This window comes from Thunnus albacares, chromosome 1 (assembly GCF_914725855.1).
Source record: "Thunnus albacares chromosome 1, fThuAlb1.1, whole genome shotgun sequence".
In the NCBI taxonomy this organism is placed as follows: Eukaryota; Metazoa; Chordata; class Actinopteri; order Scombriformes; family Scombridae; genus Thunnus; species Thunnus albacares.
Window position 1 is genome coordinate 35,015,565 of NC_058106.1, and position 121,896 is coordinate 35,137,460.

Genomic DNA, 121,896 nt, shown 5'->3' on the forward strand with positions numbered 1-121,896 from the left:
CAACGATCTAAGCAACCACGGCTATGGAACCGACGGCCATTTCAAGGTAGAAAAATAACGTAGCAAACGAAGCGTTGACAGCAGGATGAAGACCTGGATTTTGACAGCATTTCTACATACAACAACATCATAACAGTATATAAATAACAGACAATCAGAAAAAGCATAATATGCCTCCTTTAAACTTACTTAGTCGCCTAATTTATTGTTTGAGTTTACAGTTAAATTTAGTCTCTTCAAAACTGATTGATAATTGATTGATTGATTGACACTCTCACACCTGGCCTGAACATCAGCACCTTAGTTAGTCTGGAAGCAGACAGAGAGCACAGCTTCCTGGAGGAGTCTGGATAGGGTGAGGTCATTTCCACCCACCAGGGACTCAAAGTCTCTGTTGTATGGCCGTCACAGCAACCGTTGCCATGGGGCTCTCTCACCGACTGGATCTGCTGATGTCCCTATGGCTGTCGTGGCCAACAGTGTGTCAACTAATCAGAAGTAAACGAGAGTGGTCGGTGGCGCCTCGCTGTTTCTCCACCGTCAACGTCCATTCATGTGAGGACAGGGAGGAGGAGGCAACAGTCAAGAGACACAGCTGACACTGTACCAGTGTCCCACATTAAGGTTTTGGCTCATTAGCTGTGGGCTGGCAAACTAAGAACGTGCCTGCCAAGAATAATCTTTCTACCAACAACTGTTCTCATAGAAACATGTCCTTAGCCCTGTTCAGGGCTATTTTATAGACTGAATGACAATATTGTGTTAGAGGCCTAAAATAGAGCAGGGTTCAGACATTTATTCTGCAGACAGGCTTCATTCTCAACATTTTTGTAACTTAAAGGTCCAGTGTGTAAAATCTAGTGGCATCTAGTGGAACGGACTTGGCAGAAATGGAATATAATATTCATAAGTATATTTTAATTTGTGTATAATCCCATGAAAATAAGAAACGTTGTGTTTTCATTACCTTAGAATGAGCCCTTTATATCTACATAAGGAGCAAGTCCCTTTCCACAGAGCCTGCCACACTGCACCACCATGTTCCTACAGTAGCCCAGAACAGACAAACCAAACACTAGCTCTAGAGAGGGCCTTTTGTGTTTTTGCGAGTTTTGTGGTCAAGTCGGTTCTCTTACGCACTTAGAAGGGGAGGAAGAGCGGTGTTCGTTCGGTTGAAGTCTGCTACCTCAACGCTAGATGCCACTAAATCTTACAGACTAGTCCTTTAATGATACATTTGACAAATTATTATTAACTTACTACTGCAGGTTCCGTGGAGTATCCTTTACAAATGCTATAACATTGAAGATTATTATAGAGGCTCATCAACACACATGAGTGCTTATATTATATTTCAGTTGGTAAAACAAAAATAGCACCGCGAGCTCTGGTAAACTGTGATGGGAATTTTTCCCTAATTTCTGACATTTTATGGAAGAACGATTAATCGAGAAGATCATCTCCACATTAATCAATTAAATAATCACTAACTACATACTGAAATGATATCGTTACTATTTTTTACCCTCACATGGCACACAGTCTATTAGTAGGCAGGAGAGGTCAGACATTTCTGAGTGAAGAAAGAAACTAAGAACTGAAATTGCATTTTTATTACAATGTAAAGCAGGGAAAGCAGATTGTTCTTTCTAAAATCTCAGCTGTAGGTGTACACTTTAAACCCACTGACCACAGCTCATGATTTTTACAGTCTAAGGGCCAGCATCTCCCTTGTTCCAAGTCAAACTTGCATTATTTTGTGTGCCTTGTCTGTACAGATCAGCTCATGTGTGCAGTTGGAACTGGATGGCTCCCAAGCTTAGACAGCGTCCTTATACAAGAAGTGTACTGTATATCACAGCCAGCTGCCTGAGAGCTGGGGTGGGGATGGGAAGGGCTGGGCTGGGGGGTCAGATGGGCTATATGAGGAAACATTATACGCTTGTATGTCTAGTCTGGTCACAACGAGACTGACTGGTCATCTATGAGACATACTGGTATCCTTCACCTGTTCTCACCCTCTCTCATTCTCTCTAACACGGTCTCGCTCTATTTCACACACATGCAGATGTATATGAATCACACTGTCATGTTTTCTCATGTTACCAATAGAGCATGTATATTAAGATGGCATTTGCATTTTTACATTATATTTGTACTCAAGTTTTTTTTTAGTCTTGGTACACCTTGAAGGTGGGAGAGACCAAAAAAGTGCAGTTAAAATGTGATTAATCTTTGATGTTGGTTGATGTCTGTTAGCTAAACATGCTAGTCAAGTTAACTCAGCCTGTAAAGTTACTCTTTTTAGTAAGGTTAAATATAGATGAGCAGCCAGAGTTTCCCCATATCATTTCGATCCTGTGTTTGGGAGCGTTACAGTTTTCCCTGTTAAATGTAGGAACACTGGACAAACAGTTGTGGACCTGAAAGAAGCTCTGTGTCAAAAAAGAAATGAATTTCCATTGGCATCACAGAATGTGTCTATTACCAGAGCTAAGCTAAAACAGGCTGAAGGACCAGCCCAGTTCTTCCCAAAACAGCTTTCTGAAGATTCCAACAACAACCAACACTACACAAGTGTTTATTGTTATTATTGTTATATGTTATATAGAAGTATTTATTATTATTATTGTTATATGTTATTGCTATGCCTCTATACTCTGCTCAGAGTGGTTTAGTCCTGCTAAAATGTCCCTTCATGTGTGCACAGTTTTGGAATTAGGTCAAAGCAATACTGACATATTAATGTTGTTTTCTATCTAAATATACAGTGACCCACTGCAAATGAGTACCTTAGTGTTAACCAAACAGTTTCTCATAAATAAAACACTTTATTTGTTTCTTACTGCTGTAACAAAGACAAACAAAGAGCCAAAAGCCACAGTATGTGTCAAACTATTCATTTTGCATACCATTAAAACCCTGTAAACCATCTATTCAATGTGTATTCTCTCTGTTTCAAACACGTCTTTAACACTAGTAGACTCAATCCTAACTGATGATAGTGTGTCTTTTCGTTTGAGGATGGGTGTAAACATACACATATACACACAGGGTGCAGTAATCCAACTTGCTGGGGAAAGCAAAGCTGGGATCAAAGTTATAAAGAAGCACAGAAGGGTTCAGTGAGAAACTAAACCTCAAGGATTTATGAAGCGCTTGATTGCATAATCCCTCCTATCAGTGACACCTCGTCCGCCTCTCTCAGAGATAACATCAAGAGCCTAACATGTGTGAGGCTTCGAGTAGCTTCCATCAGCATGTAGTTCTTTTTGGCAGCTAGACCCAAGTCCCAGTTTCTGTCCATCCTCTTGTTTTCACACACACACACACACACACACACACACACACACACACACACACACACACACACACACACACACGAGCAAACAAAAAAGCCACACAGACACAACTGGAAACCAGGACTGACAAGAAAAGGCCTCTGCTGTAGAGACAGAGAGGAAGAGACGAGCTTTATTTCGTTTTCCCCTCTGGTCGTTTTGGCAGGTTGTCTGTCCCCATTCCTGAGGTTCAGTACGAGTTCACAGAACACGCCGTCAACTTCCAGAAATAAACTGTTTGCTCATGCGTGGGTGCGATGAAATAGTTTGGCGCCCAAACCAGAGACAGGAGTTTTCTCTGTCTCTCCCCTTTCTCTCTTTGACAGAATAGCCAGTAAGAATTTTACAAAGGAACAAAGGATGTTAACAAATGGAGCTTGTATGAGTGTGTAAAAAAAAAAAAAAAAAATCAGATCCGTTTCATTTTTAACTTTTATCACATTGGGGGCCAATATTTATAGAAAGTCCCTTGGCAGAGCAGGCCAACTCCATCAGAGTGATACCGGGTTTAACTCTACCTGGCTGTGTTCTTACACACTGTCAGCGTGGTTGCTAATACAGAGCTTGCTTTCAGAAGACATTTGGTGAAAGATTTTTTTCATGGTGATCATTTCATGGTGCTGTGAAGTGTTATATCAATACTGATCTTGTTACACTTTTTGCTTATCACCCAACCTCTCTCAAAGGAAGAAATGGAAATCCGTTCCAGAAAATAACCCTTAGAAACACCTGACAAACATCGCCTTCTTTTAATGGCTGTTAGCGGATTTCAAGCTTGCTTTGACACCATAAAATCTGGACTTAAAAAACAAGTTGATATTTGAAACATAAAAACATAAAACCTGGGAAAAATACACACTAGGCAGAGGCAGTAGTGAATGAGTTTTAGCTGTAAATGGCACCAGTATTCTCTTCATCTTTTCCCTTCTTCGCCCCACCCGTCGCTCCGCTCTCACCCTCCCTTCTTCCATACCGCGGCGCACTCAGGAGACCTTAGCTCCACTGAAGGTGGAATCAGTTTTCCTTTTCCACTGTGTCTTTTTCCCCCCACGCTGGAAAAGCCCCCATCCAACTCTCGCCGAGCGCTTGACTCAAGTGTGCTCCGACGTGCCCACATTCCTAGACAGTATCCCCAACACCGGAACCATTTACCGCCTCAGCCAGGAATGCTGATTTCCAGCCCAGGTTTTCATCAGACCTAGTTTAGGCAGAGAGCGCAACAGGAATTCACTGAGTAATCCTAGCCATTATACAACACAGACTTTCCCTCCATGTCAGTCATCTTACACACAGACAAATGCACAAGTATTCTTTCTATCTGTCTCTCTCTCTACAATATTAGGAGCTAAGCTAGCGCCGGCAGCTCCAAAGAAAAGTAATTTTTTCGCTGGAAGTCATATTTTGACCTAGATTTAAACAGCTTTTCAAATTCAAATTTTCCATTGAGATTAAACACCCATCTCCCACCTCTTGTATAATCCAGGTGTTTCTAAGGATCTGGTGCTTACAGGTGTGAATAAAAGGTGTTTTCCCCTTTCCTGTCTAAGCCTCTAGATTAAACTGTCAGAAACTCATCTTGCTGTCATTCATAAACTGTACATGCAGTTTCAGTGATGAGACATTTTAATCACAGATTCAAAGTGGTAGGATGTCTTGATGTTTTGTTACGCTCTTTCTCTGATTGCCTGCCACAACGGTGATTCAACTTAGAGGTCATGAAAACATTGACCTTTTGCATCCTATATATATCTGGTCATAAACCTTTTCACTAGCAGCAATTTGTATTGCACTATGTCAACCATACACTTAGATAGCTACTTTATATGCCATGATTGTAGTTCTTACAAGCTATATAATGCTGTACTTGGATTTTCTGGTTGAATCACATGGGATTTCTGGGCAGTACAAAAGCAACCGCAGCAAAAAGCATTCAAACGAAGATGGACACCAAACCGAAGGACTTCCACACTGAAATGAATGAACTCTAAATTAAGTACAGTAACGCTGACTGCTGCAGATCATCCCAAACAAAGAGCCGTATCTCTGTCACCTTCAGCTCTACGACACAGCTGCTTGTACATATCGGATCCCTGCCTGCCTCCTTTCAGCTCAGACAGCCGTGCGGGCCAGGTCAGCAGTACAGCGCACCACACGAAAATGAAGTTAGTCATTCAGAACACCAGGCCCACTGTCCTGTCCTAACCCCACCCCTTACACTAACCCTACACCCTGTGTGTGTATGTGTCAGTGTGTGTGTGTGTGTGTGTGTCGTCCTTCAGACAGCGCTCTGCTCGCTATTCATGTCCTTTCTACTTGATCCGATATTGTCCCTCTTGGGATTGTCTCAAAAGAAGTTTTGTTCTCCTTAAGGGGGGAGGAAAAACAGGAAGTTACATTCCTAAATAACCACAAGTGAAATACTGCAAGCTACAGTTTTCTCCTGTCAAAAATCACAGGATAAAACCAGGGATTAGACTTTCACTCTATGTTATCTGCATCAACAACAGTTTCTCAAACTTTAATACAAGAATAGTCAAATGTGTGAGGTGATTGTTAGGAGAGATTAGGGATTATTCTAGTGGATCTCCCTTGTCGGCATTAGGCCTCAGCTGAAAAAATGACAGACTACAATGTTTTATTTACACATACATTGCCTAATATCTGTACTGTGCTGTTCAAACGGGCAATGCAGAGGCCTAAAAACGCACAAACTCTGACCAACTTATTCATCAGTCAGGGAAATCTAAAAAAAACATCTAAAAGTCTCAAAACAACATGAAAAACTACAATAAAAATAAATTCTTCATGATGCAACGCTGCTTCTCTTTCGATAAGATAGTGACTCCATTGACTACGATCGCATCTCAAGTCGCAAATAAAGTCGCATCACTCGCTGGGTCCCAAAACAAGGCAGCCTCTCAGCCGCTCGGAGAAGTAGGTCACTGAGGATTCCATTCATTTGTACACTGCTTTCCAAATAGTTGCGCTTTTCCACTCAGCCCAAGACTTCCAGCTGCATGTTAACCCTTTCACAGCCTGCAGGTCTCGTTTCTGCACCAGCACCGAATCACACTGCACTTATTAGTGATTAGTTAGTAAACTAACTGTTCTGAATGGCAGACATGTGGTCTGAGAACAGGTTTTTGTTCCTAAACTGGTGGTCTACACTGATTAGCAATTTGAAGCAGATACTAAAACTTGCATGGATTTTTTAAAATTGCTGTTTTTAAACTTTTTTTTGCTGATATTGTGGGTGTTAAATGGATCATTTGCATTACAAAAATTTAGGTATTCTGTGTTTTATTCATATTCTTGTTAAAAAACCAAAAAGCCAACTGATTAACAATGATTTCCTCCAGGCTTTTTAGAAATGTATCCAACAAAGCATCTGCAGTAAAAAAACACAACAGCTAATATTCTATTTTTAGGCTTTACTAATCCTTGTATAGCTGTGGTAAGAAATAACTGCAAACTGGCAAATACTCCATAATCACTACAAGACCAGTATTGGCGCAGTAAATCAGGAAACTAATATATCAGCCTTTCCCTAGCACAAAAGCACTCAAACAAGCTACCACAACATACCAGAGGGATCACGTAACCAGACAACCTTCTCAATCTCCCACTTTTCAGCAGCCTGTGTCCTGACGTTAAGTCTGCAGCGCTGAAACAGGCCTGCTGATTCCATCGCACTTTGCTGATTCAGCAGAAGGAAAGCGACCACAAGCTGACACAGGTGGGAGAAAACTGAGGGGCGTGGCCCAAAACTCTATCTGGAGGTACAGAAGGATAAAGCTCATTAAAATCTTCTTTAGCCTGATTCTACTTTGTTTTAGACTGAATATTTCCAAGTGACATGTACTGAATTCATTCAGCCATGTTTGTTCAAAATAGAAAAATAAGCCCACAGATATGCTTCAGTTCTTTGTATTAGTGTTCAGATCCAAATCTTCAAGGATTCCTGTGTATTTGTCAAAAAGAATACATTTGCATACAAATATGTCTTTCCTGGACAAAACCAGTTTTACCATTATAATGCCATTTAATTATTACAGTCTGTCCACTTTGTTGACTTGTGTATTTTCAATTCTAAAAGTCAGATTAACAATTATTTAATAGTTATTAACATGGCTGCATGAGGAAAAAGCAAACCATGGCTGACGCAAAACACTTTTGTGTATTTACACTTGTATTTACATGAGTATCACAATTACTGGAGGTACTCGTCTTAGACACCACTTAAATTACAACTTTATTTAGGAAGCAATTTGTCGAATAAGCTGGTTTTCCACTCGGTAGATGGTGCCACTCCACTGCACCATGTTGTTTCCTTTGTATATATTACTTTGTGTTGACTGCATCTTAACCTTTGACATGCGTTCAGGACAGTTTGGGGGAAAGAAGTTCAACATGTTCCGGCAAACGGAAAGCTTAACGTATTTGTGGATTGAAGTATTTACAACATTTTCAAAGGAGGACTTCCTTCGGTTAGGACTGAAGTACTAGTAGTGAGTGTGTAAATGTAGTCAGTGATTACAAACCACAAGTAGACGTCACTTTGTAATTCCCGACCTTACGACAGTGAGAACAGGCCATTATCGGTCTGTTCAGACACACGAGGCCCAGATAGTTGACTGAATTTTTCTCAGGTCATTATGTTTGGTGAAATCCTTCTTATTGGTTCAGTTGAGGTACCAATGTTGGCCTGATGCTAAAGACACTGTATCAACTGTAAAGCAAGTTAAGTATAAATTGGTTTAAACTTGCAGCAACAGGAATTTGGTTCATCATTTGAAATAAAATTAGGTCACGGAAAGTGCTGAGTGTACAGCAAAAAAGAAAAAAAGCCCACGCATAATATGCTGCATACATGTTTGCTAATGTGTTCGTATTTCTTTGCTCTCTCTGCAAAACATTTCACTTTCAGAAAGACATAAATGAAGTAAAAAATAAAACCAAATCATTGTCATAAATATTAAGGCAAATGTGACAATCTATTGTTATTCATGTATTACAGGTCTTACTGTCAAGCCTGTCACTCCGCACTATTTGACCTCTGTCCCTCATAAAAACCAGAACTGACTGAGTGACAAATGCCGTCATACCCACAGGCATCAGACCTGTATGTATGTACATGTACATTGTGCCAATCACTAAATACCAATCACAGCTGGTGGTGACATTATACTTCAACTCACAGGCCTGTTCATAGAACTGTCATGATAATTACGTTATCGACTTATCGTACGATATATGGACATGACCTCAATCATTTTTGCTGACCTTGATATTGCTTATTGTGTTTATATGTGTGTTGATTTACATAAGAATGTCAGAGAGAAAGAGAGAGAAAGAGATATCATGAGGTTGGTGACTGGAGCGGGGATATTATGAAGTTAGCAGTATAGCTGTGAATGTAGCAGTGTGTGTGTACAGTTAAGGCTATTTGTCAGTGAATATATGCTACAACTCCTCAAGACCAAAGCCAACTTCCTGTGTCTTGCTTGTCACCTGCTGATTAAAGTGAAGGGTGTTAGCCCTGAAGTTAGCAACAACGGGTTAGCCTAACCTGACCAGGCTCACTTCAAGTGGACTGACCTTTAAGGTGGACCAGCTATTCTCATTTTAGTGACAATCTCAGCTGCTCCTAAACAGAGAACGGACAAATGTTCGGCTGCTGAATCTCTGCTGGGTTTTGCTGCTGTGGTGGTGGTAAATTTGTTTTTGTTTTCTTTTTTAAGACAAACAGAAAAGGACTTATGTGTATATAAACTATTTAACTCATAAAATCATTTTTGTTTGTGAACATCACACTCGCCCCAACAAATAAAAATAACTCCTGACATTTCTAGAAACCCAAAACTCTCCCAGAACTCACTCCCACTAGTGAACATATGCTGGGGGTGTGTGGGCTATGTATGTAGGCTGCAGGTATTTTGTAAGTAAATAAGGTGAAACTAGGAGTCCTGGCACCTCCCAAATACATAAGTATGGTATTTGAAATGGTGTTACCATGTTAACTGTAACTGGGGCATAAAATGGTCTTAATATGACAATAATATCATTTATCGCAATTATTTCTGGGACAATATATCGTCCAACAAGAGTAGTTATCATGACAGGCCTAACTGTTCATCATGTTATCTAACACAAACAACCAATTTATGATGTAATCTTTGTAGTGAAAACTTTCCATATGCAAAACCAGCCTCTTCCACTCACAGGCAAACTTACTTCATGTTTCACTTCCATCTAGACCTTAAATCAAAGTCTTGCTAGATTCACAATGAATATGACACATGAAATATGACCACAAGATTGTGTCTCTTTGACTGATGAACTGTATTCTGAAAGGTTAAAAAAACAAAACATGTCTTCAGACTGCTTTGATGTCTGACATAATGAACCAGCCTGACTTTGGGAGGGACCGACTGGAGGAACGTCATACAGTACGCTTTGATGCCTCCAGCTTTATATTAAACAATAACAAAGCTTACATTAACTGCAGCCACTGCCCATTGTAAACCCTGATGGAAACTCTATGTAATATGTGTGTGTGTGTGTGTCTGTCACTGCAGGGCAGGGCCATTATGTCACCCCAGTAACGTCGGCTGCCTCTGAAAGCACAGTGTAAGCCAGCAGATGTGTTACTGCATGCAGATGTTGCCATAGGTACAGAGAGATGCCAGCCCTCCATCGCAGCAGCAGCAGCAGCAGCAGCACTTCTTTCTATTTTTCATGAGCCCGGTTGGTTGCCAGGGTTTTTGTTTCCATGGCCACGCTGCAGTCTGATGCAACAAAACTCAGCCAGACCCCCCCTCCCTCCCCCCCTTGGGTGCCTTGGCGCGATACCAACCCAGGGAGCGCTACAACACTATAGGCTGGCACACTGACTGACTGACTGACGTCTCCAGCCGGCCACGGTGCCAGCTGAGCTAACACTATACACGACCCCAAACTTCTTCCACAATCATTTACTGACGGGCTTCAGTTCAGCACAACACTTCGCAGACTTTCATCCCATCGATGATTCAGCTATTTACTATTCTTGATGATCTGCAGGAATGTTTTGGACAGGAAATGCCTTCTAATGCTTGCGTGGAGTCTACGCATGTGTGATTTCCTGTGGGTGTTTGTTTCAGGGTCAGGAACTACAGTGCCTTTGGGAAAACATGCCCTTGAAAATGCAAAAAAAGAACAAACCAAAAAACCCTGAAAGTTGAAAGCTTAATTTGACTACTGTCTCCCCGGGGCCACTGTGTATTGTGAATGAATGAAAACAGTTGATTTATGATCAGAAAATTAAATGAGTAAGCAGGCTGAAGCAGAAGTAATGTGAAGCTAACTTCTACATCAACAATGTAATAAAAGCTTAATTATTAAGGGATGGAAGATGTATTGCTCAGAGACAAGAGAGTGGAAAAACATCTCTATCATCTTCTTTAACAGTTGCTGCCAATGCCCAGCAGTGGGAAATATCTTTAACTAAATCATACAGGAGGTACAAATTAAGTGTTAATTTTCCAAAATGAAGTGAAAATGTATTATTTATTAGTTTATTTCCTTCATAATAAGACCAGAATGCTTCAAAGTTATGACTGTAGTCTGTCAGTGCCTGTAAATGCATCATCATGTCTCGGCGGAAGGTGTAGTGGTTGTCACTGTCTGAGCAGCCGGCTTTCCTACCTGGGTTGTTGGCCTCTCCCTCCAGGACCTGCAGTTCGGTGCACTCGGCGAGAGAGTGCTCCAGACAGAGCTGCAGGAAGCGGGCCTGGGTCCGGCTCACCCTCTTCAACAGGGACAGCAGAGCCACCGTCTGCTCGCACTCGTTCCACCCTTTGAACCAGCTGGCTAGCACGCCCACCTGATCGCGAAACATCATGGTCTGCGAGACGGGGTGAAGGCAGACTGACTGTGGCGCTGCCGGGCTGGGCAAAGCGGTGTGGGGAGTGACTCAGAGAATGACCTCCCCAAAAACTTTCCACTGATATTTAAAGTGAAACTGATTGAGGATGAAGGTGGTCTTATGAACTGGTTGTTGATGTCTCTGTTCGTGGGAGGAAGGGGGCTGGGAAGGGAGGAGGGGGGGTCAGTCAGTCTGTGAGGTTCAGCTGAAGCGCTGTGATGCCATTCTTAGCTTTGGCAGTGGCTCGGACAGCAGAACAGCAGTCTCTGTTAGCACTTCTGGTTCCAAAATATGTTCGGTGTTGTATATATTCCTGCTGGAGGGCTTTCTGCCCCGTCTTCTTCTGTCTAATAATCTCCAGTTAGGGGGTGTGTGTGGGGGGGGGTGTGAGGTGCTCTTCTAGCTCGGCATTAGGTGATATGAGCTGCTCTCGGCTGCTTAGTCGCTCCCAGAGGGATTGATATTTGATGAGTCAGCTTTCTTCCAGCACAGGCTGTGTCACATCAGCTTCAGCCTCACTGGCATTTTTCTTCAGGGAATCCCTCTTATGCCTGCAGGAGGATGTTAGATGTTAGGGGAAGGGGGGAAAAACACATTTAACAGACACTGACCTGTCTATGCCTCTATATACAGGTCTCTCCCTCTCTTTCACACACTGGCATACACTTTTACAACGCAATAGAGAGGACTGCGCCAGTGTCCCTGTTGCTTCAGCTCTGCAGACTTTGTGCTGCAATAGAGCCGCTTTGAAGAAGCCAGCCTTCAAAAACTCATACATGCATTTATAGGTCGCCTCCTCGCCGTCGCATATGCGCATAGGCTTGTGGCATTCACCGCCGAGACAAAAATAAATAATTTTCGTTTTTGGTATCCACCCATTCCTAAAAATACAGCTGCCTGTACTACTGGCGCTGCATCCCGGAATTTTCCAAAGGAAGGACGCCGGGTTACCGACGGCAACCGTTGGCAGGGTTGTGTGCTGTGGAGACCTTAGCAGCGACTTCACTCCGTTATTTTAATGACAGGTTTGTCTTTTAAAATGCTGTATTTTTAAAACCGAGGACACGCAGAGAGAGAGAGAAAGAGAGAAAGAGAGAGAGAGGGAGAGCGGTTGCGTTTTCTAAGCGAAGAGACGCCGAGTAGTAAGCTAGGGAGCAGACTCCAGGCTTCAGGGCAGAGCGTTAGCCCGCTGTCTAAAACTGTCACTTTGCTTCATCAGCACACAAGGAATGACCGCTGGCGGATATTCTGTATGTGTGAGGGCAGTTTGTAAAGAAGAAAAAGCGAACAAATAGAACCGTTATGTGTATCTCGATTCGTTTTCCAGTGTAGAAGCTTTTCCATGGAAGAACCGTGTATTAACGGTTACTTTAACTTCAGTATAGTTAGCTAAGTTACAACCCCCAGCACCGTTAGCAATATGACGTTAACGGCTATGAATTCTCAGTTACCGTTTACTCAACTGGAATAAGCAGGTTAACGGTCAGCGCAGGCTAATTTAAATTTGACGGTTGGGTCTGATAGACAGTCTCTTTTTTGGGGGGTAAATACTCCAGCAGAAAGGGAGAGTGCCCAAAACAACGGAGAAAAAAAAAAGATTTAGAAACTCCAGTTTGAATATTTCAACGGTCGCAGAAACGTTCAGAAATAAGAAAGTTGACGGTTTTTTACCTCCTGGCGCAGTTTGCATCGTTGGGTTTGTCTCAGGACGGGCGACAGGCTCAGTTTTTTCGGGGAGCGGTGCCCCTTCACTCCGGGTCTGAGGGGTTTGCCATCTTGAACTAACTTTTCCTCTGTCTCTCTCCAGCAGTCGGGCTGCTCTGCTCTAAAGCACCGCTGTCAAACCGGACGGAACACGCTGTGTAGCTTCCGCTCACAGGTTTCAAAATAAGTCCTGAGTCCTAAGACTTCACTGAACACAATACAAATGATACCTAAACTTAAAGGACCAGTGTGTAGAGTTTAGTGGCATCTAGCGGTGAGGTTGCAGATTGCAACCAATTGAATGCCCCTCCCTTCACCCTCCTCTTCCAAGCATGTAGGAAAACCTATGGTGGCCGAAAAACACAAAAGTCCCTCTCTAGAGTCAGTGTTTGGTTTGTCCGTTCTGGGCTACTGTAGAAACATGGCGGTGCAAGATGGAACTAGATACAGAAAGAGCACTGGGCTTTGAAGCCAATTTGACATAGCAGCCAAACTTTGTGATTACAATGTCATGCGATGCTATTGGGCCCAAAAAGACTTTTTCCCATAGACCTACATTGTGAAAGAGATGCCTGTAAATCAGCGCATACATTTATTTGAGCATCACAACCCCAGCGAAATGACTCATTTCACTATCAGAATTGGATTCATTCAGTCTGATCACATTTTGAAAGTCTAGAAGAGCCACACGATTGAATCGTTTTATCCCCATTCAAGTTAGCCAGAGGGCTAAATCAGATGTTAGCTGTTTTGGCCGGCAGAAGTCTCTAGTGAGCATGCTCCATGGGTGCATTGGGACCACAGAGCGTAGCTTTTTTGGCTTCATGTGCCACTGAGCAACTTCCATAAGAATGAATGGGGCCCCGCCTTCCAACGCTGTATCCCGCTCTCTTTATACATCCATGAAGAGGACTCGCTCCCTATGTAGATATAAATGGCTCGTTCTGAGGTAATGAAAACACTACAATTTGTATTTTCAGGTGATTTCACACACATACTTCTGAATATTATATTCCACTTCTGCTAATAGATTCCCCTAAATCTTACACACGGGTCCTTTTAAAGGACAGGTACACAACAGTCAGGTGTCCAAGTGAACACTGAAACATGTTTTTCTTGCTGTAAAAGTTCCTCCTGTTCATACTGACCATTAGAAGATCCCTTCATAATGCACTTACAAAGGAAGTGATGGGGGCCAAAATCCACAGTCCAGTCAGTGAATTTCTATACTGTAGTATATTTAAGGAGTATGCTGTATTAAGGTTAGCTTTAAGCAGAATTGTACTCCTCCAACCTGATGATGCAGTTTGATTATTTCAGATATTATCACTGACAACTATGACTGATGATAGTAATTATATGGTAATTCTGACTTTTTTGCTGTTAAATAAAACTGTCATTAAGATCAACTGAGTTTAAGCACACTCCATAGTAAGTTATTATAGTCAGTTTGCATCATTAAGATCAAGATCTCTTTTAAAAAAAGAAATAGACCAGAGAACAAGTTACATATAGTATATACACACACTGACACACTAATTACATTTTTTTAATTATTGAAAATATAGGTAAGTTGAACTTTTTATAATGTCTAATTTTAATCTAGTTTTATTTCATTCTATTTTATTATCATTATTGCTTTTAAATCAATGTTAACATTTTCAAAGTTTTTATTTCTCATATGATTAGCAAATTGTTTTACTGTTTACTGTCTACATTTTGTTTATGTCTTATTATTGGCTTGTCAGTCATCTGTGAAGCATTTTGAATTGCACTAACCTTTATGAAATAAAGTTTGATTGATTGATTGATAAAGTCCCCCAGAAGAATAGATGTCTCTAACTTCAGTTTGTTTTGCAATTCATTCCAGTGGTAAGGTGCATAATACTGGAAACCAGTCTTCCCCAGTTCAGACAAGAAACTGGGTACTGAAAGGTGACAAAGTCCTAAAAGGTAGTAATAAACAAATCCTTATCTTGTGTGCACAAGATATCGATCTTCTTCAAACAAAGTATTAACTTGTGTGAACAAGATCCATATCAATCATACATATCACAAATCAAGAAAAAAACAAGATATTTTTGGAGACTTTGTAATAATAATAATTAAAAACAAAACAAAACAGCGATGAATAAAATAATTAAAATTTGTTTTTACCATTACAACATTCATGCTTTAGCATTTCTAAATTAAAGGTAAGACTTAATCTAAGACACGCAGTGAACAACTGAGAGTAGCTACAAATCTCATTTACATGAAAGCAAAGAGTTAAACTAAATAAATAAAAATACATGCGCTGACGCTTTTATTCTGAAGGCACCGTCAGTCTACCTCCGGCTACGTTTTCGCGGGATTGACGCGGAGGCTCGCGCTGCTCGTTTCCACATGCTAATCATTAACAGCGGAGCATTACGTCAGGGGCTTGGCAGCGCGAGGAAGCACCAAAATAGAGCGAGCGAGAGATCCTGGGACAGAGAGGCGGCCAGCCAGCAAAGAGAGAGGAGGGGGCGGCCGGCGACCACACTGCAAGAAACACAGACATGTTTCCACAGCTAATAAAGTCCACAGAGGGTTTAAACAGCACATTATGCGTCAAAACAGGGCGGGAAACTGGCCTGACAATTCTCAAGAATTTCCACTGAAGTATTCTGAAGTATAAAGGGAAATATTCCACTTTCTTTTTTTACCTCACTGAAACAATTTACCAGCAATAGTAACTTTGCAGATTCTGACTTCTGATTACATGTGATGATTTTAATGATCAATTTATGCGCAACAGTAATATAAAGCAGCAGAAATGAGCTTCACATTGACCAGCTACATTAAAATGCTGTTTACATGTTAATAATCCAACAATATATAATGAATAAGTACACCTTACTGACAACACTTCTGTACTTTTACTTTATTTAGAAATAAGACCTATATTTGTATACTTTTATAGCCTAGTATTACTACTTTCATACTATACTGTACTTATACTTCTATGCTTTTACACCACTGATTTTCAGAGGCAATTGTTGCACTTTTAATCAGATAATTTTAGTTTATTTATTTCTGCAGGTTAAAATCAAACATACACACAAACAACAAGAAAGAAATCCAAACTCCTTTGGAGGATTTCCCTCCTTGAATTGTTTCTTATAATATAAAAGTACATATACAGTATATACATGATACAAATGAATAATATTTATTAATAGATTATGAGAAATTGAGTTTCTTGAAATAAAAGAGGAGCAAAGATTTGATTGGGTTCTGTAATTCTGACAAAGCATTTTGTAGATAAGTTACTTTATAGATACAGATTCAACCTTTATAATTTATTATTTTTAATAAGCCAATGAACAAACCATCTATATCAGCTAAAATACTGTTTACACATAATGTCACTAATGGATTCTACTTTATTCTTACTTTTTCTTCCATACTTGTATTTATTTATTTTTTCACTTATTATAAAAGTTAACAGCAGTGATAATTACAGCTCAATTAACTTTATTTCACTAGGAATAGGTTCTACTTTCCACGCAGCCCTGAGCACATAAACTAACATCAAACACTAAACAGATTACGACATAATCATTATGACCTTTAATGTCTATGCAGTGTTTTTACATTGATCTAAATCCTCCTTCTACCTCTCTCTCATTAAGACAGTTTATTTTTCCTCAGGGGGAAACACGGCGTCACAGTAGACGACGATGTCGTGATTTTAAAGGAGTTTTTCAGTGAGTTTAAATGCAGCCAGTGTGTTTCCCTCTCCTCCCTGCTCCCTGTTTTCCTTCTCTCAAGTTGTTCATGCTCACAGTGGATTTATTTAGACACACAGTAAATTCCCTCCAGCAGAGGGAGTGCAGAGACCGGGAGGTTGGGGGGGTCTTCAAACATCCCCAAAATCTGTCATGTGAAGGAGACAAATGATGTATTTCAGTTTAAAGAGATTTCTAACAAAGTCTAAAGAAACAGAATATCTCAATGTATTTATTCTTCTTTAATTTTACTGTAATTTATCTAAGCTTCAGTCACAGGTTATTTAAAATGTTTCTAGTAAAAGTAATAAACTGTTTTTAGGGTTTAATGTTAGATGGTTAGTTAAGAACGGGTGTGCTGTACCTGTATGTGTGTTTAATGAGTGAAATTATGTCTTTAAACACATCTAGCAGTGCAAAAAGAAACAACATTACATTTCATTCTTATAAATATTACCATTAATTGCAACTGTTGTGTTACTCTTCAAATAAACAAAAACTAAAAACATACAGACATTTGTTAATATTACTGTTGAAGCAAAGAACGAGTTTTAGTTTTAGTTATTTGTGTTAGTCTTGTTTTTATTTTATTTAAATTGAATGCAGTGTTTGTGATACTAAATCTAAGACTAATGACATTGTTATGATTAAAATAAATGATCCTGACTTCAAATATGATGTATACACAATTAGAAAAATGTATTTGTATAATGTATGTAAAAAAAAAAATGTATTTGAAGACATTTGAGCGGGATGTCCCTTTAACTTTATAACTGAGTGTCCTCTAGCTCCATCGTGTGTCTGACTGATGGTGTTACATTACAGACACGAAGCCATGAACACATAAACGTCATAAAACTACAGGAAACTGTTGTGAGTTTGGTTATCAGCACGTCTTTTACAAGTTGTCTCAACATCATCCTGCCGAAAAAATAATTTGATCATCTGCCTAAATCAGTCTGAAAAACGTGTTTGTTAATGTATGAAGAAAAAGTAGAATTAAATATATTTTCTTTCAGTGTAGACATTTCTTTAAAGTCTACAGGAGGGTTTTAAATGGAGAAAGTAGATTTTGAACATACTTTATATACATAAATACAGACATACTACTACTTTCAGTCGGATTGTTTATGAGAAAACAAGAACGAAAATACACTCCCAGAGTCCAAAACTAAAACGTTTCAAACTATTTCATCATCAAACTCGACACACAGATTTCTGGTGAACATACGTATAAATTGTGACGCTGTTTCAATGATCTGAGTCAGACCTCCTGTGATTCAAGCTACTGATCAGCTCGTCACGTATTACACGTAGCGGATTGGAAATGAGGAAATAACAGGAAGCAAAACTTGACCGCCTTATATCGCCTCCTCCCAGCTACTATTACTAAACACCGAACCTTGCATACACACCACACAGTGCGTACGGAGTGTATTAACGTCTATAGACGATCTGTGGAAGCAGCAGAAGTCGTTATGAAGCTGGTGGTCTTCCTCCTCCTCCTCCAAGCGTCCCGGTCCGCAGACAGCAGGTGTTTCTGTCAGGTGAGCGACTGACTCTCACTGCTCTTTGTTTTTGTCACCGTGTGAAGTAGTCTGGACACTTCTGGTGTATTTATTTTATACAACCACCTACTGCATGTTGTGTTGAAATGTACGACACACACACACACACACACACACACACACACACACACACACACACACACACACACACATGCGTTAAAGTGAAATACACATGCTTTTAAAAGTGTGTTTAATACATGTTCGGTGTTAATTACTGTAGGTAAGTAGAGGAGACTGATCACTGTTGTCATTCTATCAGAAAATATAACAAAGCAGAGTGATGATGAACTTCCTCTTCCTCTCTCAGCTTAAATAAATCAGTATGTCAGTCATCAGGTACAAATATTATTGTAAACATGTAAGTAAACATTGTTTTACTGTTTAAAAAAAGCCAAATAGTAGAGGTGGCAGTTTTAAAGATCCCCTCCAGACACATTTTAAGATATAAAAGTACTCTGCTTGAATAATAATTTGACATGTTTCTGCCACAAAAAAGCTGAAAATGTAAATAAAAATCAATTACATCATTCTTAAAATGACATCTACTCTTTCTATGTTGTTGAATATACAAAACATGGTTATATTCAAAGTATAACTGCTGGAGACAAGATGTCTCCTTCCTCACTGTAAAGTCTGTTCTCAGTGTTTGTGCACCGGAGGCTTCAAGTCTCCACACCACACTTGTGTGAGTTTCATACCGGGATGTTATCAGCTCTGAACTAGTTGTGATGTCACAGATCACGCTCATACATCCTAAACTCGGATTTAAGACGAACACAGAGAAACTTTCACTTTCAGCGGATGAAAGTTAAAACAAACTCTGTACTAACATCATTCTGCACGGTGAAGCTTAAATAACCAAGTCAAGGAATAAGAAGAAAAACATGTTTTTCACTGGAGAAGGACTTTAATAATCTATATTTAATGGGGATGAAGTTCAGCTGTACTATGACTAGTCCTCTGTGGCTCTCGGGGAGCTTTTTAAAGTCTAAAATAACCCAGATGATGTCATCAGGGTTATCTCAGATTGGGTTTCCTCAGTATTAAGTGTTTTAATGACCTGAGGAAGCTGATATGTTAGATTTGACTGTTAACGGTCAATAAATGAACACGTGAATAAACAGATTTAGCATTTATCCATTCGCAACAGCATTCAGACCATCATATATATACAGAAAATATATGTTTACAGTAAAATGAACATAGGAAATAGTGAAAAATATGAGCTTTTCACACACTTTTGGCTAAGTCAAAGTTTCTTAAGGAGTGTGGGGCTATACTGGGCATTTACCAGGCAGGCAAAGTCTAACAGGAACATGCAATCAAGTCGTATAATGGAATATGTCGCCCTCTGCTGCAACGAGTTTGATTGACTTTGACTTTTCATCCATCAACATGTGTGACAACGTTTTCCTCAGCTCTTCATCCATTCATGTTTCATTAGCATTGTGACCTGTTCAAAAACCTTTACTCCCCTTTATTTCATAAACTCATAAAATGAAAAACATTTCAGTTGATTTTATTTACATGATAGAAATCAGAGAAGGAAACTTTTTGACTTAAATGACCAGTTGTTTGTGTTTTGTAACTAAGGTCACAGGTGACCTGGATGACTGTGCCTGTGATGTGGAGACCATCGATGGCTTCAACAACGACCAACTTTTCCCAAAACTTCAAACTCTTCTGGAGTCTGACTACTTCAGGTTTTACAAGGTGAGGTGTGCTGATGGACACACACACACACACACACACACACACACACACACACACACACACACACAGACACACACACAAACACTCAGATAAATATGTTGGGACTTGATCCTCTGCAGGTGAACCTGGATAAACCGTGTCCGTTTTGGAAGATCAACAGTCACTGTGGTATGAAGGACTGCGCTGTGAAGCCCTGCTCTCCTGTGAGTTCCTCCTCTAATCTACCTGCTAGTAATAAACCAATCAGCTGTTAAACTTTATTCATACTGACTCAAACTCTGTCTGCTCACAGAACGAGGTGCCAGAAGGAATCCGATCCCCCTCACACAATAAGGTAAGTCAGTCGGGACAAAAGCAAAGCGGCTGTTTAAGGTCTGTTAGATGGACGAGCCCCCAAACAACTACAATAATAAATATTATAAATATATATATTTTTTGCACTCACTAGTAGCCCTAAATCCCTAAAGATTTTGGAATTATAACAAATATCAATTATGGGGGTTTGGTAACATGTTTTGAGATTATGATTGTTGGGGTTGCTATTTAAAGGAGGAAGTATTATAACACATTTTTGGGATTATAAAACGTTGATTTTTGGGTGCACTACAGCACATTTTGGGATAATAAATTCTGAGGAAGATAGATGAAAGTTAGGGATTAAGGGATACTATAAAAATTAGGGGATTATAAAAGTCTCTGGAAGATATAAAAAAATCTTAAATAACACATTTTCAAATTTAGGAGCATAATAGCAATGTTTGGTATTACAACAAATGTAGTTTGGGGAGGCTGTATGATTGCCATACATATGAGATTTGGGGCCCTTTAATACATTTTTGGGATTATGAAAAAATAACACATTTTAAACAGTTTCTGGAGGTTATATGTCAGAATTTGTTGTTTGAAGGCACAATAACAGTTTTTGAGGATAAAAGAAACTAACGTTAAGCTAATAAACAGTTAAGAGTTCAACAATGTTTTGCACATAATCACCACATCATCACATCACATCTCACTCAAAATGAATCAACTCAGCCATCTTCTACCATGCTGTGTTTGTCTCTCACTGCTCAGAGGAGCTTTTTCTATAGTTACTGTTTACAGGAATAAGTCATTCTTGTGCTCTTTAAATGTGACAGAACAGTTTACGATCATCTAATGCAAACTTCATGCACTCGTGTACCTTTTCTGTGAGAAGATTAGAGTTTGTGTAGGTTATATAGAGTCACATATTTCAATCCATTAATGTGCGTTTATGTGTTTGTGTGTTTAGTATTCAGCAGAAGCAAACGAGCAGCTGGACGAGTGTGAGAAGGCCGAGCGCCTCGGAGCTGTAAATGTCTCTTTAAGGTGAGTTTTATCGATCAAGAACAGATCGCTGCACAAACATTAAAGACAAAACGCACATTGATATCTTTAAAAGTACAGTTTCATATTCACGTGTCACAGTGTCACCACAGGATAAAGTGTGTCAGCAGCTTAAAATAATGTCGTGGTTGCGGGTTGATTTAGATCTAAACAAGGTGTGAGTGAAAAACAACTAATGTCACACTGACAGTTTTAATCTCCTGCGTGACCTTTGACCTCTGGACATACCATATACAGTGAGGTTAAGTCAGAAGGTTGAAGTTGAACCTGTAGATTTTTCTCTGTTGTTTTTTCTAGTGATGAGACCAGAGAGGCTCTGCAGGATTGGAGCAAACACGATGACGAGGCCGAACGCTTCTGTGTGGTTGACGGTATGTTTCAATCAATCAATCAATCAATCAATCAATCAATCCAACAAATAAATCAATGAGTGAACAAACTCTTCACTTTTATGAATTCCCAGAAATAAGAATATACAAATGTTTTGGAGAGTTAATGGTAAGAAAATTAAAAATAAAGAATCCAAATAGGAAACATAATGGAAAGAAAATTATGATTAAAATACATAATTGTTATTGGAGGTATAAGTGATACTTCATTTAAAGACTTCACAATTTTGTAAAGAATGTGATCATATTTTAGGGAACATACATGTAACATTAAGATTATAACATTTTTTAAAGAACATCATGTAAAGAATATTTTTTAGGGTAATATGATGACAAAATACATAATTGTTTTTGAGAATATAATTGAGAGAATATATTATGTTGTAGGAAATGTGATGATAAAAATGTCCTCCATCACTTACTACTATATGTCTTTGTGGATTATTATAACAACAGTGTGTAAATCTTCTCTCATAAGTGAAGCAGACTCGTCATCCTGATACTTAATTCACAAATTCCTCCCTCTTTAACTTTTGTTTTCTTTTGTTTGGATGAACTCGGTTGACAAAAATATGTCATAATAGCAACATAGAGCTGACTTACATCTTGTTGATTCCCAGATGAGCAGTCACCAGATTCCCAGTATGTGGACCTGCTGCTGAACCCGGAACGCTTCACAGGCTACACGGGACCAGAGGACTGGAAGATCTGGAACAGCATCTATGAGGAGAACTGCTTCAAGTAAACAATCAGACAATCCGCAATATACAACAATCACAGCTCAGGTTACACTTGGTGGATGATACTATCTTTATATTTAGACTTTTTGTATCTCACAAGAGGAACTTCTATCTTAAATCACAGTTAAACAAGACAGAGAGTGAACAGTCGGGGTTCTGCAAGTTAATTTAAGACCTTTCACATAAAATGATATTTAATACCAGTTTCACATTTCTATCAACCAAAGTATGAAATTATGATGGAAAACTAGTAGAGACAATATGACCTGGAATTATTATGTCACATTTTTTCAGTTCTTCCCAGCTAATTACATTAACTAACTGTATTAATGTAACTAATTACATTAATGCAACCTGACACCGTACAAGCAGCAGGAAAATGGAGGGATAGATAAACCAACAAAAAATGATTACTAGCTACTGCAGCTACAGTAGTGACAGTGTTGACTGCAGGTCTGATGACGCTGACTAAAACTCCAGGAGAAAGGATTAAACTTCAGTGGATTGTGCTTCCTGTAGCACAGTTTGATGCTTTTTAAATTTATTAAAAATTATTTGTTATTTATATACTATTAGGATGTCAGATGTCTATGTTAAACATGGTCAAAGTTACTAAATTTGAGGTTAACGTACTGTATGTAAAATGCTCCCTGTAAGTCAAAATCCAGGGCTTCAGTCTGATCTGAACGCTTCATTTGCAGCGTGACCTCTACTTCCTCCTCGTGATGACATCAGATCAATCTGTAGTCCTTGTTTCTAAGATTTTTCATGTTGTCCTTTTGCATATAATGGATCAGATTCAGGCTTGAACATGTATAGATGTACTTGAGTACTAGTAGTATTTGAGAAAAAGAAGTGAAATCTACTACTACTCGACTACTACTGTTTGTTAATGCAACTGGAAATCTGCAGCTTCTCAAGAGCTGGCCAATCAGAACAGAGTGGACTCATCAGGAGGCGGGCCTTAAAGAGACAGGAGCTAAAACGACCTGTTTCAGACAGAGGCTGAACTGAGGGGCTGCATAAAGGGCCACTATAAGATAAATAAGGAGTTTTTAACTGTAAATCATGCAAAGATATTCCAGTAGAGCCCCAGAATATAAATATAGACCAGGAAATGTGCATGATATGCCCCCTTTAAAATCAAGACCTGCAGATACCCTGTGTGGTCTGTGAGGCTCAGGCACAACAATGCTTCAAGCTAAATGCTAACGTCAGCATGCTAACACGCCCATATTTTGACCTGATAATGACGCTTGATGAAATGTCACGATATTTCACCAAAGTGTCGGACCGATCGACGCTGCCATCCATAGAGCCGTCCATGCAGCTAGCATGACTAAAAAGCGCGAATCTGACTGTGTAACCTGCCACGGTTAATGCATTTGATAGGTCACAAGATGTTCATTTCAATCCCTTTAAACTACAACTGAAATGTCTTGTCCAGTAAGTGAAATAAAAGTGTGTATTTGCGTTTGTTCATCACTCTAATAATGCTTTCTTTTTATTCCTCCTGACAGACCGTATCGTGTTAAACGACCGCTACAACCCAATGTCTTCCAAAGCAGCACAGGAAGTGAAGGTGAGAGGTTTTTACTGTCGTATCGCATCATGATTCTTTGTATTTTGACAGTCACTTAACTGTGTTTGTCTTTGTTGGGTTCATTTACAGGAGGCTTCTACAGCTGGCTGGAAGGTACGTTAACTTTGCACTTACATTTGATCGAGTAAAGGAAACACTTTTGTGAAGTGTTGTTAATTTTTTTTTTTTTTTTTTAATCAAATATCTCTTATCTGTCTGTGTGTCTTCCAGGTCAGTGTGTGGAGAAGAGAGCTTTCTACCGGCTCGTCTCTGGCCTCCACGCCAGCATCAACATACATCTGAGCGCCAGATACCTCCTGGAAGGTGAGACATAAACACCTGCACAAACTCTCGCTGACTCATTCAATATTTATTGTCCTCCTTCCTCTTTTTACCCCCAAAAATTAACTTTGAAAAAAAGGTTAAAGGCCTTGAAAACCAAACAAGTGAAGATCCTACATGAGCACAGTTTTTATCATCAATTTACATGAACAATTTCCATATTTGTGTTTTTCTCTGTGCTCTTGTGACTAATTTGGAGTGGGTGGAGCTCAATCAGAAAAAAATGATGTCACACACTTCCTTGCACCAATCAGAATATGTTGACAGCAGCCAATCAAATCTGATCAAACCACAGCGATGATGAAGATGAGTTAATGTGTGTTAAAATCTTCATTAACAACACCTATGGATGTTTTACCAAAGTTAATCTTTGATTGTTGCTGATTTACTTATGAATATATAATGTTATAACCAAGTCTTCAATGTTTATAATAAATTATCACATAGATGTATAATAACTGACTGTATCCCTGATTACTGGGAAAAAAACACTAAGTCAGCAGTCATGGACATAAACTGAATTTATGTTTCTATTGTAAATTTAATTAAAAATGAAAAACAATAAAATAATAGTTGGGAATTAAATGAAAAAACTAAATCACCTGTACTATTTTGGCTCACATGGTAAATTATTTTTTTTTTTTCCCTAATTGGGATGTTTATGTGAAATATTAATTTAATCTTTTCCCAACTGACCCAGATACAGTATAACTGTTATATCAGGACACCTCACCATGCATTCTGACTTCCTAATGTAAACCAGTAACACCAGTATGTTAAGTCCCCCTATTTAGCCTCTATAAGCAGAATATAAACAGTTAATACATAATTTATACCACACTATAATGTAGTTATTATCTGACATTATCTCCCCCTGTGGACACCCAGAAGAGGAGGCTGATGTATAATCAGAAGATGAATGACTATATTGTACATATTATACATTTAAACACTTAAAAATGTCCTTATTTATGCTTATAACTACATTATAGTGAGTTTTAAACCATGTATCAACTGTTTATATACTTAAATATGCTAATAAATGCTGAATAAGGGAACTTGAAATAAAAAGTTACCAATGTGCTTCCTGTTGATAAAGTACTCTATGCATAGCTGTATTAACCCCTTCTCACCCACAGACAGCTGGTTTCAGAAGAAGTGGGGTCACAACGTCACGGAGTTCAGGAAGCGTTTCGACTCGGAGCTGACGGGCGGCGAGGGGCCCAAGAGGCTCCGTAACCTCTACTTCCTGTACCTGATAGAGCTGCGAGCGCTGGCCAAAGCTCTGCCGTTCTTCCAGCAGCCGTCCTTCCAGCTGTACACCGGCCGGCCGGAGGAGGACCAGAAACACAAAGAGATGCTGCTGCAGATCCTGCAGCTGACCAGGTCAGTCTGAGGCTCGATGCCGACGCCAGACCGGGATGTTATTAGGTTTGGATTTAAGATACAATCATAACATTTAAGTTAGTTTGACTTAAGCCAGTGTTCTCCATTCAAAACACATTCTGATTTTAATTTTATTTTTCTGTAAATTTTGTATAATCAGGAATTTCTGTATAAATTTCCTCTCTATATAAATAGAACTACATATAATTTAATTTTTAAATTTTTTTTAAATAATTTTTATTTATAAAATTTTTAAAATAAAAAAATAATAATATATATATTTTTTTAATATTTTTTTTATCTTAGAGACATAAAAAAACTTGCCTGCAATTTTATTTTTTAAATATTTTTGCAAAAAGATATAATTTCACAGTCTAATTATTTTTTCTTTTTTTTTTGCATTTATGTTTATTTGCCGGTAATTTTGTTTGAATCATAGTTTTTTTGTAAAAAATCTGCTCCATACATAATTTTACAGACTTTTTTAAATGCAGTGGTAAATGTACTGGTTTCTTGCTGGTTTAGGGTAATAAAGGCCACAAAATCAACTACATCAACTCTTCTAAGTCTCTCATTCTAGTATCTTGTTGTATGCAGTCGTCATATTTGCAGTTGTCATATTTAAAGTATAACCTGTCTGTTTGTTGTGACTCTTTTAGATCTTTCCCTCTGCCCTTTGATGAGACTTCTCTGTTTGGTGGCGATGAGAAGGAAGCAGCCAAACTGAAGGTTGGAAACCGTTTTAAACTGCTCAGAATTAAAATGTAGAAATGCAACACAGTACAGATTTTAAGTTGTTTTTCCATAAAATTTAACTTGCTATAAACAAATGCAGTTCAACATTTCATTACATGGATATCAGGGTTTATCGATACATTGAATTCTTCTAATATGAGTTAATGCATCTCTGACAATCAATCCCAATGTTGTCACAGCATGTCAGAACTTTGAAATGTGTTTAAAAGCTCAAATTTCAGCAGAACTCCTTCACTTTCACCCTTCCTAAAGAGAACTAAAGGACTAGTTCACCCTATAATTAAAATTCAATCATTATCTACCCATCCCCAGTCAAAAGTAGACTAAACATACAGTGAGGTCACGTTTGTAGCGCCACCTCAACTTCCTCCTAAACACTTTGACTTGAGCTGCAGATACATAGTTGATATTAAAAGTGTTTTTGCAGCCAAACCTGTAATTCTGATAGAATTCATGGGTTATTTTTTCACTGAAAACAACAACAACAAAGCTGTTGAGACAGATGTTATGTTTTTAATGATTTATGATTTTTTGGATCCCTTAAAAACAAAGAATTTTATTAAAGTTTTCACTGATATAATGGTGAATAACTACTAACTGAATTTGAGGTTACCTGCAGAATAACATGGAGGGATGAATATTGATTAACAGATGAGATAAGGTGACAAAAACCCAACTCCAGCCTCTTTTTCTTCTATTGTAAACCAGTTTCTTTGCCCATCAAAGTGACACGAGTGTCTGTTTTCTTCTGTGGTGTTCATGTCAGGAGGACATCAGACTGGCCTTCCTCAACATCTCCAGGATCATGGACTGTGTCGGCTGCTTCAAATGTCGACTGTGGGGGAAACTGCAGGCAAGTCGGGAAACCATGATGCTTTTACAACAGTTATATTAATAATGTTCAGTATGATATTTGTAGGTAAAGATAAAATAATGCTTTAAACCACCGTACAATATGTATTATGTTGTATTGTACGAGCGTATTATGATCTCTGCTTTGTTCTGATCCGCCGTCTCTCTCCTCTCATCAGACTCAGGGATTAGGCACGGCGTTAAAGATCTTGTTTTCAGAGCGACAGATTGAAGCTTTGCCCACATCCAGCGGCCAGCGACCCAGTTTCCAGCTCAGCCGGCAGGAGATCGTCTCCCTGCTCAATGCCTTTGGAAGGTGAGAGAGACTGTCGGCATCATATTATAATAATAATAATAATATAAACCATCTGTGAAATACCTGTTTTATTTTCAAAGACAGTCAGGACTCCACTCCTCTCTACAAACAGATAAAACATACGATATATCGAGTTTGGAGAACTTCTGCTACCTAAAAATGATTTGTGAATATTTCTCAGGTGAATGTTTTATGAGACATTTGGTTGGTAATATATCAAATGGATCAGAACATTTCTTCAGGTTAATAAAAACTTGACCTTAAAGGAAATTTAGACACGTTTCTATGAAAAGTAAAGTTATTTTTAAAAACCTGACTGATCTTGCAGAATCAGTCAGGTTAGTTTACATAAAAGTAAACAAGATCAAGACTAAACTAATTACACAATTAAAGGATATGACAACTAATATGCTAGCTTGTTATGCTAGCCGTTTCTAAAAAAAAAAGCTAACGTGACCAAACTCTTCACAGTGAAGGAACATGTGAGCCAGCGCAGCGGTTTGGCTCGCTGACGTGTCTTTAATCGTTTCTGAAAACACCAGAGGAATAAGATATATCAGGCTTTGGATACAAACACAATACTTGTTGTTTTCTGACACAAAGACAAACTTTTGAACTGTCACTTTTTTTTTTTTTAAATTATGATATGAAAAGTTATAGTTTTGGGACCGAGAGTTTTGACATCCTTAACTGATTACAGCTGCGTGTTTTTGTCCGTGTCAAGTCTCAAGTTTGGCTTTATTTGTTTATGTCATTTTTCTCAGTAATGTCATAATATGTCAGTTTCTGTTTTCCTGTCGTAAATCTTTTATTTCCGTGAGTTTGGTCTTCAAAGCCCAGCGTTCGCCAGGGAGAAGTGGTTCTCTTTTGAGTTTGTTATGCCTGTCTTTTGTCACGGCTCACCTCTCTTTTCTTTTCTTTTCTATCAACTTTTATCAGTTTCAGGGGCCTTTTAATCTAGTTGATATGAGAGGATTTTTCTTAACTGTCATACTGTAGATGTGTAGGCAGAAGTGGAGCCTGATTTCATCTCATGAGTGTCATTATTATGAAATATCATGGCCGTCACTGTGAAATCAGTGGATTTATAGTGAAACCCTGACTTAATCTTAACCTTAATTTCAATCTTTGCATTAACAACAAAACACTGAGCCAAAGCTTTAGATACTGTAGCAGCAATTTCATAGTTATTTGTAGCATTGTGGCCTCCGGAGGTAACTGTCTCTTTATGAAATGTCCTTCAGGATTTCCACGAGCATCAGGGAGCTGAAGAACTTCAGATCGCTGCTAGAGGAGGAGCGGTGACGGTGAGGAGAGGAGTCTGGCTTCTGCTGTGGCAGCTTGTCCGCATAAGACAAACGACAGTATAAAGTCATAGTTACTTTTACGCCATCTAGCGGCCATAATAATCATGACCCAGTTCAGATGATGTCAATATAAGGTGACTTGATAAGATTATTATTAGAAGGAGGTGAGTTGGGTGGGTTTTTTTAATATTGTGGTGTTTACTGTTGCCATGACAATGAAGGTTGTGTATCTTTAAGGAAGTATAAACCATGTTTCAAATTATCATTTTAATCCAAACCATCTTTTGGGATCTTTCCCTGAACTGAACCAAGTGGTTTCTGTGTCTAACTAGACCTTAACCACAGCGTTGCCATGGTGATTTGTAACAATTTTGGAAAGCAGCATATTGCGCTCCTATTGGTCATTCTGGACTGCATCACTACGGCTGCTAGACGGCATAAATGTAACTATAGGTTGCTTTTTTACCTGCTGAATTTTGAACCTGTACTGTCATTGAATTATGAAGGTGTGTTTGCTGGGGTCAGTTTGTGACTATTGTGACCACAACAAGTCGCCGTCTGACTGTCCCGACTGTCTGAGTCCTGCTGAAAAGTCATTTAGACGATAATCAGAGTTTCGCCTGCGTGAAGATGAGCTTCGTTAGCTGGACGGTGACGGTGCTTATTTATAAAGTCGTGCTGTGTGTAAAAACCTGCTTTGAACAGTGATTTCAGATGAAGTTAATGAACTAACTGCAAGTCTGTATGCATAATAGTGTCCAGTGTTGAGCTGCAACTATTAATTGATTAGTCAGTCAAGAGGAAATTAATCAGAAACTGATATCTTCATCATTGAGTAATTGGTTCAGTCATTTTTTAAGCAAAATATCCCGAAATTTTATGGTTCCAGCTTCTCACATGTGATGATTTGCTGTTTTTCTTTGTCATATATGAAGCTGAATTGAATATCTGAAGGTTTTGGACTGTTAGTCAGACAAAACAAGCAGATTGAAGACATCAACATGACTGCTGGGAAATAGTTTTTTCATTATTTTTTAAAATTTCATCGACTAAACAAATAATTGAAAAAGTAAAAAAAAGATTTTAATGAAAATACTGGTTTGTTGCAGTTCAGAAGCAGTTTCTGTGATTATGCTGATGATGGCGCTGTTTGTAAAGCAAACTGACTTTTATATTTTACTTGATCAACTCATCAGCACAACTAAATGTAAAAAAAAGAAAAAAGTCTTGAAAAGTCTTCAGGGATGATTAAATATAAAACGATGTACAGTCTGTTATGTTGAACAACTGTTCTGTTTGGGAGTGAAAAAAGTTTATTTTTAAAATTTTACTGTCATTTTTTTTACTGTGTATTTTTATATCTATTATATCATCATTTTTCTATCATAAATTGTCATGTGACCACCCTCCTGGCTGCCATGGACTGTGTTTGTGTTTATGAACATTAACCCAGTTCTGACAGTGGCACTGGGTTAATGATGCCTTCAGGTACACCAGGAGAACTCAGTCTTCCATGTTTAACTTGTTGGTTGACTGTTATTCACTTTACCTGTTTTAAATGACTTTACCGGGAGCACCGCAGTAGCTGAAAGGTTGCTGCTTACACCAAAGAACTACAATGTCTGCAGCTCGGTTCCAGTCGGGGACTCTGGTGCCGTCACGCCATCTCTGTCCCCTCATTTCCTGTCTGACACATCACTATCGACTGTACAATAAAGACAAACATGTCAAAAACTCATCTTTAAAAACTGAATAAAATAAATGTTTTTACCAGTTTTAATAGATTTGACTTGTTTTAATCACAATTAATACTGTATAATTGTTTGTGGGCTGCTGGTAAGTTTCAGAAATTGAAAATAGAAACAGTTGCATGGAGGCAAAATGTGAAACACATCATTACATCACATCACTATATAAACTCAGCTCTGGACGTGCTGAGAATAAATAGATATTTATTGAATTATTATGCAAGTCAAAGAGCTAATTTATATATATATATTTTATTCTTCTCTTGTATCAGATTTGGATAATATAAGCAGAAACAATTAGTAGTTGAATATTAAGTAAAAGCAAAACAGAGCACAGAGTAAAGTATTAGTATTTCTGACTGGTTGAGGTATTATTATAAAGTGTATTTTTTTGCAATTCATTTTTAACCCACCGTATTAATATTTGAATATTCAGTTATAAGTTTAACTCATCAGAAAGCTTCTTAGATATTGTCAGAAAGATGATAATTCTACTTTTTTATGTTTATGTTTGTTATTGAGGTCTTAGTGGGTGGTGGTCGTATATGCGAATGCATTATATTGAAAAGTGTTCTTAATATTTTGTCCACTCCATTAACATACACAACGGGAAAATATATAAGCTTCATAAATGTTGAATTTATGGCAGAGCTGTTGTGTTGTGTTAGATGCTGTAGTGGAAGAAATACTCAGATCTTTTACTTCTTTTAAAACTTTGATTTTTGCTGAAATATTGGATCATTTGAACATTTATTGAAATGAAAGCATGTGAGCTGTTAACAACTCATAGACATGTGAAATGTGACCCCGACTACACACTGCTTTTTGTAAGACGTCAAAAGCCAAAAAGGTTGGAAACCACTGGTTTCATCTTTAACAATGTGTTGTATTTTAAAAGCTTTTTATATTATCCATTGTGTCAAATCTTCATCTGAAAAGTAACTAAAGCTGTCAAATAAATGTAGTGGAGTAGAAAGTACAATATTTCCCTCTGAAATGTAGTGAAGTGGAAGTATAAGTTGGGTAATTTCATCTCCATTGGGACAGTTTTTTGTAATTATATCTTGTGATTGCGTTCTTGTCATATATCAATTTAAAAAAAAATAACATGATACATTTCTTAATTCCTCAAGGTGTCCAGTCCCTTTACGTGAAGAAATTAAGTGTGTATGATATTTTTTTACAAAGCATGACTCACCATTTTGTTTTTGTTGTAGTTGAAACAAAACTGTTTTTCAGTGACATGTTTTGGTAATTTGGGACACAGTTTCATTAGTGCCGCCAATTGCTTTTATTTCCTTATGCTGCCTCAATATACCCGAATTCACCTTATCTCAAAATTATACTTAAGTACAGCTACTCTCCATCCCTGCACGGTATATGAGAGAAGATGTTTTTCCAGCCTCTGATAGCGCTTTTTCCGACGGTCCTGCAAGGCAGCATTAAGCCGCGCCGCAGACAGTGAAGGGTTAAACTCTGTAATAGGATGAATGGATATTGTGGTGAGCAGCATCTGATTACACAGAGACGCCAGTAGGCATCGGAGGGGGGAAGACACTTTACTATCCACCAGCCAGAAACTGCTTCTCATTCCCTGCTGGAGAAAAAGACGCACTTTACTTTTTATTATTATTATTATTATCTTTCTGTTTCTCTCGAGGAATAAAAGTTTTTCAGTCGAGGAGAGGAAGAGAAACCACTGAACCGATGATTATCTTGTGGCTGTGGAGAGGCTTGAGGTCGGATCTTCTCGTCGTGTAAATGGCTGAGGGGGGGCCGGCGGAGGAAACTTGCAGGATGTCGCAGTTCGTGAAGGCATAAAGGAGAATTTACCGCTCTATTTTATTTTATTTTTTTTATTTTTAATACACCTCTGAGCGTTAATCTATCCGCCTGAGAGGAGAGAGAGAGAGAGAGAGGCTGCAACTCCAGGTGGATTTAGCTTCTGGTGTGTTCCTCCAGGTAAGAGACCTCACCTGTCTGCTTCAGCGCATGATGATGATGATGATGATGATGATGCGGGTTTATAATACAGCTTTATAGATCTTATCAAACACTTTACCGTGTTTTTGGCATCGAGCTGTCAGATAAGGCTGCTGACAGATGGTTACTAACAGCAGCGTTTAGTGGAGATTCTTGTCAGTATCGATCTTTATCATTTAAACACCTTTTTTTAAAATTGAAATTGAAGTCTTTGTTTTTGTAGGTTATGATCTTGTTTGGTTGTTTATGTCAATATATGTTTACACACTGATGCTTATCAGAAGTTCAGGAATTCTCCCAAAATGCATCTGAGGTCTGTAGTTTGAATATTATGGTTGTATAATGATGCGTTAAAATACAGTGAAGCTACACAAACATACTGCAGAGGAACAATCACACTGCAAATATCATGAGTCAACAAATAGTTTTATTTATTTATTTATTTTACACCGTCTGCCTTCTCCAGGTAAGTAAAAACTCACATTTTAAAAGCTGCATTAGTGTTTTTTTCTGCAAACTGGCACAGTTAGCTTGAAGGACAGTTTCTCATGTCTGTCTGTCTCAATTGTTCACGTCTTGCTGTAATCATTCCTCCTGTTCATACTGACCATTAGATGATCCTTTCATAATGCACTTACAATGTAAATGATGGGGAAAAATGTGCAAAAATGTATTTAAAAGTTTATCTGAAGCTAATATGAAGCTTCAAATCAACGTTACAGTCCCTCTTTTTGTTTCTATTCTTCCACCGCAGCTCAACAGGGAAACACAAAGATGCTAAAAAAGACTGTAAGCGTGTCAGATATCCTCTTGATCAGACTAACTCAGACTGCTGAAGCCTCATATAAGCTTCACATCTACTTTTAAATGACTGTGTGGACACACTGTGGATTTTTGGCCTCCATCACTTCCATTGAAAACACATTTGAAGGGGATCTTTTAATAGCCAGTATGAACAGGAGGAATGATTACAACCTCTTCAGCTGTTCATATGGGCACCAGACTGTTGTTTTTATGACAGACTTGAAACATTGTGAACCCTCCTTTTTTAACTGATGGTTTTTCTCCAGACTGGCAACAAACAAAACGCTGACATACCGTTAGTTTATCAATTTGTTATGGCCAACATGTCAGCCAGCTGCAAAATCATCATCCCTTCAGCCTTTTTCACAGCAGTTGGGCTGCAACCAATGATTAATGTTGACTAGTTTCTACATGAATTGATTAGTTGTTTGGTCTATAAAATGTCAGAAAATTGTGAAAAATGTTCTGATGTCTTGTTCTGCTCAGACCAAAGACCAGTTTACTGTCATAGATGACTAAAGAAACCAGAAAATATTGATATTTTAAGAAGCTGGAAATAACATTTTCTTCTCAAGAAATGACTCAAAACGATTATTGCATCATAAAAATAGTTGGTGATTCATTTTCTATCGATCGGCTGATCATTGCTGCTCTACACAGCAGACGCTTTGACTTGTCATAGTATGAAAAGTGCAGGTGTTACTAATAATACCAGTAACGATGGCTCTGCTCTAGTCAGGTGTCCCAGCATCCTTTGCTTTTCCTGTTGGACATGTGTAGAAAAACACCTGTCAGGTTTGGGTCCTGCTGATGAACATAAGTCCAGTGCTGACTCTGTTTCATCTCTGCCAACATCTAATAAAAATATCTGCTTTTATAGCCGCTAGTTGTTTTCTTCACCAGCTGGTCACTAAATGTTTTTCCCGGGCAGGCAGCCGACAGTGATCGTTATTTGTTTGCTCAACAAGTTGACTGTATAATCATTCCAAAATAGAAAATGTAAGAAAACGTCAGAGTAAAATTATAACAGATTAAAACAAAATAGAGAAATCATTTAGTAAAACCAGATGTGCTGGCAGATCTGAGAAGCTGAGAGACTTTTTTATTACGTGGCTCTTCTTGAGAAATAACTACAAACCACAATCAGTCATCCGTGCAAGTTCTCGAAACTGCAGGTCAGAGCTGATGACTGTTCCTGCAAGACTCTGTAGTTGTGATGATGATGATGATGATGATGATGCTAAATATGCTGAAATAATAAAGACAGAAAGCAAAGTGCCGTTTAGGAAACTGTGTGTGTGGAAACAGTGACTTTGTTTACATGCACAGAATATTCCCTTATTGTGAAAAAGACAATATTCCTACTAAACTGTTTACATGGCTAATAAAAATTAACATTCCACTAATATTCCCGTTTACATGCAGCCGTGCATGCTCCCTTTATCACGTCAAAATATAGAAAAATGGATCAGCTGGAGCCGTTTTGCTTCTTTGCTTCAAAATTTCAAAGTTTTCCATCGGAGGCGGACATGTTGGATCATGCGAACACGGACTCCCTCTTTTATTTATTCCTTCGTGAAAAGGTTGGCGTTGCGACATTTGCGCATATCCAGAAACCTGTTGATATCCAAGTCTTTTTAAAAATGTTTAAAAGTAGACATGTTTCTCCTTCCAACCAGAAATGAGGGTTTTTCTTTTGAGCATCTTTATCCCAGCAAACTGTCGGCTCAATCAGCTACATTCAGCTGATTCAGAATATCCAAACACAATATTCTGTTTACATGACCTGCATCAACTTTGGAGTATTGTCATAGTGGAATATGAGTGTGCATGTAAACCTACAATTTTTGGTGAGAGTGAGACAGAACCATACGGGTCATTGTGCCGGAAAAACCAAAACTATGAGCTAAAAGAGGAAAATCGGAAAGCTGAGGAAAGGATTGAAGTCATCAGAGAGTAAATAACCACACGATGAGGATGTAATTTGCCATTTTGCCTCGTAAAAGATGTGAGAAATGTCACTTGTGGTCCTTCAAAAAATCCCTCTTATGTGCTCTCATTTAACATTATTCATCATGTTTTTTTGGGGTTTTGCATAATTATGATAACATAATTCAGCGATGTTTAATCGAGAACACATTTGTAGTTGTTGAAACAGTCACGTTTCCCATGATTTTACTTTTATAAAGCAGACAGTTTGGAGCCTTCAAACCTTTAAAAATGCTTCGTCAGTAGCAGACTGTAGACTGGTGGAAAAAAAAAAGGGACTAAATCCTCCTCTCAGTTATCTGCAACCACTAAAAGATTTCATCAGTCTGGACTCCTGTGAGGTGAATCCAATCAGCCAGAGGTCTGCTGTCTAATATGAATCCATGTGGGGGAGATTGGGGAGCCCCTGACGAGCAGCGGTATTAAAGCTGCTGGATCCATAGGGGAGGGGGGGGGGGGGGGGGGGGGCGGCTCAGGGAGGCAGAAACCTCCCTCAGCTTCAGGCTCTAAATCCTGCCGAGCAAGTGGAATTTCATGGAAACATGAAATATGTCGGCGCGGAACGTTAACTCCCACCCAGTCCGTCAGCTCTGCTCTGATCGGCCCGCTTAAGAAAGACTTTAAAAAGTGACACCAGAAGTCTGAATTTAAGGAGTGCAGGTGGGGCTGAGCAATATATTGATATTATATTGATATCATGATATGACATAAAGTCTTTTCCTTGTTTTAAAGGCTGCTGAACTGAACCAGACTGCTCCAGCTGTTCTATTATTTGCCTTCACACACTTATATCCTCATTATATCCACATTATTGATGAAATATTATGTCAAAGCACCGATATTCATCCCTACAATATTATCACAATATCAATATCAGCGTCCAGTCCTACCTGCAGGTCATCCTGGAACAAAAGTAACCTCATGCAGACCAGCTGGCGACTGCCACCTGTTTGTTGTTATTTTCTACTTTTATGAAGAGCCAACACTAGTATTTATTATTTCCTGTTAGTTAGGTAAGATTGCTTAATTACTTTTGGACATTTTATACTGACTTTGATCTAAAAGAGTTGCTAAAGTGACTTAATGTGTAAAAAAAACAAAACAAAAAGCGAAACCAGACATAATCAGAGGAAAAAAGGTCGTACCGCCTCTGTTGTAAGCTGTAAACAATGTAAAAACTCAAAAATGGATCCTTTATGTTCAGAGATATAAATACTAGAATATTGTCTTTTAGTTTATTGTTCATATTTAAAGCTTCAATCGACAGAAATTTAATCAGCAAATATTTTGTTGATTCAGTGACTGTTTCACAAATTTTTTTAAAGCAAAAATATTAACATTTTGTTGGTTTTAGCTTCTCGAATGTGATGATTTGAAGCTTTTCTGTGTCATACATGATAGAAAATGTAATATTTTTTAGATTTTAGACTGTTGATCAGGTAAGAGAAGACATTTGAAGAAGCTTTTTACAGACATTTTATAGACAATTGATTCAATTAATGAAAACAATCGTTAGTTGCAGCCTTGTTCATATCTTTAAGAACTTAAGCTAAAGTTATATTTTGTCAGAGACCATAAATCCTGGGAGTTCTGAGCAAAGCGAGCTGTCATACAGTCACACTGGAGGTGAATGTGAACGGCAGGTTCTGGGTTAATCTTTGGCTCTGCTGCATGCCACGTGCAAAACAGGATCCTGCTTGCAGGCTGCAGAGCTCGGTGCAGAGCTGGCATGGAGGCAGTCCTGGCCCAACATGGCCTCAGTGATGTGGTTATGGTTAGAAACGAGCTGAGAGAACAGCTGTGCGTGTGTGGGAACAAGGCTGAGCTGTCCCTTTCTTGACTCAGTCTCTGGCCTCGCTGTACTCCGCCTCCCCTGTGATCCGCTTTCGTTTTGTTTTCTGTTCCTCGCCTCGCCTCTGCCGGAGAGCCGTCACATGGTTAGTCGTCGGTTTGACGCGGAGCCTCGGCGGAGGCGGACCTGCTGTCAGAGAAATGAGATCAGCGCCAGTAGGAGTGTGAAAAGTTGACATTGGATCATTTGCATTTGAGTCACACAATATCAAATAACTGCAACAGGTTTTCATGAATGTTGTCAGTAATTTGATACTGCAGGTGCAAGTACAGGTGCTTTCACATTTGGATATTGACAAGAATCCTTTGAAAACTGTCACTAATAATCATGTGGATATGATGGTGTTCTGTTGGATTCAGGTCAGAAATACACTGAACTCACTGTCATGTTCATTAAACTAGTTTGAGACATGATGCATTATCATGCTGGAAGTATCCATTAGAAGATGGGTAAATTGTGGCCATAAAGGGATGCAACAACACTCCAGAGAGGCTGTGACATTCAGACAATGATTACTTGGTATTAAGGGGCCAGAAGTGTGCCAAGAAAACATTCCCCCACACCGTTACACCAGCAGCAGCAGCAGCAGTCTGGACTGTTGACACAAGGCAGGTTGGGTCCATGGATTCATGCTGTTGATGCCAAATTCTGACCCTACTATCTGCGTGCCTCAGCAGAAATCGAGATTCGTCAGACCAGGCTTTGTTTTTCCAGTCTTCAACTGTCCAGTTTTTGGTGAGTCTGCTCTCACTGCAGCCTCAGGTTTCTGTTCTTGGCTGACAGCAGTGGAACCCGCTTTGGTCTTCTGCTCTTGTAGCCCACCCGACGCGAGCTTCCAAGTTCTGAGATGCTTTTCTGCTCAGCACAGTTGTAAAGAGAGGTTATCTTTCATCTTTGTCCCAGATGACTAAAGAAACCATAAAATATTCACATTTGAGAAGCTGAAACCAGAGAATTTGGACTTTTTTTTCCTTAAAAATGACTCAGAATGACTATTCAATTATCAAAATAGTTGCTGATTAATTTAATAGTTGGCTACTAATGGAGTAGCTGACTAATAGCTGCAGCTCTGAAGCTCCTGACCTGTATCTGCATGACTGTATAGAGACAGAACACAACATGTTATACTCTGAACACCACACCCACCAGAGGGGAAAACAGTCAGTGCTATAATATGCAACCAATGGCTGAAATGCTAACAAAATGCCTGTAGCTAGCAAGCAAAGGATTATTTTAGCCCCATATGTCTACCAGAGAGGAAAAGGTAGCTTATAGCATATGCTGAAACCTGTTTATATTATGATATACATGAATGTGAGAGCTGACATCACGTCTGCAGTAGAGATGACACAGCTGCGTAGCAAACAGGCTGGTATGACACTTTCCACAGCTGATAACTACAGCTTGTTAACAAAGGCGGGAAATTAGACGCGCAGACATGCAGTCATTTCAGGCTGCAGGTTAACTATTCTGTGATTTTAAACGTCTATTACAAACACTTAATACCTTTCAATTAAACAGCTGTTCAATTTTATGGAGGTTTTGGAGCTTCAGGCTGTCAGGTTTGTGTCTCACCAACCACACGGCAAACACAGTCCTGCATCCACTTTTGTTTTCTTAAAGGTTCAGTTTTGCTGTTCGGCAGCTTATAAAAAGTTAGCTCTGGGTTCTGTCGGTAGTGGATCCCACCGCACGGCAGCTTTTAGGTATTTTTGAACTGTTTTCCCCTCTGGGGTGGGCGGGACTTAGTCGCGTTCTGTCTCTATGCATTACACTGCTGGCACATGATTGGCTGATTGGATAATTGCATTAATAAGCAGGTGTACAGGTGTTCCTAAAGAAGTGCTCAGTGAGTGTATGATCTGTAAATGATGAAATTTAAGCTTTATCACAGTATTGCAACACCCAATATCCCAGATAACATGTCATTATATTTTCTGTTTCCTATTAATTGGATTCAAGACCAAGTCTTAAATAAACAATATAAGAATTAGACAATCTTTATTATCATAGAAGGTGAAAAAATAAGGATTTTGCAGAATTACAGTATTAAACGTGATCCTGTTGTCATTTTCATTTGATTCAAAGCTTTTTACATTAATTTTTTTGAAGCCAGAACATTTCACCGCATTTGTTTTTATCAGGTCGACAGCAGGTAATGATGTCATAAATCACTGTCAGTCACAGTCGATACATAATTGCAGTGAATGACAGATAAAGTAAGTGAATGTTTTGCTTTTGGTTTTCTTGAAACAGGTCTGTCTTCATACCTCGCTTCCTCTGCGCTCTCACTGCTCTCTCATATCTAACCTCATGGCATGAAGCAGCTTATGTGCTTATGTGTATGTGTCGCATTATTTGCTGTTGTGTTCATTACTCACCGCTGTTTTGGAGAGAAGAGGCTTTGTGGGAGATTCTCGGCTCTGGGTCGTGAAACAGTCGACATTAAAAAGCGGAGCTGATGTGAAATAAAACAGCAGTTTAGAACGTTTCTATCTAAATGTCATTATGGTCTGAATACAGACGAGTGGAAGCAGATTATCAGAAACTATTTCAGTAGTTCTAAGTATAAATTTATAGTTCTCTAATGATGAAAATCCCGAGTCTGGATCACTATTGAAACCAAAGCAAAAACTCTGCAGTACAAAGTTTATTTTCCCAATAAGACTGCAAGATGTTTTATGTTTTATTATTCAACATATTTTGCGTCATCATGACTGTGTTGGAAATTTAAAGATCCCCTCCAGACATGTTTTTAGGACATATAAAAATCATCTGCTTGGAATAATAAATTGTATTTGACATGTTTTTCCACCGAAAGTGTTCAGTTACCTTGTAAAAAAAAAAAAAAAAATCCTTAAAATTACATCTCCTTCCTTCCTTCCTTCTCCTCCTTCCTCACTGAAAAGTTCATCAGTTCACGCAAATATTTTTCAATTTAAAAGTTTAATTAATGCAAACGAGATGTCGCACTGGAGGCTTCAAGTTTCCACATCACGCTTGTGATGACGATTGGCTCCAAATATTGTCACAAAACCTGCTCGTAGGCCCGCCCCCTTGAACTGCATTGTCTTAACTATACATTTAAATGTTTTTATCAAATATCTAGCAATTTAATTACACATCGCATATTTTCTCAACATCATGCAGCCCCACTTGAAGCCAGATTTTGTGTCAGTTTGGGTTCATAAAAGATGAAACCTTATTATTTACTACAAGCAAATTAACCCTTTCATGCAAGAATTATGATAACCTCAGTCAGGATTTTTTTCCTAAGTGTTTTTATTCCCCTTTAGGCATGAAAAATATATTTGAACTTCATTTTTTTTAAACATGTGGTGTCTGATGTGCAACTATACCATCAAAACCTCCATGCATATCTAAGAAAACTGCTTTTGAATAGCTGTCCGCTGTAGTGACCACTATGCATGAAAGGGTTAAAAGGAGACTACCGCTGTTTTTTGCATGTTTTAGTCCCATTTACTACACATAATACAGACATCAATTACAGTGGTGCAGATTTTTCTGTCTTCCAGGCAGATATTGGCATCCTTTCATTTAACAACAGTGTTAAAATGAACTTGACTGGAAACATGTTTGAGATGGATGATCCATCAGAGTTTGCTTTTATTTTCATTTATAATTGTGTGTATGTAGTTGTAAGAGGGGACTGTAAAATGTAAAATAAATGATAATAACCCCAAACGTCATATAAAGTTTATATATAATGTACTGTAAGTATATAGACCTTTCTGCTATATCCTATAAAACTGAGCTACGTTCAACTGTCACTCCCATCCCCCGCCGTTCTTCCCTCCTTCTCCCTGTCACATTGAGAGCAGGATTTCAGAGCAGTCTTCTAGTGGAAATATCTTCATAAATCCCATGACTTTGGCCAAATCTTACATTTAAAAATCACTTTTTAGTAGGAATTTTCGTCGCCAATCCATTGATTCAGGTTTGAAAGTGGTCTGACTTATAGTTTAGACGTCAGACGCCTCAGTTTGGCACAAAGTCAATGCCCAGAGATTGCCTCCCCATTGGTTTAGACTTAGACTACCACTGTTTTAGCCCCATTTACTACACATAATACAGACATCAATTACAGTGGTGCAGATTTTTCTGTCTTCCAGGCAGATATTGGCATCCTTTCATTTAACAACAGTGTTAAAATGAACTTGCACGGACTGGAAACATGTTTGAGATGGATGATCCATCAGAGTTTGCTTTTATTTTCATTTATAATTGTGTGTATGTAGTTGTAAGAGGGGACTGATTTGAAAACGGTGCCCCCAAATCTGTAAGAAAATGTAAGAATAAAAGCAGAAATCTTGAGAAAAACACTGAAAAATCTGATGTGAATCTGTCGAGATGAGATTTGCAGTAAATTGACTGACGTAAAATCACTAATGTGGTCTTTTTAAACATGACACCTCCCTCCCAACTCATTGCCTCGGCAGGTAATTTTAGAGGTGTGAGCTAACTGCTCTGACCTCCTCTTATAGGGGCCGCTGGTCTCCTGCTGTTTTATTAGACTTCCACTACAGGCTCCTTGTGTGGCATTTCACCGAGACTCCCAGAATGTGCCACCTTCCAGCCAGCGCCGAGCCTTATAACAGGCAGCTCGTCCAGCTTCCTGAACCAGCGCCTGTCTGCAGGGAGATCTAACCGCATGCTGCTGGCTGCACCGCTGTTTAACAATCCTCTCTGTGTTTTCCCCTTTGCTGTCGCATCTGCTCCTGAGGGATCCTTCTTCCTCTCCGTCTGTCCCTCTCTCTCTCTCTCTCTCTCTCTCTCTCTCTCTCTCTCTCTCTCTCTCTCTCTCTCTCTCTCTCAGGCCCGGAGACAAAGGCTGTCTTCTGTTTGGACGTCTGTCCGTCTCTGTTTTTCGTCTCTGAGAAGGTAAGTTCTGCTGTCACTCTTGGGCTCTTCCCTTCTGGCTGACTTGTGTTGGTTCTGTGCAACATGTGGTTTGTGTGTTATTTCTGCTGTATGTTCACTGTATGTAATCATGCTTATTGTGATGCAGTTATTTAACATCAGCTCTAATACTGCGTAGTAAAAACAGCAGCAGCAGCTTCAATCCTCCGTCTGTCCACTCAGGATGCGTTCAGGCACAGCACTTAGTGTCGGTCAGCCGCATTTGTTCAGGGTGCAACACGCTATCACCATACTTACATGTAAAACAGAAGAAAATACACTTGCAGTGGAAAAATGTGCTTAAAATGCGAGTGAAACGTGGACGTTACACAGCCTGCGTGATGTCAGGCGACTGAAAAGCGCAGCTGAAACACCTCATGAGTAGACCAGCCTTATGATTCACCGAATAGCTTTCTGCGTTTTGAATCCAACATTTTGGTTTAACAGTGACACACAGCTACTACTTGTAAGCTTTTAAGTAAAAAAAACATCCTTTTGAGATGTGATTGAACCTGACCAGCTTCATGACGCACTAATCATTGAAGTACAGCAAGTTTGTGACTCAAAACCAAAACATTGTGAACAAGTATTTAAACCAGATGTTGAAAGTATAAATTAAGAGATCAGGAATTCTACACATTTATGACCTTCCCGTATGTCAAACATGTAGGATAGGAAAAACCTGATGTTTCCGTTATGAAACAGCTGCAGCGGTTTTCCAGTTTGAAAATCAGAAGTCAAAGCAAAGACGGCGCAGCATGTCGCGTTTGTCTAATCAGAAGGATTGATGTCGATGTCTGCAGAGAGCTATCCTTCATCTATTGTGCTCCTTTTTTTAAACTGACATCTGTCTCAAGCAGATGTCTCTTAAGCCCTGTCAGTTCACAGCGAGCAGAGTGAAACTGTTGTCTGCTAGTAGTAGTGAATACGTTTATCTTCACAATCAGCAGGAGATGTTTCTGTTTCACATATTTTCAATTTACTTCTGTTTTAATTATACGTGGAACAGGTTTTGGTGAAATGTGCAGTTCCTGGTTGGGAATCTGAGTCTTGTCTGTTTTGACTGTGACTCACCAGATAGCTTATCTGCTGTGGATGTCATTTAACGGAAACATTGAGTATCAGGGTTGCAATGATAGAGTCAGTACGATACATGATATAGGATTCACAGTTTTGATACACCCACAAAAAAAACCCCCAAAAACATTGGAGTGAAAGCTACAAAATCAGTTCATGGTGCAAAAAATGTAAAGGTTTTTCTGAAAGATGTAGTATAAAATGCAAATATAGACCTCCTAAATTAAAAAAAAAAGTAACACACCTAGAAAATCCTAAAGATAAGCAAATGCCTGGTTGGAGTAACGTTCTCTAAACACTTAAGTCTAATCTAATCTGATCTTTATAGGTGCTGGTAGGTAGATTTTTTTTTTTTTTACCTTTTGGATAGAGCCAGGCTCAGTGTTTGTAGTCTTTGGGCTATGCTAAGCTAACCAGCCGTTGGATATAGCTTCATGTTTAAAGGATAAGGCAGGTGATTAATATATTTTTCTTAGTGTGCAATCAATTGATCCTACTTACAAGTATTGTGTGTGTATCCAAAGCCTGATATATCTTATTCCTCTGTGCCGTAGATCTTTATTGTTGTCCAAAAACTATTAAAAATACATCAGTGAGCCACACCGCTGCACTGGGTGACATGTTGCTTTGTCACAAACACGTTAGTTTGTTAAGAAATGGCTTTAAACACTAATAACTCACAATCGATCACATTTTCAGTCTCTGGAGAGTAGTTCTGTATAAGGCAGACGCTACTGAGCATGTGCAGGAATGCTTTGCTAGCTTGTTGTGCTACATATCAACCTCTTGACTTTGTACTGAAGTTTTTTGAGAAATGTATAATGTAGTAGAAAGTCAAGAGGTTGTGATATGTAGCACCCACATCCTTTAACATGCAGATATGAGAGTGGTAACTGTTGGGGGGAAAAAAGCAAGTAAGCGTATTTCCCAAAATGTTGAACTATTCCTTTAATTATCAGAGTAATGCAGAAGGATATTTTTTTTAAATTAAAGGCTTGTCGACATGTTCAGGCAGCAGTTGAGACGTGACAGTTTAATTATGCCTTCTGGCTTGTAATTAAATAAAATTTGTGCCTTTTGGGAGTCAAAACTGATTAGTTTTAGTTAACAGTGCGATCTGTTTTTGGTTTGACAGAATTGCTGCATACGACAGCAGTCTGAGAACATTTTCGGATGATATTTTAGTCTCGAGCATGATGATGGTGTATGACTTTATGTTTCCTCCTCTTGGCATGTTCTCAGTCTTCTCATTCGACGTGTGCGTGTGTGTGTTAACCTCACATTTGTGACGACACCAGGGCTGGAGAAAGCAGTGAGAATTGAGTCCTGTTGGCATTTTAGTGAAGCTTCAGCTACAGCTAAGCCAAACACCAGAGTGGGTTGTAACATGGAAACAAGGCTAATAAAACAGCTTGTGGGCACTTCTCCATGCTCATCCAAGGAGGGATTCTTTCCAAAACACCACATTTACATTTACAAACTGTTTTTTAAAGAGATTTTACTTCCTGACTTGCCTCAGTCGCCATTTCGAGTGACAGATGGATGTTTCTTGAAAACAAAGCATGATGATGGCTTTCAAAGTAACCCATAATATGGTTTATTTTTGTCAATAGCAATCATGTTGTAATGGCTTTGAGCATGGTTATCTTTTTTTTTTCTTTCTTTTTCCTCTAAACAGTGAGTTTCTGAGTTTCATTGTGGAAAGAGACACAGCAGCACTCTGGTACACAGCTGTTTCTCAGGCTCTGATATACAGCCAGCTGTTGGCAGAGTAACAGCAGCTTGAGCAAAAAAAAAGTATCTTAAAGTGCTTCTGTTTATAGATGCCTCTAGGCCCTGATGTGCACCTACATATACTCACAAGTACTGCTGCTGGAATGCAGACGTAGCCGAGGAGCTTACAGGCTAATGCTGTTGTAGGCCTCCACGTGCTTGATATGTAGACGCGTATAGGCCGAGCTCGGCTGCAGGGAAACTGTTGGTGTACATTAATCAGATTAATGACCGTGAGTTTTCCAGTTGAGCTTATGAGACCTGGACCTGCCTCTCTATCCGTCACTCCCTCCTCCTCATCCCTCCCTCAGCTGGTCTCTCTCCCCCCACCCTCCCCTCCTCCTCCTCCTCCTCCTCCTCCTCTCTGTGGCCTGACCCACTTCTCTCTAAACCAACAACCAGGATCTCCTTCTGCCTCGCCCTGTTGTCTCTCTGTGTCTCTGTCCCCATCACGCACCTCTTCAACAAGCATAAAGTAGCTGCAGATCTCTCCAGGTTGTGTATTAAATGACGTGATTGACAGTATTTCATGTCTCTGATCCTGTTTGTGCTTGTGAACTGAGATGTCTGGTCATATTAAACAAGATTAGGTCAAAACCTAGCGGGACTGTGTAAGGTCAACATGCAAAATTGTGGCCAGTTTGTTACAGGGATAGTCAGTGGTTGTGTCTATAATGCTAATTCCTGGATATTAAATGTGCATCTGCAATTTTTTTGTAGTGGTCCCAGTAATATTTGTCGTGAAAGTTTACTGAAGTAGCATCACATGACATGATTAAGTAATGTGTGGTCAGAAAAAAGGAGGATAAATGTATTTGCAGAACAATACTTTCCACTCATATCTTGGGATGTTTGAAAGAAAACGTATTTTAATTTTAATTATAACTATTCTAATTATCTGTTAACTCCCCCCCTGCTCTTTCATCTGTGTCTATCTGCGGATATCTGCTAACATATGGTCTCATCCGTGTGTTTACGTAGGATTAGCATGCTAGGCTAACAATCTGCCAGCTTAAACACACCTGTCACCTGCCCACCAGCATAATGCTGTTAAACCGTTACACCTTATTTTTGTACAGTCTATGGGCTTCACACAGCACGGTACGGCTATGCTAACGATAATAGCCATGCTAACTAGCTACTAGCCACTGTGCAGGCTGGTAAAATGGATCCGTTGCATCTCCTTGTATCGTATCGTTGTATGTAGAAGCTTCCGTCGGTAAATGTGTGTTTTTAAAACTCAAAACACTAGGCCAGCTGATTAATGGTGTAACTTCATCACTCAGTCAGTCAGTCAGTCAGTGACAGACAGACATTCAGAGTTATAGGGCTGGTCCGTGTCTGGTCCAGCCAAAAAAAGAAGTAAACTAAGACATAAATAGTGGTGTAAATCATAGTGTACATTGAATGGGAAATGACTGAATCATTTGTGGTTTTTCCATGTGTTTATTGTCACTTAACTGGCAGCCAACTGGGTGCAGAAATACTGGTATTTGTTATGGTAGTTTGGACTACAGAGCTACAGCTGTACCACTGATTTGTAGCTGCAAAAAAAAATGTCTGTTTTGACTTCACAAAGACAAACATTGGAAAAGTTTTGTGCCAACAGAAATCTGAGGCATTAAACACAGATACAACCACAGCATTTAAAGGACAACTCCACTGAAAATCTATCTTTGTAGTATCATTGTCTGTAAGCTTGAAACGTGGCTCTGAAAAGTTTGTAGCTTGCTCCTTCACAGAGGATGGCGGCTGTAGTCCCGCTTGGATTCACTGCAGTTACAACGGATTCACATGAAGAAGCAGAGTCATGGCTGGATTCTGATAATCAGAATTGGCATTTTGTTTCCTCTTCTTTATTCAGTGTGACGTCATGTTCACGTTAGCTGTTTTCTGTTTGGTTTCGATGGCATTTTCAGTCAACACGGAGCTGCATTAAAGGCTGATAGTTTCCTGTAGAAAGTAAGATAGATACAGTAGTTAAGAGTTGTTGTTTATGTGAGTCAACTTACAACTTATCGTCTACACTTGTTGTTTGTCCCAACCGTCCAAACATCCGTCAGTGTTTATCTTAATGTGGAGCCACTGTTCTGTGTATGTAAATTATTTGCTGTGCATTTCAATGAGTTTTGCCTCTGCTTGTACTGTAAAAGGAAATGTTGATCTCAATAAGGATAAAATAAAGGATAAAATAAGTGAAATGAGCACAACCAGCGGACCTTTTTGACACTCAAAAGATTGATTTTTGGTGGAGTATTCCTTTATTACACAGGTCTACGAGATAAAATGACTGGTGTTAAAGTCTTGGTGGTGAGACAGCCACACCTCAGTACACAAGCACAAAGAAAAATGGAGGTTTTTGTTATGAATGTCATTTGATATTTGATTTATTTATTCGGCTGGCGCTTGTGTGTGTGTTTTGTGTGCGACTGCATCTGTATTTCACGCACACATGCGCTTCTACATCATCGATTTGAGCTCGACAAACCAGCTCCACATGCCCTTTTAAGCCCGTGTAGTGTTGCTGTGTTACAGAAACCACATCAGACGGCGCTTGTGTGTGTTGTTTTGCTATCAAACCTCCTCCTCCTCCTCCTCCTCCTTCTTACTGTCCTGCTGTGTTTCTTTTTAGCTTGTAAACTCTCTGTTTTCCAGCGAGGGAGCGTATAGATGTGTCTGTTTCACATTTGTATTCCACAGAGAGGAAAACACCACTCATCTCATCCCAAACCCAGTCTGTCTTCTCCTGCTTTTTCCCTCATCTCGTCGCTCATCCGCCACATGCCTCTCGCTCTCTCCTCTCGTCTTTCAGTTTATCACTCCTTGTTCCTCCCGTTCCCTCTGCCCTCTTTCAACGGCGCTCCTGTCTTTTGTCGGTGAGGCCTGACAGTCCACAGGCCTGTTTTGGATCAAGGACCAACCTGTAGCTTTTGGATTCTTTCAAATACTTAACGGACTAGATGGAAATGAGATCAGGGGCCAGTTTGACTCTAATGTTTGTGAGATAAAAGTAGTTTTTGATGAAGGAAGGTTTTGATAATTTGTGAAAGTTTTAATGATTCTTGAGTATGTTCTTAAGATCACAGATGCCCCATCACAGCTGAGCTGTAAAACGGGTTGTAAAATGAAAACATGGCTAATAAAACAGCTTGTGGGCATTTCCTGCAGTCAAATCCATGAAGGGAGTCAGTCCAAGTCCATATTATCCTCGGTCACCATTTCAAATGACAGGTAGTTGTCATTTTTCCCTTATAAATCCCAGATCTCGAGATAATCCGGGTGGTTGAAAACACAGATTAACTGAACATCTGGATATTCACACTGCTAAACAAACATTTCTCCGTTGTTCTACATCAAGCAAGCTGGTCAGTTTTGTTTGAAATGCATCAAAATATTCCAACAGTAAATTCTGCTTTTGTTGTTTATTAAATATTTGACATTCCATGCGTTGTTGTTAAGCTAGATGTGTATGAGTGTCTCATTAATAACGTAGTAGATTCTAAAGAGGGAAACTTGAATATCAGATTGGTATTTATATCAGAAATTAAACAAACTCCTTCAACATTTTGATAAAACTTTGGCCTCTGTCTTCTTTGTGTCATAGGAGTAGGATTCTGGTGGAAACACGAGATATTGGCTTGAATCTGAAACCTCTATTGCAAAATTTAAGCAGTCCACATATTTAGTTTTTTTTTTTTTTTTTAAGACTTCGTTATCTCCCATCAAGGCCCGTGTGTGAGTATTTAGAAGTGATGACCCTGATAAACTGTGATCAACAGACCCGTCGTCCTCCAGCTCATCTCTCACAGAGGATAATTTATCACCTTTAGATTGTCACACTGATGCTTATGTCCTTAAACATACTCCTGTATGTCACCCCAAACCTCTGCCCCCCCTCCTAACCATATTATCTACAGCTCCAGCAGGTCCCTGACCTCCAGGACAGTCTGAGGTTCTGCATGGTGTGTAAGAGACTGTGTGGAGTTAAACTGAGGGGACTGAACCCAAGTTTACGATCATTGACCAGGAGATTGTAAACATCCTCAGAAAATACACACACATGCACAAAAACACTCTCACACAGGGTAATGGGAGGGATGATGTCTCATAAGCAAAGTCATCAGCCACTGTGGATTAATGAGTGTTTCCATCCACTTCTGTTGCGAGGATATTAGTAGTTGGGCTCATCAAGAGAAACCATTAAACCATTGCAGAAAAAAAAGAGCACAATGAGTTGATGTGATTTAAAAGAGGGCTAGTGAAACCTCAAATGATGCAGAACCATCTGGAAAACATAATGGATATGTCATTTGTATTTCATCTACTGTAGTTCTCCCGTTAACCCCTAGCGTCAACAATAAATCCAGCTCAACTGTTCATGTCACAGTTTTTGAGACAACAAATGTAGCCAGCTATCATCTACATACATTACAATTTGCATGAAAACAAGCTCGTTGTGCACATTGTAATGACATGATTTCAACATTTACATTTTAGACATCAGGCAGAAACAAGACCAGACCAGCCTCACTTTACACTTCATCCATTTCTGATCCACATTTTTTAAAACCTGTCACAGATTTGAGTCATTTCCAGAATATTTAATCTTTTTAGCTTTTCCATCTGCCTGCCTGTCATCTTAACAGTGAGTTTATAGCCCAGAGAGATTTTGTTTAATGCTGATACAATTTTGTTGTATTTTAAGATGACTGCAGCCATTCAGTATTCAGCTCAGGGTTCTTTATCCAGCTAATTAGGTGTGTCTGTGTCAGACAGAGTCTAATCCCTCTACTTCTGGCTTTAGTTATCGTGTGACTGCTGAAGACACCCACACACATATATATATATATATATATATATGTATACACCTGGGACTCTCTTGGTGTGATCTTGCTTAATTTCTAACAGACACTGAGTGCTGTGTGTCAGTGTGGGTCTGATAACGGAGGCATCAGAGAACAAAGCACCAGAGAAGTCAGTGAACTGTAAATGTCTCTCAGTTTCATATTTACAACCTAGCAAATGTGAAGTAAACAAACATAGTAGCGTAAGTATTATACATAAAGACGCTCTGACTTTATGCCTTACCGTTGCAGTTGATAATTGAAATCTTGTTCCCTTTTTAAGGAGAAAAACAGTAAATCCTCTTCGAAGTCTCTTAGAAATCAATTAATAATTAATAGTAGTTAATTTAGATCCAAACACTCACTGATATCTGAAACGTAATTTACAAGCTTGTCAACGTCAGGGCTCAGATTGTCAGATGAGGCAGAAATGTAAAGCTGTAAGTCATCTGCATAACAATGAACATGAATACTGTGGTCATAGAAGACTGGTAGCTTACCTAGCTGTCTAGTTTGCAATCTTCTTGAGACATTCTCACTGCACAATTTTGCTAGTAAGCTCAAGGTGTTAAAAATTATAGATTTTAAAGGTCCAGTGTGTAGAATTTAGTGGCATCTAATGGAACGGACTTGGCAGAAATGAAATATAATATTCATAAGAATGTTTTAATTAGTGTATAATCACCTGGAAATAAGAATCACTGTGTTTCTGTTACCGTAGAATGAGCCCTTTATATCTGCATAGGGAGCAGGTCCTCTTCCATGTTGCACCGCCGTGTTTCTACAGTAGCCCAGAACAGACAAACCAAATACTGGATCCAGAGAGAGCCTCTTATGTTTTTTATGTGTTTCGCAGCTGACATACTTTCTCCTATATGCTTGGAAGGGGAGGGTGAGGGTTATTCAGTTAGTTGCAATCTGCAACCTCACTGCTAGATCTAAATCCTAGACACTTGCCCTTTAATCTGAGAGCTTTCAAATGCATTTAGTAGCTTCTCTAGCCATGCTAGTGGCATGGCTCGAGGGGTGGCAGTGTTGGTTGGTCAGTCAGTGGGGCACCGTTTTGGTCCAGATTGAAATATCTGAACTTCTATGGGAAGAACTGCCACTAAATTTTGTACAGACATTATTTTTTTCCAGAGGATGAATTCTACTGACTTTGTTGATCTGCCACCATGAGGTTGACATTTTTGGTTTTCAGTGAAATTTCTCGACAGTTATTGGATGGTTTTTCATGAAATCTAGTACAAACATTGACGTCCCCCTCAAGATAAACTGATCCTGTTACTTTTCTCCTAGCCTCGCTCTAGTTTGTGTTGAGCAGCAAATGTTAGCATGCTAATACGCTAAACTGAGATGGTGAAGACAATATTACGTGCTAAACATCAGCATATTAGCATTGTCATTGTGAGCGTGTTAATGTACATTGCTGTAGACTTTTATTCTTGTTTCCTTTGGACTAAACTAAGATTTAAAATACTTGAGATCAGAAATGGCGTCAATTCTTTTAAGGCTAAATTTACACAGCGACATACACAGGATCATTTCTGTGCTTCAATGATCCAGCCCCAGGATTGGTAATACAGAGCTGTTTGTGTTTTGCACCTGGTAGACCATGACAGTGTTTTCTTGTGAAACTGTGGTTAAGTGGGCGTTTTCTGTGAAGACACATGTTACATAACGCACTTTGCGGTGAACTCTCTGTTGACTTTCATGGTCAGCGTCTGCACACTTACAGCAGGTATACTGTAGAGGTAATACAAGTCTAAGCAGCCAAACCTACTTGCTCTCAAAGAGCCGCACCCAGATAATCTCTCTCTCTCTCTCTCTCTCTCTTTCTCTTTCCCACACAAACACACACACATTGCTGTCCTGTAGGAAGTAGGAGCAGTAATTAGCGATCCATGGCAAAGTCAGTTTTCTCATACTCCCTCATGTTCTAGCATGCTGGTGGCAGATTCCTACGCTGCTAGCATACTTTCCACTCACCTGTGACACCCACACACACACACACACACACATACAAACACACTGTCGTCCTTCTGTTGCTTCCTCCTTGTGCTGTCCGGTCTGTACAGTGTGGAGAGGAAATTAGAGCTCAGCTGTCTCAAAGGGGGATTAGGTACAGCGTCTGAGAGGTGTGATGTCGTGCTTTTGTGTCGCTGAGCGTCAGCGTTTAATCTTGAATGTCACTCATCCCCTCAGACACAACACACCCATACGCAGACACACCCACAAATACGTTTTAGACCTCATCTCTTGTATTCAACGTTAGCAAGTGGCACATGTTAGCGCTCGTCCCTTCTTCTGCATTCATCTGATCTGATGTTACAGTATTTTAGTAAGAAGCCTCCCTCCTGTTTTCTGATCTGCTCCCATTTGCTGTGTTAACTTTTAGCCCAACATTTCCTCCATTTGTTTCATGTTGAAAGCCTCCCAGAATGTCAGCACCGTTATTGGAAGATGTTTATTATTCACCTGCAAGCAGGGATGGGTTTTGAAAGCATTTTTTTCCAAATTTCAATCAAGTATTGAATACACATATCGAATCTTATCAGGTCAACAATACCACTAGCTCAGCTGTGTGGTCATTAAAATGCAAGTAAAAAGGTTAAAATGACTACAACTCAAAGATGCAGCGACTATTTTAACCAGAGACAGCGACTACAAACGAAAAGCTGCTCCCTACATTATGTGTTGCTGTATGTGTTGCTCTTAATGATGAAAAACAGTGAGGAGAGTGTTGTGGAAATTTTCTTCAGAAAGAGGCACATAAAGACAGAAAGAAAGCATTAAACATTGTTACTTGTTGAAGCAGTTGTAGACACTGTACAATCCATCACACCATCAGATGTCCAAACTCAAAGAAAAATACAATCATCTTGTATTTTTGGAGAGAAAGCATGTTGTTCAGACAGCCGTTTCTCTAAAGATTGTGAACCCAAACTAGACAGCTTTATACCTCTCCAGAAGCAAAGCTAAAAACAGTCTGGTTCCTAAATGGACACTTCCACAAACTGTTACACCTTCTTACAAACAAGACAAACAATGATCATATGATCTAACGGAGACCTCATGGTCAATCAATAACTTCAAACATGGCAGCAATCCTTCAACTTTAGCTTGTCTAGGTACCTCATGATCCACACAGTCTCTAAAACAGAGTAGGCTTAAGACAAAGATATCTCGAGCTAACCCCACAGGTCAGGAAGCAGTCTTCAGATAGAAACAGGTTCAAGAGTTCAACAAGCCTAGGAGAAGGATCGCTTCACCAACATGTGTCCACAAAATGACAATGACAGTACATCACATTCAGTTGATAACAAACATCAACTCCTTAGTTTAAACACATTTGTAACATATATACCAAAGATTTATAAAATGATAACCTACTATTCAATTTTCTTTCACAAGAGATAAAAGGTTCAATAAGAGATTTGTTAGTTTGACAAATCCGGATATTTTCCAGACTGCAAACTGGATCCAAAATGGAACCGACTATTGGAACTGGAGCTGCAATGATTAGTTGATTAGTTACTATAAAGTTAATGGCCAACTTTTTTGATAATTGATTGATATATTTTGACTATTTTTTTCAAAAAAAACAAATATAAAAAATCTCTGATTCCAGCTCCTCAAATGTGACGTCTCATTGGGCTGGAAACAGTGAATTTTTCACCATTTTCTGACATTTTATGGACCAAACAACTAATCCATCAATAGAGAAAATAATTGACAAATGAATTGATAATAACAATAAACATAAGCTGTAGCTATATCTGGAACCTGCAAGAAGTTTTTAGTTTGATAAACAGCTCAGATGTTGCAAAGTAGAACTGATCAGAGTGAATCATTCAGTGAGCGAAAACACGGTTTCTAGATTTCTAAAATAGAAACGTAGAGTATAACGTGATTATTTCTTTTGTAGTTTCTTCAACAGTCTTCAATCTGCAGATGCTCCAGAGACTCCAGAGGTTGCTACACTGATAGACCAGAATGCAATGCAGCCGCAGAGCTTTAACTGGCTTTTTTCAAAGGGGCTTTAACAGAGACGAGACTTCAGTGTCTGTGGTCGGTGTCGAGCAGCAGGGTTCTGGTTTATTGCAGATGGAGGGTAATCTGCACTCAGTCAGGCCTGGAGCAGTGGTTGTTTTCCTCCAAGGTTGTTGTGTCTGCTACAGGAAGTTGTCTGGCCTTGAAACACTGTTTTCGTCCAATAGGCGGGCAGGAGGGAGGAAGTGGATGTATAGAGAAGTAAGGTCATGGTGAACTGTGGACAGAGTTCATCAGCAGATTCTCTGCGGTGCTGCATAGCTGAAGAAGTCATGTTAGAGCTCAACTGAATTTAAAATGGAAGAAAAAACCAAAACCCAATAGGTAAGCATTTATTTAAATATAAATAAATGGGGGGGTTGGGTTTGACCTGTCCAGACCCCAATGATGGGGTGGATGAGAATAATTTTGTCATTTCGATTGGACTTAAAGGTACAGAAGGGTTGGCATCCTCTAAAGACTGAATCTTCTGTGTCGACAGCATTCAGAGGACTCGTTTTGAGGTTTGATGAGCATGAACAGACATCACAGTTAGAAATGATTTGTATCTGCGACTTGTTATCAGAGATGATTCTGTGCAAATGTTTGTGCGTCTTCTTTCCGATGAATGAGATCCATTGTTTATGAAGAAGAGGACTCGCTGACACAGATTCCTGCCCCAGTAATGGAGCGGATGTGTGTGTGTGTGTGTCTGGGCATCAGTGTTTATTTGCCGGACACAGACGGTCCAGTTGTGTGCGGGAGGAAAACTGGGCAGCAGCGTGGAGCAAACAGGCCTGTGGGCAGCGAGCGGTGAAGACTCTGTAGCTCTCTGAGTCGGCTGACGTGGAGCCGCAGTTTGTCAGAGGATGAGACTGTAGTGGAGCAGTGAGACTGGAAGGTCACGGGTTCGATGGGTTTGATCACAACATTCAGATTCAGATATTTAATTTATATTTTTATTACTACTAGCATTCATAAAGGGCCGTTATTACGTATTAAGATCAGTAAACTATCCACTGGAAGGACTACACAGCCCAGTAGATGTATATATGTGGGATTTGAAGAGAAAAGGGTTTTGGAGTGTGACCCATACTGGAGACTAAAGGTCACGATATCAAGTACATCAGGCCTCTTCTGCTTTAATTTTGACTACTCTTCTCTAAAATCTCTTTCTTGCAAGTCCCCCAATTTTATAAAAGTGCAATATAGTGCTGAAACAAGTAGTTATTCATTGCTTGTTTTTAAAAAATTAATAGCAGAATGAGTAGGATTTGTCGGTTGCGGTTTGTAAACACATGTAAAGTTGGTCCATCCTCTCCCGCTCAACGACACCAGAAGCACAATCTACGAAGCGGCCGCTACATTTTCTGCATGCTGTTATTGGCTGGGGGCTACACATCCACCGCCCAAAGGTTGACACCCAGAATCGTCCCAAATACAACAAGATAAGAAAGTAAAGGCAGAGGGCAGAGTCTCTGTAGATACAGACACCACAACGCACTTCTAGTGGGTCATAAGTGATGACTGAGAGGGATTATTTTTGTATGAGATGAGTCTATACGTTGTTTTTAAGGAAAATCCTACTCATCCTGCCTTTAATCTATTAGTTAATTGACTTTGACATTGACATTGTCTGTTTCCAGCTTTTCTAGTTCAGGCTGCTTTTTCTCTTTTTTTTTTACTACAATTGTAAATTGAAAATAATTTTTTTGGACTGTAGGTCAAAAAAAACAAGCAAACTGAAGACGTCACCTCGAGTCATGGAAAACTATGATGCACTATTTCCTTATATTTTAGACTAAACAATTAATCAATTCATAAAAACGATTGGATTCATTGCTTGAAATAATTGTTAGTTGCAGCTCTTATGCAATACTAAGTCACTGAAATGATCTTTTTGAGCATCGTCATCAGTTTCTGTTTCACTTTTCTTATTAGTGTTCAGTTTGCATTAACAAGCTTTGAACTGAAAGATATGATCGATACATATCACTTTTGTTGATTGTCGTGTTTCGACTTGAGCTGATGAAGTGTGTTCTCTTCTGTGGGTCGACAGAAGTTTGTTGGATTAATACAACATTGTATGATTGTCAATCAGTAACAGGGCTGTTTTTTATAACCTGCAGCGTGTAATGAAAGGTATTTATAACCTTCTGTGTGTGACCATCCATCTCTTTCTTTCTCTCTCTGTCCAGTTTCGTCTCTAGCCGCCATCATTCCGTGCTGTAAGGCCGACCCCAACATGTCTTCCAATGGAGACCTCAGTGAGGTGGGGAGCTCTGACAGCTTCTGGGAGGTAAAGCAGGAACACACACACACACACACACACACACACACACACACACTTACTGCTGACATCACCTGACTGTTAACCCTCTCCACAACACGCCTTAAAGAAACAATTAACCCTGCGTCTCATTCTCATAGTTATTAGTTGCTTTGGCAAACGGCTGGTTGTAATGTTTCAATATCTGCAAACGGGCCAGAAACTGTCTGGATTCTGTCTTGTCTTGTGTACTTGATGAGTTTATCAGAGCAGATGAGAGACCGAGGCTCTCTGCAGTGTTTATATAGAGACACAGACACATAATGAGTCCCTGCTGACTGACTGCTGGCTTCACAGCTCACCATTTGGAAAAACTACACACCTTCAGCTCCTCTCTGTTCTGTCTGTCCTCTCTTGTCTCCTTTCATTTTCTCTCTACATCATCACTACTCCAATAAACCTGCTTCTATGTTAACATGCTAATGTTTTACCACGTCGATATTAGCGTGGAAGTTTGGTAACCTTCTAACATTTAGCATGGTAGCATTGATCTCACAGTGCAGCTGAGGCTGACAGGATTACTGTCGTTATGTTTTAGAGGCATCTTGTCATAAACTGACCTCAACCAGAGCTGCTGCGATTATTTGATTACTCAGTCGACTGACAGATAATTAATCAGCAACTCTTCTGGTAACCAATTAATCGTTTGAGTCACTTTTCAAACAAAAATGCCAAACAGTTTCTCAAACGTGAGAATTTGCTGCCTTTACTTGTTTTACATTATAGCAACAAGAAAAAAGACGTTTGATGACATCACTTTTTACCGCCACCACCGTTTTATAGATGAAACAGTTGATTACTGAAGTGTTGAACATGTTGGTGGAGCTACCTGAAAAGTCAAAGGATCCCTAAAGTGATTCTGGGTTCAATACTTTGTGTTTTAGTTGTCAAATAATTTCACTAACAGTCCATCTGATGAACAGTAGAGAGGATTTTAGTGCCTTGCATCACTTCAGTATTGTTTCTGTTTTGTCTCTCACTGTGTGTGTGTGTGTGTTACGCAGCCGGGAAACTACAAGAGGACGGTGAAACGGGTAGACGACGGCCACCGGCTGTGTAACGAGCTGGTCAGCTGCTTCCAGGAGAGGGCGAAGATAGAGAAGAGCTACGCTCTGCAGCTGAGCGACTGGGCCAAGAGGTGGAGAGGCGTCGTGGAGAAAGGCGAGTTAAAAATCAAACGAGGTCCAGGTTGCAGCAGAGCATCAGCTTCTAACAGGAAGATAACACATAACAGCTGCAACTAATCTATGCATGAATCCCTATTTTGACATGAGAAACATTTTTAGGGAGCTCCTTAATTAGCCAGCCCCCTTCAGAAAAACATCTGTTGCTTGCTTTAAAGTAAACGTATTTCAAAACAGTGGCTGAAAAACACTGAATGTAAATCTGGGACTACAAACATCTCATTCAGTCAGGTAGCACCATCAGTAATTAAACATAATTAAGGCCAAAGAACTGTCTGCTGACACATCACACACAAAGTAACTAGCAGGGATTATTGGATTTTTGTTTCAAGCTAAACGGGATGGTAAGAGTATCTGTCATATTTGTTCCTCAGGACCTCAGTATGGTACGCTGGAGAAGGCGTGGCACGCCTTCATGCAGGCAGCCGATCGACTCAGCGAGCTGCATCAGGAGCTGCGGGAGCGGCTGGCGGGAGAAGATAGCGAGAAAATGCGCAACTGGCAGAAAGACGCCTTTCACAGGCAGATGATGGGAGGCTTCAGGGAGACGAAGGAGGCCGACGACGGCTTCCGCAAAGCCCAGAAACCCTGGGTCCGCAAACTGAAAGAGGTGAGTGGTCAGTAGCACCCAAATATCAGTTTGAGCATCACCAGCTAAAACGCACAGTAGGAAAACTCAACGGAAATGAGAAATTCATGTGAATATTTGCATTTTAAACAGTGTGTGAAGGAATGTTTTGCAGTTTCTTTTTGTGCCCTGCTCATTATGAAATGGCTTTATGATTGAGCAGTGATGCTAGCTGTTAAAGCAAAGTTAATTATGTGTTATATTCCTAAATTTAGATATTACATCAGATGCATTTGTGGAGTAAATATCACTACATTTAAAGAAAGAAGAGATATTGTGAATGTAACAGGTGCTGTATTGATGTCACTGGCAAATTAAAGTGTTAAAAGTGTGTGTGTTTATTCTGTGTGTGTCAAGTTGGAGTCCAGTAAGAAGAGCTACCATCAGGCCAGGAAGGAGGAGTGGACGGCAGTTACCAGGGAAACGCACGCCAAGACTGACCCATCCAAGTCTCAAGAGGAAGTCCGCAAGTACACGGTCCGGGTGGAGCGCTGCAGCCAGGAGGCCGAGAAAGTACAAACACACACGCACACACACACACACACACACACACACACACACAGATACACACATACATACAGAGTCCCATGCGTAGCTCCACTTGTACCAGTCGGGGTGTGTCAGCGAGTCCAGAAAAACATACCTGTGTGTGTGTGTGTGTGTGTGTGTGTGTGTTTTTGACTGTGTAACATGACCGGGCTTGTCTCCTCTGCTCTGTGCTCTCCAGGCAGAGAGTGGCTCCAGGTCCTGGAGAGGGAAATGATCAAGTAAAAACAGGGAAATCCTGAGACAAATTCAGTATCAGTCAGCACACAGCTGCGTGAGGCAGCCAAGAGATATTTAAAGGGGACATATCATGCTTTTTGTGATTTTTCTGTTATTTTCATACTGTTGTACGATGTCTGATGTCTATGTTAAACATAGTTGAGGTGAACGTATGTAAATAACGCTCCCTGCAAGTTGAAAACAAGGGCTTCAGTTTGCTCTTAACGCTTCGTTTGCAAAGTCACCTCTACTTCCTCCTTGTAATGATGTCATATGTTTGCATACCCAAAAAAAAAATCCGCCGTCCTTCCGTAGCCTTTGTCACTAAGGTTGTTCACTTTGTCCACTCACATATTTCAGATTGGATTTGGATGTATGGATGTATTTGAGAAGTTTCCTTTTGGAGTAAAGAACAAGAATCAGGACATAGTGGGCTTATTGGGAGGGGGTCCTTTAAGAGACAGGAGCTAAAACAGCTTGTTTCAGACAGAGGCTGAACTGAGGGGCTGCATAAAGGAGCAGTATGAGTTAAATAAGGAGTTTTTTAAACAATATTCCAGTAGAACCCCAGAATATAAATATAGACCTGGAAATGTGCAGAATAATATCCCCTTTACCAAAGTGGTTCTTAACAAGAATCCAATATAATGATTCAAAGAAGAGTGAGATAAATCTGGAAAAATTTAACTTTTAAACTAAAAATATCAAACACACATTTCACCGTCACCTTTCTGCAACAGCTCCATACTGACATGGCGGCACATTTATTTCATCTTTATTAGTGGCTGTAGGGTGAAAAGGTTGAACAGTAGCTCAGTATGTGCTGCGTTTGTGTGTGTGTGTGTGTTCTAGGCGAAAGAGCGTTACGAAAAAGCCCTGGAGGAGCTGAACCGCTGTAACCCCCGCTACATGGAGGACATGGAGCAGGTGTTCGACCTCACCCAGGAGGCCGAGCGTAAGAGGCTGCGCTTCTTTAAAGAAGTCCTGCTGGACATCCACACACACCTCGACCTGTCCAGCAAAGAAGGGTAAGGCACACACACACACACACACACACACACACACACTCATACATCCCGAGGGGGGAAAGAGGGTGATTAGATGATTGATGATCCATGACTCACAGAACGAAGGCATGCAGAAGTGTCATGGCTCAGATGTCTGTGTGTGTGTGTGTGTGTGTGAACATTTGTGTATGTGCACAGGAGTTAATGGAAAACTCATGCCGTTGTCCATTAACTATTGACCTCTCACTCTATTTAAACAACCCTCTGTTACCGTAGCAACCATGATTGGTAAAGTCCAGCAAAGTCTTTGTCCAAATATTGACCAAAAATTGATCTGTAATTAACTTTGTGAAGAAGAACTTCACGTCTAACTGTGATGAGATGTCTAGTTATATTTACTGTCCCGATGGGGAAATTTGTTCCCTCAGTGAATATTATGCATACCTCCAAAACATAGATGCTTATATACATACACACACATGCATACTGTACATACAACTGTTTCATTACTAGATACACGCAGACAAAAAGACTAATACATATAATAATTTAAAACCGCTACAGCAGACGGGACAAAACATGTAAAATGTGCATTTTTCCATCTAAGTGTCTTGTATCTGTGACTGGATGTTGCAGTAAAGTGAAAAATGGATCGAGAGGGTGTTCAGGGTCATGTGCCGTACGAGTGATCGCTCTGTTATTGAGATATGAGAGATAAGAGGTTGGAAGACCAATGATTTTGGAAGCAGTACGTGTAGTACGGGACAAGGTGTTCTTGTTGGAGACGGACGGCATGGTGAGAAAACAGGGGGAGCAGTCGAGCTGTATGGACTGAATTATGCTTTTGTGGAACAGTAACAAAAGGTGAAGGGCAACAGAGACGGCTTTGAGTTTGCAAATGGAAGCGAGTCCTTGTTAGCAGCGGTGTGTAGGTGAAAACTGAGTTTATTGTACAGTCTGATTCCACTGTATTTGAAATGTACTTGACGTCATACAGTGACTTTACTGTATTTCTCTTTTATTGTTTGTTTTTTGTCTGTTCTCCAAAATCAAAGTCAAGTTTCTGGTTGAAGTATGAAGAGACGTGAGTGTGTGTACGTTCAGAGTCCTAATGACCACCCACCCTCCTAAAGTGTCCAGTCCAGACTCTCACAAACATCACTTTATGGAGTCTGTCATTACCTGAAGTCAATTACCATGCGTGTGGTTGTGCATGAGCAGCGGATTCAAATGTTTTTAGGCTCTTGTCCCCTCAAAATGAAGCAGCGCCTACTCGCTGCTCCTCATCACACGTCGCATGTTACACGAAAGAGATTTTCTCCTCCAAACTTGCGAGATTGTTCCATGTAAATAATTGCTAGAGGCCCCAAAAGTTAAAGCTATCAAGCATTTCAAGCAAAGTTTGTAGAAAAGTCAGAAAAACTACTATAAATGTACGTAGGAGAAACATGATTTTATTCTTATTCTTATTATTTCTAATAATAATTTCCTGACCCATCAGATTGATCTCGTGGCCCCATGAAGGGGGTCTCGACCACTTTGGAACCACTTTTATAGACACATTTTAGAAGATACAGTTGTTAGTATTTTAAGTACAATTCTGACAAAGTTTTAAATAAATGGTCACAGATTTGGACAAACATGAAAGATTGTATGGGCCAAAAAATGAATATTTCATGGCATATTTTATGTTGTGGAACATGCAGTTTACCACAGATGTAGAACAAGTTATCTAAAATTTCGGCTATGTTGATCTGTATATTATAAATTCCCTAAATAATTGTGAAGCATTGGTGGAATATTGTTTCTGTTGACATAATGCGTCTGTGGTGTATTTTCATTGTGCTAACAGACAATATTAAGCTATGCAGGGTGATTCATAAACACTATAAGTAATAGCGTGTTAAAATCTTATTGATGATGTATCTGTAATCTCATAAATCACATTTAATCACAATATAAGTATAGAAGCACAGTAAAAGAATCATAATCATACGCTGGATAAATTTGAGTGTGTTTGTATTACATGTCACTTTGTTTGGGTTTGCATTAAAGTCTTCACCTTTTTTTAAAAATACACTTTGGAGAAGATCAAGAAATAAGGGTGTAAAGTGGCAAGAATAACTTGACTAATGGTGTACAACGATCCCCAATAATTATATTAAAAAAATGGACATAACTAGATAGAACTGAATATGCCAGTTCATATCCACGTCAGCTCAAAACCTATCTTGAAGAGTTTTGACCAACAACAAGTGACGAAGATAAAATATAAAGGTGTAATTGGCCAAAGATAAAGAGAATGGACAATAGGTGTGACCTATGCAGACCTGAGGGTATAAAAACCTACAAACTGAAGGCCAGAACCTTCAGAGCGACCTGGTACATCTGGTATGCACTGATTGCTCTCCTTTATTGCCGGCATTAAAGAACAGTTTGCTGCTTGGACGTCTGACTCCTGATTTTTTTTATCATCAAAGAGCAGTTTTTGGATCTGGTGTTTTTTGGTGTCATCCATCGATCTGATACATCCCCCCTCACATATCCGTGTAAAACATCTTCCAACTGTTTTGTCTTGAAATCTTTTAAAAATGTACATATTTTAAGTCCTCATAATCCTCGCAGGTGTTTTTACTACTGAATACAGTCGACAGGGTTTGAGAGGAAGTGCAGCCCTCAGGCATCTACCTGCAGCTCCTGTGAAGGTTGGCAGCAGATGAATGGATGCAAGTTTTTTCTTTCATATCATTATCTGAGTGTAAACACAGCAGCACAGAGCTGATAAAACTGGCTCAGCAAAATATGAAACATACAATACTGTTATCTCGAATTCCACCTTTTTAAAGAAAGCTTCAGGATGTTAAAGGCTCAACCTCCAGAATACACAGCGGGTAACCAGGAACTTTGTCTGCTGTGAATAATGTGCTGAACGCTACACGAGAGCCGCAATTCAGCCATGATCAGAGCAAGATGTGATGAAAACCACAATTGTGTTGTTTTTTTTTTTAACATTTCGCTCGCTGGCTCTCTTTACAGTTGTACTAATCTAATCTAATCTTTTTTTTATGTTAACTATTGGATCAAATGATTATGTGTAATGTGAAAGGCTTGTAAAGACAAATTTACAGAAAATTATCACCCATCTCTGCAGCTCCCTTCAGCTTTATGGAGCTTTTTTTTTGTCTCTTTTAGCTCCAAGTTTTGGTTTTACAACAAATTTACGATTTGGTTGAGTCTCATAGTTCTCATCAGCCTCATTTCCAGCTGTAGCAGGGTAGCTCAGAAAAACCTGCTGCACACTACTTTCTCTGCACCAAACAGCAGACTAAGTTAGCAACTAGCTGGTGAAAAGAGAACATTTAGTAGCTAAAGAGAGAAACTCGACTTCAGCTAAATGCAGATGTCGCTCTGTGTTTTTCAACTTTATAACAGGTTAATATGTCAGTGTCGTGTTCTGCTGGCCCCAAGTGGCCAAAAAAATCAATTAATGCAGATTTAATACAATAACAGAAGAGTTTATGTTGATCATTTTTTAGATACACTAACATCTGTGTTTCTTTAAGTCGGATAATTCAGCAGACGTGTATGTTTGTGTACAAGGTATCTGTAGGTTCCAAAAAACTAATATGACACCTTGAATTTATAAGATACAGTAAATTCTCATATAAAGTTTTCAAATAATAGTCGCTGTGTTTCCAGGATGAACCAGTAATGGCCTTTCGCTAATAAAGGCTGAGTAAAAAGAAAACTTTGAGTTACCTGTAGCCTACTATAACAGCTAAAAATTGAGTTTAATGTATAATACAATATAATGTATAATTTCCACAGCACTAATTTTATCAGTACAACAACAGTCATGTTAAAATCACCGTTCTGCTGCTCTGAGTTTCTCTTTTTTGACAAAAATGAATTTATTCCAGTCGTTTCTTCTTTGTTGTTCTCCTGATGTTCAGCTACTTCATGGTGTTTGTTCACATTAAAAACAAACTATTAACGAAAGCTATAAGACTTGTAAAGGGAAAATTCTGGAGAAAGTGTTTCATTCATGACAGGTCAACATTGTCGGGGGTAAAATGCTGACATGACTCTTGACTGATGGAATTATTGCTGTTGAAATGGACATTATACTGAATTTATAAAGACAACAAGTTAACAAGGAGGAAGTTTTGGCCTGGTTCTCTCTTCTACTGAGGTAAATAAAGGCTGTGGCCACTTTTAGAGAATTTACGGTACCTAAAATTGAATTTAACATCAACAAAAATCAACAAAATACAAAGCACAGCACATAACATTTCTCTGGAAACAGGAAAAATTTTTAAAAAATCACAGTGCAGACGACTATTAATGTTGTATGTATGTACATTAATGTATTAATATAAATAATCAAAGACACTCTGTTACACAGAGACTAAATCAAAATCACTAATAACAGAATTAAAAGGAGGAGGAGGAGGAAGAGGAGGAAGAGGAGGAGGAGTACAGTAGGTGTGATGATGACTGAGTCTCACTTTGTCCAATAGATTCAAAGACTTGTACCGGGACCTGGGTCAGACCATCCGAGCAGCCAATGACACTGAAGATCTCAGATGGTGGAGGAACACCCACGGACCGGGCATGAGCATGAACTGGCCGCAGTTTGAGGTGTGACACACACAAACACACACACACACACACACACACACACACACACACACTCACATACAGTCTTAACCCTCAAACAGCCCTGTGAAGAAACGTGTACGAACCAAAATATCCTCACTTTCCCAAAAACACTGTCAAGGTCAGAGGACAATAACGGGATCATTTACTGGACATAACTTCATTCATTCTTTTTTTTTTTTCCTCGACATTTTCATGAAAACGAGTAATTTGCAGGACTATAATAGTTCCTCAGGTTGTGTGTGTGTGTGTGTGTTTCAGAGAGACAAACTGAATATTAAACAGGCTTCCAGTGAAAGCCTTGTTGTGTGACTGAGAGTCCTGAGTGGGGTCAGGAATGTTGGAATCCACACACACACACACACACACACACACACACACACACACACACACACACACACACACACACACACACAGATGCAGGTCTATTTAGTTGTCGGTCTCACAGCTCCAGAGTGAAATCTGTAGATTTCCACAGAGTCAATAAAGACACGCAAATATTTACAAATGTGAAAAAACAAAACAGATTCTTGGAATCGGAAGCACAGAGAAGTTTAAATATGTTTACTAGACTTTTCAGGAGAAATAGTTTAGAAAAGTGTCTCAATTACACTTCCGCAGTAATCTCTTTGGATCTTCTCTTGGTTTATTACCCAGGAACATCAAGTCTGTTTATCATCTGTTATATTAAAAATAAACCTGCAGAAGGATACGGATCTGTTGACACTGTGCTGCTAACTTGTGCTACGTAACACAAAGTCTTGACTTTGCACTAAACTTGTTTGAGAAATTTACAATGTTTGGGTCTGATCGATACGGCGGGTGTGAAAAAATGTTTACTGTAAACAGAACTGCATCCTCGTGGCCTCTTCCTGACAAACAAATACTCCCCAGAGAGTGAGAACTTGACGCTGTTATTAGTCTTTGGAGCCGTTTCTAAACAAAATGAAGTAACCAGTATCTCTCAGGGGATGAAGGAACATGTCACCCAGTGCAACACTTTGGCTTATTGATGTGTTTTTAATAGTTTTTTGGACAACAACGGAAGTCTGCAGCACAGAGGAATAAGATATATCAGGTTTTGGATACACGCACAATACTCGTAAGCAGATAAACTCATTGTTGTTTTGCACGTGAGATTTGTTGACAATAAGAAAAACAGAGGAAATCGCAGCCTGATCTTCTTCTTCTCTTAAGCAACTGTTTTATTTGCTGTTTTCTTGGCACAAGACAAATACAAAATTGCTGTTTTTTGCTTGTTTTAACCCATTTACTACAAGTGAAGGTACTAGTTTATCATCTATCTTACTGCAGACATGTTTTTTTGTAATTTATGGCTTTTTTTTGGCATTTTTATTAGACAGCTGCTGAGTGCAGACAGACAGGAAACACGGGTGGAGAGACGCACACAGAGACTTGAAACTTGCAAACAGTGTTGTCTCAAAATAAACAAGCTACATAACTGTGATGGGAACGGAGAACAGAGTGAAGCAGAGCGATGTGACTCGTTCCTGTTCGGTAAAACGTGAGACTCATGAAGGCTGTTATAGGGAGTTTAATGCGGAGCGGCTGATCTGTGTGCTGGACTGAACTGGAACAGGGCGGAGGCATGATTAATGTAGTTCTCATCATCGTAGGTGAGGTGTATATAATAAAAAATATATCAGGAATGATGTTGAGTGCTGATAAAAACAAAAAATAGATAGATAGATAGCTCTTGAGGCACAAGCACATGACAAATTAACCATGAATGTAAAAGATGTATCAACTTTGGAGTTTTCAGTGCTGGAAAAAAACAATTTAGACCAAGAAAAACATTTTTAAATTGATTTTGAATCCAAGAATCCCTCTTATTCAGAAGTTAAAAATATAAAAACAGTGAGAAAACTGTTTTAATTTTAATTAATAAGTTGGGAAAGTTCTTTCATTTCTTCTGAAGTTTTTGTGAATTCAGCCTGAGGATGTTTTAACTGATTATGATCAGTTTCACGCAGGTCTTTCCACACCCTCCTTCACTCTGAGTCACTGTGAAGGAATCATTGTGACTCTTTGTTCCGTTTTCTATCTGTGAAAAGCTCCGCAGAACCGATTGTCAGGTCATAATGGAGATACAATCACCTGTATTTCTGCAGCGACACACTGGCTGTGTGTGTGTGTGTGTGTGTGTGTTTACTGTTCCTGACACGATCCTCAAATTTCAAATCATCACAAAAGGAGTTGACATGTAATCCTCCAAAAATGCAACAACTGGACCACAGATCTTATGTTTTGAAGGTTTCAGATGTTCTCAAATCCGCCTCAAAAAAATCACACATCAGACGGCTGAACTGAAGGTGTGTCACACAGTTCACACCGAGGAGCGTTCACTCCTTTAGCAAAGATCCTTTTGACCGTGTTTGAACAAAGATTTTCGAGTGGTAACGTGCTCCTGAAACACTTTTCAGTCTGGAGAACTGCCAGTGTCGATCATTTAAGGTAAACCGACTGTAATTATGAGTGTTTTTAATGATAGAAGTTCAGCGCAGCACAAACAGATTAAAGGATAATTCAGCTGCTTTTGCCATGAGGTCAGGTGACAGTCAGGTGGCCGTTTAGTCTCAGATTAATGTACAGAGCAGAGATCAGGATTTAGGTATGTTAAGAGTGTTGGAAGACTGTTAGAAGAAAATTTCAACACAAGTACAAATAGTGTCATTATACATGCAGTAAGTCTCCCTAGAAAGCATTTACAATCAGTATATAAACAGTTAATAAATGGTTTCTAACTCACTATAATGTAGTTGTTAGCAGATATAAGAATTCACAATTTTTCGAGTCTGTCTTTAAAGTCTGTCTTTTTGTCTACTACAGAATACACATTTTCTCTGTAAATCAGAAGCAAAAAGTAAGAAATTTATGTTTTAAAGTCTTTAATTTCATGATTTTGTCCCTAGTTTTGCATTAATTTGATGAAATACTGTTCAGTCATCCGCTTACGTAGCTGGAGTCCTTATTTCCATCCAGCAAATCAAATCTTTAATAAAGCGATAACGTGCCGTTCTATCACAGGCAAAGCAGATGGTCACACTGAGCCTGATTGCATCCTGCTACTCAACACAAGAGCTACAGACTCAAAAAAAAGTTTATTTAAAAGTTTATCTGAAGCTGATATGAAACTTCAGCGTCCAAATGAGTCATATCAAGTAGATATCTTTCAACGTTACAGTTGTTTTAGTACAAATTTCCCTCTTTTCGTCACTATCGCTGCTCAACAGGGAAACACAAAGAGGGATTTTTCCATTTGATTGACTAAACTTGGCTAAGTTAAGCTTCAGATAAACTTTTAAATACATGTTTGCACAAAAGGAGGACTGTGGATTTTGTCCTCCATCACTTATATTGTAAGTACATTATGAAGGGATCTTCTAATGGTCAGTATGAACAGGAGGAATGATTACAGCAAGAAAAACATGTTTCACCATTCATACAGGCACCTGACGATTGTTTTAAGACAGAACCTATCTTATAATGTATTTGTTAACTACTATAACTCCTCCTGTGGGCACCTGTAAGTGGAAGACTGAATGACAATAAAGTTGTGATATTAAATGTGTGTTATAACTGCTTAATAAACACTAAAAACTGCTCATATCTGCTTATAACTACATTATAGTGTATAATGAGAGAGAGAGAGACGTTGGCAGAAAGAAGTAGATCTTCTGTCCTCTGAGGAATCTCTTGGCGTTCCCACAGCGCTGCCGACATGCAGACAGAGAGCCATTGTCCTAACACACACACACACATACACGCATATTTGTATTTCTGTACTTGTGAGGACTTTCTGCCAACTAATATTCATTCATAACTCCCTCTGCTTCATACTGAACCCTCAAGTATTTTACAATGTAAAGAGTAGTAAAAATGTTCTGGAGGAAACCTTTTAATCCTCCTTTTTGAGAGGATTAGACTGTGCATGTGTGGTGAGGACATTTGATTCACCACACACACACACACACACACACACACACACACACACACACACACACACACACACACACACACACACACACACACACACAGGTTGTCGGATAGGTTGTTCTGTTCTCCTCTGAGGCTGTAAATAACAGTAACTGTATCCTCAGCCACCTATTTCTGTCAGCACCCTGTTATTATGGCCGATGTGTGTCTGTGTGTGGGGTTTTTTTTTGTCTGGGTGTGTGATCTGACAGACTCCATTGATTATCTACTACAGGACGAGAGTGTTCATTTACTTTTTATTTGATCACTAAGATAAAAATGTACATTTGCTTTATTAGATTACATAACTTTATGAAAGACATCCTGCCACAACGGTAGTAACACACAAACTAACTCATACACCAAGAGGACATTGGTAAAGATCAGGAGCCACTGAACGTATTAAAATAATGTTTTTAATGCAATCAATCAGTTAATAAATAAAGGTACAAACATGAGTGATGCATCTGGAAACATGAACAATAAAACAAGCAGTAAATAACCACAATACATATGAAACAAATACATCTCATAACTCAGAAAAGTTTCAGCAACACATTTTGATAGGAATCCATCAAAACTTGGATTCCTTTATAAATTCATATATAAAAATAAGACTCGTCAGTCAAATGTCACATTTAATCCCCTAAATTTGACACAAACATTGTTTAAGTCTCAAGGGTTTTATGGGGGATATTTGTTAAAGAAGGTGTTTTTGTTTTGTTTTTATTGTATTTAACAAACTAGATATTCTTATTTTAGGGTTATTTTATATACAATATCAACCTTATATATTTTATTTGCATTTTATTTTAAATAATATGGCAGCAGAGGACAAACGTTTCGATATAACATCTTCATCTGAATCCCGGAGAAACTGATTAAAATGTTATATCAAAATAAATAATGAAGATGTCTAAAAATAAATGTTGTGCAGTTTTTTAAACAGTGTGCGGGTCTCAATTGCTACCATGCAGAGACTCACAGAGACTCTGCATCTGTTGCCAATGATTGAGTAGGACAGAACAACAGTGCTTGGACGTATTTTAAATAATAAACTCAGCACTTCACAGTTGGGTGATAAATCCTTTGAATCTAATATAAATACCAGGATTTATTAAAGCCTCTTTACACTGTGTGATTCTGGGCTTTCCTGTGACAAAAGTTAACAATCGTACATCTGCAGCACACAAAACCCAAAACAATGGAAGTGAAAGGAAAAAGACAGTTTTGTGACTCTGCTGCATTTTCCAAACATCAGAGCTGCAGATGGATGACGAGCTGATGACGCGTCTCTGCTTTCATCTACTTCTTTTCTATTTACATCGTAGCGCTACGATTCAGCACACATTCATCTCACAATCTGATATAATCCAGACTGACGCAGATTGTCACAAAGATTTGATTGCAGGCATCTTGCACGATGTAACATGCAAAAAAACTTACACTATTGTTATTGTCGCACAGTCTTAAGGCTCCTTAAAGTGGTCTCTCAAACAGCTGACAGTTAAATAACTTGATGAAATTAATGTATGTTATGCCTGCACAATTTGAACTTGAATTTTGTAGAAATTTAATTGTAATTGGATCAAATGTGTTCAGTATAAACAGTGCGTGTGCGTGTTTGTGTGTGCGCAGGAGTGGACTCCAGAGGCGAGTCGCACCATCAGCAGGAAGGAGCGTATCGGACACTCCCAGGAGAACGTGGTCACCCTCACCAACATCGTCCCGTCGGGGGGAGATGACATCCCGCCCAGCCCCATCACCCAGGACACCAGGTAGGTAGACGACACCCCAACCCCCTCCCCCCCGTCCCCCCCCGACTGCTGCGCACAAGTTACAACAACCGTTATCATGTTGATCTCACAGGACAAGATGTTTAATCTGTAGCTACAAAAGGACGCTCCGTTGTCTTGAAGCGTGAAGTTGCTGAATCACAAACTGAGACTAGAAGGTTTCTCAGTTCTGGATAAAGAGCTTGTCTTTCTTGTGCATTAACACACACAGGTGCACAATATGTCCTCAACACATGCACCGCTTAATTAAAAAGAGCAGACTGTGTGTGTGTGTGTGTGTGTGTGCAGGCCATTACACACACACGTCCACTTGTTTTTGTAAAGTTTTAAAACAGCACGTACCTGTTGTCTGTTTAGCCCAGACTGAACACACGACTACAATTATCTCTGTTTGAGCCACCTGTGTGCGTGTGTGTGTGTGTGTGTGAACAGAAACAGCTTGCAGTTTAGTTTATATAGTTACCTTGTAGTCACCCTGAGGAGTTAACATCCTGCACATAACACACACACACCCTAATTAGTAACTAGACAGCTGACTCATTCTGTGTGCGAGTTGGAGACTCTGTTTCCAGATTTAGCTGCTGTTTAATCTCCCAGCAGTTTGTTCCTCAAGAGCGACGCACATTTGGCTTCAAATCAGCTGCTCTACTTCTTCATCTAATCCCATCATATCTGCTTCTGAAGACATGAACACACCAACATCCCTCCATCAGCTAGAAACAGTCACTGAAGCAAATTTAAAGACTGTAAATATCAAAGGTTACAAAGTAGAAACACCTTTATTGATGAGGATGTCAATGAGATTTTCTATTATTGGGCAATGATGGGGGGGTTTTTCTTTAACTCGTGATGCTGCGTTCAGGTGCTGGTGAAACAGTGCGACAACACAGCATCAGCATCTGGTGGTTGGCAGCTGGAGATTTTGGACTCTCCGTCACCTTCGTTGTCTCTCTCCTCTCTCAGGGTGAAGAGCTATTCGTCAGACTGGTCCGATGAGGAAAGTCCTAAGAAGGTGCCGGCCGTGAACGGCGTCGGGGAGCTGGAGGATGAGGAGGAGCAGGTAGAGGGGGTGCCGGTTCGAGCGCTCTATGATTACTCGGGCCAGGAGGCCGATGAGCTCAGCTTTAAAGCAGGTATTAACCCTTACTAATGCTTATAGAGGAGAGGCATCACGGGGGGGGGGGGGGGAGTTTGGTGATTTTTGATTTGTCATGAAAAAAAAGTCACTTTTATGACTGTTGTTGTTTCATAAAATGTGCAAAACAGGCAATAAAAGTGTTAAAAGCATCGAGCACAAAACCTACAAAGTAAAAACCTGTTAACAATCAAATACGATCAATAAACCCTGCAGCACATCCCGTCTTTGTGAAAGTTTTAATGTGCACTGAGTCAGAGAGGTGCTGATTTTTAATAGATAGTGTTTGAGGTTGTACAGATCATTATCAGATTATCTCAAGATTATATCGTAATGATCTTATTATATCAAGATTTAAAACAAAATATTCAATTTTAATGGACGTCTGTACAAGTTAGTCTCATCATGGGACTTAACAGAAAGAATAAATGCACATAATATTACAGTTAAAAGCATGTTTATCTCAAGAAGATTAAGTAAAAATCACTTGGTAACAGTTTTAAATAACAAGGCAAGTAGCACAAAAAACTATTTTGTTTTATACAGAAAATGTAATAAATTGTGGTTAAAGGTTATTATCAGTTAATCTGACAATTGTGTTTTGCTTAATTGATGAATTGTTTGTTATTTGGTGTAATGTTATAAGACAAAGAAAAAGATTCAGTGATTATTCACATTTGAGAATCTGAAACCAGTGAATGTTTGGATTGATTGTTAATCAAGTATCAGTTAAAATAGCTTCAGATTGAGTTTCTGTCCATCGTCTAATCAATTAATTGACCAGTTGTTTCAGTCGTAATCGTGTGAAAACAGCTTGAAAACATAAATATCAACATCAGCTCTCAGCTTCTATAGGTGTTTATTGGATCGTGTTCCTGTGTAGTTTCACCGGGAAAAACTAAATGTTATGAAATCTTTTCCAGAGTGACACTGTATTTTATTGATCATGTAAAACCCCCCAAAAAGCACAAATAACCTTAATAAATATGGGAAAAACTGAAACATTTACAACAGATTTGCACATTGTTATGAAATCAAAGCTTAAAACATTAAACCCTGTTGGGACTGTTCACCTGTGATGCCTCGTCTTAACACATTTACACACACACACTCATGTCACACACACACACACTCTCTCAGACATGCGTACTGATGATCAGATGCAGTAAGATTGTTGCTATGGGAACAAAACCATAACACAAACATCACATCTCACCTCGGTCTGCATGTCAGTCACTGCTGTGACCAGTTCAGCCGGTATAAATGATTCAAACTGAGTCACGGAAATAACTCTGCTTTTTAAAAAAAATAATATTTAAATAGGAGTTAATCTCAGAGAAACCCTGCAGCTTCACTAGATGAATAAAATGTATTATGTTTTTAAAGACATGTCCGAATAGCAGCTGCTTCCTCATTTAGTCGCCATCTGTGGTTGGATAAAGTAACATGCAAAACTAGAGCAAATTTTACTTCTCTGAGCACCTTGAGGGAATATTTTTCTCTACTTGCAGCATAAATTAATGTTTGAGAATTATTAGCATGTCTTAAAAACAACAGATTTCACTGTGTTGCTTAAAGGTTTGATTCTATGTTATTGTGAAGGATAAAACTGGCTTATTTCTGTGACTTTAATTGGATCATCTTTGCAAAAGTTTAATATTTAAAATCACTGACAACATGAAACATGTGTGTTTTTATTCCTCAATTAATGATGCGAACAGCTTATCAGTTCTGTTTGGAAGTAAAAACATTTTGGAGTCCAGCTCAGAACAGATAGACGAAGGATTGATGCTTTAATTTTGATGGAATAATTTGCTATTCCAGTTTTCTCCTGCAGTTTAAAGTGAAAAACTCTATTAAACTATTAAATACTTAACCAATCCATCACGCGGGACTCAAGTAGGAAATAAAACCCATTCTGAGGTTTTATCTTCTTGATCTTCGGGATGTTTTTGACATCTGTCTGAATATCAAGAATGCTGCTGTGTGGTTGTGTTGTTGTAACTTGAGGGATTATCGTAGAATAATCTGATTCACCCTCACACTTGCTGCTTTGTCAGGTAAGTCAAATAAAACCAACTCTATTTAAAAACACATTATAAGATGAATTGTTATGAATGAATTTTATTTATGTGGTCCAAAATCACAACTTTGCCTCAGGGTTTGAAAATCTGTCCAGCGTTACGACACCCTGTGTTGTTACGCTGCGTTCATGTCATATCGGAGTTACTGTAATTATGAGTTTTCGAAATAGGTTCACGCCAACATCTGAGTTGTAATAACGACTGGGAAACAGATTTTTGTGAAAGTTTCGGCGTTCATTTTAGTCGTCATTATACAATGCAGGATTGCCCAGTGAAATTCAGTTGTAGCCCCCTCCACACTACACACGATAGATAATGTATTTATAATTAATAAGCTCTGATAGACTTAACTTGGCACTTAATAATTAATAAAGAAATGCTTGAAAACCAAAAAAACTTGGACATCTCGTGAGCCAAGTCCGTCATTCAGTGTAATTAAGTCCAAATTTAATGGATATGATAAAATTTTGTCAGTGCTCAGTATTTTAAACCCTCAGTTACTAACTCTATTTACAATTATTACAGTTGTCAGATGACATGAATGCTTGCAAGTCCTTAAAGGCATACAATGCATGATTTTCCTAAAAAAAAACCCCAAAAAACAGAAGTGTGTGGCGGTGTTCAGGGCATTTCTGGGCGTCAACCTTTAGGCAGTGGGTGTGTAGCTCCTGGCCGGTAACAGCTGACGTTGAGACTGGTAGCATAGCAACCAGATTACATCGCTGTTTTTTTTTTATGTGCTTCACTATTTTTCTGTCCCTCTCTCCTCTGCTGTGTACAGAGTGCTGCTCCTCTGCTCTCTGTGTCTGTTTGACTGAGGGCAGGGCTGAGACACACACACGCGCACACACACACACACACACACACACACACACACACACACACACACACACACACACACACACAGAGCAGAGCGGAGCAGACAGGATAAGCTTCTGCTGCTTTTACACAAAATCCGGCAATGTGGCACCTTCCCGCAGGGTGATACGGAGGCATGGGCGTGTTTATTTGTGCTTTAGAACGTATCCGCCATGAAACAATCACGGCTTTGTTCTCGCTACCGCTGCTAGCTCGCTCAACCATCGCTGTTCTCTCTCTCTCTCTCTCTCGTCTCCTGCATAGTACACCTTTAACGTGGTAACCTTTCTGATCCTTCTGTGATCGCGGTTTTAGATGCAAAAAAATGGAAGAACCTCAGAAAGAGTAACATCTACAGTAGGGTCCAAAAGTCTGAGACCAGTTTCCCATTCAAGTGGTCTCAGATTTTTGTACCCTACTGTATATGTGGAATATTCATATTTATGTGCAGTATAGAAAATTATGATGGCAGTAGTCTAGATGGATTGTAAACATGTATGAAGAATATGGATCCAGGAGGACGTCAAGCAACTTTTTCAGGTCGTATCTGTTGCTTAAGAGATACGAACTGAGACACACAACGTCTTCTCACCATGAAGATCTGGAAAGAGGACAGACTGAAGCAAGTTATTCACACAAGGGAAGGGAGAGACGAGAGATGAGGGTGCGTCTCAAAACTTCTGGAAATGATGCAAAGGGAAAGAGGGATGATCCAGTACTGAAAAGAAAAGATGAGAGGAGAAAAACAGGGAGAGACATGGAGAAGAGAGAGACACAGTATAGACTGTATAGACATACAGTATTTACAGTCTGATACACAGATTTGTTTTTCTATTCAGAGCAAATTGGCTCTTTGATGAACTGATCTTTGTGACGAGAATATTGTTGACTTTTTTGTGTGTGTACAGTGGATTTTTAAGCTTGGGAGACTCAAAAATAATCCCCACTAAAGAAAAGCGTATTGACTCTGGTGTTGTGCAGATCTTTAAAACTTTAGATGAAGATACGGATGAATTGGTCGTCTCAGCACCACCCAGTGGACACCAAGGCTCAGTGTGAACAGTCGTATCTGTTATGTTTCTACTTGCTGTCAGGTGAAATGAAGCGTCTCTGTGTTACGTAATCCGTCTACACCCTCCTGAAGCTGTAGCTACGTCTGGGACTGTGGTGCATTATGGGAATTAGCCACAACTAAAGTGAGGGGAAAAGAGTAGAGAGGACTAAAATAAATCTATTAATTAAATAGTGTTTAATTCTGTGGATCATAATGTGCTTTTAACTGAAGAAGTTAACTTACTATGTTCGTACTGGTGACGCTTTATTTCACAGGTCTGTAATTTTCTAATCATTTCTAGGAAGTTTCCTGGAAAGAATGATGTAACTTGGTGCTGATTAAAGGGAAAGTAGACGGTGTTTAATTGGTTCACTTCCAATTAGTGTTTTTCCATTAATTTGAGTGTAATCTAGAGTCAGTGCACAGCAGGTCGACTGAATATGGAAAATGTGAAATCTTTCTACAGATGAGCATACAATTAGTCCACATCCAGCAGACACAGAACCTTCCCCTTCCTCTTCTTCTTCTTCTTCTTCTTCTTATTAAACCTTTATTTAACTAGGTAAGCCCCATTGAGATTATAAGATCTCTTTTTCAATGACACCCTGGCCAAGATAGCAGGAATACAGTGTTTCAAACGACATACAAGAAAACAGTTTAATGAATCTAATGAATATATTCACCCTCCTTTCACCAGAGTAATATTTCTGCCTCTTTAGCTGCTAAATGTTCCACTTTCTCCACCAGCTAGCCTCTAACTTTGTCAGTCTGTGGTTTGATGCTGAGCAGGTTGTGTATATCGAGTTTATCAGAGCTTGTTTGCTGAAAACAGCTTCCTGCTGAGAGCAGAGACTGAACGTCACAGTAAATGTGCTGTAAAACCAAAACACTGAGCTGAAAGAGACTAAAAAGCTCCGTAGAGCTGCAGAGTTGGTGTTGTTTCTCTCAGGTCCGTGTATTCTGTTTGGTTTCATCAGGTAGTCACGTCGTCCTGGGTTCTGCTGAGGTTTACCAGGCCGCTCAGTGTTTGTGGTAAATCCCTGACCTGGTTCACATTGTCACATTGAGATTTAGTCCGTCCTCTGTTGGCAGTCGTGCTTTATGGCGGTTGGAGGGACACAGAGTTTTAACACAATGTTTTATTGAATTTTAGAGAACAAATAATACAAAACACACGACAGCAAAGACTGATACGAGCAGATCACAGACACTAAGGGGTGGAAAAAAACAAACAAACAAAAGAAAAAGAAATAGCCTTGCATGTAAACATTATACAGAGATCTCAGCTTGGATACATCACACAGATCAGGGAGAACACAACTAATGCAAAGCAGTAAAAGAGGGCATTAGACATTCACGGGGAACTGGAAGGATGCCAGGAGGGACACCAAGTTAATGGGACCTGATGGAACCACAGAGGGAGAGACCTTAGTTTGGAAAAGCTTAACCCAGCTCAGCTCTGCTTAGCCTAAACCAGGACCAGATCCCTGATGAACCGGGACAGGTCACCTCTTCTTCTCCAGTTTTCGTCTTTTATCACGAATGCAGGTTTTCTTCTCCACTTGCGAGGTCCAGTACGTAAATGTTTGTGTTTGTAATTGAACAGTTTTAACAGTGAACTGACTTTCTGTCCTCTTTCCCTGCAGGAGAAGAGCTGTTGAAGCTGGGAGAGGAGGACGAGCAGGGCTGGTGTAAAGGTCAGCTGAGCAACGGCAAGGTCGGCCTCTACCCCGCCAACTACGTCCAGCTCGTTGCTTCCTGATGGCCCGCCCTCTCTGGTCACCCAGCCAACGGTACAACTACACTCAAGATGCCAGGACCAATCAGAAGCTATTAGCGCTGACATGTAGACACGCTCTCTGTTTTGGGTTACTGACTGTAAAACTCGTCACTGAGTTTGTTTTTTGATTTTTTTTTTTTTTTTTTATGTTTGAGCTCCCATTTTGAAAATCATCCAGTGGAGAGTCCACTTGTTGTGAAAAGCTGTTTACTCAGCCTGAGGTCAAAGACATTGTGGTTTGAAAAAGGCTTTACAGGCAGAGATAAATCTCTGGAGGCCTGCAAACATGAACAGAAAGCAGACTGTAGAAAAAACATGGAAATATCTTCTGTGATGTCACCCATCGATTTCTGAGGGGACGCGATATCGAACTCTGGATGTTGGTTTTCCACCGGCTGCCGTCAATTTTTGGTTACGAGTCAGAAAATCCACTTTTCATCAAAGGAGGAAGAGCCTGGAGGGAGTTGAGGTGGACGACCACCACGGATGACTGTGATTGGCTGAAACACCTGTCAGTCAATCAAATTCACCCCCAAAACATAGCATCACATTTTGGGAACATACGTTTATTCGCTTTCTTGCTGAGAGCTAAACGAGAAGATTGATTTCACTTTCATGTCTGTGCATTCAATACATCTAAGAGCTGGTTAGCTTAGCTTAGCATAAAGGCTGAAAACAAGGGGAAACAGCTAGCATGGCTCTGTTTGAAGCTAACAAAAGAGGCTAAAGCTCATTGATTCACATGTTATATCCTGATGGTTTAATCCATACAAAAAACAAAGTGTAAAGTGGTTTTACAGATGCTAAGCTAAGCTAACTTAGCTAGCTAGCTGCTCCAGCTTTGTATCAAACAAATTTGAGAGTTGAAAGCGAATAAGCCTATTTCCTAAAATGTTGAAATATTCCTTTAAGCCTTAGTATTCTCATTATTACAAATAAGTGAAATAAACATCTCATGGGAAAAAACAATATTAATTTAGCATGTTAATGAAGACGTTTTCAGTAGATTTCATCACATTCTCGAGTTTCTTTGGGAGCCAGCACGTAGTGGCCATGAGAGGAACTGCAACCGGAGGCACTTCATCACACTCTTCACCTTTTCTCAGTGGTCGAACGAGGTCACGTGACATGAACGAACCCATTGAAAGACTGTCAGTGCCTTTTAGAGGATGAGGCCAGAAATGTGTAGCGCCGCCCTGCTGTCTGACCGAGGAATTACAGACATCTGCTGACGACCTCCAGTCTGATCCCAGTAGACTTCCTGACAGTCACCTGGACTTTAAAATGTTTTTCTTTTGTTCACGCAGCTCTTGATTGGCTGTAAACCTTTCATGTCCCCTCCCAGTTATTTAGCTTTACAACAAAATGCTTCAGTTATTTTATAGATGTTGTAGGTGTGACACTGAATTCACTTTTTCCTTTTTTTTTTTTTTTTTTTTAAAGTGATAGCTGTATGTTTATATCAAGTCAGCTGATTTTGAATATGGACGGTGTAAACTGTTGCTACCTGTTCCTTTTTGAATTTTTTTTAAGAATAGCATTTTTACAGTCAACATTTACTTTCTAATTTCTTTTTTTTTCTCCTCTTTTTAATTTAGCGCTCGTTCTTTATTTGAACTAGACTTCTGACTAAAGTGGGGGTTTGATTTGGATCATTTAATCTGTGGAAGGTGGTTTGTTGCTAGTTTGTTTTGCTGTGCAGAGATCACGAAGCATGTGCACCTCAAGTAATCTAAATCAAGTGTTTATTTTTCATCAGGTTGTGGGGTTTTCAATGTTTTAAGTTTGTGGTTTGTTTGTAAGGAAGCCTCCTTTTTCCCTGCTGATCCGAGCATCGCTACGGCTAACCCACATAGATGTCCAAATAATAATGTTAGAGAAATTATAGCTACTACGCTGCTCCTTTGATTCTTTTTTTTTTCTTTTCTTCCCAAAAATTGTAACCTGTACAGTACATAAAGTTGTGGGGAGCAACAATAAAGAGCTTTCTACCGTTGGAAGTTTTACAGACTGTCATTTGTCTTCATGTCAGTTTTAAAAACCTGCATGCAAACATACATACTAAATAATTACAGTGTGCAGTCAAGCCCACATCAGGTGTCGAGTGGAAATAAAGCTGCTTTTCTACTACTGGAACTTAACGACCTTTAACCTGCAGCCTCCTATATTTAAAGGACGGGTTCACAACTGTTCAAGTCTGTCTTAAAACAATATTCAAGTGCGCAAATGAACAGTGAAACATGTTTTTCTTGCTGTAATCATTCCTCCTGTTCATACTGACCATTAGAAGATCCCTTAAGTGATGGAGGACAAAATCCACAGTCCTCCTCCTGTGCAAAAATGTATTAAAAGTTTATCTGAAGCTAATCTGAAGCTTCAGTGTCCAAATGAGTCAAATCAAGTAGATATCTTTCAACGTTACAGTCTTTTTAGTGCCAAAGTCCCTTTTTTTGTTACTATACTTCCACCACAGCTCAACAGGGAAACACAAAGAGGGAATTTGATACTGACTAACTCAGACTGATGAAGCCTGAGGGGTTTCCTGATGGTTCCTGAGTAGCTTCCACTTGCTGAAGAAGGCTGTAGGATATGGTCAAAAGCTCTGGAACAACCTATGGAGCCCTGCAATTGCTCAAAATGCCAACAGTTATTTTTAAGTATTACTACTAATTGAAAACTTGTTTAATATTTAAAGATCCACTCCAGACTTCAGACATTAATACGTATTAAAAATCCTCTGATTGGATTAATAAATTATGTTTTTTCCATATAAAAGTTCAATTTTACCTTATTAAAAGCTCTTAAAATGACATCTCCTTCTGTCTCATTGAAAACTAACCAGAATCTATGAAAATGCAAAAAATGTTAATTTCAAAAGTCTAACTGCTGGATTCAAGATGTAGTTGTTGTTCAAGTTTCCACATCACACTTGTGTAAGTTGCCCTCTGGACCACAATTGGCTCCGAACTAGTTGTGATGTCACAATAGAGAAACATTCCTCCTTCCTCAGATGATTGTGAAAACAAACTCTGCACAGTGAAAAACACATTTTTGAGTAGGAGGGGGACTTAAAATAAATGTAATTATGACTAAACACACAAAGAAATCAATAGTGTCTCCTGTGACCTCTGTCAGTAAGACGAAGAGTAACCTGTTGCGCTTAGTTTGGTTTAAAAACTGAGAACAACCTACAGTATTTAATGCGATCACAGTGCCCTCTGCTGTGGAAAATGGCTTCTAGTCAGGAGCTGAACTCTTCCCAACTGTTAGAGAAATACACAAGTTTATCTGTTACACCTGAACAATTCAGTGCAACTGCAGTTTCACATGAAACATTTTGACTTGTTTAATAAGTTTCAGGTGTATAAGCTGTGCCAGTGAGCCAGCATTATTATTATTATTATTAGTTAGATTTGTGCCTGACAAGTCAAAACCACTGCAGTGAGAAAAGGTTTATAGTTCTGCATTAAATCCTGTCTCTTTGCAGTTAAAGGAAAGATTCATAATTTTTCAAGTGTGTCTTAAAACAACTGTCAGGTCTCCATATGAACAGTGAAAGAGGTTTTCCTTGCTGTAATCATTCCTCTTGTTCATACTGGCTGTTAAAAGATCCCCTTCAAATGTGCTTTCAGTGTAAGTGATGGAGGCCAAAATCCACATTTTGTACAAAAATGCATTTAAAAGTTGATGTGAAGCTTATGAGTCTTCAGCAGTTTGAGTTAGTCATATCAGGATATACATGGATATCTGACACATTTACAGTCTTTTTAGCATCAGATTCCCTCTTTGTGTTTCCCTGTTGAGCTGTGGTGGAAGTATAGTAACAAAAAGAGGAACTTTGGCACTAAAAAGACTGTAACGTTGAAAGATATCTACTTGATTTGAAGCTTCATATTAGCTTCAGATAAACTTTTAAATACATTTGTGCACATAGGGACTGTGGATTTTGTCCCTCATCACTTACATGGTAAGTGCATTATGAAGGGATCTTCTAATGGTGAGTATGAACAGGAGGAATGATTACAGCAAGAAAAACATGATTCACTGCTCATTTGGGCACTTGAATATTGTTTTAAGACACACTTATAAAATTGTGAACCCTTCCTTTAAGCTGCACGTTTACTTGCTAAACTGTATGTACAGCAGGTGATAAACTGGTCAGTTATCTCATAGTGAATGTTTGTCTGTGGTTTTTCCACTTACATACAGTAACTTCGTTGCCTTTTTCCAGCCTGCATTCACACAGATAACATACACGCTGCTTTATTTTAAAAAACCCAGTATAGGCCAAGGACATGATGCTCAGTATTTAAAAACACTCTGGTCGAAGCGAAGATATGAAAATCTGCAGACAGTTTTATTAAATTGACAAATTTTTATCTGTACAGCAAAATCAAATCTCACAATGATAAATCTGTTACATCTTCATATTACATAGCATAATCTAAAAAGAAAACAAATTGCACACCAATAAAGTTTGTACACGTAGAGACTTACATACAAAACTGGTTATGATAGCTGTTGGCTTCAGCTGACGCAGACAGAAACAAAAGGATCGTTTTTTAGAAAAGCTCAAAGCAGCGAGCTGTTGGTTTCTATCTGACGACTGATCCGCTCGGCTTTCAGGTAGAGGACGTTTCTTTTTTTATTTTTTCACAGTCAAAAATCCTTCGAGAACATATCCACAAATTATTTGCAACTTGAGCTTCATTAACTTTTGTAAACGAGCAGAGAAAGTTCGACTCTTTCGAGCTTTTTCTGGGGTTTTCATCATTCAGATATTAATGTACAAGCTGCAAAACATCTGTAAAAAGAAAAGTGCGGTTACTTCAGAAAAAATCTTTTGATGAATGTGAAATGCGTTACAAAAAGAAACAGTCATCACTTAGAAAAAGAACAAAATTGCAAAAAGAATTCTCTCCTGATTTAAGAGATTTTTTATTGTGATAACAGCATAAATCCTTCAAAACTTCCATGTCTTTTAAATATAACTATCTGATGCGTTTATCTTAACTAGCATGACGTCTGTTGTAAGGGCACTACAGGCTCTACAGGGCAGTACAGGAAGTGTGGGGGCGGGGTTTGCAGAGAAGACCATCGCTGATTGGTCAAACAGACACCGCAGCTGTACAGCTTCATTCATAAAACAAGAAATTATTCCGGTATTGATGTAGGAGAAGGGGAGGACATTTATTTTTGTTTGTTAAAGTTAAAAGTAAAGTTAAATTAATCGGTTGGGGCTGAAGTTAGCAGACCGCCGCAGCCCGCTCGTCGAGGCTACATTAGCCACTACTAGCATAACACATTCAAAACTTCAACTGAAACGTCAGCGATCGAGTTGCACTGTGGGTAATGTAGGCGCTAGTTTTAGACAACAAAGAGGTATGCGTGGGATTAAAAAAAGACAACATCTCTGGATCTGCTGCATTGATTTTGATACTCAAACTATCCATTGTGAGTCTGACGATGTTAAATGTGATGCTAAATTGATGGTAGTACTCTTCTAAAGCTGCTTTAATTTACTTTTTTTGACAGCAGAACATGCTGTTTGGTGCTCGGCAGGTGGTGTACAGTGGGTTTATAAGAGCTGGAGCTAGGAGCTAATTAGCTTAGCTTCATGTAAAGACCGGAAGCAAGAGAAAACAGCTAGCACGGCTCTGTCCAAATTAAATGACGCATCTGCCAGCACGTCTAAAGCTCACAAATTAATATCTTGTATCTCATTTATTTCAGAAAGTGGTGTTTTTTGGTGATTTGGTTTTACATAGTGAAACTATTTCTCATCCGCCCAGCACTACTGCGCACAACCTGCCTGGCAACGTCACCATAGCAACAAGACTCCAGGAAGTCAAAGCATCCGGCTGTTGTTTACTAAGAAATAGTTACAGCTTATTGTTCAAATTCAAAGTTCACTTTTTGTCTTTTTCTCCTCCTCATGGCTTATAAATTAGGACATCTTGTGAAAATTAAGACATTTTTTTTTGTTTTTTGGACACTTGTACTGACGCCACTGGACATGTAATTTTTCATCCAATAAACAGATCTTTGCCAAAAAAAAAAGAAAAAAGAAGAAGAAATAGTTGAAATTTACACTGTGTTTCAGTAGGTTAGCAGCTCAGTGCAGGTTTAATAGTGTCAATAAATAAATTATTTATTTTAAGAAGAGCAGGAGCTTCTTATGCAGAGAAAACCAGCTATTTTTACACAAGTCTCATGTTTAAAGGCTAAATCCACATAATCCATCAATCAGCAGCTACTCTGATAATCGATGAATCGTGTGCTAAACATTCTTAGATGCTTTTCCTTATGTTACATTACAGTAAATTGAGATGTAGACTGTTGGTTGGACAAAATAAGACATGAAAACATCAGTGTTTTCTGACAGACCAAACGATTAATCGAGAGAATTATCGGCAGATTAATTGATAATGAAAATAATCATTAGTTGCAGCCCCTAAACGTCCTCCCTCATAAAACAAAGGTAACTGCTCGTGTCTGTGCACTGTTTACGTGACAGATTGAGTTTGATCGTTAAAGGCAACAGAGACAGTGACTCCTGCGTGTTTCCACCATAACTTGTGTATTCTTTACAATCCAAAACTTGAGATGCAACTAACATTTTGGTTTCCACTTCTGTAATCTGACCTTTTCACATCTGCTGACTTTCACCTCCTCAGCAGGTGTGTTTAGCTGCACAGCAACATGCACAAAACACAAATCAGAATCAGTCATTAATCAACAATAAATAAGGCAATAAAATTTAAAAAAAAAAAAAAGTGCAAAGATTTAATTATTAGAATTTAAATGAAGTTATAAAAAAAATGAAAAGTGCACACAAAGTTTCTGATAATGGAGACCAGCTTGACCTTTGCGAAGGAGGCCCGAACTGGTCCGAAGATGTTTAGAGTTGTACTTGGTGAGCTGGACGTGATCCTGTGCAGGAGTGAAGAGGACGGGACTTCATGAAAGATGAGAAAAAATGTTTTCAAAGCAACAAGTACATCTCAGAATTCAACCTTAAAAGTGTGCCTCAACATTCCAAGTTGCTTTTTGTGCGATTCAGGCAGCCGCAGTCACTTAAAAACTGAAACGATTTCTTTGTTGCTCTACATGCGCCAGTCTCCATTAAATATGACAAAAAAAAAAGCATTGGGACCTAACGCAGGGAAAGAAATCCTAACCTCAGCGAGAGAAGCGGCAGCCCTCAAAGTCACATCATGAACAGCGCTTATTTTAGAAACTGAAAAGATGCCGGACAATCTCACATCCAACTCCAAACAACATCCTCGGAGAAAAGCGGGTTCGCTTGGAGAGAAAAAAAAAAATACGATCATGGAGGAGAAAACGCTCCGATCGGAGAGACGATCGATAGTCTCTCGTGGTTTAGAGATGCCCAAATGGAAATTAAAAGGTTTTTGTGAGAGTTGGGGACTGTTTTGGATTTGATGCAAACAGAGGAGGAGGTCCAGATGTGAGCACTTGGCGTTGGCACTGTGCAGGTCGGCTGGTTACAGACCAGGCATCTGAGAGAGGAGGAGGAGGAGGAGGAAGGGTACAGGGAGGTGCGAGGAGTCAGTCTTTTTCGAAGGCGTTGAAGCGCTCGTCCTCTACCGGTCCTTCAGCTCTCTTGTCACGCGCTTGGTGATCCGACCGCACAGCAGCCCCACCAGGAAGAGGATGCACACGCTCAGTGCGATCATGAGCAGGATGTAGTTCTTCGAGGGCGACATCATCACCTGCACGGCCAGATCTGAGAAGCCCTCTGCTGGCGCCACCTACAGGACGGAGGGACAAATTAAAGACAGGAAATAAAACGTCTTTTTTAAGACGAGATGCCTCCTCCTGGTGTTTACCTTGGCGGCGTAGCTCCACATGTCGATGCGGTCTTGAAGTCTTTTCTTGCACTCCGGCTGCAGACGAACTCTTTTGTCCTGTAAGGCTTCCATCAGACACGACATCTCTGGATGGTGAGAAAGAAAGACAAAGTAAAGCAAACAAACACACAGTGGAGAATCTATCTCACTGGGAGCCATTCAAAAACAACATAACAACAACAACAAAGTGATCCGATGGGTCAATCATAGAGGTTAATAGTCACAGGTAACGCAAGCAAGATGATACATCTTCATGACAATATACAACTAAAATGTGAAATAAAACGAGTGAAAGCACGCACGTCTTCCTCTGCCGGGAGTGATGGCAGCACAGTGGTGTTTGAGGTCCAGAGCGCAGGCTGTGTGGAGGACCGGGTCCACAAAGATGTCTGCCTTACTCTCCTTCAGCATGTTCAGGACTTCCTGCACACAAGAAGAACAAACAAAAAAAAAAGCTGAGCTTCCACACCAACACCAGAACCTTTTGGACTGAATCATCTGAAGTGATGGAGTCCAATCTGCAAGACATGCTGGACATTTTTGGTGGTGAATCCTCTTTCTTAACCTTAATAATATTTGTTATATTTGACGACTATGTTACAGATCAGCATTCACCAAAGTAACAAGAGTAAGGAAAAGAGGAAAAAAGTAAAACCACTTATAAAACACAGAGGCAGTGTGTCAGAACCATTTTTGATGTTAGATGAAAAATAAAGTCGCATCTGTAAAATCGTTGACTTCATGTTAGACTGCTTTTGGATATTTTTGTTAAAAAGTTAAAATTTAGCATCAATATCTATGTGGTGTTGTGATTTGGTCTGTTTTCATTGAGTAAGCTGAGCCTCATTGTGGTATTTAAAATACATTTAAAAATCCATCAATCCATCACAGAGGGAAAAATAAATACAAAGACATTTAAAACCTTTGGAATAAATGTCCATCGATGCTTACAATATCATGTGGTTGTTTCCTGAATCAAACTAGTGGCTTGTCGATCATGTAAAATATTTTTCCTACAGTTCACAGACACCTGAACACACCAACATGGAAGGATGTTTTTATAAATAGTCCCTGTTGGTGCAGTAACTGCATTACCACAATATAATAATGCAACTTTAATAAGATTTAAATAATGAAATGTGATGAATTCACTAACTCAAACAGTCTATTTATCTGTTTTAAAAGTGTAGTAAGATGACCTGAAACCTGCAGTCTGCTTATGAACATATGTGAGCTTTGACTTTTTGATACAAGAAAAAACATATAAACATCTTATCTACCCATCCATGTACTGTTTGAATATTTTCAATACATATCAAGAAAATAAAATCATATTTAAAGATGCTTTTGGTAAAGTAATCATGAACTAGTGCAGCAGACAGCGTGATGTAACTGTACCTTTTTACAGGCGTCCTGTTTGATCTTCAGCAGGTTGACTTTCAGACACTCCTCCACCTGACCTGTCTGCTCCTGAGCTGCTGCCTCCTCCGCACACAGCTTAGAGATCTGGAGGAGAAAACAGGAGGACAGACGGCGTGAAGGGAGGCGAGGAGACGTCAAGGATGTGGAAACAGATAAATAATGACCGTGTGTGTGTGTGTGTGTGTGCGTGCGTGCGTGCGTGCGTGTGTGTGTACCTCGTCTGAGCAGTGCATCTGCAGCTGTGGGTCCAGTCTGTAGTCCAGCGCCGACTCCTGCAGAATCACTCTGATCTGGTCTTCACAGTCTGGAGACAACCTCTGAACCAAACCCCAGCCAGGAAACACACAATTTAACACGACAACAATAACAACACAATATTTCATGATTCTTTTATGCTTTTTATGTACATATTTAAAAAAGTATCATGAAACATAAATTTAGGAGTGCCTCGCTTTAAAACCAATACAAGTAAATTAAAATTTTAATTGAAAATGAGTCCAACATTGACTATACTATACATCTGAGTCCAGTGTAGATCTTTAACTAGTCATCTCATCAACTGGACCTTTATCCCATATTGTTTTGGTCAAAATTCACTTATTGCTGATTTGATGCCTTTTTTAAAATCCTCATCTTTTATTTGCAGCTTTGGATAACACTTTTACAGGTCCCTTAATATAATAGATATTTAACAGTAGATTTTTTTTGACATTTTACAGGAGAGGGTGGTGCAATTTGATACAAACTATAAGAAAAAACTGCAAAAATGTTAAGTTGGTTTACTTGGAACGTGCTGATTCATTATATTTGGGTTCATATGTAGCTGTTAATTAGCAGATGATGCTTAATAAATTAGACTCTTGACATTTCTTTAACTGACAGAAAAAACTCAGTTTTCAGAGTGAAGTTTTGTGTGTCAAATGATATATTAATATATTAGTTTTTTTTCAATAATTTCCTAAAAGTAGCTGCTGTGTAACTGTAATTTGGTAGTAAACAGGAAATGTGTTCATTATAGAGTTTTTAAGAAACAACTTGAGATACTACTATATGATTCGACAATTGTTTAAGAATCTCAGCAAATTAATATAATGAATCAGTACAACTAAACCAACTTAACACTTTTCATTTTTTTTCTTATAATTTGTATTGAATTGCAGCAAATAATTAACCATTAAATACCTGCAAATTCTTAACAGGTTTGAATCAAATTAAAATAAATCAGTTTTAAAGCGTCCTGCCGTCTCCTGCGGAGGTTTTAGGAGACAGACTGTGATGTAATCGAGGTCTAACCTGGTCTGCGTATTTGAGTTTGAGGCAGGCGATGACTTGACCCTCCAGCTCGCTGTCCTCGCTCGCCTTGTTCAGGATGGACTGGCAGAATTTGGGGATGTCGGCTCGACAAGCTTTTCTCAACACCGGGTTCAACCTGTAGTCTGGAGGAGGAGGAAGAGGAGGGAGGACGATGAAGGTGTCAGTAAGGTGAACGGTGGATTCTGGTTTGGTTGAGTCAGATCAGGTTCATGAAATCTTGCTTCGTATTTGCATATTCCAGACTTTTTATGAACGTATGTACCTGTGTTCTGGGTGATCTGCCTCTTGGTGATCATCTGTTTACATTTGGGATCCATCAGCTCGCTGTTCTTGTTCTGTTTCAGACACTGAAGAACGTTTCTGGCGTCGGCTTCGGTGCAGAACCGCTGCAGGAGAGAGTTTCAGTCAGTGACATCCTTCCACTTCCTGTCTTACATCACAGATCTTTTCTCTCTCTCTCCTCCTCCTCCTCCTCCTCCTCACCTTGATCATCTGCTTGCAGACTCTCATCAGCTGGTAGTCCAGCTCGGGGTCGGTCATCTCCACCTCCTGCAGCCGGAAGATCCGCTGGTGGCAGCGCTGACTGAGCTGCTTCTTCTGCTCCTTCAGACACTCGATCATCTGAGGAGGAAGGAGACGAGGGACGCAGATCAGAGAGACGAGGGGAGAGGCGGAGAAAAGAGAGGAGAGACGAAGAGGGGACAGAAGGAAAAAGATCAGACGGAGGGAGGGACAGGAGGAAAGATAAGAGAAGTGGTTCTGATGTTTCTAACATTTCTGTATGTCCTCATATGGTTGCAGTCTGATGTTTCTTACCTGAGCGTTACCAAAGGCCACGTTGGGACACAGGCGACTGATGTCAGACTTACAGGGATCGTACAGCTCTGGTTCCAACCGAATATCCTCCGACTGAGAGGAGAAGAGAAGGAGGAGTTTAACCTAGCACTGTAGCTACAAGGTTTCATGGTGTTACATAAGCTAAAAGGTTTACTAGCAAACAGAATTGCTGAAACTGTTAAAGAGTACAGTATTTCTCCAGGAGTACGGCACATTTGATGAAGTCTGTTAACAAATTTGAGTGCGTTCCAGAAAACAACTGTGGGGTCAACCACAAAACACTGGTCTAAAGTTTGCTTTGAGTAAGTTCTGGTGCATGGAGTCTGCACCTACATGGACGCCAACTGGTCCATAAGCTGGTCGTTAAAAACAACGTGATTGGACTGCAAGACAATTGCATGAAGTCTTTCATTTGTTGATCTGTTTCTAAGTCATCAGGAAATATATAATTTGCTGGATTTTTCATGCGCTGGTTCTTAATGACAGTCAGTAAACTGTAGAGCTGATATTACAGCCATGCTAGCAGCTGTGTGAGGCTGTATGCACTTTAGCACAGTGGAGCTTCAAACTAAATGCTAATGTCAGCAGGCCAACATGCCTGCTAACGTGTTAGCATGCTGACATTTGCTAATTAGCCCTAAACAAAAAGTAGAGCTGAGGAGGGAGGGAGTGTTGTTAGTTTTGCAGGTTTTATCATAAACCAAAGTATTGGACAAATTGAAACTAGCGCCAGATCAATAAAGTTATTACAATTCAATCAGATTTGGTGCCTATCCATCCAATAGTTGTTGAGATATTTCACCCAAAAACCACAAATGTGAATCATGGTGGCGCTAGAGGATCACTAGGATTCATCCTGTTGGACCGTGAATGTATGAACAAAATGTTGTGCCAATCCAGCCAATAGTTGTTGATCAATACTGCTAATGTGGCTAATTAAGACTTCATGAGGACTGAGCACAACACCAAACTGTCAACTAGTGAACATCTGCATTGTTAGCAACAAGAAATGCATCTTGTTTGAAGATGATGCTGGAGCTTGATCATCATGTGCCCTGTTTTTATTAGTATGTTTGTGCTATCAGGACCAGAACGGTTGCATTAACATCATCATGCGACATAAGTACCGTGTTGTCATGGATACCTGTTGCACAACTAATCTGGACTCAAGTATTGACAGACTGTTAAATGTCTTTCATTTCAGATGTGTGACAGTGAGTCAGTGAGGCTGTGTGTGTGTTTGTGTGTGTGTGTGTGTGTGTGTGTGTGTGTGTGTGTGTGCGGTACCATTTCCAGCTCCTCCACCCGCAGCTGTTTACGACATTTCAGAGAAACCCGCTGCTCTCTGGCCTCCTGCAGCGTGTCGTTCCTCACCGTGGTGCTGAGACAGATGACGACGTCCACCCTGAAGGGTCGCAGACATGAAAAGTGTTAATTACGTCAATTTAAAATCAGATTTACCGGATGCATAAAATACTTTTGACTGTTGCTCACAAAGTGTTTTGCAGAGACACAAAGAGGAAAAAATAGAGCTTAGAAAGTTTAAAGGAGTAGTTCAACATTTTTGGGAAATACGCGTATTCACTTTCTTCTCATCTAGAAAGCCAATAAGTGTATTTACCAAAACGTCAAACCTTTTCTGCACGCTTCAAGTTTTCTGGATGTTTTCATGACTCACTTCTTCTTGATGTTTGGACACAAGCGCAGAACGTCCTCCTTGCAGGCCATCTTGAACTTATAGGAGAACCGGAAATCCTTCATCTGAATCTGTAAGTTGAACACAGGGAGAGACGGAGATTTAACGATGTCCCTCATTATACAGAAACACCTGCAGCAGAGCAAAACAGCGTCGTCTGTCACCTCTGAAACTCTTCTTCACTAGTTTTCATTTTTTCTTTCTTTTGTCATTTGCTGAAACTTAATTCCCCAAAGGAGACAATTAAAGTTTCACACTCTTACGAGGTGAAAGACCAGCTGTTTAAATTACTTTTGATTGAATGGTTACTTCTTTAAACGAAAAACCCTGTTAGCTATTTGTTGTGGGCAAAATAAAATGTATTTTTAAATAAAAATCATTTGAAATTAATTGTAACTGTGATCTAATGTAAAACATTTACAGAAAGATCAAGTAAAGATGTGTGAATGACACAATGTGAACGAAACAAACCTCCGTCAAGGTTGCATAATCAAGATTTAATCAAATTTAATCAAAAACTAATTATTTATGCCTCGGTCCGATTAGTTTCACAAGTTTTTAAGATATCCTGCAACTTAAGGAACAAACAGGACTAAAAACTTGCTTGAAGAGGAAAGAAAAGAGCAGATTAATTTGGATTTATCTCCCAAATTAGTGAATAAAAATGTAAACTGCTGTTTGTGAGTGATTTCTGATTTAAATTTTTAATTTATCAAAGTACTTATGGTGAGATTGGGGAGAAAAACAGAGCAAGAAAGAGACAAATGTTGTAACTGACCAGCTGGAAGTGTGTAACGCCGACTGAACACTTGTCGTTCATCTCCTTCTGGTGTTTATTCTGAACCAAACACTCCATCAGATCACCGGTGTCGATCTGGTTATCAGCAAAATCCTACAACCAACAAACAAACACACACATATTATTATTTACATATCCAGAAGGGCAAAGTTAATAACTGGACTTGCTTTAGATTCTTGAAGAACTAAAGAACTGGAGTCAAGTAAAATAAAATATAATGGAAATAAAAAAAAAAACATGCCTTGCCTTACTACAACCTCACAATACGAATGTTTTGGAGAAAAACAAATTATTTGTCCTGTGAGTGGCACCAGAAAAAAGGTCACGGGGTCACTAAAATCTAAAAGGTTCAACCATCGGGAGCAGACAATGATCAGCAAATTTTAATCACAATCCAGCTGCTGGATTATGAGATTATGACATTATATCTTGTTAAGTAGTATGAAGTGTCTGAATGGAAAAGGGGTTCGTCCTCTGGGGAGAAAGTCTACTTTTTGAGCTCTTTTATATTTATTAATTAACAATATTTGTCAAGGAATGGTTTTGTTATACTGGTGACCTTTCACCAAAAACATAAGGAATCAAAATTTCAATAGTTGTCCAGGTACCAGGTGGATAGAATGTCATTCCCATAACTAACAGAGAAAAGGATTTACTATTTCGTCCAGAAATGTTAAAAATTTGTTGTTTTTTTAAAATTACCATTGAGTAATGGCGCCTTTATGCTGTGCAGCAACAACGACGGTGTAAGTTTATTGCAGGTCACATTGTGTGAGAACCTGATAATGAAATTCTGTGTCAGACTGTCAGATATCAGTTTGAGGAAACGTCACACCAGCTAGTGTATTATGTGTCATTTCATGCTGTATTCTGATTGGTTGGTTTGTAGAGGTGGGACGTCGTAGCAGCAGTCACGATGTGAGAATTTGGTCTTAAATTTCTGAAATGTCTTCAGTTCCCAAAGCTCCAAATCGGTTGTCATTGGACGTATCTCATGGTGTTGTCCGTTATGGATTGACGACCAAAGATTTCACCACGTTTCTCTCACGATTGTCAACTTTCATCTCAGACGACCCAAAATAGTACAGTGTACAGGGGCTTTACCATGTCAAGTCAAAAACGTTGTGTGTACACATGTAAAAAGGTTGAAGTTCTCACGTGGCAGTGGCCCTGGATGACGGGTTCACAGGCTCTGATGAGCAGAGCGTCGATCTGGATGTCCTGAACGGTGAAACAGAAACAGACAAAGTTCAAAATATGCAGCTGACATGAAGAAACGCTCATATCATACATCAACACCTCTCAGCTACTCAGGTGACTATTTATTGTGGTTAATACTGGTGAACTCTGACCTCTGACTCCAGCTCTGTCAGGTTGCCCACGACGTCTCTGCAGGTAGACACCAGATCCTCCAAGTGATCCTGCAGACACTCCAGCTCCTGCACACACAAACACACATGTGGGAAAATGTCAGCAGCAAGTAAACAAGATTCCTCTAAAGTTTTCAAGGTTTGATGTAAAAAGAACCATGATGATGAATCAAACAGCCAACAGAGGGCGCTTAAAGATCAATCAGTGGGTTAAAGCAGTTGCAGCAGCAGTGAAAACATTTGTCCGTCCCACCTGTCCAGCGTCCGTCTTCTCGCTGCACCACTTGCCGAGGTCCGTCATGCATCGCTTCTGCAGCTCAGGGTCCAGCTTCACATCCAGCGCCCTCTGATGGAGAATCCTCTGCACCTCCATCTTACAGTCCCGAGATAACTGCAAACACACACACACACACACACACACACACACACACACACACACACACACACACACACACACACACACACACATATAGGTTTGTACTGGAAACAGATACTGGGTTTCTGAGACTAATATGATGTTGATATCTTGGATTATTTTGGGTTTTTTTTAATATAAAGACACAAACAAACATTTTTGATACGAATCCCTTATATTTGTTTAAGAATAGTAACCAATATGTGTACAGAGTGGGACATTTTTTCCAAAAAGTTCTGTTTCTTAACCACCTCAAACCTGTCTTTAACATTTCTCTGTACCATGTTTTGTTACTTATCAGCCAACATATGTACCAATATTGATATATACATGATAAGTTAATAGCGGTCGATAATATCGACTCTTGTTTGTGCTTCTGTTCTTGTCCCCTAATGTTGCGTTCATGCCATATTAGCATCGTTATCAGTGTCCAGCTAGTAAATAGCATGAAATCATGTTCATGTCAACATTAAAGGGGACATATTCTGCACATTTCAAGGTCTATTTTTTTATTCTGGGGCTCTACTGGAATATCTTTGCATGAATTACAATTAAAAAAACCTCCTTATTTATCTTATACTGGTCTTTTGAAGCACATCAGTTCAGTATCTGTGTGAAACAGGCTGTTTTAGCTCCTGTCTCTTTAAGACCAGGTTCTGATTCGCCAGAGCAGTAAAGTTTTAGTCTTTTGTAAAATTTAAATTGAAAATAATGAATCATGTTTGCAGCTATAACATGCAAAGCTATTTTTTTCTGGTCTATTAAAATTTAAACCACCAAAATTTAAATGTGTGATTTTAGTTGCTGTTGTTGGTAAGCTCCTCTATATTTAAGCAGACAGAGACAGACAGACTGGCACTGCTCGGCCTCGCTGTGGAGGAGGAAGTCACACACAAACCACATCAAATCACCCCAGCCTTTCAGTCAAGCACAAATTAAAACCTCATCTCAAACTGGATTGTGTCATTTTCATCGTCATCATCAATTTACCCCTTCACCAAGATCAATTCCGATTGAGGTGAACCATCGACCACTTACCTCCTCGTAATGTTTTACCTGTTAAATTTAGAAATATGAAAGAGTTACACCTGCTGATTCGGCTGTCAGGAGAATGCAGAGTTACAACACCGAACTGACAAAATAATCCTGAAGAAGAAAAATACGTCAAAATTGCGATTAAAGCAGCGACAGTGATCCAGCATGAGAAATCCTACCCGGCGTCCCTGCTCCTCGGTGCGGTAAGCGTGGCGGTAGAGGCAGGAGAAGACGGCGCCGGGCGGCATCAGCTCACTGGTCTCGTTCCAGCCGTGTGTGTGGCAGAGCCGGGCAGCGTCACCCTGACACTTCTTATACAGGATGGGATCCAGTCTGAGAGACACAGAGAAGTTTCCTCCACTTTACTGTTTAGTTTGTAAAGAAAATATAGTATATAGTATGAAGATAAAGTCATAATTTTGGGGATTTATTTCAATATTCTGAGATTCAAATTTTGAATTCTGAAGAAAAAAAAGCTATTAAAGCCTGAGGAAAAGAAGGTAAATAAATACTTTAAAGGTTTTGGCCAGCAGGGGGAAGCAGAAACAAGTTATAACCACAACACTGACATATATCCATCTTTTTAAGTTGAAATGTTGAACTTGTTAGCAAATAGTTGCTTATTTCCAGCAGTTAAAGAGCAACATTATCATTCATGTGGAGTCGTGTTTCTGTTCACCTGGTGAATGTAAGTCCAATATTCACTCTCTTTTAACTCTTTTAACTTTTGCTCTCTACCAACTCCTGAGGGAAATATCTGGCTCTTTAGCTGCTAAAAGCTCCAATATGTTCACCAGCTAGTCTACAGCTAACTGTGTCTGTTTGCCGTTACAGCTTTTTCTAAAACAGCTGTCTGCTGCAGCCCAAAATGATGCTATTTAAGTGCTGAGAGTGAAGCAAAACAGTAAAGTTGCAGCCTGACAGATAAACAATGAGCTGAAACTCACTATAAAGCTCCGTAAAGCCGAACGGAGCTGCAGAGTCACTGATAATTCTCTGTAGGTTCATCACTATGAACCACACACACAACACATTACACACTGACATTTGCATATTTTTACACATTATAAAAAAAATATAGATTATAGACACTTTAAATTCTTCTTTTCATGTATAGATTAGTGTTATAACTCAATACTGTCTCTCTTTAAGAAAATAAACTCTAATGCCGGGAACTTTGAGGCAAACGTGGTATTAAACAACTGCGTTGGATCAATTTTCACAACAGAGTTTCAATATGAACGACTTGTAACGCAAAGAGCAAAATACTACTAACTCCATCTGTTCATGAAGACTGTGAGATGTGGTAAAAAGCTTCTGAAAAGCTAGCAAGTGGACCTTGAATTAATGTTATTTTTTCCAAAGTCAAGAATGAACTTATGTCATGCCAATAATGATTTTATAAAAAATTATGATTACACTGTGTATGAGTGTTACTGTTTTACATAGATCATGATGAATTGTTCCTGTTTTACTGCAACTCTGCAACATCAGCAGACTTATCAGCTGAGGTTGAAGGGAGTTCAGCATTATATTTATAAAGAGGAAGATGAAGACATTAAAATTCGTTGGAGAAAGGATGAGACATGTCATCTGGGGGTCAGTTGGGCAACATGACGTTATCTATAAGTCTGTATTTGATAGATTGAGAAAAGAACTGTAACTCCCACTTAAGGTGTATAAAACCCCGTTATAGTCGCTCCTCTGGGAACCTTTTTCTTTGTAACCTCATCCTGTGTGTTGCATTGTGAAACGCTCCGTCTTGTACAAGAAAATAAATTCTGTTAAATTTTGATACTTTGGCTCCGGTCTCTATTGTTTAATGGTCATTAAGAAGAATTTTTTTTAACAAATGGTATAAGTTATTCTGTGTAAATTGTCACATTAAAATCAACTAACTGAAGTTATTTAAATCGTCTCATTAGTTGATGGATTCAAGCGTCAGAGAACAAACTTACTTCCAGTCTCTGGATATGAAATACTGAAGCTCCAAGAGTCGGTGTTCACAGTCCTCCACCATCTTCTCTGTGTACAGATGCTCCATCAGGCACGACAGGATCCTACACACACATGCCCACGCACACACACACACACACACCAGCTGATGAACTTGTGTACATTAGAAATGTATAATAATCTATCAATGAGCTGTTAACGATGATCAAAACAATCACTGATCATAATTTAAAGCCATAATTCAGATATGGTGATGTAATGTGTGTGTTTTTTTTAAACCAGCTCACATCGGGTCTCCGTTGCGGATGTGTTTGCACGCCGTCTGGATGACGGACTCGCAGGCCTCGTTGAGAGCTCGGTCGATGCGGTAGTCGGCGCCGGGGTCGGCGGACTGAATCAGAGTCTGCAGCTGCAGCGGGAAACAAAGTTCAGGAGAACATGTCAACAGCAGGAAAAGTGATAAACAGTCTGTTACAGTTTCCTCATATAAGTTACAGTTTAAATGTTGATCAACAGAAAAATAACTGGCAACTATTTTGATAATCGAATAATTGTTTTAGTCAATTTTCAAGTAAAAATACCAAACATTTGATGGTTACACTGTTTTAAATGTGGGGATTTGAGTCTTTTATCATAGTTAACAGAATAATTTGGGGGTTTTAGACTGTTGATCAGACAAAACAAGGATTCTGAGGACACCATCCTGGGCTCTGGGGAATTATAAAAGGCATTTACACAGACGACTGTTCGAGAAAATAATCAGTAGATGAATCAATAATAAAAATAGTCATTAGATGCATCCCTAATATAAATGATACAGTACTGTCTGATACTACAGAAATACACAAACATTTGTAAACAATCTAAAGTAGTAGATATGCACTAAAGCCTGATTCTGCCAAAACTGCTGTGATTGGTCCAACTACGGAGAAATGGAGCCTCTAACCAACCTGAGCGTACCTCACTGAGCTTTGTCAGACTTCATGCTAAGAGCAAAACACATTTTTCTGCACTAGACTGGTGAGACTAATGTCTATCTACTAAAAGTAGTTCTAGTAGTAAATCACTATAATAACTCAATGATTCCAGCTTCCGTTTTTCCTCTCAGCCGTCTGTATCTCCTCCACGGCGAAGCGGCACGACGACAGTGACTTACAGCGCTCTGGCAGACGCTGTCGACGGCGGTGCTGCGGTCGCCGCGTCCGATTCTCATCAGGCAGTGCAGCGTTCGGCCTTTGCGGTGAAGGCCCGAGCAGTGAGCCTCGATCTCGGTCCGGCAGTGAAGCACGATCTCCGGACTCAGAGAGAAATCCTCCATCAGCATCCGCCGGTAATCCAGCATCTCCCCCTGACACTCCCCGCTGACCGGACGACCTGCACGCCAAATCAAATTATCACTGACACGATTAAGCTCTGATGACACAAGGGATGAACGTAATTATATATCCTATTTATCTAAATGTTATGAAGATACACGTCATTTTCTTTTGCAGATTGAGATGAGAGTGAACGGAAACACACCTCGGTGCACGGCGGCCTCCAGGCACAGCAGCAGGTACGAGAGTCGGGCCTCGCGGGCTCGCGGCAGGCTGGTGTCCAGACTGCAGCGCTGCTTCCTCAGGTCCAGTTTACAGGCTTTAGCCAGAGAGTAACTGACCCTGTAATCCTGAGAGATCAGCTTCTGGCGGGTGGTCAGAGCGTCTCTGCACTGTGGAGGAGAGGAGGAGGAGCGTTAGTGACCGAACGAGACCGCCTGAGTTCAGGAGTCGATGATAATCCTCCTGCGGGGGGTAGATGTTGAGTCGGTGGTACCTTTTCTGACATGGCCTCTTCAAACTTGTGATTGAACAGACACTTGTAGACTTTTCCTTCTCCTGCCTGAGTCTGAGGAGACGAAGAACAAAAAGGGAGAAACACTTTTATATCGTTTTAAAAGACCATAATTAGCCTCAAACATACTTAGAATAATATCAGAGCATTGCAGGAAGCTGTTAGCTTTACTCATTTTTGTTTGTTACAGCAGTAAATTGCAGCAGTTTATCTGACTGTTTTAATCAATAAATCTAGTTGAGAATCAACAGATGCCAGCAGCAAGATGAAGTGAAATCACAATTATCAGTTATATTCACACTCATCCAACCACCATATTTACAAAAATGTATTTTAATTTCAAAAGATCACAGAGAACAGAGACTGTTAATATATTAGAGACACTTTAAGAGCAGCAGTAGCAACATTAGATTTTTTTGTTTGTTTAAAAAAACAAGGTAATTAATCATTATTTAACGGGGTCATGTTTTTGTTTGTCTGTTAACAGAACATCTCAAAAAAACTGTGAACATATTTGAATAAAATCTGGTGGGAAAGTAACACGTTGGCCAAGAAACGAGAGTCTGGTTTTCGGTGCTGGTTCAGGATTTTTTAAACATTGAAACAAAAGGCTTTTTGAACATTTCTCACTAACGCACTTCCTGTAATTAAACTGAAATTAAACATCTGTCACTGTGTGTATTTTGATAAAGACTGTAAACATGAGTCATGTACACTATAAAGTCTCTGAGTACTTTCTGATTTGTCTATTTTTCAACAGCCAGAATCTAGTGTTAACAGTAAATTGTGGTAAAAATTTCCATTCGTTTGTGGTAGCATGAATGGAAATTTGCAGTAAGCGGCGGCGTCTCCTCACGTTCTGGCAGAATCTCTCGCGGTCGTCTCGGCAGGAGAAGTAAAGATGTCGGTCGAGGTGAAAGTCGTCCGACGACAGCTCCGCCACACGCAGGATCGCCCTCTGACACTCCTCTTTGATTGGATGAGCCCGATCCTGCTGCTCCGCCTCCCTCACCAACGCCTTCTCCAGACAGGAGATGACTTCACCCTGCGAGTGGACGTCCTAACGAGGAAAGATAACAACAACAGATGAAAGACGGTTCGATCAAATGTAATAACTCAATCAAAACTCTGAGATTGTGGTGACTCTTTGCTACACATGAAAACAAAAACAGTGCCGAGTTGCTCCGTATGGTTCTGTGTGACCACCATGTTTCACTGTAGAGATGCTATTCACCAGGTGATGAGCAGGGCTTTGTGTTTGGAGTTCAATTTTTATCTCATCAGACTGAGAATCTTTTTCCTGATGCTTTCAGAGTCCTTTAAATGCTGTTTGGCAAACTCCAAACAGACTGTCATGCTCCTTCTACTTTATAGTTGTTTCCATTTAGCCAGTCTATCACAAAGGCCTGACTGATGGGAGAACCTGTTGGGAGACTCAGCAGGTGACTTCTGAAGCTCTGTTCTGGTGACCGCTGGGTTCTTAGTCACCTCACAGACCTTTCATGCCTGGTCGCTGCAGGTGGACTCGTCTCAAGAATAATTAAAGCAAACATGATGCACCTGAGCATAATTTGGGGGCAAAGGGTCTGAATACTTTTAGTACATGAGAGTGTTTGATTTTAACATGTTTTCACATGACATTTAAATCAGATCTACAACACAATAAAGTGAGCAGAATGTGAAGGGATCTGAATACTCTGTATACTTTACATACTAGAGGTGTGCCCGAGTACAAATACGCTATTCAGCAAAGCACAAATAGTGTTTTTTTTAAATGAATATTTGTTTCATACAAATATTTTAAAAATTATTTGTTTTCGTCGGTTACATCACTATCTCAGTGTCTCTCCTCTGCTCCGCTGTTACATCCATCAGCAGGTCTCAACGAGGGGAGTCACATCCACCTGCTACATGACGCACATTTCCTTATTTTGGACATCACTCCTGGAGTTGGAGGTGTTCTCCCGAGGGAACACTTCATGAACGCTTATTGTAACACTTTAATTTTCTAAAATTAAAAGTGTAATAAAAACAAAAACAGGATTTTTAAAACCTCTTTCCACTTTTATTCGAATACAAATAATTTTGCTGCCTCAACAAATACAGATACAAATACAAATACTGGGCTCTCTGCACATCCTTAGTGCATACAACGAAAAACGGCTCCTACAGAGATGTTTTGCAGTTTACAGTGATGCCTCTGCTGCCAACACAAAGAAAGAACCTACAACTGGATTTAAGAAAAAAAAACTAAATAAAATCCAAATTCTAGCTTTTAAGGGAGAAAACTTCATCTGCTGATAGACTGAGATGCAGCTGAAAGCTACAAAAAAGCAACTAAATTACAGTTTTATAGATGACTCAGAGCATAATATGTACAACCAAACACCACTGAGCCTTTGATTGAATCATCAGAATCCTCTTTGCAGTTTTAGTGTGACAGAGAGTGACACACACACACACACACACACACACACACACACACACACACACACACACACACACACACACACACACACTCCTCACCTTGTGTCCTACGTTGATGCTGCCGCAGCGCAGGCTGTTGATGTCTTCTTTACATTTGTCCATGAAGCCGCAGATCAGTCGGTAGTCGCTGAAGATGATGCTGGTCATCTTGGTGATGTACTGGTTACACTGGTACTCGCTGATGTTGCCGCGGTGATCCACCAGGCAGGACACCAGGTATCCCCGTCCACGCTCCTCCTCGTTACACTCCTTTATCTGGAAGCATCAAGGAGTCAGACGCTGCGTTAGACTGAGATGATGTTTATTCATTGACAACAGATGCTTCAACACGACTAAATGTATTAAACTGAATTAAAAAAATAAAGAAAAACTCCTATGGAAGAAAATAATGACCTTAAAGATTTGATTCTTACACCTAACTGTGAATATAATCACTACAAAATACTTATTAGTGAAATTAGAGCTGCAACAATTAGTCAATCGATTGAAAGAAAATTAATCTGCAACAATTTTAATAATAAGTTTTCACTATATTTCAGCTTAAACTTTGACTTAACGATCACTTCATAATGAAAACGATGGTTAGTTGCAGCCCCGCAGTAGGAAGCTCCTTTTAATGTCACAGGAAATTGAACGCCGAGCCTCTCTCGCGGTGCAGACTGACCTCGGTGATGGTGCTCTTGCACACCTCCATGGCAACCGACTCAAACTTTGGATCAGTGGTCAGATTGAGTTTGTAGTTCCACAGGAGCTGATGGAGAAAAGGAAGGGAGTCATTACATTTCATACACACGCACACACACCAGTAATAACATCCAGATCTGTTTGAAATTAGAAATTAAACTAATTCAGCAACGGAAAGGAAATGAAAGGACTGTAAACACTGGAACCAGCTGCGATGCAGAGACCTGGATGCACTCAAGTGATTAGAGCTGAGATGATGAGACATGATGAGGTGCTCAAAACTGATTAAGACTAACACAAGTATCTTTTCATCCCAAACACAAAGAAAACACACAAGTTCAGACACTGTTTTCACAACAGCAGCGCTCAAAGGTGCGATATGCCCATAAAAATATACAATATTTATGTGGGAATAACCTGGAAGTGTTAAGAAATGAAACAAGGTGCATTTAAATGGGCGATTACAATATTTTAGAGTCAGTACATCTAATTTTGACATAATTTTACTGCTAGAATTTAGTCTCGTCGGTATAGAGAAGGTTTTAGAGCAGCGTTTAAACATTTGTAATTGTTTTTACAGAAAATATAACCGATCAGTTGAATATATAAACCATAAAATATGTGAGGTAACAGAGCTGAGAGACCTTGGATTTAAAATCCTGGCAAAGTGATTCGTCTATTTTTAAATTTACAAGGTCTGACTCCCTGGTTCACTCACTCAAAATGCTGTAGATGAAGAATATGTTGTACCGTTTGACATCGACTGATACAGATCAATTTAAGTCCGTCAGCCGATCTCGCAGATCATCTCACAGCATCCTAATAAACCAAAAAGTCATTGTGGATTTCTTTAATGACATAAAGAAGTTTCCAAATGCCTCGTCGTTTTTTGTTTTTTTCCTTCAGATTCACTTCTTTCTTTCTTTCTTTCTTTCTTTCTGTCTTCTTTATTTATGTGTTCATTGTTTTCCTGCCAGCGAGGCTCCAGCTGCAGCGGCCACAGATAAGAGCGACTGACAGTCAAGCCGCCCAGAAAATAGCACGACGACAAAACAAGAGAGTCTCTGTGTGTGTGTGTGTGTGTGTGTGTGTGTGTGTGTGTGTGTGTGTGTGTGTGTGTGTGTGTGTGTGTGTGTGTGTGTGTGTGTGTGACATGTTAATTGCACCAAGTGCTTTCCAGTGCTGTAATAAAGACAGTCCAAGCACTCCATTAACCTTGTGGTGTTTCATAAACCTGTCTGCCATTAACTGCTTTGAACTCTGAACGTTGAAGGTTTATCATCTGGAGACGAGCTTCAGGAACCGTTTACTACAACAAGAAGACCGAACGTCGGAGGAGGATGTCTGAAGTTGTCTTCAGGAAATCTCTTCAGTTCAAACCTACAGAGCTTTATTTCAAATTCTAAGGGTTTGTCATTCTCATGTAAAGGGACATATGATTAATCATACATCTGTAAGACATCTGTAAGACATCTGTAATACTTCCATCTGATGGAAAGCTGCAGCCATAAATCTTTCCTTCACATACAAGAATCATCCTGTATGTCTTCAAGTAAGTGTTGGAACAAATTATAATATATATATATAATATAGTGATATTATCATCCAGTGTGAAGAGCTAAAAGCTAAAAGGGGAAATTTATGTAGTGCAGAGATCCTTGTGTTTGTGTTATGCAAAATCCTGTTAAACTACCCTACAAGGGTTCTTATGCTGGTATAACAAATGAAAAATGTTCTGCTCTTCTGTTAATTATTGACCTTTAACTCTGACACTAAACGTGATGCACCACGTTCACCATGCAACACTTTTTTTTAGAAATCAGGCTGTAACTGTTATCACCTTCAACCTCAGCCAACAACAACCAAAAAAAAAATGATCAAACTCTCCCATTTCCTGTTTGTCTCTTCTTTGAATTATCTAATAAAAATGTTCAGTGTGTGTGTGTGTGTGTGTGTGTGTGTGTGTGTGTGTGTATGTGTGTGTTGTGATGAATACTCACATGGTTGCAGTCAGGAGCGATCTCACTTTCCTGCAGACAGACAGAGACAGAGAGAGAAAAATCAACAGGTTGTTTTCCTCAAACATTTATAAAACACACGCAGCTAAAATAAAAAACAAACATCTTGATATTGATTGGATTCCCTGTCAGGATATTTTGCTTCCTGACATTTCGAATGTGTGATTAAACTTCCTGCACGATGCTTCAAGGTAAAAACTGTTTGGTGCTCGAGACCAACTCTGCTTATACCTGGTATTAAAGGATTATTTCAATATTTTAGAAAACACACTCATTTGTTCTCTTTGTGAGATCGAGATGAGAAGATTAATGTACGTACATTAGTGTGAAACATTTGAGATATCTGAGGTTAAGTAGTTACTAGATTTAAATGAGAGAAGAGACGTGAGGTAGACTGGAAACTTTATAGGTGAATATCATGAGATGGCCGTCCATCCAGTCCAGAGTTTAACTGGTGAAGTGATGAAGAGCAGCATGGCGATATAGAATTATGTACAATGTTGATTAAGTTGTCTTATTTTCTCTTGCAGTGAGTGTTGTCTGCAGACCTGAGAAGGGAGGGATGTAGCATCCTGAGACTTCTGGTGTCATCTAGAGGGAGCTACCTGACAGGAAGTCCTGGAAGGAAGTCTATATACAGGAAGTGATGGCGTGTGATTCTCGCTATGTCTGTGATCCATACATACAATGTGCTAGTAAAAAGCCAAGCAATCTACTTTTTGGTGTCCTGCGTCACAATATTATAGACATTTAGGTTGACTGCATAATAGTTTTATGAATGAAAAAGACAGACGGCCTTTAATTCTATAGTCTAAGTCTAGTTTCATTTTTATTTTGCTGAGTCAAATGTTGAGTATGAATCTATTAAATGAAAAAATAGACCTAAAAAACAGCTCTACAGCTCACCAGTCCACATGTTGAATCTCATTTGTTTTACCTGTTAAACTGAGGAGTATAAACGTCAGCTGGTTGCAGCTTCCAGACGTCTGATCCTCACTGAGAGGTCTGCAGGTTTAGTATCATAGAGAGACAACAGGAAAGCCAAACTACAGTCAGAAAAACTACACTGATTTTTGTCTAAAATGTTATAAAACTGAAAAATGCTTTCTCAGAGTCCGAGGTGACGTCTTCATATGCGTCTCTACACGGGAATACTGGGCGGATGGATAAACTGTTGAAGGAGCTCCAGCTCGTCACTCCCCCTAAAGCTATAAACTGTCATTTTTTACATTTCTGTTTGTGCACGGATTAAACAAACAAGATATAATGTGTTAATTAGTGAGCTTTAGAGGTGTCAGTGTCTTTATTTTTGAACATTAGACAGAATCAGAGTCGAGGACGCTGCAGACAAAGACGAGATTAGCTCCAGCCTGAGGGGAAAAGCATTAAAACGACTCCAAGAAGCTGCTTTATGCACATGATATCTTCTTACTGTAGCAAGCAGCTTATTTGCTATCATAATTAGAACCTGTCAACCACAATGTAAACCACAATGCCTTATTTTTACATATATATTTCTACACATTTAAACAAGATACTACAGATGTGGGAAAGTTTACTTTTTTAAACGTTTGACAGAGCTAAGCTAGCTTCCAGTTTGTGCTAAGCTAGGCTAATCACATCCTTGAGATATCTCTGTTCAGGAAGATTTAAATTGCTATCAATCTTTTCATGTGACCAATTCATAAAAAGTGAATTTCCTGTACTGCATTGAAAAGATGATCCAGGGCACGTAAGGAAAACAGTACCAATATCACACCAGAGCTTTGTTTTTTTGCCCAAATCGCAGCAGTTTAACACGAACGCAGCGGTGACAGTTCTCCTTTGACTCTCCCACAACGTCCTCGACTATCAGAGGAACCCAGCTGGAGAAGCTGTTCTTACAGCTTCACACCACTTTGCAGTGAAAAAGACATGAAAGCACTTCATGTTAACTCTGCTCTGCCCACGGGAAAACAGAGACAAAAAGCCTTCTTCTGACTTCAAACCGTCATTTCCACTAAACGTTTCAGAGACAGAGGAACAAGTGTAATGAGGAAAGATAAAAATTACCAATTAGTAAGACTATGAGTTATTAATTAAAGTAGAGCTGTTCCATTCAGATCAAAGGCTTCTGAGACAAGACCAGATTTATCAACTAAACTGATCAAACTGCAGTGATAACAGAGACTAATTGTGTTTGGGGAGGGGGCGGTGCTAATGTGACAAAACCTCAGGCTAATATGATGCTGAAGACAAAGCGTCAGGGATTAAAAGTTCACAGTGTGAAATAGGGCTGCAGGAAAAAACTGACATTGCGATATCTTTTTTTTCCATGATATATATATTGCGATGTAGAAATTTCACCCGATAGCACCGACGACAGCACAAAGTTAGCGACTAGCTGGTGAGGAAAACAGAGCATTAACAAGCTAAAGAGTCCAATATTTTTCTCATTTTTCTCTCTACTTAAAAATAGACTGAATATTGGACTTGAACTCATCAGATGAATAAAAAGGTATGACTGCAAATGAATGATAATGTTGTTTTGTCTCTGCTGGATGTGTAAATAAGCAACCATAACAGCTGCTGCCCCCTAGTGGCCACAAAAAATCTATTAATGCAGCTTTAAAGTCACCTTGATAAGCTTATTTTCCTGATTTTTTTATGTGTTTATTGTGGCAAAAAATTTTTGATTTTGAAGTAGCTTTTCTTAAAAATTGCAATACAATTTGTGATGTTTTGTGTGTCATTTTTGCTGTATAGGAACTAGCAAAGGAAAATAATGTCAATGAAGAATCATATGTAATCATCTCCTTCAATAAAAAGCATTCTGCACATCACAGAAACCATATTTCACTGCTAATTTTTCAATTTATTTCCCGAACATGAGAACCATGGGCTCAGAGTTATATATAAAAAAGAAAATACTGCACTTGAGTTCCATTTATATCCTTGCTGAATGCATTATGCATGCTGCGTTGACACAAGTTACCACCACACATAATGTGACAGTTGGTCCAAATCACAAGCAGATTGTTGATTTGTCCTCTTCATGAGGAAAAGTTGCTGTAATTTCCCAAAGCTCTTGAATTTGTGTTAATTATTGCGATTGCAAAATAACAATTTCCAACTAACTAAACAGAAATTTACGTGGTAAATCACTCCTCGATAGCAGGTTTTCCTTGCCTGGAATAAAGACATCACAGCTGTAATGTTCTGAAGAAACTATAACACTTTTATAAAAATAAACCCCTCCAGGAAACAGAGCAGAGTTGCTCCATCACACAGCAAGGATCACATATTTAGTAAGTAAATTAATCAAAAGTGGGATAAACTTATTGTTTTGCAAGTTTTACGAGTAAGTCTCACGTCTTGGCCGAGAACCACCATCATTGTTTTCTGCCTGCTTATGACAGTTTTCACTGAGCAGGCTGCACAAGCATTTTATCCTCTCTTATTCCTGTTTTATTAATGTGTTTGTCCATCCTTGTTACTTTCCTTGTGCTTTCATTTAATTGTAAACAGGAAACCTACCCTGTAGAAATAAAGGTTAAATAAAAAGTAACTTTAACATCAAATTGTTTCATTTTTAAAAACATCTAGAGACCCGAAGAGATAAAACTGCACAAGAAAAAAGGCAAATATTAGAGAAAAGAGTGAAAAAAGTCTCATGTAGATAATGATATTGTGACTGAAAGCAAGTGCAGCTGAACTGAAGTGATATCCAACATCTGTATGTAGTGAAACAACCGCAGCGAATCGAAATGAAAAACACTGGACGCAGAATAAACAGCTGCAGCGACAGAAAACAGCCTCCTCTGTCTCCAACTGCTCTGCTCTCGACACGGCGTCCTTACAAACAGTCAATCCAGAGTCAGTAAGTGACAGACTGACTCAATGACCACTAACAGAAAGCGTCCATGGCCACGGGCGTGTTTGCACGGTGGCAAAATGACTTCCTCTCTAAGCAGTTAGCTTGTAACTACAGCGTTGATGTCGCTCCGACGGTCTCTCAAGTGTCGGATTTTTGGGGGATTTAGACCACCACAAATAAATTCTCAAACACTGTACAATGACCACACGCTGCTTTGCTTTGGGCTCTGCTAGTGTTTGCTGCTGCAGCTGTGTGTGTGTGTGTGTGTGTGTGTGTGTGTGTGTGTGTGTCTTAGAGAAGAAGCAGATTTATAAGAGCCATTTACCTCTTCAGGAGGCCACAGCTGTTATAGAGTTGAAGCGATGTAATTATCTCAGTAAAGAGGGCATCGCTCAGAGCTCGTGGAGGAGGAGGGAGCATATGTGTGTGTGTGTGTGTGTGCGTGTGTGTGTGTGTGTGTGTGTGTGTGTGTTTGACGTCAACATGGTGGAGAAGGAAGGATGATGACAACATGGTGGTGGGTACCAGAAATACAGAAAAACACACCAGGTGAGACTCAGAGGGACAGCGCGGTTAACACAGACGTGTACATCCTCTCAGTGTGTTTACATACATGTTATTGACTTTAGAGCTGCAATGATTAGTCAATTAATCAATTAATGCAACTATTTTGGTAACTGATTAATCGTTTAAGCTGTTTTTTAAGCAAAAATGCCAAATATTTGCCGGTTTCAGCTTCTCTGATATGAGGATTTGATTGTTTTATTTGTCATACATGATAATGAACTGAATATCTTTCGATTTTGGGCTTTTAATCAGACAAAACAAGATATTTGAAGACGTCACCATGGGCTCTAATAAATTTAATAAAACAAGCAATTTTCACTATTTTCTACACAAACTGACATTTTATACACAAAACTATGAATCGATAAAATAATCAGCAGATTAATTGATAATGAAAATAACAATTATTTGCAGCACTAACTGGGCAGTCAGCTTTCTCTGTGAACCATTGAGTCACACAGCTGAGTTTAGTTTACATTATTTCTAATTGACATTGTGGGTGTATGTGATGTGCCGTGTGTAGCTTTGTATTTTGTATAGTGTGTTCTGTGTGGGGTCTTTTTTTGTTTTGTTTGTTTGTTTGTTTTTTGGGGGGGGGGGCGTTGTTTGTTTTTTGCTTCTTACTGTTTGTTCTTCGCTGTTGTATATTTTTTGTCTGGGACTACAGAAGCAAATTAGCTTCAAGCTAACTCTGGTGCAGTGCATCTTTAATGTTTCAAACTGTCTCATTCAATAAATAAATAAATCAAATTAAATCAGATTAAAGTGATAGTTTGAGTGTTTATATCGTGCAGAGTGAGGCCCAGTCGATGCCTGATTGTTGAGGCTGAAACATTATTATGAGATTTTTTTTTATTAGCTCCAAATATGATGTATTAGCCAATATTTCTCAGCTGATGTTACATCAGTGTGTGCTTCCAGGTGTTGGGGAGTCCTACTGCACATGTTTAAAACCGTGTCTCCAGAAGAAGCTGTGTGAAATCTGATAAATTGTCTCAAGCGATGTCACTTCAGTCACCGTCGGTTGGAGCTGAAGACTAAAAGATTGAAAATAAAACCTGAAATATCACCTCACGGTTGTCTGCCTCCGCCAGCCGAGTCGAGCTGCAGTTTAACATCCGAGGAATCACTCACACAACTAATCTGTTCCTATGAGTGCTTCTCGCATGAGGCCTCGATGTGTGGAATAAAAAAAAAAAAAGAAGATGATATCTCTGGTTCTGCTGCATCGGCTTTGATCTTTATCTTTAAACTGTCCGTTGTGAGTCTGACAATGTTGTAGAAGTGTGATGCTAAATAAGCGGAGCAGTCTTTTAAAACATGAAGACATTAAAAAAAAAAAAGAAGCATTTTTCAAACTATGTAATAGAGACACTGCTTCTAAATTACATCAAACATATCTTTGGCATACATGTACTAAATTATTCACCAACAGTTAGATACCAAAATACCCGTGATAAGCTAAAAGTGGCTTCCGTGCAGAGTAACTGAATTTCTGCATCGCTCAGGGCCGGAGGAGGAAGAGGAGGAGGAGGGAGTGTGTGTGAAAGAGAGAGCTATAAGAGAAAAAAAAAAACGGACAGATTAAACTGGGTCACCATGCTTGTCATCACCACATCTGATGTCTTCCTCTAAAAGATCAGAGTCCAAACCTCTGAGGGCGAAGAGAGGAGACGACTGCAGTGATCACACGACATGATTATTTGTCAAATCGTTATGGTTCAACCGGTCTGTACAGTACAGTTCACACAAGTAAACACACACACACACACACACACACACACACACACACACACGGCAGATTTATGTGAAGTCTGTTTTAACAAAAGCACTTCACACATTAAAGGGCGGGTTCACAATTTATCAAGAGTGTCAGGTGTCCATGTGAGCAGTGAAAGAGGTTTTTCCTCGCTGTAATCAGTCCTCCTGTTCATACTGGATATTAAAAGATCCCCTTCAGATGTGGTTCAAATGTAAGTGGAGGCCAAAATCCACAGTGTGTCCATGCAGTCGTTTTGCACAAAAATGCATTTAAAAGTTGATGTGAAGCTTATATGAGGCTTCAGCAGTCTGAGTTACTCATATCAAGTGGATATCTGACACATTTACAGTCTTTTTAGCATCTTTTAGCATCTTTGTGTTTCCTCGGACAGTGTTTCCCTGTTGAGCTGCAGGTGGAAGTATAGTAACAAAAAGAGGGACTTTGACACTAAAAAGACTGTAACGTTGAAAGATATCTACTTGATTTGACTCATTTGGACACTGAAGCTTCATATTAGCTTCAGATTAACTTTTAAATACATTTTTGCACAGAAACAGAAGGAGGACTATGGATTTTGTCCTCCATCACTTCCATTGTAAGTACATTATGAAGGGATCTTCTAATGCTCAGTATGAACAGGAGGAATGATTACATCAGGAAAAACATATTTCACTGATCTCATTTAAAACAACAGCCCAAATGAATCTGTGCATGCATGTGTGTAAAAACAGTATTTTCATTCGGTTTGTTTGTATTTCATTTTTTGAATCAAGTAAAACAATGAGAGCAGCAGGCCTCATAAACGTCTGTGGTTTCACCTGACCCCGCCAGTCATGTGACGGCTGGATGACTGAACACACGCAGGCACTCATGTTGAACCTTACTCAGGTTGATAATTAGTTCAGTGAGGCACATTTATAAACCACGCTGAGGTCTGTGCTGTACAGTCTGCAAACCTCAAACCAAACTCAAACTCTACAGTGAAATAGTTTCTATGACGACGTCACTGCCAGATGTTCTCACCACCACTGTTTTTATAAAAGTGGGTTTGATATTTTAAAATTAAAAATGCATGAATAAATGATTCAAGGCCTGCAACTGACACATATTTACAGAATCTACTTTTACTTTTTAGACTAATTAGTTAATCGTTTATGCAATTTTAGAACATAGTGACAAAAGTCACTTCAGGAAGGAGTTTTTATTTCCTTTCTTTTATGTTTTTTTCTGCTTTTTCTTCTCTTCCTGTATATGCTGCTTCTGTGTCACATAATCTTTCTGTCACTGGTGGCAGGAAACTCTCCAAAAAAACAGATTTTAATCTTGAGATAACATCAGAAAGAAAAATAAACACTCATAACAATAAAATCTCTTTGCTTTAACAGCTGCAGGACTGAAAATATTTCATTCTGTTTTAAGGTTTGTTAGAATTAAGAAGTAAGAAAGAAAGAAATACTGTTTAATGTTGCGACTAATGATTCTTTCTTCTTCTTTCTCGATTCATCTGTTGATTATTTGTACAATTATTTGAATAATTTAATTTATAAAATGTCAGAAAATATTGAAAATGTCCATCACAGGCTTCCAGAGCCTCGGGTGATTTCTTCAGATTACTTGTTTTGTCTGATCAACAGTTTAATTATTCAGTTTACTGTGATATAAAACAGCAAATCCTCACCTTTGAGAAGCTGTAGAACCAGATAATGTTTAGTGATTTCACTTCATAAATGACAAACAATTAATTGATTATTGTCGTTATTTCATTTTCTGTCCATTGATTAATCAATTCATCCGTTTCTACTTTAAAATTGATTATTTTTCCACCAGAATTTGTTTCCTGGCAGATTAAAGAGAAGCGTTTAGAGCTTCATGTTGGGAAATAACACTTCTAACTAAATCTAACTTAACAGTCAATTGACGACAAATAAAATATATATATATTTTTTTCTAAAATCCTGTGTACAGCCCTCATTCACAGGTCTTTTAATACACTGACAAACATATGAAAGTTTTTTTTTTACTGGACCATATTTATACTGTTTATAAGTCAAACTAATCGATTATATAGGCCTCTGGACTCGATTGGACTTTCGATAGTGCAAGAAAGTAAAAGTGCAGCGGCTTCACAAAATGAAAAGAACATAAAAACTGCAAATCACTGCTTGAGTAAATGTTTCATCTGACATTATGTCTGCAGCAAGTTCCCCTCCAGACCAATGGTTTAACTACCTGGTCCAAGGCCAACCAGTCGTTAAATCCATACAGTATCTTTACAATCAGGCCTCAAAAATCTTGGACAAAAAAAAAGCAAATAAGTTAACCATCACTGCTGCATTGTAAGCAAATTCAAGATTATAAGTTTTGCAGACTTTATTGATTTTCATTATGTAAAGCTTGTGTTTTAAATGCTTCAGTAGACTTGCTCCTCAGCCTTTCTGCAAATACAGCAGAAGACAACAGAGCTGCAGCAGATCCAGCAGAGAGGCTTCAAGTTTCCACATCACACTTGTGTAAGTTACTGGACCAGGATGTCACAAATCATTGCACGTAAGCCCGCCTCTTAGAATTGGATTTTCAATGAGCTCAGAGAAACTTTTGCACTTTCAGCAGATGAATGTGAAAAACAAACTCTGCACATACATCATTCTGCACAGTGAAGCTCAAACATCCAACTAATGCAACAAGAAGAAAAACATATTTTTGAGTGGAGGGGGACTTTAAGTTACTCCACAGTAATCTTGCTTAATTTAACAGGATAATTTGGGGTTTTCTGTAGTTTTTGGAGTGTCAGAAAGGTGTGAAATCTGGAGGAAAATACGCATGAGCTGTTCTGGAGCCCTAATTTACTCTAATGTGTGTGTGAGTGCAGCTAGTGTAACTGGGACACTGGTGCAGGTGATGAAGATGGTCACCTCTGCATCAGTGTCCTGCTGACAGCCGGTGTGAGTCTGACCCACCGGGGCGACACACCCAGCTGATGCCCGACACCTCCCGGGACCGGAGCGGATCAGGCAGCTGTGCCGGCGGCCGCTTACCTCTCTGCGGTCCTGCAGACACTCCAGCACGGCAAGGTTGTTGGTCCAGGTGTGTTTGGGGCAAAGCCGGGTCAGGTCCTCCCTGCAGGCCTCCTCCTCCGACAGCTTCCAGCCGGTCGCCCTTCGAGGCTGTGAGGCCCCAGCGGCAGCGGCGGCGGCGGCAGCGACGGCGGCGGCAGCAGGTGCATCCTTGCCCGGGGGATCCGCGGCTCTGATGACGGGCGGGTTGGGTGGGTCGGCCGGGCCGCTGGCAGCCTTCAAGCCGAAGACGGAGCCGAAGCCGCAGAGACACACTGACGACAACAGCAGCAGCAGCGGAGAGCGACTGTACGCCGCCATCTTCACACCACTGTTGAGCTCGCGCTAATGAGACTGCAGCATTTCCGGTCAGCAAGTGCACAGTAAAAGCCTTAGTGACCGACACAGATACACCACTTCCGGTTATGTTATAAAAAACAAAGACCTCATTTCATCTAATATGATTTGATAATAAATCAGTATTTCTTCCTACTCACTTTTACACGAGTGCACTGCACTGATTGGTTGTAATATAGAACCATTAACATACAGTACTGGGTAAAGGTAGGAGAAGTACGGTGGCCCTGAGGTGCAAAACATGACGACATTTAAAGAAATACAACATTTTGGAAACCACAAAAACATTTTGGAAAATACAACATTTCACAAAACACAACAGTGTTTTTTGATTATATTGTTGTGTTTCACACCTCAGGGCCACCGTAGATAAATTCTTAAAGGTGCAGTGTGTAGAATCTAGTGGCATCTAGTGGAACAGACTTGGCATAAATGGAATATAATATTCATAGGTATGTTTTAATCAGTGTATTATCACTTGAAAATAAAAATAGTGTTTCTGTTACCTTACAATGGTCTCCTTCCACGTAGGCCGCCATGTTGCACTGCCATGTTTCTACAGTAGCCTAGAATGGACAAACCAAACACTGGCTCTAAAGAGGGCCTTTGGCGTTTCGTGGCCACTGTAGATTTTTCCTACATGCTTGGAAGGGCAGGGTGAGGGGATGGGTATTCATTTGGTTGCAATCTGCAACCTCACCACTAGATGTCACTAAATCCCACACACTGGTGCTTTAAAGTCTTCAAATATTGAAGCTAAATCTTTATGTACCTACTTTTTTTTTTTACATGAGTACACCATGGATGTATTATAAGAACTGGATACCGGACTCAAAGATGGCACTTATTCAATCAAATGAGAATTGCATGAGAATTGCTGCTGTGCATCCACAGATAGACCTACTTGGGCGCATGAACCTGAAAAGTTTCTAGCTTCAAGGTCAGATTCTGTCTTGTGTGGCCAACTGAATATGTGCAGTAGTGTTTCTCCTGCTGGCACCGCACACGAGTTCTTGCTTGTCCCATAGTCTTTACATTGGGATGACGTAATGGTCTTTAAAATTGCTTTTCTTGGCTCGAGGAAAGTTTTAAAAATATAAAACTTTCATGGATTAAAAATTCATAATAGAAAGAATCATAATTTACCTTTTTTGCAATTGGAGGTGTCCTGTTATACATCCACGGAGTACACGTCCAGGGTAAGAGAAATATGGGGGCCCTGAGGCGCAAAACACAACTTTTCAAGAAACAAAACAACAAAATAGAAATAGGAAGAAAAACACAGTGACATTTCACAGAACATTGTTGTATGTTGTGGAATGTTTTTGTGTTTTGTGAAATGTTGTTCTGCAGCTGTTTTCCAGCTGTTTTGCAGCTCAGGGCCAACATATGGAAATTCATAGTCTTCAAAGTCTTCAAAAACTTAAGCTGAACCTTTATATTTCTCTCAGGAAAACTGGTTTAACTGTAGATCATCATATCCAAGGGATTCATTTCATACATGAATCCTATATCAACAGTGAGCATTTTATTATCAACATCCTTGTGGCCTATAATATTATAACCTTTAGTGCATCGTGTAGTTCTTGCAGTGTTATGGGGGACTCCAAATATTCACTTACTGTGATGTTGTTACACTGATGATTGCATTCAAGTTAGAGATATAAACCTCAAAGAGAAATACAAAGAGAAATCTTAAGATGAAAATTTAAATTAGCTTAAAATAACATTAATATAGACAAATTAACCTGGCTAAGAATCAAACCTTATTGCTGTGAATGCAACTGATGCAGATGGTACAAGTGTTAAAATTGCAGCAGCACATCCCATAATTAACTCTTTTTGGGAACTATTTAAATTTTCCATCGGAAAATACTGTAAATGTTCATCCATCCATTCTCCTCCTTAATGTTTATAAAGGCACATTTGACATGAATAAATTTGAATTTCAACTTCTGAGAAAACTTTTGTTTCTTGAAGGGAAATTTATATCACTGAAATGGGTTGAGTCTGAGCCCCCAATGAAATATTTAGTATTCTACATCTAGAGAGGTTGTCTACAGTCCTTAGTGGAAGTGACAAGAAATTTAGTTAAATATGGAGTTCTTCTGTAAATCATGAACCACGGGGGGTTGGAAATACCTTGTTTGCAGGAACAACTGCTATCAAATTTTCCATTATATGTATCACATCCTAATTATACGAGAAAAGAAGATCTATTGATTGATAGAAGATGAAAGGTAAATGAAAGGAATTGCTGTAGAGATATTATTTTATTCATGTTGTAGCATAGTGCTTTATCTTTATGGGGGTTTTCTGATGATAATATGAGGCTTCAGCGGACTGTGATGGACAGTGTTTTCCTGTTCAGCTGCAGTGAAATGATCATAACAAAAAGAAGGAATTTGGAACTGAAAAGACTGTAACTTTGATAGATATTGACTTGACTTGACTAATTTGCACAGCTGAACCTTCATTTTTATCTTCAAAACAACTTCTAAACACAGGTCCAGACACTCAAAGTAAGTTTATTTCAGTGGGCTGGAGTCATTAAAAAACACACCAACGCGTGTCGGCTCATATATAGCTTAAATTCTGCAGACAGTTTATTGATGTCTTCTTTTAGTTTCTTCTCAAATGGCAATGTGAGCTGGGCTTTCAATTCCTTAATCTGTGTTTGTAAGGCCAATTTCTGTTTTCTGGCTTCCTCAATTAGTAAGAGAATGACTCTAGCCCACTGAAATAAAGGATCAAATCTAGGGGAGTGTTTATTGAGAATTGCCTCCCATTTACCTTTGAATTCATCATCGCCATAGCCAAATGAAGGGAAACCCACTCGGGATCATATCCTTCCTCCAGTAATCAGATAAGGTGACCATATGAAAATGTATCTTCAGTTCTTTTTCTGAAAGTTTTTGGAGATCAAAGAACAACTTACAAAAGTCTGCCATCTGTGCAGGTTCCTGATCCAGATCCAGAAGTGTGTCTTCAACAATAATGCTTTTGCCCTCATCCTTGGTATAGGAGAATGACTTGTTTTTGGCCATATTCATCAGGTAATGGGTCCAAAAAAATGATTTTGAAGAGCAGAGGAATTATGACCAAAAATGGCATAAAAGTAAAACGCCTTTATTTCAGTGGGCTAGAGTAATGACTGTAGCCCACTGAGCTGGACTCATTACCTGATGACACATTGATACATTTACATATGGTCACTTTATCTGATTACTGGAGGAAGGATATGATCCCGAGTGGGCTTCCCTTCATTTGGCTATGGTGATGATGAATTCAAAGATAAATGGAAGGCAATTTTCAATAAATGCTCCCCAGATTAGATCCTTTATTTCAGTGGGCTAGAGTCATTCTCTTACTAATTGAGGAAGCCAGAAAACAGAAATTGGCCTTACAAACACAGATTAAGGAATTGAAAGCCCAGCTCACTGAATCAAAGGAACACAGATTGCCTTTTGAGAAGAAACTAAAGGAAGACATGGATAAACTGTCTGCAAAATTAAGTCAAAGCAAAACTGCTAAATTCAAGCGAGATCTTGAATATTACAGCACTGGTGCTATATATGACTGGGGCAAAAAACGCAATCAGACACAGAAAAGTGTCTTTTAATCTCCCTAGTACTGATGAAGATGATAATGATCATGATGATAATAATAATAATAATAAGGACATTGATAATATGAATGAGACGCTCGATATGGATTTTTAAGTCCACCTTTCTACCCGGTACTACAAATTCCACACTGACTACCTTTACTAAAAAAGTGTCTTATGAGGTGTTGAACAAAAAAGCTTAGAAGGTGCAATCTAACGAAAAAAGTATCTGAAACACTCAAATGGCTACCGGACAGAGATGACATCATCATAAAAAGTGCTGATAAGGGGGGTGCAGTTTGCGTATGGGGCAAAGAGAAATATATTTCAGAGGCTATGCCCCAGCTAGAGAACACCCAGTATTACTCTATGTCCCCATCAAACCCAATGGACAAGATGGAAAGAGAGCTACAGGAGCTACTCAACATGGCAAAAAAACACCATGATGAAGGCCTGGAGGCTTTGAGACTCTATCTGGGGTCCAGACCTGACGACCTGATGCCTCCTAGTGACTTTCTTGTGCAACTCACTGAGTGGACTCTCAAAAACAAGGTTTTCCTATTCCAGGGCAAACTGTGTAGACAGTTTTAGGACTATGGGAGGAACAACACTTTTTTTTTTTTTTTTTTTTAAAAATAACCCATTTAAAGGAAAAATTGTGTGGTGGGGCAGATACATTGATGTTGTGATCTTGTTCTTTTCAGGCTCAGAAAAAGAGCCTCTAGACTTCCATGTTTATGTAAACAGTTTAAATGAAAACCTGAAGTTAAGCCTGCAATATGACCTACAACTTTCTGGACCTAAGGATCTCAAAGGATGACCGAGGATACTTGCACACCTCTATCTTTAGAAAAACCACTGACTGAAACATCATATTGCATGCGGATAGTTTTCACCCTCCCCCCATGGCTCATCAAGAATATCCCTTACGGACAAACCAGAGACTAAGACGCATATGTGATTCTGATCAGGATTTCCAAACTCAATCTATGGACATGCAGCAGCGTTTTAGAGGGTATCAACCCCAGATTCTCACTCAAGGTCACAACAGAGCTCCGTCACTCGAGAGGAGGAAATTGCTCAGCCCTAAAACAAAACAAGAGCAAACCCAGAAACCTTACTTTGTTAGCAAAGAAGCAGTCTAGATCAAACACACTATTAAGAAGAATTGGGACATCATTGAAAGAGACATTTCTTTTCGAGAGATACTCACTGAACCCCCAGGGATCAGCTTCAGAAGGGCCCCAACAATCAAGGACAAATTAGTCAAGTTACCTTCCTGCTCTCAATCCTGACACATGGCTTCGCCGACCCAAAGGCAATTTTTGCTGTGGTAATTGAAATAACTGTTAGAATATGGTGAAAACTGACACTTTTAGAGATGTGTTTAGCAACAAAACCTATCCTATCACCAGTTTTATAAATTGTAATACTACTCATGTCATGTTGGCCTCACTAAAAGGAGGTTGAGGGACAGAGTGGCTGAACATAAGTATGCCATTCATACTGGGAACTTGAGTCATCCTATGGCCAAACTGTACTGTACAAACATGGGAGTGATTCAACCCTAAGAGTGTCAGGTATTGAAGTTATCAGCTAAGATGCTAAGGGGTGGGGACAAAATCAAACGCCTCAAACAAAGAGAGGCATATTGGATCTATGCCCTTAAGGCCACCAGTTGTGTTTCCCTCAGCCAATCACTCCCAGCCTGCCCTGTTGTCTCATCACCTGTTCCCCATTCCCTGATGAGTTTAGTCTGTATTTAAGGTCTGGTTTTGAGTTGAGTCTTTGTTGGATCATTTGTTTTGTTCAGCTTGTTCTGTTTTGCCCTATCCTATCCTATCCTATCCTATCCTATCCTATCCTATCCTATCCTATCCTATCCTAACCACCTCAAGATTAAAGGTTTCCATCTACCCTGCTATCTCTGCATGCTGGTCTCTGCAATTGCGTCCATTCCTGCTACTCAACCTGACACAAACAGTACATGGAAGCACAACATGGGCCACCAGTTACCCTGGTCTCAACAAAGACTTTGACCTTTCACCTTTCTTATAGTCATTAGCTTCGTCCTAAATAAGTGTCATTGTTCTTTTGTTTCTCTGAGGAGTTGATATTCCCAAAAGCTTTTTTCCTGTTCGGGTCCTTGAAGTGTACTCCACTTGGTTTCCTTATTGAAAGTATTATATATTGATATTGTTATTGTTTGAGTGCATCTTTAGTGGTGGTTTTATTTGATTTATTAATGTTGTATTCTGATGTTTGTTTCCTTCTGTGGATTTCCTTCTTTGCCGACACCATCCTCAGTAAGGAAAGTGTTTTTTTTTAACAGCCTGTTAGAGGACCTTGGTTTTGTATTTTCTGTGTTGTATTTGTTGTATTTGTTGTGTGATGTCCTCAGAGGCCAGAGATAGAAAAAAAACTCACCATTGCCACTAGAGGCCAGAAAGAAAATGATGCAGGTACTTAAGAGTTACACACCTGTGGTGACTGCAACTATAATTGTTTGTTGTTGTTTGTTTCTTTGTGTCTCCACACCCTGAAGAAGGCGCAAGCTGACATGCGTTGGTGTGTTTTTAATGACTCCAGCCCACTGAAACAAAGGCCTTTTCTTTTTCAAACCTACCTCGAGTGCCTGGACCTGTATTTTTTATGCCATTTTTGGTCATAATTCTTCTGCTCTTCTTCAATATTATTCCCTTCCAGGAGCACCGGTAGTTTGAAGGACACCAGTAGCGCTCCTGTTTCTGCTCTCTTTAACTTCTAAATACATGTCCCCCATCACTTACATTGTAAGTGCATTATGAAGGGAGGAATGATTACAGCAAGAGAAACATGTTTCAGTGTTCAATGTTTGAGCATGTGACTGACAGATTTGAAAAATAGTGAACTTATACTTTAAAATTGCAGCAGCTGTTAAGTTTTTTGCCAGTATAGGAAGTAGGGATGTGCAGAGGGCCCAGTATTTGTATTTGTATCTATATTTGTTGAGGCAGCAAAATTATTTGTATTTGAATAAAAGTGGAAAGAGGCTTAAAAATCCTGTTTTTGTTTTTATTACACTTATAATTTTAGAAAATTAAAGATGAAAATTAAAGTGATGTCCAAATTAAGAAATATGCATCATGTAGCAGGTGGATGTGACTCCCCTCATTGAGACCTGCTGATAGACGTAACAGCGGAGCAGAGGAGAGACACTGAGACAGCGACTATAACCGACCTGCTCGCTGGTATTTGACAAGTTTTGTTTTTTTCTTCCCAAAAACAAATAATTATAAAAATATTTGTATGAAACAAATACTCGCGTGTGCTTTGCCGAATAATGTATTTGTATTCGGGCACACCCCTAATAGGAAGGACCACAACACGTCTATATCTGCAGGTCTAAACCTATACCGCTGCTGACATTACTTCATTATTTCCTGTACGGTATGTGGGGACAGGCTCACAGGTGTAAAACTGGTCTGAAAATGACTGAACAGCACTCCCCATGTGGTGAATCTGCAGCCTGATAAACATGAGTGAGTTTGTGAGCAAGTTTCCATAAAAAAAAGAAGAAGAAAGATTCATAGTTCAACAGACCCTGAAATATTCATAATTCAACCCTAAAAGATGCAACAAAGTAATTACCCATGCATTTTGAATAAATATGAATTTAATATACTGCCCATTTAGTCAAGTGTTGGAAAAGTTATGAAAATAAGCAGAGAAAACTTGATGCTTTAAGAGAAAAAACAATACTGGGAGAACATTTGTATGTCTGGTGTGTGTATGTGTATCTGTCCTTCCCTCCCAGGGTGCTCGAGCAGCTAGATGTAATGGAAACCAGTATGAGCAATAAATCCTCCCAGTTTAGAGCTGACAGCTGCTGGGAGGCTTTTTCTGGTTCTCCACCAGCTACACATTCATCCTGCTCTCTGAGGTAGTAACAGCTTTCATTTAGAAGATATTTTATGGATTACTTTAGTATTGAGTATTTCTATTTTTTCTTCTACATTCAGGAAAGAAATATTGTACTTTTTACTCCACTATTTTCATCTGACAGCTACTAGTTACTTTTCAGATTAAGATTTGACATAAAAAAACATACCACAGGTTTATAAAATGGAACACGTTAAAGATTAAACCAATATTTCCCAACATTTTTGGCTTTTCAGATGTTTATGAATTCTTAGTAGTTGATTTTTTGTCTAAACTTCTGGCACGGTTTCATTTAACTATTTCACAAATACAAAGATTAGAGAAAAGTTCAAAACATGAACACAGATTTGTGTAGCAGAACTTCTTCCCTTTCCTCCTCTCCCAATACTCGACCCCTCAGATTTATTTTGTGACCCTTTGAATGGACCTGACCCCAGGTTGGGAACCACTACATAACACTTATACATTGACAAATCAGTAATAATCTAACAATGTAATTTATAATAATTAGTAATTTATCAATCACAGGAGAGTTTTTCTGCAGAATGAGCACTTTTACTTTGGATACTTTAAATATATTTCACTGATGATACTTGTAGGATTTTGAATGAAGGACTTTTAATTATAATGGAACATTTTTACATTGTTTACTGGTACTTTTACTGAACCCACATTCACACACATCTTGTATTAAGTTTGTATTTTGATTTTCAGACTGGAATGAGAATCTATTTATGTCAGTTAAAGTTACTGCTGTGTATATACGGAAAACATATTTGTGATAATCTGACAGATGTCTGTATGAACATCTGCTAAATGTTTTTTCTTCATATATACAGGAGAAAATAGTTTCCACTGAAATCTGTTCAGGTCTCTACATATCTGAGTGATCAAGACATTATGTTAGGAAAAATATTGTCAAATGTCATATTTTGAGGAGCAGAATTTCATTAAATAAACTCTATTATTTCCATTATGTGGGTAAGTTACAGACTAGGGAATAAAAATGAGAAAGTCAAACATTTATTTGGAAATATTGGCAAGAACAAAATACAGTAAACATGAACTTAGACGAATACTTCCTTTTTTAAATTGTTTTATAATGAACAACATATCTACCCACCTAAACATGGAGTACACTCACCTAGAGGAACAGACATTAAAATATATATATATACATATCTTCTCTAACTCATGAATTGCATCAGGTCATTCAACCACATACGCTTTAGGTGGATTTGTTGATTTCCAGTGTAATAATATTCTTTTTGTAAAAGCAATGATGTTTTGTCTTTTCCTCATTGTTTTCTATCTGTGCTACCAAATATGTCTGCATTGGAAAATCAATATTAAATCAATATTAAGTGCCTCTGATAATGTTTTAAAGATCACAGACCAGTAAGTTGCCAGAGCAGGGAATGACAAGAACATACTGGTGAAGCTGGCAGGTGTATTCAGACACCTGTCCTTTAGAGAATTTTATTTTGGAAACAAATCCTGATTTCTCCATTTAAATGGTGTTTACCTCTTAACAGCTCTTTATGTTATTATATTGTAATTCTTTGCTGACGATGGCTTCTTTAAATCTGATATTTACATTTATAAGAAAGTCGTCTTTTTACATTAAGCACAACTTGCTTCATCTTGAAACTCGATTACAATTGATATCAGATGCTTTCATTCTTATTTGAGTCAGCATCCACAGCAAGATGTTTTC

The 121,896-nt window shown here is 39.2% G+C and overlaps 4 protein-coding genes and 4 long non-coding RNA genes across 14 annotated transcripts in view; 3 read left to right on the top strand and 5 right to left on the bottom strand.

The window, feature by feature from the left end:
• samd4a (sterile alpha motif domain containing 4A) overlaps positions 1–13,116 on the bottom strand; it is a 60,932-nt gene extending 47,816 nt beyond the window's left edge. For 2 of the 4 annotated variants that reach the window (XM_044356132.1, XM_044356113.1), the window contains exons 1-2: positions 12,919–13,116; positions 11,028–11,798 (exon numbers count right to left, since the gene is read on the bottom strand). In XM_044356132.1, coding sequence (XP_044212067.1) covers positions 11,028–11,223 — 196 coding nt within the window. In that variant the 5' untranslated portion in view covers positions 11,224–11,798; positions 12,919–13,116. The remainder of the gene's footprint in view (positions 1–11,027; positions 11,799–12,918) is intronic. The other 2 variants (XM_044356140.1, XM_044356122.1) reach the window with 1 other exon arrangement.
• On the bottom strand, positions 4,076–8,698 carry LOC122985465. The gene is made up of 2 exons (XR_006404126.1): positions 6,927–8,698; positions 4,076–4,539 (listed from the first exon to the last, which is right to left on the bottom strand). It is a non-coding gene; the product is annotated as an uncharacterized LOC122985465 (long non-coding RNA).
• A 3,406-nt stretch (positions 13,117–16,522) lies between the features above and the next one.
• Positions 16,523–18,191, bottom strand: LOC122985477. The gene is made up of 2 exons (XR_006404128.1): positions 18,106–18,191; positions 16,523–16,851 (listed from the first exon to the last, which is right to left on the bottom strand). It is a non-coding gene; the product is annotated as an uncharacterized LOC122985477 (long non-coding RNA).
• ero1a (endoplasmic reticulum oxidoreductase 1 alpha) lies at positions 17,591–30,802 on the top strand. Its single transcript, XM_044356170.1, has 15 exons — positions 17,591–18,250; positions 19,865–19,984; positions 20,104–20,187; positions 20,277–20,318; positions 21,258–21,334; positions 21,650–21,723; positions 22,362–22,482; positions 24,002–24,063; positions 24,154–24,177; positions 24,295–24,387; positions 25,545–25,791; positions 26,451–26,520; positions 27,314–27,400; positions 27,579–27,715; positions 28,960–30,802. The coding sequence occupies exons 1-15, from the start codon at positions 18,182–18,184 to the stop codon at positions 29,018–29,020; spliced, it is 1,368 nt and encodes a 455-aa protein (XP_044212105.1). The 5' UTR covers positions 17,591–18,181; the 3' UTR covers positions 29,021–30,802.
• Positions 30,803–32,273: 1,471 nt separating this feature from the next.
• pacsin3 (protein kinase C and casein kinase substrate in neurons 3) lies at positions 32,274–79,315 on the top strand. 2 transcript variants are annotated; one of them, XM_044356189.1, is made up of 11 exons: positions 32,274–32,732; positions 42,236–42,300; positions 56,243–56,343; positions 57,378–57,534; positions 57,932–58,167; positions 58,543–58,698; positions 59,803–59,978; positions 64,478–64,598; positions 70,251–70,390; positions 71,372–71,541; positions 77,186–79,315. In XM_044356189.1, exons 3-11 carry the CDS (start codon positions 56,290–56,292, stop codon positions 77,299–77,301), a joined length of 1,326 nt encoding a protein of 441 aa, XP_044212124.1. In that variant the 5' UTR covers positions 32,274–32,732; positions 42,236–42,300; positions 56,243–56,289; the 3' UTR covers positions 77,302–79,315. The 2 variants fall into 2 exon arrangements, with proteins under 2 accessions (XP_044212124.1, XP_044212134.1); XM_044356199.1 differs by lacking the exon at positions 42,236–42,300.
• Positions 37,404–39,300, bottom strand: LOC122985496. Of its 2 annotated transcripts, none has more exons than XR_006404131.1 (3): positions 38,905–39,300; positions 37,962–38,305; positions 37,404–37,524 (listed from the first exon to the last, which is right to left on the bottom strand). It is a non-coding gene; the product is annotated as an uncharacterized LOC122985496 (long non-coding RNA). The 2 variants fall into 2 exon arrangements; XR_006404132.1 differs by having other exon boundaries at positions 37,404–37,527; positions 37,915–38,305.
• Positions 79,316–83,880: 4,565 nt separating the features above from the next.
• Positions 83,881–112,656, bottom strand: LOC122985504 (Golgi apparatus protein 1-like). Of its 2 annotated transcripts, XM_044356222.1 has the most exons (27): positions 112,277–112,656; positions 103,039–103,068; positions 101,019–101,105; positions 100,394–100,609; positions 98,724–98,927; positions 97,850–97,921; positions 97,559–97,745; positions 97,194–97,411; positions 96,325–96,446; positions 96,040–96,141; positions 94,261–94,414; positions 94,085–94,102; positions 92,885–93,022; positions 92,614–92,700; positions 92,420–92,482; positions 91,241–91,354; positions 90,445–90,533; positions 90,054–90,171; positions 88,746–88,838; positions 88,413–88,550; positions 88,192–88,315; positions 87,909–88,051; positions 86,831–86,932; positions 86,592–86,699; positions 85,496–85,616; positions 85,173–85,279; positions 83,881–85,094 (listed from the first exon to the last, which is right to left on the bottom strand). In XM_044356222.1, exons 1-27 carry the CDS (start codon positions 112,613–112,615, stop codon positions 84,927–84,929), a joined length of 3,462 nt encoding a protein of 1,153 aa, XP_044212157.1. In that variant the 5' UTR covers positions 112,616–112,656; the 3' UTR covers positions 83,881–84,926. The 2 variants fall into 2 exon arrangements, with proteins under 2 accessions (XP_044212157.1, XP_044212165.1); XM_044356230.1 differs by lacking the exon at positions 94,085–94,102.
• Positions 88,007–88,523, top strand: LOC122985516. The gene is made up of 3 exons (XR_006404135.1): positions 88,007–88,097; positions 88,274–88,333; positions 88,432–88,523. It is a non-coding gene; the product is annotated as an uncharacterized LOC122985516 (long non-coding RNA).
• Positions 112,657–121,896: the final 9,240 nt, after the last annotated feature.

What these genes read in the sequence shown, in the direction of transcription:
- pacsin3 (XM_044356189.1), top strand. Translation starts at nt 56,290, where the DNA reads ATGTCTTCCAATGGAGACCTCAGTGAGGTGGGGAGCTCTGACAGCTTC. An exon ending in GCTCTGACAGCTTCTGGGAG is followed by an intron (nt 56,344 to 57,377) that starts GTAAAGCAGGAA and finishes TGTGTTACGCAG; the next exon opens with CCGGGAAACTACAAGAGGAC. An exon ending in GGGTCCGCAAACTGAAAGAG is followed by an intron (nt 58,168 to 58,542) that starts GTGAGTGGTCAG and finishes GTGTGTGTCAAG; the next exon opens with TTGGAGTCCAGTAAGAAGAG.
- LOC122985504 (XM_044356222.1), bottom strand. Translation starts at nt 112,615, where the DNA reads ATGGCGGCGTACAGTCGCTCTCCGCTGCTGCTGCTGTTGTCGTCAGTG. An exon ending in GCAAGAGCACCATCACCGAG is followed by an intron (nt 100,610 to 101,018) that starts GTCAGTCTGCAC and finishes TGATGCTTCCAG; the next exon opens with ATAAAGGAGTGTAACGAGGA. An exon ending in TGACAGAGCTGGAGTCAGAG is followed by an intron (nt 92,483 to 92,613) that starts GTCAGAGTTCAC and finishes TTCACCGTTCAG; the next exon opens with GACATCCAGATCGACGCTCT.
- ero1a (XM_044356170.1), top strand. Translation starts at nt 18,182, where the DNA reads ATGAAGCTGGTGGTCTTCCTCCTCCTCCTCCAAGCGTCCCGGTCCGCA. An exon ending in GATCCCCCTCACACAATAAG is followed by an intron (nt 20,319 to 21,257) that starts GTAAGTCAGTCG and finishes TTGTGTGTTTAG; the next exon opens with TATTCAGCAGAAGCAAACGA. An exon ending in TATGAGGAGAACTGCTTCAA is followed by an intron (nt 22,483 to 24,001) that starts GTAAACAATCAG and finishes TCCTCCTGACAG; the next exon opens with ACCGTATCGTGTTAAACGAC.